The 119143-nt window shown below is 43.0% G+C and overlaps 3 protein-coding genes and 1 pseudogene across 3 annotated transcripts; 1 reads left to right on the plus strand and 3 right to left on the minus strand.

The window, feature by feature from the left end:
* Positions 1 to 4846: 4846 nt before the first annotated feature.
* LOC105859167 (interleukin-36 gamma-like) lies at positions 4847 to 11449 on the minus strand. The gene is made up of 5 exons (XM_012742776.2): positions 11384 to 11449; positions 10797 to 10873; positions 10174 to 10278; positions 9360 to 9499; positions 4847 to 5696 (listed from the first exon to the last, which is right to left on the minus strand). The coding sequence occupies exons 2-5, from the start codon at positions 10852 to 10854 to the stop codon at positions 5487 to 5489; spliced, it is 513 nt and encodes a 170-aa protein (XP_012598230.2). The 5' UTR covers positions 10855 to 10873; positions 11384 to 11449; the 3' UTR covers positions 4847 to 5486.
* Positions 11450 to 44328: 32879 nt separating this feature from the next.
* IL37 (interleukin 37) lies at positions 44329 to 89837 on the minus strand. The gene is made up of 5 exons (XM_076000968.1): positions 89760 to 89837; positions 50953 to 51083; positions 50200 to 50262; positions 46352 to 46488; positions 44329 to 45564 (listed from the first exon to the last, which is right to left on the minus strand). The coding sequence occupies exons 2-5, from the start codon at positions 51032 to 51034 to the stop codon at positions 45130 to 45132; spliced, it is 717 nt and encodes a 238-aa protein (XP_075857083.1). The 5' UTR covers positions 51035 to 51083; positions 89760 to 89837; the 3' UTR covers positions 44329 to 45129.
* LOC105859192 (proline-rich nuclear receptor coactivator 1 pseudogene) lies at positions 61875 to 62715 on the minus strand (annotated as a pseudogene).
* Positions 89838 to 113205: 23368 nt separating the features above from the next.
* On the plus strand, positions 113206 to 118866 carry IL1B (interleukin 1 beta). Its single transcript, XM_012742830.3, has 7 exons — positions 113206 to 113311; positions 113779 to 113840; positions 114394 to 114445; positions 115315 to 115516; positions 116057 to 116218; positions 117411 to 117541; positions 118242 to 118866. Exons 2-7 carry the CDS (start codon positions 113794 to 113796, stop codon positions 118452 to 118454), a joined length of 807 nt encoding a protein of 268 aa, XP_012598284.2. The 5' UTR covers positions 113206 to 113311; positions 113779 to 113793; the 3' UTR covers positions 118455 to 118866.
* The last annotated feature ends 277 nt before the right edge of the window (positions 118867 to 119143 follow it).

The raw sequence follows: 119143 nt of genomic DNA on the forward strand, positions 1-119143 counted from the left end.
CAGCCACATACCATAACTCATATTTGAACTGTTGTTTGAGCTTATATTTGTGCCAAGTGACAGTCATGGTGCTTGCATGAACAAAGTTTTTCACAGTAGAGAAAAGAGGTGGGAACACCAAATCATCATACAGCCTACAGTAGGATGGAGATGCTATAGCCCTCAGAGCCATAATCATGTCACAAGTAAATGTGTCATCACCTTTCAATTAACAGTATAAATTGGCAGATGTAACAACCTGTCACCCTTTATTAGCAATGAGTATATTAGTAAATATCCAGTGCCTAATTCCTCTATTTGATAATCCTGAATTAATTAGCTTTAATGCTCATTTTAATGTTGATGTTTATAAAACTGCAATGCTAACATTATATTCAATTGAGGAAGAAAACTTTAGAGGAGATGAATAGAGGAAGAAAGTGGAATAGGACTCTCCAGTGATCATCCCCCACCAGAAACATCAATCTGAACAACTATCTATGCATGAAAATCTTCACAAGAGGTAAAGAAGCCAGATGAGAGATGACAGTACGTGATTTTAACATAATAATAATAATGAATGCATTGACGAGAGTAGTAAGGACAGTTTTACCTTACCCACATCATACCTCCCCCAACCTCAGGCAGTGCAAAGAGGGAAACACCACCCACTTGGGATAAAGACAGGGAAGTAAGCATAGAACTTCACCTTGGAACCCTACCACAGTAAAACCCACAATTGGGCATAACCCCTCAACCCCTGGTACCAGGCTAATACCCACTGATGGAGCCTCTAGATCTGCCCTAGCCCCAGAAAAAAACCTGTGGCACCAGTGAGATGGACTTGAGTTTTGGCCCACATCACTGCTGGCTAACTACAGAGGCGCTGGGCCTTGAATAAACTTCAGTGTTTAGCAGGTTGTAAGAGCCATGGTCCTTGAACATGCCCTAGTGCTACAGTGGTTTAAAGAACTATGGGCCTTTTCCCATGTTGTCTCAGCCTTGGCTGCCAAGGGATTCTGGCTATGGCAATCTTGAGCTTAGGGTACCTCCTAGTGCTACAGTGGCTGAATTCATCATGGGCTTAGAGAGCTCATCAATCAACTTGACCTAAATCTCTGGACAAGTTTACTGCTGAAGGGAACTCCCAAACAAGGCCAGACTGTGAAGACTAGATAAAGTATGTACATGAATGCACACACATCAATGCATGGCCATAAGGATCAAGATCAATCAGGGAAACATGATGTCACCAAATGTACAAAATGAAGTGTCAGTGACTGACCCTAAGGAAATGGAGATGAAAGAACTAAATAGCAAAGAATCAAAATGTCTGTTTTTAAAAACTTAGCAAACTTCAATAAAATACAGAGAAACAATTCAAAATTTTATCAAGAAATTTAACAAAGAGATTAAATAATTTTTGAAAAGTCAAAAAGAAATTCTGGAGCTGAAAAATAATGAAAAACACAATAGAAAGCATCGACAACAGAATTGACTAAGCAGAGGAGAATAATCTGTTAACTCAAAGACAGAGTAATTCAAAATACATAGTCAGAGGACAAAAAGAAAAAAAGAATTAAAAGAAATAAAGAAAGCTTATTGGGTTTAAAGGGTAACATAAAAGAGAAAATCTATGGGGTTTTGGTGCTTAGGAAGGAGTAGAGAAAGAGAAAAAGATAGAAAGTTTAGTTTAAAGATAGTAACAGAAAACTTTCCAAACCTGGAGAAAGACACAAATATCCTGGTATACAAACGTCAAGGGCCTCCAATCAGATTCAACCCAAATAAGACTACCCCACTACATATTATCATCAAAATGTCAAAGATGAAAGATAAAGAGAGGATCTTGAAAGCAGCAAGAGAAAAGAAGCAAATAACATAAGGGAGTCCCAATAAACTTAAAAGCAGATTTCTCAGCAGAAATCTTACAGGCCAGGAAAGAGTGGAATGATATATTCAACAAGCTGGAAAAAAAAGACCTTACAACCAAGAACATTATAGTCAGCAAAGTTGTCCTTCAGAAATAATGGAGAAAGAAAGATTTTTGCAAACAAACATAAGCTGAGGGAATAAGACCTGTCTTACAAGAACTATTGAACGGAATTTTTCAAGATGAAGAAAAGGATGCTAATGAGTAACACAAAAACATCTGAAAGTATATAACTAGTGGTAAAAGTAAGCACACAGTCAAATTCTGAATACTCTAATAATGTAATGATGGTGTGTAAATCATTTATATCTTTAGTATGAATCTTAAAAGACAAAACTATTAAAAATAATGATAACTATAATAATTTATTAAGGAATATGCAATATAAAAAGATGTAAATTGTCACATCAAAAATTCAAAATGCTGGGAGAAATGAAACCCATACTACTAAGTGAAGTATCCCAAGAATGGAAAAACAAGCACCACATATACTCACCAGCAAACTGGTATTAACTGAGCAGCACCTAAGTGGACACATAGATACTACAGTAATAGGGTATTGGGCAGGGGAGAGGGGGGAGGGGGGCAGGTATATACATACATAATGAGTGAGATGTGCACCATCTGGGGGATGGTCATGCTGGAAACTCAGACTTGTGGGGGGAGGGGGGGAAAAGGGCATTTATTGAAACCTTAAAATCTGTACCCCCACAATATGCCGAAATAAAAAAAAAAGAGTAGAATTTTTTTCTCTTCCTTTTACAAAAAAAGTAAAATTGTTATCAGTTTAAAATAAACTGTTAAAACTATACAATGTATTTTTCAAGCCTCATGGTAATCACAAAGCAAAAATCTATAATAGATGCACTAAAAACAAAAATCAATGAAACAAAACATATTACAGGAGAAAATCACTTAATCTCATGGGAAAACAGTGAGAGAGGAAGAAAGGGTGTACAAAACAACTAGAAAACAAGGAACAAAATGACAAGAGAAAGTCTTTACCATGAATAATTACATGGAATGTAAACAAATTAAATTTTCCAATTAAAAGACATAGAGTGGCTAAATGGATTAAAAAAAGAAAAGAAAAAGAAAAACATGACCTAAGTATGTGCTGCCTACAAGAGTCTCATTTCACCTGTAAGGACACACATAGACCGAAAGTGAAAGAATTGAAAAAGATGTTCCATGCAAATGAAAACCAAAAGAGAGCAGAAGTAGCTATACTTAGGTAAAAGAGATAGACTTTAAGTAAAAAACTGAAAGTTTTTACTTAAATAAAATCTTAAGTAAGCATTAAAAAGTTAAGTAAAAACTTAACTAAAAACTGAAAGTTTTTTGCTTAAGTAAAAAGACACAAAGATGGTCATTATACAATAGCAAAGGAGTTAATGTAGCCAGAGAATATAACAATTATAAATATGTAGGCACCCAATATTAGAGCACCTAAAGCAAATATTAATAGATCTAAAGGGAGAGATAGATAGACTGCAATTCAATAACAGTATGGGATTTCAACATCTCACTTTCAGCAATATACAGATCATAAAGACAGAAAATTAACAACAAAGAAACATCAAATTATACTCTAGACCAAATGGACCTAACAGACATTTAAAGAACATTCCATTCAACAGTTACAGAATACACATTCTTCTCAACTACACATGGAACATTCATCAGCATAGGTTATATGTTAGGCCACAAAACAAGTCTTAACAAATTTAATGAAATTGAAATCATATTAAGTATCTTTTTTGATCTCAATGGTATAAAACTAGAAATCATTCACAGGAAAAACCTTGGAAACTTTACAAATACATGGAAATTAGACAACATGCTCCTTAATAAACAATGAGTCAACAAATACATTTAAAAAAAAAATTTACAGTTATTAAGAAAAATGAGAATGGAAACACAATATACCAAAGCCTGTGAGATAAAGTTCTAAGAGGAAAATTTATAGCAATAAACACCTACATTGAAATAGAAGGAAGATTTCAAATAAACAACCTAACATTATACCTTAAGGGCCAGAATAATAGGAACAAATTTAACCCAAAATTAATAGAAGGAAATAAATAATAAAGATCAGAGCATAAATAATCAAAATAGAGATTAAAAAATACAAAAGATTGACAAAACGGAGTTGGTTTTTTGAAAGATGAAATTGACAAACCCTTAGCTAGACTAAGAAAAAAAGAGAAAAGATCCAAATAAAATCAGAGATGAAAAGGAAGATACCACAACTTATACCACAGATATACAAAGACTCATGACAGATTATTATGAACCATTACATGCCAACAAATTGGATAATCTAGAAGAAACAGGTAAATTTCTTGATACATACAACCCACCAACACTGAACTATGACGAAACAGAAAATCTAAACACACCAATAACGAGTAAGGATCTTGCTTGAATTAGTAATAAAAGTCTCCCATCAAAGAAAACCCCAGGACCTTATGGCTCTACTGCTGAATTCTATCAAACATTTAAAAGAAGAACTAACAACAATTCTTTCCGAATTATTCCACAAACCTAAAGAGGATGGAATTCTTCCTCTCCCACTCCATGTGGCCCTGATACCAAATCTCATTTTCCTAAGACCAAAAGCAGACAAGACACACACAAAAAAAAGAAAACTACAGGCCAGTATCATAAGATGATCATAAGATGACGAACATAAGATGCAAAAATCCCCAACAAACTAATAGCAAACTGAATTCAACAAAGCTGTGAGACTGTCAAAAAAAAAGTAGTTAAAGAGTGGTGCCCTTTTATGTACTGAATTTCCCACCATTACCATGGACCAAGGACCTTCTATCCCCAGCTAAGCACCAGTCCCTGGCCCACCCATTGTGATGGGTTCACTCAACTACTTTTGTTAATTTCAGTTCACTTTTTCTTTTATTTATTTTATTTTACATCTGTTTTAGCTTTATTATTGTATAAATATTAATATATGAAGTTTATATTTAGTATATTTTCATACATTATAATTAGGACAAAAATAATTTAATTTAATACAAAACATTTTCTTTAAAAGGTCCTAACCTTAAGAAGGATCTATTATACATACTGAGGTATATGAGCAATATATAAAGACTATGGATGACGTCATCCAAAAAGGAAAGAAAACAAAGCAAAACAGAAACAGAGGTAAGCTCCATGCTGATGCTAGTCATGCAATCTTGGGTGAGACTCATGAGCTCTGAGGCCTCTTCATATCCGCATCCAGGAGAAGGCCCTGTGGTTTAGTGTTTGGGTCTTGACGTCACTTGTACAGACGCCTGTGGGCTGGACAGCATCAGCCTGAGAGGAGAGCCTTACGCCATTCTGTCTCCCCTGCTTCTGAGCCCACATCCTGTTTTCCGGTTGCTATGAAGCCCATGCTTCCTCTTCATTCATAAAATGAGGTGATAACAGAGGCCCTGCTCACCTCTCTGCACTGGAGTCCAAATGACAATAGAGGTGAAAAAATAGGGAAAATATAGGTGAAAAAACATTGGAAACCAGAAGCTTTAACACCACGTCCTCTGGCCAAGCTGCCACTTCTAGGCTGAGTTCAGTCATCTATATTTAAGTCGAAGTCAGTGTTGTGCAATGTCCCCAGGTCTGAAGTGAGGAAGATGGGCTGGCCTCCCTGGGAGGAAGCGACAAACCAGCCAGGGAAGGCCACGGATTCGAGGGTGGAGGTCCTACCAGTCTTGGCACGGTAGAAAAGGAAGGGCTTTACCGGCTTGTCTTGTTTGTACAGTTCCATGATCTTCTCCTCCTGAAATGTTAGAGACAATACCCACGAAAAGAAATAGTAGCTGTTTGAGATGTTCAAAGTTATTTGCATACAACCAGCAAATGTTCCAAAGGTCCAGAAAGCCTTATCCCTCTACTAGAGCAGGCCTAGAAAAACACATTTCAAAGGAGCAACATTGTGAACACACACACAAAATTTCACCTTCCAAGCCTCCACCCTCAAATCCAGAGATGGCTTGGGAAGGATGCAAGGGACAGTTTAAAAAATAAGTGATCACACTTGAAAAATGAATTGGGACTATTCTCACACGAGAGGCTGGGGGATGTTGCGGGAAAGGAATAGGATGCAAATTGGCAGCAGTAAGCCAAGGATCTCCCTTACAATGCCACAACAGTGAGAGCCCCTACCCTGAAAGAACCACTACTGTGGCAAAGGACGGCCAGGTTGGGATATAAGTCTGCGACCAATTGTCAAACATATGAGAAAGATCAATACCATGACAAGGACACAAGAGGCTCTAACAAATCAAATGATGTGCACGAAAGAAACAAAGTAAATACAGCAATCAGAAAATGCCTTCTATGTTGTATACAAAAGTATATTTTGTATGTGTGTGTACATGTGTATATGCATATACTGTATATTTAGGTAAAATAGAAATTTCTAAGCAAATTCCACTTGTGCAAAATCTTAAGAGAGGCACAGAAATGGTCTTTAATTCAGACACATTCCACACTGAGTGGGATAATTCTTCTCCCATAGGGTTTCTTTACTCAATTAATGGCTTCCAGTTAATTTATCTAATTCTTTGGATGGTCAGAAACTCAAGAGTCATCCTCGATACTTCTTTCTTTGATTCCCTAATATCTAACCCGGCAGCAAGGCCTGTGGACCCTCTTTTCAAAATATTTCCTGAACTGAGCCACTTCTTGCAAGCCCACACATATGCTGCCAATCCAAGCCAAGCCATCACCATCTCTCACCTGGACAATTAGGGTGAACTTCTAACTATTCTTGAACCTACTCTACACCCTACTCACCATCATTTCACCCTCCCATACCTCCTCCTCCATCCTTAACTTCAACTTCCTACTCACTCAGAAAACTGAAACAGGAGACAGAGAACTTCCACAAACCACCCTATAACATGGGCCCCAGAGTATCACACCCACATCTACGGCTCCTTGCCTGAGGAGGTCTGGGTGGCTGGTCCCATCTGCACTTGCTGACTTCAGGGTGCTCCTCTCTCCCTGCTCTCTCGTGCTCCCTCAATTTTGCTTGCTCTATTCAATCACTACCATCAGCATATCTGCTGTCATTTCTACCATCTTAAAAAAATAACTGCTTTGACTACCCATTATCACTTCCAGTCCCCCCTTGCAAAACTCCTTGCAATAACTGTCTACACTTCCTGTATCTTATTTATCTCTTGTAATTCCTCTCTTCTAACTCATTCCATCCAGGCTTTTGCACCCACCACTGTACCAACACTGCCCTCATCAAGGTCCCCACACATGCCAAATGCAATGGTGAAGTCTTAGTCCCCATGTGAGGACAAAGGCACAACAGAAGGGCAATTCAGCCAATAGGACATAGTAGAAAATGCCATTCTGTCCTCATCTTGTGGATCACACTCACTCTGTCAGCAAATCCTGTTGCCTCCACTTAAAATACTCCCAGACAAAAAAATAAATAAATAAAAATAAAATACTCCCAGAATCTGACCTGCTTCTCCCCACCTCCACTGCTATCCCCTGGCCCGTGAAGTCACATCTAAATCACCTTACAGCCTCCTGAAAGACTTTCACCCTTGCGCTCACAGTCTACGATCAATTAGGAGATACAGTGATCCTTTTATTTTTTATTTTTTTATCCAAAAGCTAAAGATAAAAGGCCAGATCACAGTGATCCTTTTAGACCTAAGTCCACTCACATCACTCTTCTATTCAGAATATTCTAAGAGTTTCCCATTTCACTCAGATTGCAAGGTTACATCATGGTCTTCCTTTATCTCTCTGGACTCCTCCTTCCTCAATTCACTCCTGTGCACCTGTCCTCACTGGGTACCCGGCTGACCAACTTCCCTGCCTCCCTCTGTTCCCTGCGACCATCTCACCGTCACCTACTGTGCTACTCCTGATTCTTCTCTGTTTCCGGCACTGTGGTCACTTTATCCTGCTCTACCTGGTCTTTTCTCAGAAACGTGGTACCCTTTAACATAGCACAAATTTAGCTACTAATATATTTACTGTTTGCTCCTCCCACTAGAGGAGTTTCTCTCCTCCCACTAGAATCCAAGCCCCATGCAACAAGGGCCCTCTGCCATTCTGTGCACAGATGTGTCTCAGGTGCCGACAGAGTGATGGAGGCCAGGAAGTATCCCATGTGTTTGCTGAATTGAATTGGATAGAGTTGAGTTGAATTGAATTAAACAGAAGTTTACAGAACAAGAAAAGTTATTAAAAAATAAAAGAAGAGCCAACCAACCAAACGCTTGTGGATTAAAATAGTAAAGATTGAAATTTCAGGAAATGCTACAGGATGATTTAGCAGATGGGACCACATTGAAAATGTAATCATGAGCTGGGAGAGCAAACCAAAAGATTCTCCCAGAATGCAGCACTAAAATCAAAAAATAAAATCCAGTCGTTGCAAACAATATGGAGCACTACTCAACCATAAAGAAAGAAAATGGTGATCTAGTTTCTTTTGTAACAATCTGGATGGAACTGGAGAGCATTCTTCTCAGTGAATTCTTTCAGGAATAGAAAACCAAACACCACATGTACTCAATACTAAATTGGAACTAGCTGATGAGCACTTATGTGCACATAGGGAAGTCAAAGGAAATCAAGCAGGTAGAAGAAGGAGGGGAGGGGATGGGTAAATTCACACCTAATGGGTACAATGCACACTAACTGGGTGAAGGGCTCACTTGTAACTTTGACTCAAACTGTCAAAAAGCAAATTATGTAACCAAAACCCTATAAAATACTGAAATAAAATTTAAAAAAGAAAGTATGGAAAATTAGATGAGATGTTGTGAGATACTGAAGTGAGATGCGGGAGTTCCAATGAAGGATGAATGGGAATGCCAAAGGGAGAACAAGGCAGAGAATACACTTGAAGAAACAATGGCTGAGAATGTTTCAAAATTTAGGAAAGACAGGGGTGTCCTCAACTATTGAGGGGCAGGATAAACCAAAGAAAACAACTCAAAAGGAGTTGGAAATAAATATGCTTACGAAGATGAGAGAGCCAGACCTGGTGGCTTACGCCTATAATCCCAGCAACTTGGGAGGCTGAGGCAGAAGGATCACTTGAGATCAAAAATTTGAGACCAGCCTGGGCAATGTGGTGAGGACTTGTTTCTAAAAAAGTAAAATTATCCAAGCGTCATGCTATACACCTGTGGTCCCAGCTTCTCAAAGATGCTAAGGCAGGAGGATTTGTTGAGCCCAGGAGTTCAAGGCTGCAGTGAGCTATAATCATTCCACTGCACCGCAGCCTGAATGACAGAGTAAAAATCATGTCTCTAACAAAAAAAAGAAAAAAGGGAAGAAAATTTTTTAAAAAAGAATACTTCTTTTTTTAATTCTAAAATTAAATCTTCTGCCAAATACTTCTTCTAAAAGAAAAATTTGGTGCTTTTTTTCCCCCATATTATTTTTTGTAGGCACTCACCTTCAGCTGCAGTGTGGGCTGTCCTCCAACATCCTTACAAAATAGACACATTTCTGGATTCTTGATGCCCAAATAAATGGGATCCCCTTTGCCTTGTTCAAGAGCCTCTGGATACTTGCATACGATAACAGTGACAATGACTATAAAGATATGGGGAGATGGTGTTAATTTCCTTTTAAAGTCATAAAAGACTCTGATTGAGCAGGGAAGCCTCCTCCAAGTAGGTCTGGAAGAGACCTGAAGAGTGTGATCCCTGCTACACTAGGACCCCCACATGGCCAACTACCATATCCATTCATGCATCCTTTCATACCATGTGCTATTCACTGCCCTAATAAATGGGCAAACAGAGAGTTAAACAGATTGCACATCCCGGCCTTGTCATTTTCACACTTCTGCTTGAACACCTGGAGACAGGATGCAGGTGGACACCAAGCAGTCCTTCTGATCCTTGGAGAGCTTTGTCCATTAGCAAGTTTTGCCTAATGTGATGTCAAAAGCTGCCTTCCTGAGATATTCATCCATTTAGTACTTTTAGGACACCTTGAGGTTGGTCATGCAGAACAATCTACGCCTCTTCCATAAGACAGGGCTTGAGGTCCCTGAAAGCAGCTCTCCTATTCCACAGGAGGCTTCTCTCTCATCTTTACCTTAGTCTAAGGCAAACTTCCCCCTGACTTCTCCTCCCAGGCAGGTGTGAAATTCCTCCCTCCAGGTGGGCCCCATTGCATGGTCATGCTTTCACAAAAGGCCAGTGCCAGCATCTCAGCTGCACAAGTGCAAGGGGCGAGGCAGCCACAGGATGCCCACTCACCTGGAGCCATGCGGTCACTCTGCGGAGCTGCCACAAGGGTCTGATCCTGAAGGGCCCACACTTGCTGATTCAAATCAATGACCTTCCCAGTCTTAGGCATCTCGGCTTCTCAAAAAAAAGGGAATTAAGAAACACGATAATCAAGACATCTGCTCTAGAGGAAATGCCATCTAATCCAGGCCCTTCAGAGAGGAAAGTCTGGGCTTGACACACCCAAACTGGCAGCACTCACATGACCCATTGGCCCAGACTTTCTTTCTAGTAAAGTTGTGGGCTCTGGTGAGGAGGGCAAGGGCAGTCAGTGGTTTAGGAGGGCAAACAATCAAGACGGCAGATAATAAGCGATCTCATGCTACATGTGTGTCAAGGCCCAGCTCCGCTCTTCTGTGTCTACTCTGTGCTTGGCCTGATGCTGGGGAATGGGACCAGAGCAGTGCCTAAGCAAGAGTGCCCACCCTCCAGGAGCCCACAGTCCAGTGGCAGGTGGAGAGCACCGGGTAGGAGGGGTCATGCACAGGAGGAGCAGAGAATGCTGGGGCATCCAGAGGATACAGCTGTGAGGTCAGCCCCCCCCCCATTATTCTTACCACCCTCACCTCCTCCAGAGCCCCACCCACTATCACCTGATTCTGCAGAGGCCAGTGGTTCACGGATAAGGTTTGGGGTTTTTTTGCTTGCCATGGTGAGGTTGTTTCTGTACCTGTGAAGACAGAGATAGAGATGAGCTAGAGGAGATGTTTTCAAGGCCTTCCAGGACACTAGTCCCTCAGCTCTTATGCTAGACAGGGAGCTGAGAAACCCAGCCTGACATAAAACTCTGGTCAAAAGATCTGAGCCACAGCTGGGACAAAACTTCAAAGCAGCCTCAGGGAGGGGAAATCAGGCAGAATTTTCCTCCACCCAGAGATCCAGCTAATGACAATATCTCGCCAGGAATTCCAAGGCCAGCCATGACTTTTGGCCTCAAATACCCCCAAGTCCCCTAATGCCAGCGTGTTCTCCTCCCCAAAGGCCCCTCCTGTCATCGGCATTGAAAGGTCCCCTGCCAGAGCAGCTCTGCCAGGGTCCCAGCAACTCCCCAGGGAGAAGCAGCCCCACATAGGACGAGGCACAGAGCCAGTCTGGCATGGCCCCTCCCTTCATTGAGCCCCAAAGCACAGAAAAGAGGGAAGACTCCAGAGTCAGAGGGCTTTTCAGCTATCAGCTGGACCTGGCAAGGAAGGCCTTTATCAAAAGTTCAGGAGACTGAATTGTGGCTCCAGAAGTCCCAAGCTTAGTGATCAACTCTGACAGAGCCCGTGCCATTTAACTGAGAGGCCCCACCTTCGTTGTTGGGGTGTGACAAATGCAACGTGAAAGAAAACCAGTTCCTCCTGCCAGGAAATCCCGTGAGGCTCAGGTGAAGAAATCCCAGAATTGGCACAAGTCTGACCTGTCGAGGCTCCCCGAGAAATAAGTGCCAAGCCAAGCCCCACAAAGTCAGCCACAAGGAAAAAGGGATGACAGATCCTATGCTCCTTAGAAAGGGGAGACTAAGGGACTTCCCCAGAGCTCAGTTCTCCTCCCATGTCACTCTGTGGTCAAGACTGGACATGCCTGGCACCCTCATGTCAGGGACTGCATCTCCTGGAATTGGGAGCCTTGCCCTGTACCGTCAGGCCAAGGGCACCCCGTGGAGCAAAGTTAGCTGTGTGCTTCAGGCAGCATGCCTGTGTCTGGTGTGTCTGCCACCCACCTGTCCTTACTAAGGCCACACCTGAATGGAGAGCCAAGCTGAAGAGCTCCTCTACCTAACACCCTTTCAGCCCTTCAGTGACGCATCTCCAGCCATTTGGGGAGCCACAGGGACTAAGCAGACTGGTCCTTTCACTGAGGCAAGCCTGGTCCCAGGTAACCCCAAAATGCAGTGGACTTCAGAACCACCTAAGAACTAAAGAAGTAGGCAGTGATTTCTCCAGAAACTGAGCCCCAGACCCCTGCTTATCCCCCACCCTTTGCCCCGGTAGTCCAGGACATTTATAGGTTCCTGATAAGTGGCAATGGTTATTTTTTTTATATCATGTTTACACACCTCATCCCATCTACTATAGTCAAGCAAAAAAATTTGCTGAGGCACAAGTAAAATTGAGTGAGGTGAATTTTAAGAGACAGGCTTGAAGTACCTACAGCATCATATTCACCTGTCTGCAAGGGAGAAAAAGTACAAAGAATGAGACCAAGCTGTCTAGATAAGCTCCTTCGTGAGCCCCTCTTCCCAGCCCTGGAAAGCATCTCCTTGCTCATCTTCTCCTACTCTCCACCCCATCTCCTTTCTGGCACTGGAGGAACATGTTCCTTTCCTATTGAGGCCCCAACCCTGTCACTGTTGGCTTCCAGTTGATCTGTTACTCTAGGACAGTGCGGTCATGAATTCAGATACACTTAGGCAGCGTCCCCTCCCCAATCCCCTCTGCACATTTGAAGACGCCTCCATTACGCATCAGTCAACATACCCCTTCCTTGGGATGCTTGTCAGGCGTCTGGACCTGGTACCCAGAGTTGGAGACAGGGCATCGCGGAGGAATAAGAAAAGACAGTCGGTAATTGAAAGAGTGGGGTCAGGGGACTCAAGACTTCTCCAGACCAAGAGCCCTGAGCTGAGTTCCTCACTCACATTTATCTCTCTTAACAAAACAATCTCATCAATCAAGCTAAAGTTTAACTTTAAGAAATTTTTTCTTATACAAAAGCAGGTGCTGGAAGTTTCCATTCTGATAGCAATTAAAAGAAAGGAATAATTAAATCATAAAAAAGGATATATATCATACATGTGATCTTAAGAGAATATAGTAAAGATTTATATTTTCCAGTTATACACTCTTCTTAACAAAACTATTGATCTAGCCTAAGCTATTTCTAGCCTTCTATTAAACAAACTCATTAACTGTGAGCCACAAGCCATGCATGCCTTTCATCAGCCTGACACTTTATTAAGCCATCCCAGGGTGGCTTATTGCTCTAGGGTGAGGTGTTGCTTTGAACATCTCTTGCCTCATGACACATCCTGACTTTTAGAAAGGCAGCTGGCCTTGTGTTCAAGTTCTAATCTATGCTTTTCTGTGCTGGCTATGTTCAGTGGTGGTCTCAGCTGTTCTCAACCACTACAACAGATGCTTGCCACAGCATCTAGAAGTCTCCATCCTCTGACCCCCAAATCCCTTAGGCCTTTGTTTCAGCTAGGATCTGGTCTGAAAGCAGCACCCACACTAGGAATTGCAAACAAAGAGGACTGAATACAAGCAATCAGGTATACTTATGTTGTAGCTCCCTTGGGACTACAAAGAGGACCAAAGCCACTGTAGCTTAGGTCCTACCAAAGGCTACCTACAAGCAGGGCTGGCAGTCTTGCCTGGGGAATGGCCATTGGAAAATAATTGGTACTCATCCCAGTTGAACTGATGAAGCAACATGGTTTGTACCATGAACCACGGGTACCAGTGGGGGGCTATTTGTACACTAGTGAGCTTGGGGAAATGTCAAGGGAATTCCTGGGGCAGTCTCTACGTTACAGCCTTTACTCAATGTGGATGGAATGATGTGGTTAGACAGCAAAAAGAATTGCTGTGGTATCGCAAGTAGTAGTAACAAAGGAAACAAAATAACCTAGGAGCTCAAAGGAGGGACTACGTAGGACTGATGTCCAAATCACGCAGTAGGGGAGGGGTTCTCTGCCAAACTGACGCTTGGGCCTCTGAAAAGAGAGCACAATCCAGTGGCTGTATGGACCAAGGGGGAGGAGAGGGGTCAACAAAAAGGAGATCAGAGGGCCCAAGGGACACAACCCAGAGAGCTGCATTTTCATTGATTCAAAAGCCTTTGGGTATAGCTTAAATGTTCCATGCCTAGACAAAGGTTACAAAAGCCTGTGTAGTATGGTGATATGGGTCCTCTTTAACCTCAGGCTCTAATTCCACTTGGTCCCAACTTTTCAATAGTTCTCAGCACTCATCCCTTCCTAGGATTCCTAGCACTCCATGCCCATCCTGAAGTTCCCAGTTGAAACTTTAGTCTGAATGAGTGTCAGAGATGTTAGAGGGAATAGGAGTGATGATAGGGGGTGATAATTGAGGAGCAGAGAGCCCATCTCTGAAGAAATGACTAAGACATTTATCTTAAAGTAGAAGGGATTACTATTAGGATTACATGATACCCTAGCTGTACTTGAGGAAACCATCAATATTGATACTGACTATAAGAAGCAAAGAATATAGTTAAATTAATATAGTCCTGTTGCCAGATTCTTTCTATTAAGGTTTTATTATTATGTAGAAGAATAACAATGCACAGCATTAAGTGTGACTTGAATTGAATTCCAGTAAGTACACATAAGGCCAAATTTCCTAGATATGGAAATAAATTTAAGAGAACACTTAGCCCAGATTTCAATTTTCAAGCTCTAAGATACTATTATCTACATATTTTTGGTAATAAGGCCTGATATCTTGGTCACTTACGATGCTCATGACTTTATTGAGTTGAGGAAACATCAGTGGAAACCAGGTAGGGTGAGAGAACTTAATCATTTACCACCACTAAAACCTCTAGAATCTGTTTATAGATGCCCAATCTCTCTAATACTTTATTCATATAACCAATCTGACAATCATAACTAATGAATCAAAAGAAACCATGGATTGGTAAAGGTTATCTGGCCCCCACCCTTGCCAACTACATAGAATCAAGTTAGTCATAGAAAGTAGAATTAGGCTTAGAATCTCTCTCAACTCCAAATCCAAGGCTCTCTGCTGGGATGCCTATCAGCTCCTTTGGGGCTACAAAGAGGACCAAAGCCACTGTAGCTTAGGTCCTACCAAGGGCTACCTACAAGCAGGGCTGGCAGTCTGGCCTGGGGAGTGGCCATTGGAAAAGAATTGGCACTCATCCCAATTGAACTGATGAAGCAACATGGTTTGTACCATGAACCACAGGTACACTAGTGGGCTTGGGGAAATGTCAAGGAAATTCCTGGGGCAATCTCTGTGTTATAGCCTTTACTTGGTGTGGATGGAATGATGTGGTTGGACCTCCATGCCTCCATGCAGTCCAAGCCCATTGTCTAAGACTTGTTTCCTGTGGGCTGATCCATCACATCTTCCTGGAGCTGTTCACCATGAAACCCCAGACTTGGCACATGGGCCAGCACACTATTTAACAGCTTCCTCTCCCTCATGTGAAAATGAAGGGCAAAGTGACAAAAATAACTCCAAAGCTATTCACCAAAATGGCAAAAATAAATATAAGCATTAAAAGAATTAAGACAAAAGAACCAAAACCATACAGGGCCATTAGAAAGGCATATTTAAATTTAAAACAGCAATTGATCCAACTGTACTCTTAGGCACAACAAGAACAATAAAAGCTAAAGCAATAAAAAGCCTTAATTGTACAGCCCATAGTGCAACACATAAAGAAGTATTCTAGGTTAAATTTGGAATTCCCAAAATTTGGAATTTCTGTACAAAGATCCAAATTACAGAGAACACTTAGCTTTCTTTTCCAAATGGTCCACATCACACAAAATACAAAAGCTATGAAAGAAAATATGGTACATTGAATGCCATCAAACTTTAGATGTAAGCCAAACTTTGACAAAACACACCATGAAATAAAGTTAAAAAGACAGACTGCCTAAGAGAAAACATTTTGCAACACATCTAATAAACAAATAATAACCAAACTTTTAAAATAGTTCTCACTAATCAATAGGAAAAGTGTAAATAATCCTATAGAAAAATGAACAATTGATGTGAAAAGCATTTCACCAAGTAGAAAATGTAAATGCCCAAGAAACATGAGTAATTATAGTTAACTACACCAGTATTTAGCAAGATGCAAATCAAAGCAATAATGAAATTCAATTTCCACCCATCAGGAAGGCACAAATTAAAAAGATAGTAGATAATAATGTGAGGAAACATTCATTCACCGTGTGGATGGATGTGTGAATCAGTATATCCTTTCTGGAAAGCAATTTTGCAGAGGCTATAATATTAAAAATTTAAATATGAGTACCCTTGACCCAAAATTCTACTTATCAGAACCTATCAAGTTACTTTCAGCTTCAAAAGCTAAAAAAATCCTACTCAAAGTGGCTAAACAAATCAGTAAAAATATTTACTGGATCACGTAATTGGAAGTCCAGAAGTAGTACATGATCAGAGTTGCTGATCTGATAATTCTATGATGTCAGCAAGGACTAGCATTTTTTAAAAATTCTTTCTGGCCTTAAGTTTAATTTATGGCTTAAAGCCAGGTTCCTCCAAGGCTGTAAGATATGTCTATCTGTGACAATCAGAACTGCATGGTCAGTCATTTTACATCTTATATTTAAAAAAAAACAAAAACAAAAACAATGTCTCTCCCACAACTATCAAAGTCTTTCCAGCCTATTTGGGCCAACTTTGGGAGCCATGCTATGTCAATCAGTGTCCTAACAAGAAACAGATGACAATTGAAATTTGGAAATTAGGGGTAAATGTGAGGAAGGAGTTATTTACAAAGATGTGGGTAGAGTATAAGGAGGGAAATCCCAAGGCATAGTGCGGAACACCAGGCTACTAAAAGTGGAATGTACCTCTTACCACCCCTGGGCCTAACAAGACAAAAGGAGGAAATGGTTACCAGAACCCAGAGAGACAGCTTTGTGGAGAGGGCCACTTAATAGGAGCTGTGACCTTCATCAAGATGTGTTGGCCTGTTGTGACCCCATAGGGAAGTAAAGAGGAAAGGCAGTCAACCCTGGCTCAGTGGTGTTTTGTGCGCACATCATAGAGTGCACTTACACAATTCTATATGGCATAGCCTGCTACATACCTAGGCTACATGGTATGACCTATTGGTCCTAGGCTACCAACCTGTACAGTATGTGACTGTTCTGGATACTGTAGATGTTAAGTGTGGGTAAAGAAAGATTTCTCATGCTGAGAGTAGGATAGAAAGCAGAAGCTTATTGACTTTTCCCTGGGGAGGGGGGAAAGAAAGACCGGGAAATCACCCCAGCCAGGAAGGTGATCCCTTTTCACCTATTTATTCAGTTCCCTGGGGAGCCAAAATGGCCAGAGGGAAATATCAGCTTCCAATTCCTCAGAATAGAGTCCTTGACTGCATTCTCTGTTGGAAGCATATTGTCTTTGGGCACTAGAACCTCCAAATCACCTAAAGTCACAGAAGAAGAAGAAAAGAATCCTATAGTAGGTTATTTGACTTAAAAGTGAGAGGGACTACTCCCCCCTCCATACTTTGATTCCTGAGCCTGTGCATGCCTGTCTCAGGGGATTTAGCAGCATGTATCATTAACCAATGGTTTAAGGAATATAATGCATCCAGTAACACAGCACCTTCTCAGGGTGTTTTGTTTTGGCTGGTACACAAGAATCTTCAATATATTATTCCACTGTTCTATCGAGACAGTTGCACTAGGGTGATGGGCACATGGGGAAGACAATGAATTCTATGAGTATGAACTTGTTACCACAATTACTTTGCTGAAAAATGTATCCCCTACAGTAGTGATGTGTGGTATATCACAGATGCACATTTTTGCACAAATGGTGTTGCTAGCAGAGATACCTTGGATTGGGTAAGTAAATCAGTATGTAGAAAGAATATCTATCCCTGGGAAAAAAGCATTGATCTGTGAAAATAGGAAAGTCAAAATCTAAGCTGTTGGAACTTTTAAATATTCTGAGGATTGTTATATCCTCTTGCTGAATTGCTCCCTTTATCATTATATAATGACTGTCTTTGTCTTTTTTTACCATTATTATTTTAAAGCCTATTATATCTAATATGAAAATAGCTATACCTGCTTGCTTTTGATTTCCATTTGCAAGGAATATTTTTTCCACCCCTTTACCTTGAGTCTATTCAAGTCTTGTTATATGGGTTTCTTGGAGACAGAATACAATTGGGTTGTTTTTTTCTGTTTTGTTTTGTTTTGTTATCCATTTGGCCAGTCAGTCTCTTTTTTGAAGTGGGGCATTAAGACTGTTTGCATTTGGTGTTAGTATTGATATGTGGGATACTATTCTGTTCATCATGTTGGATGATACCTTGTTGTTTTCTTTTCTCTCTTGTTCTATTGTTTTATAAGAGCTTTAAGCTTTAAATTTCAGGTGTTTTTATATTGGTAGGTAACTCTTGTGCTATTCCATGTATAGTGCACTTTTAAGCATTTCCTCTAGGGCAGTTCTAGGAGTGATAAATTCCCTCCATGTTTGCTTGTCTAGAACAGTCTTTATTTCCTATTCATGTATGCAACTTAGTTTTGCAGGATACAAAAATCTTGACTGGCAGTTTTTCTGTTTAAGAAGGCTAACAATGGGACCCCAATACCTTCTGGATTATATGATCTTTGCTGAGAAGTCTACTGTTATCCTGATAGGTTTTCCTTCATAGGGTAGTTGTTGCTTTCATCTTGCAGCTTGTAGAATTTTCTCCTTCATTTTGACTTTAGCCAGGCTGTAGATTATGTATCTTGGAGAAGTCCTATTTCCTGTGAATTTTCCCAGTGTTCAATGACAATCTTGTAACTGGATATCTGAATCTCTGGCTACACCAGGGAAATTTTCCCAAATAATTCCTTCAAATAGGTTTTCTATGATTTCTGCTTTTTCTTCTCTCTCAGGGATACCTATAATTTGTATATTGGCTCACTTTACATAGTCCCATATTTCTCTGAGTCATTGCTCATTCTTCTTCATTCTGTTTTTCTGCATCTTTGACTGACTTAGTTGAAAGCCTGGCCTTCAAGCTCTAAGATTCTTTCTTTGGCTTACTCTAGTCTGTTGTTAAAGTTTTCTGCTGTATTTTCAAATTCCTTAAATGACTTTCATTTCTTTAATTTCTGTTTTATCCTTTCTTGTCTATCTCTTTAGCAACTTTTTCATTTTTTGCATTCATGTCCTAAAATTGTTTGGACTTCTTCATGTTTGTTTTCAATTTACTCATCAATCCCATTCATCTTATTTGCTATCCATATTCTGAATTCCATTTCTGACATTTCAACAATTTCCTTTTGCTTGTAGTACATTGCTGTAGATATATTGTGAACCTTTGGGAATGTCAGACTAGCTTGTTTCTTCATGTTACCAGAATTCTTTTTGCTGATTTCTTCTCATCTGAAATCTCTTCTCTCAGCTCATGGTAGATAGGTTTGTAGTGCGCCTGCTCTCCTTTGCTGAGAACTCTCCTACTTAGTGAGAAGGAGGACAGGTTCCTAGATGGTACTTTTGTGTCCTACTCCAGAGGATTGATCCAACAGGTAAGGGCAGATGCACCGAGAGCCTGTAATTCAGCTGCTCTGTGTTATCTTATTCCTCTGTAATTGTCACAGTCCAAGCTGGTGCTGGGGGAATCTTTGTGCAAAGTGGTGAGTTATTCCCCAGACTGCTGTTGGAAGTTCAACTATGGGGCTGCATGAGTCCCTTTCCACAGAGGCTGGCATTTTGGGAAATTGCTCTGTCCAGGTGTCCCTGTAATAGTGGCAGTGCCAGCTGGGCAAGGCTGTCTAGGCGGTGGTTGCAGGTATCAGGGCTGCAGGCTTTCACTCCACCTAGGTCCAAGTGCAATGGCAGCATGCAGCTAGTGGGTCCATAATCGAACAATGGACCATGGGGGCAGGTCCCTTCAGGTGGCAGCATGGGAGCCTCAGCAGTAGGGCTGCAGGGATGGGCTACCAGGCAGCTGGGGTTCTCTCTTCGTGAAGGTCCTGCCAAGGGAACTGCCTAAGGGCTTCTAACAGGGGTAAGATGATATCTCATTGTGATTTTGATTTGCATTTCCCTGATAATTAGTGATGGTGAGCATTTTTTCATATACATGTTGGCTATTTGTATTTCTTCTTTTGCGAGATATCTATTTAGATGCTTTGCCCACTTTTTAACAGGATTGTTTGATTTTTTTGCTGTTGAATTGTTTGAGTTCCTTGTATATTCTGGATACTAGTCCCTTGGCAAATGAATGCAAATATTTTTTCTCATTCAACAGGTTATCTCTTCTCTCTGGTGATTATTTCCTTTGCCATGCAGAAGCACTCAAAATTTCATATAGTTGCACCTAAATATGTATTTAGATATTTTAATGAGAAAAAAAAACTCATTAAATTCATGGTAGTGGCTGCTTCTGGGAGGGATATCGAGAAACAGAAATGCAGAAGAGAATAAGAGCCAAAAGTGCCCCCAGTGATGTTTCCTTTCTTTTATTAAAAATAAAATTGACAGTTTTGACTGGGAAGAGAGAGTAAGTTTATATATATAATGTACTTTTAAAATTTCACAAAATAAAGAAGCAAAATGCAAGAAAATTAAAAATAAACTTAAATACATGCTATATTGTCAAAAATAGATTTAAAATGAGGCTTATTTTCCAAAAAAAGAATCTGCAGGAAAGTTTAGCAACTTTTTAAAGAATTAAAATCCAGCTCCCAAGAGCCCAAAGTTGAAAATATTCTGCTTTATTCATCCTTATTATAATATGTCATATATCTTTTTTGCAAATAAATGCAATGATATTATACATATAATGATTTCCAAGTTTTTAATAACCGATCTTTCTCTTAGCCTGTTTTTACCCTTCCTCACTCGGTTACTAGCCAGTCCAACTTCACCACCTGCACATCAGTCCTCATACCTGTCTCACTCTCTTATCATGGTCCTGCCTAACATGTGAAGAGCAACGGAAGGAAGAAGATAGAACCTTGATGCTGAACCTCTCAGGGTTTTCGCAGACCCCATAATACCTTGGTAGGGACAGAGCCTGGCCAGCAGTCTGTGCTACCAGCTGTATGATCATGGGAAAGTCACATAAATTCTCAACTTAAAATGGCTATAATAATAATATCTTCTCCCCATAATGAGCTTTATTAAGAATATATGGCTCTGTGGAGCTCAGAGGCGAACTGGCAGGTATAGAAGTAGGAGAGCCAACAGCCTACAAATGATCCTGTAAGCCAAGGAATGAATGTCATTGCTTAAGAACAAAGTACAGAGTGAATAGATGCCTAGGACAGAGCTGGAGGAGCTGTATCTTTTAGTGACTCAACCCATGGCCTGACAAGGAAAATGGAGAAAGGACTGCAATGTCAGAAGGAAACCAGGAGTGGTCCATCATGGATGTCTAGGGCAGGAGTCTCAAAAGGAGGGAAGGAAAACCACTGTAAATACTGCTGAGAGGTCAAGTAGTGTCAGAAGTGAAAACAAGCACTATTTATATCCATAGAGGGTGGAAGGTGCTCCTAGTCAAGGCTGATCAGGTGAAACAGCAGGAAACATGACAGCCTGGGAAGGCCAGCAGTGAGGGTGGTAAGGAGCTGAGAACAGCAACCACTCTTCACAACCTTGGTGGAAAGGGGTGGGGAGCTGAGGCTGCACCTCAGGTGGGAACGGGGTATAGAGGCATTGTTGTTGTATTGTGTATAACTGTGGGAAAATGTCAAGCTTCTTTAAAATTTTACAGTTAGGATCCAGTTCAGACAAGAGCAACAAATATTCAGAAGAGAAGGACCACAGAGCAAAGTTTCTGGGAAGGCTGAAAGAGTTGGGATCCAGAACCCTGGAGGAGAAACCGTCCATGGATAGAGAAAGGGCATCCCCCAGTGTAACCTCAGGGAAGGAGGAAGGACAGACACCAAGATGGTTCAGATGATAGGTTTGGTGCTATATAGTGTGGGTGTGCTTACCTGGTGGCTTTAATTTTTTTCTCTAAAGTATGAAATGGGGTCATTCCATGGTATGAGTCATGCCATGCAGTGAAGGGGCAATCTGGGGGGTGAAGTAGCTCCGGTTTAGTCTGGATATGGAGTGATTATGGCTCTAGTCCAGGGGACTATACCCCAGGAGATGAGTATCCCTGAGGAAAGTGGAGGGTGAAAGCGAATGGCCTCACATCCACTGTGAGTGGTCTAGGATGCTGAGACCACATGCGATGCTGACTGTGGGACAGAGAGAAGCCACAAGCTGGAAAACTGGGTTGTTGGTTGTGGTAGGGACAAGACCCTTGTTGCAGAGATGGAAGGGTGCCTGCATTTGGACAAGGATTTCAACTCTCCCTTCTGCAGGGCATGGAAATATACAAAGACTACCTAAATAAGAACAAGCAAAGGTTATTTATTCAAGACTTTCTCTAGCAAGGGAATCAGCTGCCATCACTTGCTTGTGGCTCAGAGGCAGGCAGGGGACGTGGTAAACCCTGAAAGTGGAAAAAAGGGAGGCTTCAGGGGTGCCCTGATTGGAGGCTGCTGGCACAGAGAGCTGTAGGTGAGCTAACGAGAGGCAAGTCCTCCTCTGTGATTGGTTAGGGTGCATATTTGGCTTTCTCTTGTTGGTCCTACATTGAAAGTGGGGACAAAAATTAGGAAATCAGTCAGTTATCAATCAACAAACAGTTGGTCATTTTAGGATTATTGTTACAGGGGTGATTTTAGTCTTCCTCAATTGTGTATTAAAAACAGTGCTCTGACTTCCTGCAAGTCTGACTTATAGATAGTCATCTTCCTAAACTGTTTTCCTGGGCTGGTTTATGCAGATTGTAGGTCAGAGTTCTGTTTTGATATATGGCTTAGCTATTATCTATTGGTATATTTCGTCTCCCAAGGGCTTGTCAAACTGCTCTCTTAGCTGCCTTCCCTACCCCACCCTCAACCCTCATTGAAAACACAAGCTACTGGATGAAGAATGAGGACACTTGGACACTGAAAGCTTTTCTTTGTTGGGTTCTGCAGAGCTGAAGAGAGAAGTGACAGCATCCAGGTGTCTGCCCTGAGACCGGTTTCAGGTCTGGGGTGGTGGAGGTAGGCCCGTATCAGTTTGTGTTTTAGTTTGTCTCTCTAATTAAGATAAACAAATAAAACCAAGAAGTTGTCTACAAAATCTATGCAAAAGCCATACATTGTGCTCACCAATATGGCAGCCAATGGCCATGAGTGAGTATTGAGAACTTTAAAAGAGACTGGACCAAATTGAAATATGATCTAAGAGTAAAACACACATCAGATTTCAAAGACCTAAGTATACTCCCTGATTTCCAACTATATTACAAAGCTATAGTAATCAAAAAAAGTATGGTATTGGCATATAAACAGACACATGGACCAATGAAACAGGAAAGGGAGCCCAGAAATAAACCCACACATTTATAGTCAACTAATCTTTGACAAGGGCACAAAGAATACACAATGGGAAAAGGAAAGTCTCTTTAGTAAATGGTGTTGGGAAAGTGAGATATCCACATGCAAAAGAATGAAAATGGGCCCTGTCTTACATGATATACTAATATTATCTTAAAATGGATTAAAAACCTAAACATAAAACCAAAACTGTACAACTCATAGAAGAAAACATAGGGAAAGAGCTCTTTGACATCAGTAGTAGCAATGATTTTTTTGGATATGACATCAAAAGCTCAGATAACAAAAGCAAAAATCAGTAAGTGAGACTACATCAAACCCCAAAAAGCTTCTGCACAGTAAACATAATCAACAGAGTAAAGAGACAACCTATGGAATGGCAGAAAATATTTGCAAACCATGTATCCATGGTTTCCAGGGTTAATATCCAAAATATATAAGGAATCGACACAACTCAATAGCAAAAAACAAATAACCCGATTTAAAAATGGGCAAAGGACCTCAATAGACATTTCTCAAAAGAAGACATACAAATGGTCAGCATATGAAAAAATGTTCAATATCATTAATCATCATAGAAATGCAAACTAAAACCACAATGAGATATCATCTGACACCTGAGATGGCTATTACCAAAAGACAAGCGATAGCAAGTGTCAGTGAGGGTTTATAGAAAAAGTAACCCTTATACTGTTGGTGTGAATGTAAATTGGTACAACCATTATAGAAAACAGTGTGAAGGCTTCTCATAAAATTTTTTTAGAAGGCCAGGCACAATGGCTTACCCCTGTAATCCCAACACTTTTGGAGGCTGATATAGAAGGATCACTTGAGGCCAGGAGTTCCAATCCAGTCTGGGCTGGATTGGAACACAATAGCACAATCCATCTCTACAAAAATTTTAAAAACTAGCCAGGTGCACATGCCTATAATCCCAATTATTTTGGAGGCTGAGGCAGGAGAATGGCTTGAGCCCAGGAGTTTGAGGTTGCAGTGAGTTAGGATGACACTGCTGCATTCTACCCCAGGCAACACAGCAAGCCTCTGTCTCAAAAAAAAAAAAAATTAAAAATAGAATTACCATATTATCCAGCAATACCATGTCAAGGACTATATCCAAAAGAAATGAAATCAGTATCTCAAAGAGATATTCTGCACCCCCATGTTCACTGTACCATTATTCACAGTAGCCAAGATATAGAAGCAAGCTACGTGTTTGTCAACAGATGAATGGATAAAGAAAATATGATACATAAATACACAATGGAATATTATTCAGCCATAAAAAAGGAAATCTGGCCACTTAAAACAACAAGGATGAACCTACAGGATATTATGCTAAGTGAAATAAGCCTGTCACAAAAAGAAAAATAGCATATGATCTCACTTATATGTAGAATCTAAAAAAGTGAAACTCATAGAAGCAGAAAGTAGAATTGTGGTTGCCAGATACTGAGGGTGGGGGCAATGTTGATCAAAGGGTACACATTTTCAGTTATAAGATGAATAAATTCTGGATATCTAATATACAGCATGGTATTACATGATGTATATGTGTATCAAATCATCACATTGTACACTTTATACAATCTATTTGTCAATTGAATATGTTTAAATTAAAGGAGACCTATTACCACACAAAGGAATGTAAAATGTCTCAATAATTTTATATGGATTACATATTGAAGTGATAATTACTTTGAATATTAGGTTAAATAATACATGTTTTTAACATTCGCTTTACCTATTGCTTTTGTTAAATGTGGCTTCAAGAAAATTTAAAATTACAGAAAAGTAGGGAGGGGAAAAAAGAAAATTTAAAATTACATATGTGGCTTATACGTGTGGCTCGCATTATATTTCCATGGGGCACTAGTCTAAGAGATGCAACAGTGGTCCCAGGAAGACCCAGATACAACGCCAGCAAAGGGGCCAGCTGGCTTAGCCCAGCTTGCGTGGGAAGGTTCAGGGGTGCAAAACAGAGCAAAGCAGAACATTTTGGTGCTATTGAAATTTTTGATACACAATCATTTTGTGGCCTGAAAAAAAATCAAAACATCAAATGTAAATTTAGTAATATGTGCAACTGACAAGCTCATCAAATTGCTTGGCTCCCCTCTTTCATTCTCTGACCCCTGAGCCCTGGAGACTCAGGTTTCCTGTTTCTCACCTGGATGCCTGCTAAGGGGTTGCTTGCCTGAAATCCTTACTGTTTGGGACTGTCCTGCTCCCTTTAGTCAGACAGATAATTCCAGAATATGCATCTGCTCTCAATACTGTCACGTCTAAAACCCTTCAATGACATTCCCCACCCCATTTCTTGAAGAATAAAGTTCAAACTCTTTGGCATGAGTCAGGTCCTAGCAGGGGGAGAGTATACACTCAAAATGTGCACACTGGAGATAATATAAGAAAGGGACCGTTTATAAAAGTGCAGACAGGTTCAGAGAAAGCAACAGGAGATGGTGAAGCACCCAGGCCGCTGACAGCTGAAATCCACTACCCTCTCTAGAGTATGAGCAAGGGAATACGGAGGTGACTGGTATATGCAGAGTGCTGGAGCTGTCAGAGGGCCACCTGAGGAGAGCTGTGGCCTATAGGGCAATGAGGCCACTGCCAAAGTGGAGGGGGAGGGTGCCCTCTAAGCAAACTCTCCTCCCTTCCTTTGATCTCCCATTGCCTGAGCCCAACCAGGAGACAGAGGACAAGAGACCACTAAAGCAGCCCATAAGATCAGCCTCGCAGGCAAGAGCGGGTAGAGACACGTGGCATGCCCACCGGAGGCTCAGGTACATCATTTACCACCCGGATTCTTGACTCAGCCCATGACCGCCCACCGACCTCAAGCTGCTCCCAGACCTGGGCTGCCCACCTCACTCTGGCCAAGAAATCCAGCCCTGAGTTCGCCACAATGCAATGTATCGCTGTAGCAGCAAAGTTGCACTTGTATACCACAAGTATATAGAATAAAAAACAAATACAAAATTAAAAAGAAAAAAAAATCCTCCTAAAATTTCAACCCAGTTACACCTCTCTCCTGAGTGAAACCCTTCAGTGGCTCTGCACTGTCTACACAGCAAGTCCAAGCTCTGCAGTGACACTTGAAGACCTTTTATGACCTCGTTCTGTTCACCTACTCACTCACAGAAGCTTCACAAATATAAACGTTTGGTTCATTCGAAGCCCCTTAAAAAGCCATCCTCAGCTTCTGTCCCGCCTAGGTCCTGGCACAGAGAAAGTCTAGTTGCCAGTGAGTCCAGAGATTGCCCTTTGGTCACCTGTAGGACACCTTCAGGACTTCAGCTGTGCCCTAACGGACCTTTGCCTCCAGGACCAGCAGAGGGCGCCATGACATCGAATGGCCACACACTGTAGGCCACACCGTGGGTGCCTGGCTGCAGGAGCTCTGAGCTCAGCCTGGCACCTGCTGGTAGGACCTTTGTCATAAACATAGAACTGTGCTTTTCAACCTTCTTTTCTTCTTATCGAAACCTACTGTTTGAAATACATTTTAACGTTGCAGCCCAGTTCACACTGACGTGTATATTGATTATCAATTTTAATATTAATCTGACAGTCTGTTGATGGAATTTCAAAATGAAATTTTCCAAAAGTTAAAAATAGTTTAACAAAATTAAATTTAGTTAATTAACTTGCGCCGTTGCTCATTGCAAATCAGTTTTTAAAATAGTTTTGTTTTTATATGACTGAAACATTTATTTTGTAAAATATTCATATTTTTGGTTATTGAATACTACATAAAATTTAGTATTTCAGGGCTTATTTTTCTTACTGCATGCTTTTTTAAAAATTTTTCAATGCAGCTTATTTTGAAACATTCTTTAAAATATAGGAAATATAAGATTTTTTGAAAATTTGATTTTGTAAAGACCTATAGTCTCCCTAAAATTAAATAGACTTAATTTTTGTGAGTTATTTACTTTTTTTAGAAGTTAATTAATAAATAAATTATTTTATTTTCCTATTTAATAGGCATCAAAGTGAGGAACATTTTAATTAAAACTGGAAATTGATCAGATTCACAAGTCATATATAGTTGTAAAAGAAAACCAAAACTTTGTCATAAACTCTCTAACATAATTATCTCATATTTGGATTCATGCTGCAGGTATTTCTCTTCTTTCATCTACATTAAAAAGTTATCACTGGGAACAAAAGCAGGAAACAAAATGGGAACTTCTCTAAATGTCTACAAGTGCAAAACAATATATGTTATGAGATTGGTTACAACAGTGTCAAATAGAGCTCAAGGAGACAGTCACAAAATGATGCAATTAACTGTTAAAGGCAGAATGATGCAGGCAAGGACAGAAACATTTCCTTTGCCTGCCCATGAGAAAACTGTCTGCACTGTGTGTAAGACCAACAAAACAAAAAGAAAAGATTCTACTTTCAAATAGTATAATTCAGTTCTACAATTCAAATAGATAATTCAGTTAAAGTTTTCATTGCAGATTGATAAACTGTGCACATTAATAGCAATGGTTGGGATCCCTGAATAAAAATACTACAAGACAAGCTAGCAGAGGTGAAATATTCAATGAGTAAATCCATGCTTTAAAACATATAAGAGATTCAAGAATTGCTACATAAGTTTGTGTTCTGGATATGAGACTGTTGTAATAGAAAAAGGATGTGATGGCTTCATACCAATTTTTTTTTTTAAACCACTGAGACTTAGGTGCTTTGAGAGATTATTTGAACTTACAGATCTGGGGTTTAAAAATCTTGCCTGGACATCTGAATCCCACACCAAATTGTATGAAAACATTGGTTATAAAACTCAACTGCTTCCATCTAATGTGTTTTCAGATCCTTATGGAGATGTGGAGGCAGAATTCCCTTGCTGAAGAGAGAGAGGAGAGCCTCACCAAGAGTTTGCGAGCTAAAGCAGAATTGATGTTTCATGATACAATGTGTATCCCTTACAATGTGTAACAAATTCTCATCTTTTATTGTATGTTATTTCTTTCTGTGTTTCAATTGATTTTTTTTTTTTTTTTTTTTTTTTTATTTTGGCATATTATGGGGGTACAGATTTTAAGGTTTCAATAAATGCCCATTCCCCCCCTCCCCCCAAAAGTCTGAGTCTCCATCATGACCATCCCCCAGATGGTGCACATCTCACTCACTATGTATGTATATACCCGCCCCCCTCCCCCCTCCCACCTGCCCAATACCCTATTACTGTAGCACCTATGTGTCCACTTAGGTGCTACTCAGTTAATACCAGTTTGCTGGAGAATATATCTGGTGCTTGTTTTTCCATTCTTGGGATACTTCACTTAGTAGTATGGGTTCCAGCTCTAACCAGGAAAATATAAGGTGTGCTATATCACCATTGTTTCTTAGAGCTGAATAGTACTCCATGGTGTACATATACCACATTTTATTAATCCATTCTTTGATTGATGGGCACTTGGGCTGTTTCCACAGCCTTGCAATTATGAATTGTGCTGCTATAAACATTCGAGTGCAGGTGTCTTTTTTGTAGAGTGTCACTGGATCATTTGGGTAGATGCCCAGTAATGGGATTGCTGGATCAAATGGTAGATTCACTTGTATCGCTTTAAGGTATCTCCATATTGCTTTCCACAGAGGTTGAACTAGTTTGCAGTCCCACCAGCAGTGTAGGAGTGTTCCTCTCTCTCCGCAACCACGCCAGCATTTATTGTTTGGAGATTTTTTGATAAAGGCCATTCTCACTGGGGTTAAGTGATATCTCATTGTGGTTTTGATTTGCATTTCCCTGATGATTAGAGATGTTGAGCATTTCTTCATATGTTTGTTGGCCATTCTTCTGTCTTCTTTAGAAAAATTTCTGTTCAAGTCCTTTGCCCACTTTTTAATGGGGTTATTTGATTTTTTCTTCCTAATTTTCGTGAGTTCTAAGTATATTCTAGTTATCAGTCCCTTATCGGATGCATAGGATGCAAAAATTTTCTCCCATTCTGTAGGCTGTCTGTTTACTTTCATGACTATTTCTTTGGCTGTGCAGAAGCTTTGTAGTTTGATCATGTCCCATTTATTTATTTTTGTTGCTGCTGTGATTGCCTTTGGGGACTTCTTCATAAACTCTTTGCCCAGGCCGATGTCTAGGAGAGTGTTTCCAACTTTTTCCTCTAGAGTTCTAATAGTTTCATATCTTAGGTTTAAGTCTGTTATCCAGCGTGAGTTGGTTTTTGTGAGAGGTGAAAGGTGTGGGTCCTGTTTTAGCCTTCTACAGGTGGCTATCCAGTTTTCCCAGCACCATTTATTGAAGAGGGATTCTTTTCCCCAGCGTATGTTTTTGTCTGCTTTGTCAAAGATGAGATGGCTATATGAGGATGGTTTTATATCAGGATTCTCACATCTGTTCCACTGGTCAATATTCCTGTTTTTGTGCCAATACCATATTGTTTTAATTACTACAGCTTTGTAGTATAGTTTGATATCTGGCATATTAATGCCTCCCATTTTGTTTTTGTTGCCTAGAATTGCTCTTGATATTCGGGGTCTTCTTTGGTTCCATACGAAGCGTAAGATTATTTTTTCTATATCTGTGAAGAATGCTGATGGGATTTTAATCGGTATTGCATTGAATCTGTAGATCAGTTTGGGTAGTATAGACATTTTGATGATATTGAGTCTGCCGATCCACGAGCATGGTATGGATTTCCATCTGTTTACATCCTCTGCTATTTCCTTCCTCAGTGTTTCATAGTTCTCCCTGTAGAGGTCTTTTACCTCTTTGGTTAAATATATTCCTAGGTACTTTAATTTCTTTGTTGCTATTGTGAAGGGAATTGAGTCTTTGATTTGGTTCTCAATTAGATTGTTGTTGGCGTATATGAATGCCTCTGATTTCTGTGTATTAATTTTGTATCCTGAGACTTTACTAAATTCATTGATCAGTTCCAGGAGTTTCTTGGTTGAATCCTTGGGGTTTTCTAGATACAATATCATATCATCAGCAAACAGTGAAAGTTTGATCTCTTCTGCCCCTATTTGGATACCTTTGATTCCATTTTCTTGTCTGATTGCTGTAGCCAAGACTTCCAGCACTATGTTGAACAGAAGTGGAGATAGTGGGCAGCCTTGTCTGGTTCCAGTTCTAAGTGGGAATGATTTCAATCTTTCCCCATTCAGTATGATGTTGGCTATGGGTCTGTCATATATGGCTTGTATCATTTTTAGGTATGTCCCTTCTATGCCTATTTTCTTAAGTGTTCGTATCATGAAAGGGTGTTGAATTTTGTCAAAAGCTTTTTCTGCATCTATTTAAAGGATCATGTGGTCTTTGTTTTTGCTTCTGTTTATGTGGTGAATTGCATTTATAGATTTACGTATGTTGAACCATCCCTGCATCCCTGGGATGAAGCCCACTTGGTCGTGGTGGATTATTTTTTTGATAAGTGTCTGAATTCGGTTAGCTAAGATTTTGTTGAAAATTTTTGCATCTATATTCATTAGGGATATTGGTCTGTAGTTTTCTTTTTTTGTTGCATCCTTTCCTGGTTTTGGTATCAGAGTAATATTCGCTTCATAAAAGGTGTCGGGGAGGTTTCCGTTCTTCTCGATGTTGTGGAATAGTTTCTGCAAGATAGGTACTAGTTCTTCTTTGTAAGTATGGTAAAATTCAGGTGTGAAGCCATCTGGACCGGGACTTTTCTTTTTAGGGAGATTTTTAATTGCTGTTTCTATTTCAGCTGTTGAGATTGGTCTGTTCAGGGAATCTATTTCTTCCTGGTTGAGCCTAGGGAGGCTGTGTGTTTCTAGAAATTTGTCCATTTCCTCCACATTTTCCAGTTTGTGTGCATAAAGATTTTTGTAGTATTCATAAATTGTATCTTGTATCTCTTTGGGATCAGTTGTGATATCTCCTTTTTTATTCCTGATGGAGCTTATTAGAGATTTCTCTTTTCTGCTTTTCGTTAGCTTAGCCAACGGCGTGTCAATCTTGTTTATTTTTTCAAAGAACCAACTTTTTGTTTTATTAATCTCCTGAATAGCTTTCCTGTTTTCAATTTCATTTAGTTCTGATTTGATCTTGTTGATTTCACTTCTTCTGCTGGGTTTGGGGTTGGTCTGTTCTTCTTTTTCCAGCTCTTTGAGTCGTTTCATTAGATTGTCTATTTGTGATCTTCTTGCCTTTTGGTTATAGGCATTTATGGAGATAAACTTTCCTCTCAGAACTGCTTTAGCTGTGTCCCAGAGGAGTTGATAACTTGTCTCTCCATTGTCGTTTTCTTCATAGAAGTTTTTTATTTCCGTCTTGATTTCTTCATTTACGAAGTAATCATTTAGTAGGAGGTTGTTTAATTTCCACGTTTTTGTGTAGAAATGTGAGTTTCTGTTAGGGTTGATTTCTAGTTTTATTCCACTGTGATCTGAGAAGGTACATGGTATGATTTCTATTTTTTTTAATTTCTTGAGATTTTCTTTGTGTCCTAGGATATGGTCAATCTTAGAGAATGTCCCGTGAGCTGATGAGAAGAACGTATATTCAGTGGATTTTGGGTAGAATGTTCTGTAGATGTCTGTCAGACCCAATTGTTCTAGAGTTTTGTTTAAGTCCATTATTTCTTTATTAATTTTCTGTTTGGAGGATCTGTCTCGTGCCGTCAGTGGGGTGTTGAAATCCCCGGCGATTATGGAGTTGCTATTAATCCATTTGCTTAGCTCCAGTAAGGTTTGCTTTATGAATCTGGGTGCACCTAAGTTGGGTGCATATATATTTAAAATTGTTATCTCTTCTTGTTGGACTGTGCCCTTCACCATTATATAATGACCCTCTTTGTCTTTTACTACTTTTGTTGGTTTAAAAACTAAATCATCTGAAATTAGAACTGCCACACCAGCCTTCTTTTGGCTTCTATTTGCTTGGAATATTGATCTCCACCCTTTTATTTTTAGTCTATGTGCATCCTTGCAGGTTAAATGTGTTTCCTGAAGACAGCATATACTTGGCCTGTATTTTCTTATCCATTCAGCCAGCCTATGTCTCTTGAGTGGAGAGTTTAAGCCATTCACATTTATTGAGAGAACTGATAGGTAAGGTAGATTACTGATCATTCTGTTGGGTTGGATGTTGTTGCTATGATTTCTGTCTTGAGCCATTGTAATATCTGGCCTTTAATATCTTTGGGTTTTGGTTGTTTTTATATCCGTGGATTATTATTATGATGTTCCGTGCATAACGCTGTTTTAAGTACTTCTTGTAGGGCTGGTCTTGTCTTGGTGAATTCTCTGAGCCTTTGCTTGTCTGCGAATGTTTTTATTTCTCCTTCATATATGAAGCTTAGTTTTGCAGGGAATAATATTCTAGGCTGGGCATTGTTTTGTTTCAAAAGAGTGAGAATGGGGCCCCAGTCTCTCCTTGCTTGTAAAGTCTCATTAGAGAAGTCTGATGTTATTCGAATTGGCTTTCCCTTGTATGTCACTTGCTTCTTTTGTCTTACAGCTCTTAGAAGGGCCTCTTTAGTTGATACTTTGGTCAGTCTGATGACTGCATGACGTGACGTCTTCCTGTTTGCATTGAATCTCCCAGGGGTCCTCTGGGCTTCTTGAACTTGTATATCGAGATTTTGAGCAAGGCCTGGGAAATTTTCCTCTATTATATCTTCAAAAAGCTTGTCCAGCCCTTCAGTGTTGTCTTCCTCCCCTTCGGCTAAACCTATGACCCTCACGTTAGGTTTTTTCACATAATCCCACAGCTCTTGTAGACTTTGCTCTTTTCTCTTGTTTCTCTGCTCTATTTCTGGGACTGATTTATTTAATTGGAAGGTGTTATCTTCAAGCTCTGAGATTCTTTCTTCTGCTTGATCTACCCTGTTCTTGAGACTTTCCACAGTATTTTGTAGTTCTCTGAGTTGATTCTTCATCTCCAGGACTTCGGTTAAAGTTTTCTTCACTGTGTCAATCTCTTTGTTGAACCTTTGTTCCATTTCTTGGAGGTTTTTTGTGTTTTCTTGGTGTTGGTTATTGAGTTGTTGTTGCAGCTGGGTGAGTGTTCTTATGATCCACATACGAAATTCCTTTTCTGTCATATTGGTTGCCTGATTTTGGTCGGTGTCCGTTTCTAGGGGGCTGGTGCTCCTCCTTGGGGGTGTGTTTTCCATTTGGTTCTTCATATTTCCTGAGTTCTTTCGCTGATTTCTTCCCATGTCGATCAGTTGTTGTTTCTTTCCTTAGGTTATTGTTTGGGTATTCACACACCTTGTTTAGTTTCTGAGGCGTTAGGTGGTGCCTGTGGGTGAAATTGGACCACTCCCTGTATATTGAGTCAGTGGGTGCCGTGGGAAGGCTGTGCAAGATGCCGTCCCTGTCAGTAGGTGGCGTTTGCTTGGAGGAACAGGCTATGGTGTTGATTTTTGAGTCCTGTTATCAGCTCTCGTTCTGGGCGGAGCTGGGTTGGGTAAGCCTGCCCTCAGGCCGTTAGCAGGGGTCAAAGTTCTGTTCTCTGCTGTCAGGGCGGGGCTGGAATGGTCCCGCTCAGCCAGAAAGTCTGGGTGTGGGGGTGGGGCTGTCTGAGACCCACAGTCTGCAGCAGGCCTCGCTTCTTTCCACCCTCCCCAACTCCGCAGCTACTCCTGGGCCTCTGCCAGCAGGCCAGACCACAAGCCACCAGGCCTCCCCGGACTGTGATGCCGGCGGGGAGGTTCCCTGCACTGGAACGCCACCTGGGTTGGGCGCACGGCCTCCTCCTGGGAGGAGGGTTGCCCTCTAGGAAGCCGATCCGCCCCTGGAGGCACACAGACCTCAGTAGGCTGTTCACGTATAATCCTTCTGTGCCCCGGGCAATGCTAGCCCTCGGTGCAGGGGATCTGGTCTGCAGGTCCGACCTCTGGGTCCCAGAGTTCAAACTGTATTCCCACCAGGGAGAGGGTTTCCGGTCCTAATTCACCCACAGGGAGCCCAAGCTGGGTCTATGTCTCTCAGCCTCTGAGTCGGCACCGTTTTCCTGGGAACACGGTGCCAGCAGCACCTGGGAGGGCGGGCGGGGTCCCAAACGGGAAGGTCCCGTTCCCTGGAGGTGCCTCCGGCTGGTGGCTGTATTGTCTCTCTGGGCAGCCGCGGGTAGGGTCGGCGGAGGGGAGGAGGAGGCAATATAGCGCCTGCCGCGCGGCTCTCCGTGCACACGGAGGTGCCCAGAGGAAGTTGGGAACCTGGTGCCACGTCTGCTACAGGCTCACCGTTGGCAGGCGGCGGCAGTCTCTGGGCTGATGTCCGCAGGTCTCTCCACCCGCTGGGGAGCCCACCAGCAGTCCCGAATGCAGGGGAGGGGAAACAGCGAATCCACCTACCCTTGCCGCTGGTCTCCGGGCTGCTCCGGTGGTCTCAGCCTCCAGTTCTCCTCCGCAGCCTCCTCCCGTGGAGTCTCCCGGGGTCTCAGGTACCCCTCCTTCCGGCCCTTGTCCGCTGTATGCTCGTCTTCTTGCTTCTTTCCTCTAGTTTCTGCTAGAATCAGTCTTTTCTGCAGAGACCCTCTGTCTGGCCGTGTTATTCGTCCGCCATCTTGCTCCGCCCCCCTCAATTGATTTTTATGACTTACGATGGGTTACACCTTACAGTTGGTAAAGCACTGTCCTAGAATCCAAGCTGGCAGAAAACACAAATAATTGACAATTAGATCTGGAGAACACAGAGGCCTTGCCACCTCCTGCAGGGCCCGTGGAGAGAGCTGAGCTTGAAGATTAGAAGAGGGGAGCCCTGCAGACGCATCCTTCCCCTAACCACTCCTGTATTTCACCCGTGCTTCATAATTTAAAATGGGGAAAGGAGTCCTACCCTTTTTACCTCCAGTGTTGTTATAAGGGTCTGATGAATTAAAGTGTAAAGACTTTGGAGGGAAATGTGCTGTGTAAGTGCATCATCCTGATCACTCACAAAGACAGCCTGCTCCCTGCACACCTCTGTGCCTCATGGCCCTGTGGGTCCTGGCCTGGAGCCGCAGCTGCTCACTGAACATGGTCAAAAGGCACACGCAGTCCCAGAGTTAGGAACAGACTGTGTCCTGAAGGTCTAAGTCCATTGTTCGGAGCCCAGAAATGTTCACATACCCCACACTGTGGCTTAGCGGGCATTGCTCCTAGCACAGTACCTGGAGTTACCATACCACAAAATGCCAGCAGAATGCATCACACCACAGAACAGTGCCATTCTATCAGGAGGCCTCCCATGTCTTTCTCCACTTGAGTACAGTCACCTAGCCTACCTACAGGTTGGGACTGCCCTGCTAAGGAGCCACCAGGACATTTTAACCTAGGAAAGATGGGCTCATTCAATGGAATGGAACCTTTTCAGAAATGAAGAAACTGAGAATCAAAGTGGCTATAATTCTCTGGAGTCATCATTGTTTTGGGGAGTTATCTCGTGTTTCCAGTAAAACACTCACTGACTGGTCCTCAGCCTCTGCCGCCAACATCTGCATTCATGTGTGTATTGATCGAATACACCACAATGGCAGGAAAGACCAAGGATTAGAGACACAGCCCTTGCAAGTCATTCTGAGATGGTCCTCTTTGCTGCCTGGCTGGGGCTGTGCAGATAGGAAGGAAGAGGTGTAAAGACCTACATGCTTATGGAAGCTCATGATCTTTCATAAAGGCCAGAATTGCTTCTTTCAACAGGATGTCACAAGAGCCAAGAGAAATGGAATAATAAGACAATAAGCCCCTGCAAAAAAATTTTAATTTCTGCATGTTATGAAGTAATTTTTTAAAATATTTTTCCTTTTATTTCATTATATTATGGGAGTACAAATACTGTTAGGGTTACATATGTTGCCCCTGCCACCCCTCCTCCCCACCGTGCCAGAGCTTCAAGCGTGTCCAACCCCCAGGTGGTGTGCACCACACCCATTATGTAAGTATACACCTTTCCCTTCCTCCCCCCACCACCTGCCTACCACCCATTAAGGTTTTTTTCTGTTTTGTTTTTTTTTTTTGTTTTGGCAATTTGGTTACATTGTATATCTTTGCCTCTCCCTAAGAAGGGTTAGAGGCATTCCCTTCCCCCCCACACACAATGCTTGCCACATCCCTAGGATGTGGGTCTCCCCTCCCCCTCCAAATCCCTGGTGAGTACTACCACCATTTGAGCACCATAGTTTTAATTAGTCAGTACCCATTTGATGGCGAGTAGATGTGGAGCCCATTTTCCTGGTCTTGTGTCGCCTCACTTTGGATAACATGCTTAAGCTTAATCCATGATAGCATAAATGGTGCTAGCTCACTGTCGTTTCTTAGAATTGAGTAATATTCCATTGTGAGACTATACCACATTTTAATTATCCACTCATGAATTGACAGGCACTTGGGTTGTTTACATGACCTTGCAATAGTGAATTGTGCTGCTATAAACATTCATGTACAGATGTCTTTATAATAGAATGTCGTATGCTCTTTTGAGTAGATGCCCAACAATGCTATTGCAGGTTGAATGGTATTTCTATATCTAGCTGTTTGAGGCATCTCCAAATTCTTTTCCACAAAGGTTGTACTAATTTGCAGTCCCACCAGCACTGTAAGAGTGTTCCTGTCTCTCCACATCCCCGCCAGTATTTCTTGTTTTGGGATTTTTTGATATAGGCCATTCTTGCTGGGTTTAGGTGGTATCTCATTGTGATTTTGATTTGCATTTCTCTGATGATTAGAGATGTTGAGCATTTTTTATATGTTTGCAGGCCATTATTCTGTCTTCTTTGGAGAAGTTTCTGTTCATTTCCGTTGCCCATTTCTTGATGGGGTTGTTCGATTTTTTTCTTGTTAATTCTTTTAAGTTCTAGATAAATTCTTGTTATTAGACCTTTATCAGAAGTGTAGAGAGCAAATATTTTCTCCCATTCTGTGGATAGTCTATTTGCTCTAATGATACTTTGCTTGGCTGTGCAAAACCTTTTTAATTTGATCAGATCCCATTTTTTTATTTTTGCTGCTGCAGTGATAGCCTTGGGGGTCTTCCTCAAAAATTCTTTGCCTAGACCAATGTCTCATAGGGTTTTCCCAACATCTTCTTGTAGTATTCTTAAGGTTTCATGCCTTAGGTTTACGTCTGTTATCCATCTTGAGTGAATTTTTGTGAGAGGTGAGAGGTAGGGACCCTGGTTCAGTCTTCTGCATGTAGTTAACCAGTTTTCCCAGCACCATTTATTTAAGAGGGATTCTTTTCCCCGTTGTATATTTTTGTCTGCTTTATCAAAGATTAGGTTACCGTATGGTGAAGGTTTCATCTCTGGTATCTCAGATCTATTCCAGATATCGATGGTTCTGTTCTTATGCCAGTGCCAAGATGATTTAACTATTATTGCTTTATAGTACAGTTTGAAGTCAGGAAGACTGATGCCTCCCAGTTTGTTCTTTTCACTTAACATTGCTTTGGCTGTACGAGGTTTTTTCTGGTTCCATACAAAGTGAAGAAATATTTTTTTTCTAGTTCTGTAAAGAATGCTGGTGGTATTTTGATGGGGATTGCATTAATTCTGTAGATCACTTTAGGTAATATTGACATTTTAACAATATTGATTCTACCAATCCATGAACAAGGCAGATTTTTCCATCTTTTTAAATCATCTGCAATTTCTTTTTTTTAGTGTTTCATAGTTCTCCTTGTATAAATCTCTCATATCTTTCGTTAAGTATACTCCTAAATATTTAATTTTCTTTCGGGCTATAGTAAAGGGTATTGCATTTTTGATTTGATTTTCTGCTTGATGGTTCTTGGCATATATGAATGCTTCTGATTTGTGTATGTTGATTTATAACCTTAAAATTTACCAAATTCATTTATTAAATCTAGGAGTCTCTTGGATGAGTCCATGGGGTTTTCTAGGTATCATACCATATTGTCAGCAAAGAGTGAGAGTTTGATCTCATCTGCCCCCATTTGGATGCCCTTAATACCCCTCTCTTGCCTGATTGCTATTGCTAGGACTTCAAGTACTATGTTGAATAGAAGAGGAGATAGTGGGCATCCTTGTCTAGTTCCAGTTCGAAGAGGGAATGATTTCAATTTTTTCCCATTTAGAATGATGGGTAGCAGTGGGTTTGTCATACATTGATTTGATAAATGTAAAGTATGAGCTGTCTATGCCTATTTTGTTAAGAGTTTTTATCATAAAGGTGTGTTGGACTTTGTCAAATGCTTTTTCTGCATCTATTGACAGAATCATATGGTCTTTGTTCTTGATTTTATTTATGAAGTGAATTGCATTTATAGACTTGTGTATGTTGAACCAGCCTTGGATCCCTGGAACAAAGCCCACCTGGTCATGGTGAATTGTTTTTTTGATGTGCTGCTGAATTCTGTTTGCTAGAATTTTGTTGAGGATTTTTGCATCTATATTCATGAGGGATATCGGTCTGTAATTTTCTTTTTTTCTTGTGTCCTTTCCTGGCTTTGGTATCAAGGTGATATTGGCTTCATAGAATGAGTTAGGAAGGATACCATCCTTCTCAATGGTGTGAAATAGTTTCTGTAGTATAGGTATGAGTTCATCTTTGTATGTTTGGTAGAATTCTGAAGTGTAGCCACCTGGCCCGGGAGTTTTCTGTTTGGGGAGGTTTTTAATTACTGCTTCAATTTCTGAGCTTGAGATTGGTCTATTCAGGAATTCTGTTACCTACTGGGTGAATGTAGGGAGGTTGTATGAATCCAGGAATTTGTCCATTTCATCTTCGTTCTGTAGTTTTGGGGCATATCATTTTTTATAGTAGTTAAGTATAAAGTTTTGTATTTCTGTGGTGTCTGTTGTGATATCTCCTTTTTCATTTCCTATTGAGTTTATTAGACTCCTTTCCCTGTAAGCCCTTGTCAATCTAGCAAGAGGGCCATCAATTTTGTTTATCTTTTTGAAAAGCCAGCTTCTGGTTTTGTTGATCTTTAGTATAGTTTTCTTGTTCTCCCTTTCATTGAGTTCTGCTTTGATCTTCATTATGTCTTTCCTTCTACCATGATTGGGAATTGTTTGCTCTTCTTTTTCCAGTTATTTGAGCCTATTCATTAGGTTTTTAGTACCTAATCTTTCTGTTTTTTGGATGTGAGCATTGATTGCTATTAGTTTTCCTCTCAGGTAAGCTTTTGCTGTATCCCACAGGTTTTGGTAACAAGTATCACCATTATCATTTTGTTCAAATAAACTTTTGATTTTCCTCTGAATTTCTTCCTTGACCCAATAATTTTTCAATAATAGATTGTTTAGTTTCCATGATTTTGTGAGGTGTTGAGTGCTACTATAGGAGTTGAACTGTAATTTTATGCCACTATGGTCAGAAAAGATCAAGGTATAATTTCTATTTTCTTGAATTTTTTGAGGTCTGATTTGCAGCCTAGGATGTTATCAATTTTGGAGAAGGATCCATGGGCTGGTGAGAAGAATGTAAATTCAGCTTTATTTAGATGGAATGTTCTATAGAGATCAGTCAGACCTTTTTGATCAAGGGCTCTATTCAGGTCCATTATTTCTTTGCTTATTTTCTGTTTAGAGGATCTATCCATATCATTCAGTGAAGTGTTGAAGTCTCCTGCTATTATGGCAGTGTTGTGTAACATGGTGTTTAGATTAGATAAGGTTTGCTTTATGTAATTGGGTGCTCCTGTATTGGGTGCATAGATATTAAGAATTATTAAATTATTAAGAATTATTAAATCTTCTTGTTGGATCTTCGCTTTCACCATTATAAAGTGGCTGTCTTTATCCTTTTTTACTTTTGCTATTTTGAAGCTTATGTTATCTGCAAATAGTATAGCTACCCCGGCTTTCTTTTGACTTCCATTTGACTGGATGATAGCTTTCCATCCTTTGACCTTCAGCCGGAAGGCATCTTACTTAGTGGGTTAGATGTGTTTCTTGTAGACAGCAGATACTAGGCTTATGGATTTTTATCCACTCTGCCAGTCTATGTCTCTTCAGAGGACAGTTTAAGCCATTTACATTTATTGAGAGGAGTGAAATTGGAGGAAGATTACCATTAATATTGTTCCTTTGTATTACTTCTTGAGCCATCATGTAGTTCAAGATCTAAGCTTTAATTCTTTCAAGATTTTTACTTTGAGGAGTGTCTATTGGCCTGTTCTGTTATAAATGCAGGTCTGAGAACTTCCTGTAGGGCTGGTCTGGACTTTGCAAATTCCTTCAGTGATTGCTTGTCTGAGAAGGACTTTATTTCTCCCTCATAGATGAAACTTAATTTTGCTGGATAAAGAATTCTAGGTTGGGCTTTGCTCTGTTTTAGAAGATTAAGAATAGGTATCCAATCACTTCTGGCTTGTAAGGTTTCAGATGGGAAGTCTACTGTTAGTCTGATAGGTTTTCCTTTATAGGATAATTGTTGTTTTCACCTCACTGCACACAGGATTGCTTCTTTCACGTTTACTTTGGTCAACCTAATGACCATGTGATGAGGTGATTGCCTTTAAATGTTGAGTCTCTCAGGAGTTCTGTGTGCTTCTTGCATTTGGATATCAAGATTTCTGGCCAGGCCCAGCATATTTTCCTCCAGTATTCCATGAAATAAGTTTTCCAGCCCTTGTGATTGTTCCTCTTCCCCTTCCAAAATCCAGATCACCCTGAGATTCAGCTTTTTTACATAATCCCACACTTCTTGTAAGCTTTGGTCTTGTCTCTTGTTTCTGTGTTCCCTTTCTTCTTCTGATTTGTTTAGGGCATAGGCATAATCTTCGAGCTCTGAGATTCTTTCCTCTGCATGGTCGAACCTGTTCTTGATGTTTTCCACTGTATTATGGAGATCCTTAATTCTTTCCTTCATTGCCAAAAGTTCTGATTGGTTTTTCTGTATAATTTCAATTTCTTTAGAGAATTTTTCATTCATTTCCTGGATTGTTCTTGTGGTTTCTCTATGTTGGGATTCTATTTTCTCTTCAATTCCATTGAGTTTTCTAACAATCCAAATTCAGAATTCCTCCTCTGTCAGTTTAATCATATCATGTAGGTTGGTGTTGGTTGATGGAGGTCAAGTATTTTCTTTTGGAGGTGACTTTTCTCTCTGCTCCTTCATATTTCCTGTGATCTTCTGCTGGATCTTTCTCATCTGGATGTTTTGTCAAGAATCGGAGGTGTTGGGACTGGGTTATGAGCTAAATTCTGGGATTCCTAAGGAATGATCTTTGGCAGGGCTGAGAATATGTGCTCTGGTCCTGTATCATCTTAGAGGAGTTTGAGTCTGTTGGGTTATCTTTGATCTAATGTCTTTACCTTTCGTCTATAGAGATTAATGGGTTTAGGCCCCTTGCTTAGAGACTCAGGCATTAGATAACTCTTGTGAGAGTGAGTTCACTCTTGACCCCTATGTTGAAGTGGGAGGCACCATGATAGGCTCTGAGATTTCTCTCTTTTGTTACTTGAGGCCTCTGAGAGTCCCAAACCAGAAAGCGACCTGCCACATCGCTTAGCCCCTGCCGGGGTGAGGTCAGTCCCTTCTGCACAAAATCCCAGTGGGCTGGTCGCCACCAAGGGTAATCTCCAACCCCAGCAAATATCAGCCCAGACAACAGATTCCCTCACCCCTCTGAAATTCCCAGGAATGGGGCTTCCCCTTTAGCTGGAGGCACTGGCTATCAGGCCACAGTAGAGTGGAAAAGAGGGGACTCAGTTTGATAGGCTGTCCTGATAGGCTGTTAGAGCCACCTTTCCATGGCCAGTGTCAGCAGGGAGGTGGAAGCAAAGCAGAGATGACAATCTTGCAACTCAGGTTTCAGGTAGAACAGCCTCTTTCTCAACTCTGCCCAGAGGCAGAGTCAGACCCTTTGGCGTGAAGCACCCAGGCCCAAATCATAGGATGGTGTGGGTGATGGTGTCTCCCCAGATTATATCTGGAAAAGTAGCCTCATTCACCACTCCACCTTGCCAAGATGAGCTCTGCTCTCTGGTCACAGAGCGTGGGCAGCTTGTGTAGCAAGGGATTGCCCAAGGTTAATCTGGCAGGGCAGTGGCGCAAACCGCCACACTCTGCCTTCTGTCTCTTTAAACACAGAATTCGAGACAAGCTCCTGGAATGGGAACAGCCTCTTTCTAAGTTCCTCCCAGAGGTGGAGTCAGAACCTTTGGCACAAAGCACCCGGTCCCAAGTCAAAGGAGAGTGTGAGTGATAATTTCTCTCCAGGTTATATCTGGATAGCAGCTTCCTTCACAACTCCGCCTTGCCAAGACAGGCTTTGCTCTCTGGACACAGAGAGCAGGTGGCTTGTGCAACAATGGACCACCCAAAATCAGTCTGGTGGGGCAGCCACGCGAACTGCCACTCTTCGCCTTCTGACTCTGTAAACACAGAATTGGAGACAAGCAGCAGGAATGGGAACAGCCTCTTTCTCCCTTCTGCCCAGAGGTGGAGTCAGAACCTTTGGCGCAAAGCGCCCAGTCTCAAGTCACAGGAGACTATGGGTGATAATTTCTCTCCAAGTTATATCTGGATAGCAGCCTCCTTTGCAACTCCACCTTGCCAAGATGGGCTCTGCTTTTTGGACACAGAGTGCAAGTGGCTTGTGCAGTGAGGGACCACCCAAGATCAGTCTGGTGGGGCAGCCGGGCATACCACCACTCTCTCCCTTCACTGTCCCTCCAAACACAGAGTCCAAGTCAAACCACAGGAATGGGAAGATGGGGGTGGTGTTAGAGGAGCAGAGGGACTTCCCCCAACTCGCGGAGTCCCCACTGTTCAAGGAACGAAGCTTTGTGCTCTCTGTCCACTCAGCGCCAGCCAAAACCTCAACTGTATCCAAGGACAAAGCCTCCTTTCGGGTATACTCCCCTCAACCTGGACCTGGAAGCATCCTGCAGCGAGAGGCCAGATGGGGCTCTCACTCCTGCCAAGCAAAGGAGTGACTGCTGGGTTCGGACCTTCTCCCACCTGAAACTGCCTCAGCAGAGTGCTAAGGAGAGTTCAAAAAGATCCCTGCTTCAGTCTCCTCTCCACACAGCTTTGTCTGGCACTTCCACTTCCCACCACCTTCAGGCACTTCCTGGCCTGAGTGGGTGTGGAGCTCGACTGGGGGGGGGAGGATGTCCCCAAGCTCTAGCTAGAGCTGATGCTCCAGGTAGAGTTTGACTGCCAGTGGCCAGTCAAACCACTCCTCGCTCCCTCCCTGTTGTATGTTTCTGATTCCCCGGGTTTTACGGAAGAATAACCAATTCACCTTTGATTTCGGCTGCAGTCTTTCTTATCCCTCTGTTTCCCTGTGATTGTCCAAAGGCTTGTGAAGCTGGTCCTGTGGAAGTGCAGACCACTCACGTGTGGTTGTCTGCGTTCTTCACTTTCCATTCTGGGAGCAGAGAGCCAGGAGGGCACCCCTACTTCGCCATTTACCTCACGTTCTTTCTTTTTTTTTTTTTTTTTTGTAATTGATTTTAATTGGGTTTTTTTATTCTTTTAATAATTTTTTTTTATTTCAGCATGTTATGGGGGTACAAATGTTTATGGTACATGTGTTCCCTTTCTCCCAAAGTCAGAACTTCAAGCATGTCCATCCCCCAGATGCACTCATTATGTATGTACCATCCCCCAGATGGTGCACATTGCACTCCTTATGTGTGTGTATATATATATATATACCCATCACCTCCTCCTCCCACTCATCTGCCCAACGCCTGATAAATGTTATTCCTATATGTCCACTTAGGTTTGATCAGTGAAACCAATTTGCTAATGAGTACATGTGGTGCTTATTTTTCCATTCTTGGGATACTTCACTTAGTGGAATGGGTTCCAGCTCTATCCAGGGAAATACAAGATGTGCTATATCACCATTGTTTCTTAGAGCTGAATAGTACTCTATGGTATGCATATACCACATTTTATTAATCCACTCATGTAATGATGGATACTTGGGTTGTTTCCACATCTTTGTGATTGTGAATTGTGCCTCAATAAACATTAGAGTGCAGATTTTTTTTTTATAGAATGTCTTTTGTTCTTTTGGGTAGATGCCCAGTAATGGGCTTGCTGGATCAAATGATAGACCTACTTGTATCTCTTTAAGGTATCTCCATATTGCTTTCCATAGATGTTGCACTAATTTGCAGTCCCACCAGCAGTGTATGCGTGTTCCTATCTCTCCGCATCCACACCAACATTTATTGTTTTGGGACTTTTTGATAAAGGCCATTCTCACTGAAGATAAGTGATATCTTATTGTGGTTTTGAATTGCATTTCCCTGATGCAATTCAGGGGCTCATTTCAGTTTTGGAAACTTGTTGAAATGAAATCTCCATTAAAGATGTTGAGCGTTTTTTCATATGTTTGTTGCAGGCACATAGATTTTCATAGTTGTTAGATTTGTTCCAGGTGGGAACCCAAAAAGTATGTATAGGACAGAATTCAGTTAATGGAAAACTTAGGTTCATGAAACAGTAGCCACAGGAGTCTGGAGAGTCGCCGGAGATTGTGAAATCTAACAGACAGCTGCAGCCAGCATTCCTGTTTCCCCCGATAAGGACTCCCCTCCCTTATCTCTACAGCATGAGACTGACACAGGAGTCCCAGAAATTGGTCATTTAAAAGCAATTATTTCAATTGCTGTTCCAGCCCACGTACTCACTCCCCTCTGAGAAACCCTGTATAAAACCTAAGTATTTCACCTCCCTCGGTGTGGACACTTTTCTTGGCCTCCACTCATCTGCACCCAGATGCTCAAAATCAACATTTTGCTACACATGAAGCTTTGTGTGTCCCTCTCTCTTGGCTCCGGACTTAACAATAGTATTGTTAATAGAAGATGATGTCTTCTATGTCCGTGATGTCTGTAGTCACCTCTCCTTTTTCATTTCTGATTCAGTTTATTAAAGTTGTTTTCTTTCATTTCTTGTCACTCTAGCAAGAGGGATATCAATTTTGTTTCTTTTTGAAAACCCGACTTTTGGGTTTCTTGATCCTCTGTATAGTTCTTTTGTGCATTTAGCAGGTTCTATGTTCTCAGGCGATTGCTCCGCATTGGGAAAGCAGAAGGCAGCATTCAATGGGGCATTCGTAATGCTGACTTCACTGGGGCTCATTTCAGTTTCGGAAACTTGTTGAAATGAAAACTCCATTAATTTCCCTTCTCCGGATGTATCTGTCACTTCAACAGGTGCACCAGAATTGCGTGAGGTGCAGACAAACCAACCAGGGTGGGCAGCTGACTCTAGCGTGCAGCAGGAGCCCACCTGAGCCCTATAAAAGACGAAGGGCAGACGTACTTTTTCCTTCTGGGTAGCAAGTTTCATCAGTTCATTCTTCTACGAGGCAAAAGAGATTAATTAGATAACACAGGCTTTGGAAGGGAGAAAAATCCAGCATGTGTGCTCTTGCTCCAGGACTTTGCATGGGACAGGAGGAAAAGATGGAAGGCAGGGTGGGCCTTGGAGACTTTGGGTGTCAGCCCATAGTACTCTTATTTAAGGAGTGATAAGTAATCATGATTTCCTTCCCATCCCTCTTCTCCTACCAAATTAAAAACAAATTGAGAGAGAGATGCAGGTATCAGATGGATATCAAAATGTCAGCTCTATTATTTTAAAATTTAGATTAAAGAATATGGCTTATATCTGCATCCAAAATTGAGCTTCTTAAGGTTTCCCCCCTGAAGTGAAAGGATGCTCCATCTAGGACCAAGTTTGCAGAGCAGACACACTGCTTTCCAAGCAGCTGCCTCACAACCTCCAACCCTGTAGTGGCATATCAGGTTCCTGACCCATGTGTACCACCTGCCATGGGGGGGGGGCAGAGCAGGAGGGAGCCCACCCGACGCAGGACAGGCACCAGGGTGGAGGCAGGGGCACCTATGTGTGTTCAGCTCCTCTGCCAAGTCCCCCCATTGTGGGGCATCCCTCCCCCTCCCCCAGAAGGGGCAAGGAAGCAGAGAAGAGAGCAGGAAACTCTTCTGCTCAGTGCTTCCTGAAAACTGGATGCTCCTGTTATACTGGCCACAATAAGAATTTGCAGGGAGAATGAGAGGCATTGAGGACCTTGGCCTTTCACTTTGGAGTAGCCACGGGTACCAGAAGTTGGAACTGAAACTCTCACCTTCAGCTGAAGGGATGGCTTGCTTTGTTCTTCGTCCTTATCGCAGCACAGACAAAGCTCTCCTTTAGAGACTGCCAGGAGAATTGGGCTTCCTTCGTGGCTTGAGCTCGTGTGCGAGGCTAATACAAAGAAGGTCTCTGGAAAAAAGACATAAAAGTGGTCAGTTCTCAGAGTAGTAGAAAGTCCCTCCTGCCTACTGGGGTTTCAGGCTGGACACATACCCCTATCCCCTTGACTCTGTGGTCAGAGTCCCCCTCTGTCACACTGGTCCAATCTCCTCTTTTCCCACAGCCTGGCATGTGGCTCCTTCTTCCAGCTCTTCCAGCAAGATTCCCCTCATATCTGGCCATTGTTATAGACCCTCCACCCAATTCCTAAGGGTCCCTGGGGTTTCTCCTCCCCACTGCACTATCTGCTGAGGGCGGGATGTGGTATAGCACAGAGGTGAGCCCACTTGGAGGGAGGCCTTACCCTGGCTGAGTGGGGACAGAAAACATAGCCAAGACTGAGAGTCACCTGGAACTGTGTACGGTTTATTTGGAACTGCAATGAGGGTCTCATCAGACAGGACCAAAACCTTTTGATCCTGGTCACGAATGCTGAATTTTTCTGGCGCTCTGGCATTCACTTTTGCACCTAGATGAATATAACCAGATATCAACACTTCACACTGGGAATGGAAGACTCAGCCCTGTCTACCCCACATCTGAGGGGTCAAGGCCCAGCTCTCTATCCTGCCGGGGGGTCAGACATCACAGCCACTGAATATTTCTTACACTCCCAGGCTTCCTGTCTTGCTGAGACAAGCAATTTAGCATTGTGTGTAAGGTAAGCAGTGGGTTCCAGATTTTGACAGATGGGTTCAATCTGAGCTCTGCAGTAGGACCTAGGACAAGTGACTAAATCTCTCCAAACCTCAGTGTCCTCATCTGTGAAATTGGAGTAATAAATAATAGCACCTACCTGAGAAAGGAGTTATGAGGATTAAAATGCTTACTCCAATGAATAGCAATTAGCCTGAGCGAAGAAGGTGTCTGAGGTGTAGAAAAGATTCAGGACACGTAAATCATTGTTCTTCTAACCCTCGTTGCTGCATCATGCCATCAGCAATGCCTGGGGTGGGACAGACACCTGCACTGGCTGGGCCAAGGTAGACGTGATAGAAAAGGGTGGGGGTCAAGGCAGGAAGCCCCCAGTAGCCCAGCATGGTGCAAGGCACTATAGCGGCTCCTTTGAAAGGCCACAGGGCTTGCACCTGGCCCTGGAAGAGGCTCTTCCAGCTGGCAGGACCAGCCACGACAGTGGCCAGAGCTTCCCAGGGCATGGGCGCCTAGGAACTCATTCAGGCCAGGCCTTCCTAGAGTGGAGACCTAATAGGGAACCTTTCCTACTGGCCTCTGATTGGGCAGGCCACACGGCACTCAGCAAGGAACATAGACATTTGTTTAATGGAGGGCAGGAGTCCCCATGCTGGGCCAGTAACTGTCAGGGCTGGTGGCTGTAAAATGGCAAATATGGCAATGTGATAACACAGTGTATATCTAATATAGGCATCTGTGATAGGCAATTATAATGTAGAGAGTAATTCTAAAATGTCATTCTCCTCCCATGCCATAAGCACATGACCTCAGGCCGGGTTTCTCATCATGGAGTGGCCTCCTGGCCTCTGTGTGCCCAGAGAGTGGGGGAGGACTCCTCCTGTAACACCAGCTCTCCTGCCACCTCCTCCCCACAGACCTCCCCAGCCCCTCTGTGCAGGATGGCTTCCTCCCTGGTGCTGTGGCACTTTGCACTTGTCACTTGTACCTGCACATGGCTACTGCTGTCCTTGTCTCATCACCCTCTAGCACTGTGAGCTCCCCGGGAGCAGTGCCCTGTCTGACAATCCTGTGACCCTCCACAGCCACCCCAACAGTGCCCCAAGCATCGTGGACACTCAGTAACTATGGAAGGGGTGAGTGGCCCCTGGCAAGATCCTCAGAAATTCTACAGTGATACGGGGACAGATGCGATGTGTGGTTTTCAGCCCTGGCTTATATCAGAACCTTGTCAGGAGCTTTTCTGGCCCCACCCCAGACATTGTGAGTGCACAGGGCAGGTGTGGGTTGATCTAGAGCCAATTGAACTAGATTAACTCTAAGTCTTTCAATTTCCCACACTTTGATGTACAATGAGCCTCATGCAGAGTGTGGTTTAGGAGGTATGGGTGAGGCTAAGGCTCTGCCTTTCTAGTAAGCCCCAGGAGCTGTTGATGGCCCTGGTCTGAGGACACCCTCTGAGTGGCATGGCCTAAGGAGGTGGTTCTCAACTGTGGCTGTACACTGGGAATCACCTGCTGGGTGACACTTGAAGACCAAGGTCACCTGTGCCCCACGCCCCTGAGATTCTGCCTCAATTGTCTTGAATCAGAATTCAGAAGTTGTACTTCTAGCACTAGCCATGTACTTTTTTACTTCTTAAGTAGTAAATATTTCTTAAATCTTCTCCCTCTTTCACTTCCTTTTCCCTCCTCTCATGCCCTGAGTTGGGCCCACATCACCTCACACCCAGGTGTGTGCAGTATCCTCTCGACTGGTGTTCTCACTCATCAGCCCTGACCCCTAATCTGACCTTCAGACTTCTTCCCAAGGCCTCTGTGGAGGTGCTGTGGTTCCAAGGCACTGGGAAGTACTTTCTGTAAGGGATGGATCTCAAACTTTCACGTGCAACACAATATCCTGGAAGGTGTGTTAAAATACAGGCCCTTGAGCCTCATCCCAGAGTCTCTGCTGCCAGAGGTCTGTGGTGGGGTGAGAATTTGCATTTCTATAAAATTTCTAGGAGCTGACACTGCTGTCGGTCCAAGGTCCACACTTTGAGAACTACTGCTCTCAGATTTCAGATCACAACCCAGAAAAGAAGCCAGGATAGGCCCACCAGACAAGCTTACATGGTTGGTTCCCCTAGGTGGGGCACAGTGTAGACCAGGAGCCAGCACCCTGTAGCTATGACAACACTGGAAACACAAAAGCAATTTCAGCAGCAGCAACAATGGTAGTAGCAGTGAGGGCAGCCTCTCCTCACTGTGACAAGGGAGTGGCTGGGCACCTTTATACACCTGGTCCTATTTGGTCCTCGCTGCCATTTTACAGGTAAGGAAAGTGAGGAAAGTTCACACATTAACCTATGGCAGAGCCGGGACTCAGTCTGAGGTTCTCTGACTGTCCTGTGCAGAGGGAGGTGACAGGCAGCCTTAAGCCAGAGTTAGGCAGGCAGATGATATAGTACCTTTAAATTTCAGCATCTGCTGCTTACTACCTGTGTCACCTGGGGCAGGTAACTTCTCCTCTCTGCCTCAATCTCCACACCTGAACAGTGGTGGTGTTAATTATTTCCTCCTGGGGTGGTTGTGAGGTGCACACGGTTTGTGTGAGGAAGGTTCTGGCTCCCAGGGTGGCCACCCTGAGCATTTGGTGGTGGGCAGGGGCAGGGAGGGGAGGTGTCTCTCACTGCCACACCCCTGTTTGTCATCAGTGCTGTGAGGAGGTCAGAGTCCCCAGCCTCTTGACTGTGGTCAGAAGAAGCACCTAGAAGGTTCCCAGGCACAACACCTTCCTTCTTCCTTCTCCTGTGCTTCTTAGTGGGTGTGTTACCTGCCCCTCCCTGGGGAGGCAGAGGCCCACCCTGGGCTCTTCTTTCTTGTGTTTTCTCCTGATAGGATTTGCTTGCACAAAGGAAAAGCCTCAGCCCATCCAGCACCCTTAGGTGACCCTGGTCTACAATTCTCCTGCCCTCTCCCAGGGCCCCACGGCGCCCTCTCCCACCCCCAACCTCATCCCTCGGCCCCTATTACCTCACCAGGGACTTACTTGAGGGGACAGAATTCACGGAGGGGACACTCAGGCCTGGTTCCAGGGGGCTTCTGGCTGGGTCTGCAGTCAGACAGTGAGGTTAGCACATGTGATTGGGATTTCCAGAGGATTTAGGGGTGCCAGGGACCATGTACTTCCTTCTTTTGTGTGTTTGTATGCTGAGAAATACTAGAGCAGAGTCAATAATGACATCAAAACTCAGCTTCCTCAGTCAAAAATGTTGGGAAATAGAGATGAAATAGCTCAGGGGGTTGGCCACTGGTGTGTTTCAAGCCTCCCAGCGATAGACATTTGGGCCAAAGGTGCTCTTAGTGTTCCCCTTGAGCCGACAACATCCAAGCACCTTCCTCCCTGGAGCACGCACTCCGAAGCCCTGCGTGTGGGGCATGTTCCACCCAGCCTCAGAGAGTCCCTTCTCGTCTGTGGCTTCTCTCCTGCCTGGGCAGGTTGGGAGGGAAGAGATGCATTTGGAGGACATAGAACCATCCAGTCGGAGGGCAGGACTTCAAAGCCCCTGTCTTTAGGTGGGGATGACCCATTCATCTGCCACCTGATGCCCCTGGGCACCCATGGCAAAGCTTCTTTTGCCCTTTCAGGATTCCTCTTGTCTAATTCACTTCCCAGGGAAGTTCTAAAGCTCACGTGCCATGTAAGGTCAGCAGGGAGGAGCTGGTCTGTGCACAGCACCTAGCAAGGTCCGCTTTAGGAATTACACTTTGGCTCTATTGTGCATTTTTATAAGAATCTCACCTTCTGAGCAGCACCAGGGTTCATCTTCTCCCCAGTCTTCAGCGTCCATTTTCACTCCTGAGTTCTCCTCCAACAAGGACATTTTCAACGTTGAGTTTTTACTCAATGGCAGATGGGATGAAGTACAAGACCTAAGTGGACAGAAATGAGACCAGTTAGGGCACCTCCTGACCACCAGGCACTTTGCTGGGTGTCCCTCATGCTGAACAGGACACCAGCCTTGCTCTCTGCTTGGAGATGCCCACTGGCCCCTTATGGGACCAGACCCTTCTGTCTGTCACTCTTCCAAAGCAGTGTTTTCCAAACTGTGGCTCACAAGCTAATCCACGGGTCATAACATTTTTGTGGATCTTGACATTTTATAAAAATGAAATAAGGTAGAAAAGTGCAAAGTGAATTGCGCTAGTCCTGGGGCTGGCAACCATGGCTTACCAGCCAAATCTGGCCCACTGCCTGTTGTTTTGGGTTTTCTTAATAAATATATATTGTCCTCGTCTACTTTGGGGCTACAATAGCAGAGGTGAATAGTTGAAAGATCATCTGGCTAGCAAAGCCTAAAATACTTACCATCTGAATCTTTCCATAAAAATTTTGCTGGCTCTCTGCAGTAGCCTAGTATTTCCCTAACAAAAAGCCGTTTCTTTGCAACCTCTCATCATGAAAAACTGGGCCTCCAAATGTCCCAGGAGGCTCAATTTCTACTATCTTAAGGTAAGGTTATTCACATGATTTACTTCATGGGGAGGGGCTGGAGAAGAGATATTTATTTAGATATTATAGATATTTATATATATTTATAAACACTGCACACCCAAACTCAGTAGACAGAGAACTTTCCCCAGCATGAGGCCAGGTCGACACAGTGAAAACGATATTCCATGCAAATGGAAGCCAAAAGAAGGCTGGTGTAGCAGTTCTGATTTTAGATAACTTAGTCTTAAATCAACAAAAGTAATGAAAGACAAAGATGGTCACTATGTGATGATGAAGGATACAATTCAACAAGAAGATGAACCCATTCTACTAAGTGAAGTATCCCAAGAATGGAAAAATAAGCACCACATGGACTCACCAGCAAACTGGTATTAACAGATCAACACCTAAGTGGACACACAGGAATAACATTTATCGGGTGTCGGGCAGGTGGGAGGGGGGATGAGGGGATGGGTATATATATACATAATGAGTACGATGCGCACCATCTGGGGGATGGGCACACTTGCAGCTCTGATTCCAGGAGAGAAGCAGGGGGGGAAGGCAACACACGTAACCTAAACATTTGTACCCCCATAAGATGCTGAAAGAAAAACAATTCTAAATATTTATGCACCTAACTCAGGTGCACAAAGATTCATAAAGCAAATCCTGCTTGATCTAAACAAAATGATAAACCACAGTACCGTAATGGCCTGTGACTTCAAGACCCCTTTGACAGAACAGAAGAGATCCTCCAAACAGAAAATAAACAACAAAAAAATAATGGACTTAAACAGAACCCTGGAAGAAATGGACCTGACTGATGTTTACAGAACATTCTACCCAAAAACCACTGAATATATATTTTTTTATCAGCTCACGGGACATTCTCTAAGATTGACCACATCCTAGGCCATAAAGCCTGTCACAACAAATTTTTCAAAAATAGAAATTATACCATGCATCTTCTCATACAACAGTGGAATAAAATTAGAAATCAACTCCAACAGAAACTCTCATCTCTACAGAAAGTCATGGAAACTAAGCAAGCTTCTGCTGAATGATTATTGGGTTAAGGAGAAAATTAAGATGGAAATAAAAAGATTCTTTGAACAAAATGAGAAAGGAGACACAAGTTATCAAATTCTGTAGTACACAGCTAAAGCAGTCCTCAGAGGAAAATTTTATCCATAAATGCCTACATCCAAAGGACAGAAAGATCACAAATCAACAATCTAATGAATAGCCTCAAAGAACCGGAAAAGAATGAGCACCTCTTGTATTATTTTGGATGGACCTGGAGCCCATTCTACTAAGTGAAGTACCACAAGAATGAAAAAACAACCACCACAAGTATTCACCATCAAATTGGCATTAACTGATCAACACTTATATGCACATTTAGTAGTAACATTCATCAAGTATCAGGCAAGTGGGAAGGGGAAGGAGGAGATGGGTATATTGACACCTAAGGGGTGTGGTGCACACCATCTGGGGATGGACAAGCTTGAAGCTTTGACTCAGGTAGGGCAAATACAACATATGTAATCTAACCATTTGTCATTTCTTCTCACCACAAGGTGCTGAAATAAAAATAATTAATTACTTAATCTGAAAAACAATAAAATCAGTCTTAACCTTCTGAGAACATGCTAGCATTATCAGGTTAGCAGGTTTCCTAAGCCAGTGTCTCCCTGGCCCTCCAGCAATACCCTGCTTGTTGGCAGAAACTTTTCTAGGAGACAGCAGGCTACAGTTGGGGCTGAGAGCAAGGTGGTCTGGGCAAGTCTCAGAGATAATAGTTAGAAATTCAGGGAATCTATAGAGAGATCTGCTTCTAGTGGGGAAGAAAGGCAAGGCAGGTGGCCAGAGAATGCTCTACCATCCCATCCAAGTCAGTTAGCCTCGATAGCCAGGGGTGAGGACCACTTACCTCGGCCAGGGATCCCCTTGGTCTGTGGCTCTGTCTTAGACTCCTAGAGCTCTGTTTGTCTTCTGCCCTTTTATTAAGCATGGTAATCATTGGGATTCGTCACTTTGGGAGTGGACATGCCAATGCAATGTAGTATTCCTCTAGTCAATAATAAATAGCATCCTATGTTATCAGTCATCACTTGTTGCCTGCTATTTCATTCCAAACAATGGTACAAACAAAATCCTGGGGGGCAGTGTCACTCTGCCAAGGGCTGTGTCACGTCAATTCAACACACTTCAAGGCACGTGAGGTGGACATTGTGGCTGCCAGTCCAGTCTGACATCAAAGGTGTAGGAAGCATATGAGTGAAGGAAAGAGGACTGGGTCAGCCAGTGAGCTGGGAGGTTCAGGAAAGGTCTTGTTCTCATGGTGGTTCTTAGCCCCAATTGCAGAGTTCAGGCAACTGGAGTCCCCGCGTCACAGAGAAAAATGTCCTCCTTTTATGTCTCCTTCCAGGTACCCCTAGGATGCACTGCCACTGCCCTGCAACTCTTCTCTGTCCCCTTTTCTTCAAAGGTAACATGCAAAGCTCTCTCAAGGGACTTTCTCTGATCAAGCTGACCAAGGACCAGCTTCTCTCTCAGCCCATTGGCTATTTACTTGCGTGCATTTTCTTGCATTTTGCATTGCATTTGACTTTGTCAGTTACTATGTACAGCTGTGTTTCCCAAGGGCAAGCATGGCTGGTCAATTCAGAGGAAAAGCCACATAATTGATTAAGGTAAGCTTGTGGACTACCACTACAAGCACCGCAATGACACAGGAACAGCAACAGCCACAGTGGTCCTTCCTATTTTACAGAAAAAGGCAGTGCAATTTAGCAAGGAAAAGAAACTTACTCAAAATCATATCCCTAGTTCCTGGAAGGACAGGATTGTAACTTCGGCTCTTCTGAGCATGTTGCAGCCACATTTCTTAAACATGACTGAAGACTGTGGTCTCATCTTCTAGCCTTTCTCCATGCACATATTTATGTACCATACTAAATAGGAATGTGTTTGACAAATTATTCTTGTAACGTGCCTTTCCTACTTAATAATGTCTCTTGCCATTTTTACTCAGCACCACATCTCAAATACCATTCCACTTCATCAATACTTTTCTACAACATTATTTTTAATTGTTTCAGTATTTCATTATTTGTCTAAAGACCTGGAAAAGTGCTATTCCCTTGATGGCTGGGATAAAAGTTCTTAATTTGTCTGTTAGATTCCTAATAAGGAAACACATGTCTTTGGAGAACTTCCTGATAAACCCCTTGGCCTAAGATGAGATTGTAAAGGAAAAGATGAAGTAAAAATAAAATACAGTCAAGGCAGCCACTACCTTGCCTTCTAAGAAGGCAGGTTGGGGTAACTGCTGGCACTTCTGCTGTGCTGACTTCTGACATGAATGAGACTGCGAGTGCAGGGGCAACCTGCATTTCTCTCAGGACAGGGAAGATGGAGATTGGTAGGGGGTGTCATGTTGGAGTGGGTGAGAAATAGACTTACAGAGACTGTGCTGAGTGGCTCCCACAGGAATAGCCAGAGCTATGTAGTGTGGTGAGTATTCAACATATAGTAAACTCTCATCTTTATTACCCATAAAACCTCAGTAAGTTTGATATTCTGTACCAACACTGACACACAGGGGTGCTGTTTGTTTGTGGGAGGATGAACAACAGACAAGGGACAGCTAACTTGTGTGTCACATACCAACAGATCATAACTTAACTAATCCTCAATTTTGAACATTTGGATTATTTTCATTTTTATACTGTTCTATGTAGATATATATATATACATATATATATAGAGAGAGAGAGAGAGAGAGAGATTTCTGTGCTTAATATGTTGAGACTTTGATCTTTGCATATACCATTGTTTACTTCTCTGGGATAAATTCCTAGCTAAGTAATTGCTAGGGCAAAGGACATATGCATTTTGTTTTATATGCTTTTTAAATTTTTGTATCTTACAGTGATCTTTAAGGGCTCTAATATATTGGATACTTTTTTGCACTTTTCTGACTACTCACTATAGAGGCAAACACCTTTCAGACTTTTGGACAGATTGTTATGGTCATGTGTGTGTGTGTGTGTGTTGTAGAATGTATATATATGTGGAGGGAAGTTATGACTATATTTTGTGTATTTTATGTGTGTTGTGGGTATACATTTTGTGTGGTTTTGTGCATTTGTTGTGTGTTGTATGTGTTGTGTGAGTGGTGGCAGAGGGAAAAGCCTTTGGTTTCTTTGCATCTGCCCAGCACCAAACAGGGCTCAGCATGGTAGCCACTAGCAATTGATTCACACATAAAGTATCCCCTACTTTGTGCCTAGCAGGAAAGTGCAGAAGGGCTACATACTCCATTGGAACCAGCCTCCCGTGCTCAGGGTAGCAGATGAACTGAGAAACATCCAGGACTCAATTTACAAGAATTACAAGATGGTCCTGTTGTACAGCTACTGGTGCACTGGAATTCCAGCCATTCTCATCATATTCTTTTGATATTTCTGAACAGATTAGACACCACCAAGTGATTCCTCCTTTAAGGTATTCAAGGGGCCAGTTGGCAGTGATGCCTTCATGACAACTGTACGCAGTCCACATGCGCCCTCGAACAATCCCCTTATCAGACGCCTACCTCCTGTCTGCTTTGGAAGGTCAGTGCCCAGGCCCTGTGTGGGGCCCTGGCTGCTGCTCCTAGGGGACAGAGCAAAGATGGCATGTGTCTGCAATTCACTGGCCATCTCTCCTGATACCAGACACTTTGGCATTTGGAACCGTCAACCTTCAGCTTCTGGGTAGCTCTAGGGGGCCTTGTTTCCTTACTCACAAGTTGGTTTGGGGAACTCATTCCCATGTGGTATGGGACACGGCAGAGGGGGATATTATTTTTGCCGTAGGATGTGAGTATTCAACAGAGATGAGGGAAAACTGAACAGAATATGCCAGGATTTCTCTTCCTAGGAATCCCAAGAGCGCCTCATTCTGCTGGTTAGGAATTCATTTATAAATGCCTTCAAGTGTACAAGGGCCTCCATGCTGCCCTAATATTACCCTATTCCAGTGGTGTGGGCCATGCCGCCTGTCGTTGTAGCATTTCTGGGTCATGGCACAGCCAGTGATTATCCCAAAGCAGCATGGCATTGTGGCAGAGGCAGGACTCAAAAGCTCCCCCCTCCATCCACCATCTCCTCTCTGGCCCCTCTTCTCCAAACCACAGAGCCCACACATCACCTGTGCCCACAGCTTTTCTCCTCCTGCTGAGCGAGGTGTTTCTGCCCTCTAGGCAAGTTCCTGGAATCCGTACTTCTCAGAGTAGATTTGGGGAAAAGAGCCAGCAGCCCCCACTAGCTCCCCATCCTCCTCTGCTGTGGTCTGTTCACAGGAGGGGAGGAGAGGAGGGTGCAAGAGTTCCAGAGCAGCACAGGTTCAGGGTAAGGAGAGTGAGAGAGTGGTTGGGCATGGGGGTCGTGTCCAGAGGACAGAGACAGAGTGTAGGTCTCAGCCTGAGGCCTCATGGCCCAGAGGCCCCGTAGCCAGAGCTGCTCCAACAGTGGCCTGGGGGCCTCTCCCCCATCAAACTGGGCAGCACCTCTGAATTTCAGTTTAACTATGCTCCAACAGTTCTTCACATACTATCTTTTTATGATGCCCATACCCATGCTGAGATACATGTACCTTCATTATTCCTGTTCCAAACACAAAGAAATTGCATTTCAGAAAAGTGATGTGATTTGTTGGGTACAGAGAGGTCATCCACAGAAACTTTGAAATCATGGAGGAAATTCCTAGTTTTTTTTTTGTTTTTTTTTATGGGGAGAAAAGGGAAATTTAAGGCAAGATTGCAATGTATTTCCCATTCTGATGTTTAGCCTCTTCCATGGCTGTAATGTCATATAATTTAATCATAAAATTATCATGTTTTTTCTTTATGTTAGAAAATATTCTGTGAGATTTGGGCCAAGAAGAGCTAGATTTGGTTTGTTTGTTTGTTTGTTTTGGCTACCTCTTAAACTCCATTGGATTTTCTGCTCTTCCATCTCTGCTGTCATCGTCGTCTATAGCAGCTTGGGGCAAAGCAGGAAGAAGGAAAAGACACCATAATTTGTAGATTGATATTTTGCATCTTGGACTGAAAACAGAAAAATTAGCCAGGCATGGTGGTGAGCACCTGTAGTCCCAGCTACTCAGGAGGCTGAGGCAGGAGGATCACTTGAGGCCAGGAGTCAAGGTTACAGTGAGCTATGAAGATACCACTGCACTCCAGCCTGGGCAACAGAGTGAGACCCTATATCTAAACCCCCCAATTTTTTTATTTCAGAATATTATGGGATACAAATATTTAGGTTACATATATTGCCTTTGTCCCACCCAAGTCAGAGCCAAAAGCATGTCAATCCCCCAGATGGTGCATGCCACACCCATTAGGTGTGACTATCCCCATCCCATTCTCCCCCACCCACCTCCCTGACACGCAATGAATATTACTACTATATATGCACATAAGTGTTGATCAATTCATACCAATTTGATGGTGAGGACATGTGCTGCTTGTTTTTCCATTCTTGTGATACTTTGCTTATTAGAATGGGCTCCAGCTCTATCCAGGACAGTGCAAGAGGTGTTAGATCATCATTGTTTTTTATGGCTGAGTAGTACTCCATGGTATTTATATACCATATTTTATTAACCCTCTTATGTATTGATGGGCACTTGGGTTGTTTCCACATCTTTGTGATTGTGAATTGTGCTGCTATAAACATTCAAGTGCAGAGAGCTTTTTCATAGAATGTCTTTTTTTCCTATGGGTAGATGTCCAGCAATGGGATTGCTGGATCAAATGGTAGTCCTACTTGTAGCTCTTTGAGGTATCTCCATATTACTTTCCATAGAGGTTGTACTAGTTTGCAATTCCACCAGCAGTGTATGTGTTCCTATCTCTCCACATCCACGCAAACATTTATTGCTTTGGGACTTTTTGATAAAAGCCATTCTCGCTGGAGTTAGGTGATATCTAACTGTGGTTTTGATTTGCATTCCCCTGATGATTAGAGATATTGAGCATTTTCTCATATGTTTGTTAGCCATTAGTCTGTCTTCTTTTGCAAAGTTTCTGTTCATGCCTTTTTGCCCACTTTTTAATGGGGTGGGGTTTTTTATTTTTTTGTTACTGATATTCCTGAGTTCTATATAGATTCTAGCTATCAACCCTTTATGGGATGTGTAGCATGCGAATATTTTCTCCCATTCTGTAGGTTGTCTATTTGGTCTTGTGACAGTTTCTTTGGCTATGCAAAAGCTTTTTAATTTGATCAAGTCCCATTCATTTATTTTTGTTGTTGCTGTGATTGCCTTTGGAGTCTTATTCATAAATTCTTTCTCAAAGCTGATGTCCATAAGAGTTTTTCCAACATTTTCTTCTAGAATTCTTATAAAGGTTCATGCCTTAGGTTTAAGTCTGTTATCCATCGTGATTTGATTTTTGTGAAAGGTGAGATGTGTGGATCCTGTTTCAGTCTTCTACACGTGGCTATTCAACTTTTCCAGCACCATTTATTGAATAAGGGTTCTTTTCCCCAGTGTGTGTTTCTGTCTGCTTCCTCAAACAGCAGATCCACACCATGCTCATGGATCGGCAAAATCAATATTGTTAAAATGTCTATACTATACAAACTGATGTACACATTCGATGCAATCCCTATTAAAATACCAAAATCATTTTCCATAGATCTAGTAAAAATAATTCTATGCTTCATATAGAACCAGAAGACATCATATAGCAAAAGCAATCTTAAGCAGAAAGAACAATTTGGGAGTCATCATTTACCAACTTCAAGCTGTACTACAAGGCTATAGGAACTAAAATAGCATTGTACTGGTACAACAACAGAGACACAGACCAATGGAATGGAACCGAGAGCCCAGATAGAGAAATTTTTGAAAAATCAGGAAACACGGAGAATTTGGCAGCCAGGACATCAGAACAAGAGATGTCTGCAGAAATCTGTGGGTACCCAAAGATGTGAAGATGCTGTGGTGCTGCTGGATGGAATGACATCCACAGGCTGGAGGGCTTGGGTATATATCCGTGAGATGCTTATGGAACCTGTCACCTGTATTAGGACAAATACAGGTGGCTTCCAAAGAACCCCAAAGGAAGCAGTGCATCTGGCCATTTAAAATTCATCTCTCTCTACCTAAGAACATTCAAAATATTCTGAAGATCAGAACTTTCTAGACTCTAAACTCAGTTTTGTTAGCCTTCTGAGAAAGTGCTAGCATTATCAGGTTAGCAGGTTTCCTAAGCCAGTGTTTCCATGGCCCTCCATCAATGCCCTGCCTGTTGGCAAAAGCCCTTCTAGGATCCAATAGGCTACTGTTGGGGCTCAGAGTAAAGTGTTCTGGGCAAGTCTCAGAGATAATAGTCAGAAATTTAGGAAATGCATAGAGAGATCTGCTTTTAGTGGGGAAGGAAGGCAAGCCAGGCAGCCAGACAATGTTCTACTGTCCCATCCAAGTCAATTAGCCTTGATAGCCAGGGGTGAGGGCCACCTACCTGGGCCAGGGATCCCTGTGATCTGTGTCTCTGTCTAGACTCCTGAAGCTCTGTTTGTCTTCTGCCCTTATATACCCAATTTTCTAACTCTGGTACTCATTAGGATTCATCAGTTTGGGGGCGGACATGCCAATGCAACATAGTATTCCTCTAGCCAATAATAAATAGCATCCTATGTTATCGGTCATTACTCGTTGCCTACTACTTCCTCCACACCAATGGTATAAACAAATTCTTGGGAGGGCAGGGCAGTGTCACTCTGCCAAGGACTGTGTCGCATCCATTAAACACATTTCAAGGCACTTGAGGTGGACATTGTGGCTGCCAGTCCAGTCTGACCTCAAAGGTGTAGGAAGCATGTGAATGAAGGAAAGAGGTCTGGGTCAGCCAGTGAGCCTTGGCAGTTCAGGAAAGGTCTTGTTCTCATGGTGGTTCTTAGCCCCAATTGCAGAGTTCATGCAAGTGGAGTCCCCACATCACAGAGAAAAATGTCCTCCTTTCATGTCTCCTTCCAGGTACCCTCCAGGATGCACTGCCACTGCCCTGAAACTCTTCTTTGTCCCCTTTTCTTCAAAGGTAACATGCAAAGCACCCTCAAGGGACCTTCTCTGATCAAACCAACCAAGGACCAGCTTCTCTCTCAGCCCATTGGCTATTTACTTGCATGCATTTTCTTGTGTTTTGCATTGCATTTGCTTTTGTCAGTTACAGCTGTGTACAGCTGTGCACAGCAGTGTACAGCTGTGTTTCACAATGGCAAGCATGGCTGGTCAATTCAGAGGAAAAGTTTGTGGAGTATCGCTACAAGCAACCCAACGATACAGGAACAACAGCAACAGCTACAGTGGTCCTTCCTATTTTACAGACAAAGGCAGTGCAGTTTAGCGAGGAAGAGCAATTTGCCCAAGATCATATCCCTAGTTCCTGAAAGGACAGGATTGTAACTTGGGATTTTCTGAGCATGTTGCAGCCCCATCTCTTTTTTGTTTTTAATTGATAAATTAATTTTATTAACTAATAATAATATTCCTACCCTACACCAGACATTAAAAATTAATTGCATGTGGATAGTAGATATATATGTGAATGGAAAAATACAAAACAAAACAAATCAAAAATCCAAGAAATAATAAAGGAAACGTTTTTAAGAGCTAGGAATAGCTAAAAAATCTTTAAAAGTACCCATATTCATTTTTTTTCAAAAGGAGTGCAAATTATTTTCAAATTTGATCACAATCAATTTTATTGGCATTACAATTAGAGGCATTTTAACTTTGAATGGATATATACCAAAAACCAGAAATTAAGTTCGGTAAAAATGAGAGCAGGAATTTTCCAATAATTATAGTTTAGAAGGCAGAAATCAATTTAGAGAAACAAACCCCACATTTACAATGAGTGTACCACAGATTTAAACTTCAGTAGTACATTAGTAAACTGTTCACATTTACATCTTAACCTTGAGGTATGACAGCTGTAACTTGAAAAAAAATCTCAGTATTCTATGCAAATAAATCGGTCTCTCATGTGCCTTATTAGCACACACTTAAAATTTCTCTATTGTGTATATACAAAACACCTGCCATATGGGCAGGACAAAATACATACTTTCATAACGCAATGGTAATGTACCTCTCAAGTGTGAATTATATACACATAACACATGGTATACAGTATTTACAAAATATAAAATATAATACAAGCTGGTTGTAATTTTTAAAACTCATCTTTTGCACTTGTATGTTGCAACAAGGCAAATTTCCATTTCTGTACCAATTTTCTTTTAAGGAGTCCAGGGATCTGGGAAAAACTGTTTTATATACATACTGAAATCTGAAATCTAAGTTTGAATTTTCAGGAGCGTTTTTAAGTGTACTGCCAGCAGCTCCCTGTTTTGGTGCAGTTTTCAACAGCGCTTCCCATCTGGTGAGTAGGCGGCTTTGGAAGAGCACTAGGAGAAGGTGGATCACTAAACTTTGCCCCAGCATAATTTTCCTTTTGGCTCACTTCAGTTAGAAATGGCGATTTCTTCAAAAGCTTATTTTTTAATGTTCTCAGTATTTTTTAAAAGGCTTTTATTCCTGCTTCTGAGTTCTATCAGATGAAACGGAATCCTGCCAAAAGTTATTTTCATTTTCTTTTTTTTTTTTTTTTTTTTTTTTGCGGAGGTGATCTTGGCTAGTAGCAAGTTATATTTGCTTTTCTGTTTATCTTTGCTTGTTCATACAAGTGTATACCATGAACAAGCTGGCCGTGGGGTAGGACAATTTTCTCCCATTTTCCCATCTTTGATCTTAAAACCTCTTTTCTGAGCAGGCTTGGCCAGGCGCAGGGCGCAGAGGCGCAGGGACAGGGCTCGCTCCCTCAGTTCCGCGGTTGCAGGATCCAGGCGAGCCGGCAGCCCAGCGGGGACCTCCTGCACTAAACTCCGGCCCTGGCGGCCCGGCCCCTCTCCAGACCGGCTCGGGCTGCCGGTTCTGGTGGCCGCGCCTGGGCAGCTGCCCCGCCCGAGGAGCCCGCACCTCCTTCTTTCGCGGTGGTCTCATCTTCTAGCCTTTCTCCATGCACATATTTATGTACCATACTAAATAGGAATGTGTTTGACAAATTCTTTTTGTATTGTGCCTTTCCTACTTAATAATGTGTCTCTTGGCCATTCTTACTCAGCACCACATCTCAAATACCATTCCACTTCATCAATACTTTTCTACAACATTAATTTTAATTGTTTCAAGTATTTCATTATTTGTCTAAAGACCTGGAAAAGTGCTATTCCCTTGATGGCTGGGATAAAAGTTCCTAATTTTTCTGTTAGATTCGTAATAAGGAAACACATGTCTTTGGAGAACTTCTTGATAAACCCCTTGGCCTAAGATGAGATTGTAAAGGAAAAGAAGTAAAAACAAAATAACAGCCACTAACTTGCCTTCAGAAGGCAGGTTGGGGTAACCGCTGGCACTTCTGCTGTGCTGACTTCTGGCAGGAATGAGACTGCGAGTGCAGAAGAAACCCGCATTGCTCTCAGGACAGGGAAGATGGGGGTTGGTAGGGGGTGTCTCATCCGGGTGGGTGCAAAATAGATTTACAGAGACTGTGCTGAGTGGCTCCCACAGGGAGGAAAATGAGAGACATAAGTATGTCTACAATAGGCGATGCTATGTAGTGTGGTGAGTATTCAATGTATGGTAACCTCTCACCTTTATTATCCCATAAAACTTCAGTAAGTTTGATATTCTGTACCAACACTGACACACAGGGATGCTGTTTGTTTATTGGAGGATGAACAACAGACAAGGGACACCTCACTTGTGTGTGACATACCAACAGGTCATCATTTAACTAAACCTCAATTTTGAACATTTAGGTTATTTTCACTTTTACACTATTCTATATAGATACATATATATATAAAGAGAGAGAGAGAGAGAGAGATAAAATTCTGGGCTTGATATGCTTAGACTTTCATTTTTGCACATACCATTAATAATTTCTCTAGGATAAATTCCTTGCTATGTAGTTGGTAGGACAAAGGACACACGTATTTTATATACTTTTGAAATATTTGTATCTTACAGTGATCTTTACGTGTTCTAATTTATCAGATAATTTTTTCACTTTTCGGACTATTCACCATAGAGGCAAACACCTTTCAGACTTTTTGACAGGTTGTTAACTGTGTGTGTGTGTGTGTGTGTGTGTGTGTGTGTCTGTTTGTGGTATGAGTATATTTGGGGGCTGTGTTTGGGTTTTTATAGGTATGTTTTCTGTATTTTATGTGTGTTGTGTGTATACATTTTGTGTAGTTTTGTGTGTTTGTTGTGTGTTGTATGTGTTCCGTGAGTGGTGGGAGAGGGAAAAGCCCTTTGTTTCTTTGCATCTGCCCAGCACCAAACAGGGCTCAGCATGGTAGCCATTTGCAGTTGATTCACATGTAAAGTATCCCCTGCTTTAGGCCCTGCAGGAAAGTGCAGAAGGGCTACTACTCCATTGGAACCACCCTCCCCTGTACAGGATGGGATATGAGCTGAGAGACATCCAGGACTCAATTTACAAGAATTACAAGATGCCCCTGCTGTACAGCTACTGGTGCACTGGAATTCCAGCCATTCTCATCATATTCTTTTGATATTTCTGAACAGATTAGACCCCACTGAGAGATTCTACATTTAAGATATTCAAGTGGCCACTTGGCAGTGATGCCCTCATAGCCCAACAAGTGTAAGCAGTCCACATGCGCCCTCGGACAATCCCCTTATCAGACACCTACCTCCTATCTGCTTTGGGAGGTCAGTGCCCAGCCCCGGTGTGGGGCCCAGGCTGCTGCTCCTAGGGGACAGAGCAAAGATGTCATGTGTCTGCGCCCTAACAGAGGCCTCATCATCTCACACTCAAGCTGGTGCAGTGTCCTCTTACGTTGTATTCTCATGTATCATGCTTAACCCCAAATCCTCTCCAGGCCACTGTAAAGGTGCAAGTGGTTTTAGGTGCTGGTGGTTACTTTCTATAGGGAAGTGGTCTCAGACAACAGCAGCAGCTGAGCAGCGCCAGCAACAGCAGCAAGAGCAACAGTAGCAATAAAAGAGCAATAGCAACATAAAATGAAAAACATCAGAAACGAATTTTAAGGTTTCAAAAAATGCCCTTTCGCCTTAAAATTTGTACCCCCATAATATGCCGAAATAAAAAAAATAAATAAAATAAACACATACCCACGTTAAAAAAAAAAATCAGTAATGGCAGCTGCAACAAAGGTGGCAACTGTAGCAGCAGCAACAGCAGGAAAGAAGACAGCGGCAATTGCAGTACTTGAATAGCATTCGCTCCCAGTGGCGTGAGAGTGTACCTGTGTCCTCTTACGCACCTCTCATAAGGGTTCATTTAGTCGTCACTGCCAGGAAAGTGAGGCTTGGTGTTCACACATTAACCTGTGGCAGAGCTGGGACTCAGTCTGAGGTCCAGTAACTCTGTCCTGTGCAGAGGGAGGTGACAGGCAGCCCTAAGCCTGAGTTGGGCAGGCAGATGTTATAGTACCTTTACATTTCAGCATCTGCTGCTTACTCCCTGTGTCACCTGGGGCAGGTAACTGCTCCTCTCTGCCTCAGTCTCCACATCTGAACAGTGATGATGTTAATGATTTCCCCCTGGGTGGTTGTGAGGTGCATATGGTGTGTGTGAGGAAGGTTCTGGTTCCCAGGGCAGCGTCCATGAGCATCTAGGGCTATGGGTGACCCTGCACCCCGCCTTGGCTACACACCTGTTTGTCATAAGCATAAGGTCATGGTTTCCAGGGATGTCAGCCTCTTGACAATGGTCTGCAGAGGCAGACGGGTTACCTAGCTCAAGATAGGAGAGGAGGTGCTTCCTCCTCTCTTTTGGGGTCAAAATCAGTTTCTGTTACTTATGTTAGAACAAGCAAAAACAGCAAAAAGGAAGAGTAATGAAGACCCCATGGGAATGGCTACATCTCTGTTATCTATCAGGCTAACTTGTCTCACACATACTTCATCTGCGCACGTTTAATGTTCACGCTATCCTTCACATAAGAGGAAACAGGTCACTGCCTCAGAGGCACAGAGAACCCAAGACACCCATCTTTCTTCCTCCTCCACCCATCCTCTGGCATACATAAAGCCAGTTTCCTATCATAACAAATGAAACAAATTGTTCATGAAAGTCTATTTGCATTACAAAGTTTTGAGTATACCCAGGGCATTCTGAACTCCTTCCCTGGAAATCTGAAAGTTAAGCTGACTTCTGATCCCTAGGCAGCCCAGAGCACTGCTTGGCCCCTATTTTCTCACTCATAGAATAGCCATCCTCACCTGGAAATTGTGGTTTAAAACACCATTCTCATCTGGAAAGAATAGCAAAAAAAGTAAGGTTTCTTTTCCTCTTCCCTTATTTACCTATGAGTTGTATTCAGTCTAAGATCTGCCAAGGTAGAACTAGGAAATAGAGAGTCATGAGCTCTTCTTACTATTTCAAAAAGTCAGGAAAAGTTACATATTTAATTACATTAAGGCCTTCTCAGTTAACCTAGTATTGGGTCTCTTGATTTCAGGTGAAATTGCCCCAATTCTGTTTTGTGATCTGATGATCTTATAGTGAGCAGAAGGCATAATTGACCATTGTGTGGTTTTCACATGTGGTTTAAAACATAAACTATAAACATTCAAGTGCAGGTGTCTTTTTTATAAAGTGTCTTTTGTTCTTTGGGGTAGATGCCCAGTTAATGGGATTGCTGGATCAAATGGTAGGTCTGCTTTTATTGCTTTAAGGTATCTCCATATTGCTTTCCACAGAGGTTGAACTAGTTTGCAGTCCCACCAGCAATGTAGGAGTGTTCCTCTCTCTCTGCATCCACACCAGCATTTGTTGTTTGGGGACTTTTTGATAAAGGCCATTCTCACTGGAGATAAGTGATACCTCATTGTGGTTTTGATTTGCATTTCCCTGATGATTAGAAATGTTGAGCATTTTTTCATGTGTTTGTTTGTCATTAGTCTATCTTCTTTTGAAAAACTTCTAGTTATGTCTTTTGCCCACTTTTTCAAAAGGTTTGATTTTTTTTTCTTGCTGATTTGCTTGAGTTCTTTGTAGATTCTGGTTTTCAACCCTTTATTGTCTGTTTAACATGTGAATATTTTCTCCCATTCTGTAGGTTGTCTATTTGTTCTATTGATTGTGTCCTTGGCTGTGTAGAAGCTTTTTAATTTAATCAGGTCCTATTTAGTTAATTTTGTTGTTGCTGTGATTGCTTTTGGGGTCTTCTTCATAAATTCTTTGCCTAGGCTGATATCTAGAACTGTTTTCCAACATTTTATAGGTTATTGTAACTGAAACAGCATGGAACTGGCACAAAAACAAAGACATAGACCTGTAGATCAGAACAGAGAGCCCAGATATAAAACCATCCTAATGTTGCCATCTGATCTTTGACAAAACAGAAAAAAGCATACACTGGGGGAAAGTATCCCTATTCAATAAATGATGTGAGGAAAATTGGATAGCCATATGCAGAAGACCAAGATGATAGTTGATAGTTTATCATGATGATGATAATGATGGTGATGGTGGTGATAAAGATAATGATAACAGTAATAGTGATAGTATAAATAATGACCATTTCTACTATCTATGATGATGAAGGTGATGGTGATGATGATGATGATGATGGTGATCATGATGCTGATGATGGTGATGGTTATAGTGACAATAATGATAAATATTATAGTGACAATGATGACAATAATGACAACAATGGTGATGGTGATGATGAGGGTGATGATAATGATGATGGTGAAGGGGATGATGGTGATGGTGACATTGATGACTTCCATCCACAGAGATTCTGGCTCAGTTGGTTTGGGGTGGGGTTCAGGCATCAGTACCATTTTAAAGCTCCCCAGATGATTCCAATGTACAGTCAGGGTTGACAACCCCTGCCCTACACCAGCAGTCCTCAAACTCTTTGATCTCAGGACTCCGTTATACTCTTAAAAATGAATGAGGACCCCAAAGAGATTTCTTTTAAAAAACAAATTTTTAAAATACAAAAACACAAGGCCGGGCGCGGTGGCTCACGCCTGTAATCCTAGCACTCTGGGAGGCCGAGGCGGGCGGATTGCTCGAGGTTGGGAGTTCGAAACCATCCTGAGCGAGACCCCGTCTCTACTAAAAATAGAAAGAAATTAATTGACCTTCCATGAAGTGGGAAGTGTAAAAAAAAAAAAAAAAAAAAAAAAAAGAAATTAATTGACCAACTAAAAATATATATACAAAAAATTAGCCGGGCATTGTGGCGCATGCCTGTAGTCCCAGCTACTTGGGAGGCTGAGGCAGCAGGATTGCTTGAGCCCAGGAGTTTGAGGTTGCTGTGAGCTACGCTGACGCCACGGCACTCACTCTAGCCAGGGCAACAAAAGTGAGACTCTGTCTCAAAAAAATACAAAAACACACATATACCTTTCATTTAGCCATCAGAGCAATAATATCTTCATCACATGGTATGTAGCTTCTGGAAAATTATACTCGATATTCATTTAAAAAATGAGAGGGAGGGAAAAGACAAATAATGTCTTGTATTGTTATGAAAATAGGTTTGACTTCAGGGATCTCCTGATGCTTCCTTAGACTAAGTTTTCCACACCATGATATTGCCCTCTGCACCACTCTTTCCACAACATTGCATGCACACACATACACACACACATACACACACAGTCAGTCTCTCTCCCTGGAATCTCTCCCACGCCTTCTTCTTGGAATCTCTACCACACCTAGCAGAGGAATCGTACTGTTGACTTTCAGGCAATATAAAACAATTAAATCCCACATAGCCTGATACCAAATGATCATTAGAAAGGGGGTGGGCTAAAGGTTGCCTCCAGCTTTGGCTGTTTAAAACAAAACATGATAGATTTTAAAAATAAATGAATAGGATGAAAAAGATTGCAAGGGCAAATGAGCCATTAGATCCTATTGAAACAGATGAGATGCTGGGCAAAAATGATTGCTTGACCAATCACACATCACCTTCATGACTGGCAATGATGAGGCACACTTGGCTGACCCAGTTGAGTATCAAAGGTTGCAAATCGGCCAGTTAGTCCCCCACACAAGTTTATTTGGCCCACTCAGTGTTATTCTGAAATATAATTAGTTCCCAACATTAAAAGTCGGTGAATTTCCTTAAAAAACCTGCATTTCTGGCTTTTTTTTTTTTTTGAAAAAGAAAAAATAACAACAATACGAGGACTGTGCTTCCTCAGGGGAATGGAGCAGAAGGCTGAGTGATGCCTTCACATGGGACTGACTTCCTTTCCCTTCTTGCCACAGCCCACTTCTCTCAATTTGGTGTTATATATTCATGGAGGTAACATTATCGCTTTTGCTTAAGAAGTTCATGGATTATAAAGGCCTCTCCTTCTCTTTAAGTCATAACAGTAAGGTTAAACTCACTCCATTTATTTAGAAGTCAGGCTTACTATAACTTCTGCTAACCAGAACTTACTCTGGGATCTTAAGAGCCATGAAAAGGCCAAGAAGCTGAAAGAGTGAGCACAAAGTCGATGCAATTTCTTCTGAGTAAAAGCATTACACTTGGCTGATTTCCTTCTCTTTTACACAGTTCTAAAATGTTTTATCAGATTTTCCAAGGCAAAGAAGAAAATAATTAGAAAAGGCCTCAGCTTGTAAGTATAAGAAGGTGTCAGCCCACTCCATCCTCAAAAATATTTTTAAAAACCTCAGTGCAAGGAATTTTAAAAATCAAGATTAATGGTGAAAGACCAAATGCTTCCCCTCTAAGATAAGGAATAAGGCTAGGATATCTGTTCTCACCACTGTTATTCAACATAGTACTAGAAGTTCTAGCCACTGCAATAAGGCAAGAAAGAGAAATAAAAGACATACAGATTGAAAAGGAAGAAATAAACCTTTTGTCCATGTGCAGACAACATGCTTGTCTATGTAGAAAATCCCAAGGTTCAGTATACAAAAATCCACTATATTTTCATACACTGAAAATTTACTACTAGAATAAAAAAAACAATGACATTTACAATTGCTCCAAAGAAAATAAAATACTTAAGTATAAATCCAACAAAACATATACAGAATTTTTATGATAAAAATTTAAAAACACTGATAACATAAGGGAGCCCTAAATACTTGAAGAGATATGTTCATAGAAGACTCAGCTGAGCAAAGACATCAGTTCCCTATAAATTAATATGTACACATAATACAATTTTTATTAAAATCTTCATAAGGTTTTTTATATATAATATATAATAACATATACAAAGTTATTTTAAAATTTATATGAGAAGGCCTTATAATATCCAGAGCAATTATGAAAAGGAAAACAGTAGGAAGAAATGCTCTTTCCAATGCTAAGGCTTACTACAAGGTCTGTCCACAAAATATCCAGCCACTGTTAATATAACAAGAACAGTTTGTGTGACATCAGTGTAACCTGGCAGCCAGGGAGATTGTACTGTAATGTGCATGTGTGAACAATGATGACTTCACTGAACTAGTCAGTGGGGTGCTAGATGCCATTGAGTGAGCATGTGTACTGTGTGGCCATTGCATTCCAAATGACTGAGCAAGTAGAGCATCAAATCTGCATCAAATTTTGCATTAAACTTGAACATTCTTCTGCAAAAACTATACAGATGATTCAGAAGGCTTTGGGGAATGACACAATGAGTGAAGCACAAATAAAAGTGTGGCACAAATGCTTCAAAGATGGTTAAGAATCTGTTTAAAGTGATACATATTCTGGAAGGCCTTCAACAAGTAGAACACCTGAGAATATTGAACTTATATGGGTTTCAGATAAGAGACACTGGGAGAACTGTGTAGGTCCCAAGATGCCTACTTTGAAGAGGACTGAGGCATCACTGTCCTATGTATGATGTTTCTTGTATATTGTATCTTCTTCAATAAACGTCTCTATTTTCTCTGTTTTGGCTGGACTTTCTCTGTACTTTATGTACAGAACTTGTATATAGCTACAATAATCATGACAATGTGGTATTGGTGGAGGAATTGATGCATAAAAAATGGAACAGAATAAAGAACCCAGAAAGAGACCACACAAATATGCCCCATTAATTTTTGACAAAGGAGCAAAAGCAATTTAATGACAGAAAGATATCTTTTTCAATAAATCATCCTGGAGCAATTGAACATACATAATTTTAAAAAAAGAACCTAAACCTAAACTTTAATCCATATTCAAAAATTAACACTGGAGAAAATATTTGGTACCTGTGACTAGGCAGAATTATTAGACTTAACACTAAAAGTGTGATCCATAAAAAATATAATAATAATTTGGACCTCATTGAAATTAAAATATTTGCTATCTAAAAGACCCTGTTAAGAAGATGAAAAAATAAATATGGACTTGGAGAAAATATTTATAAATCACATATCCAACAGTAGACTTGTAGCTAGAATATATGAAGAACTCTCAAAACCCAACATTAAAAAACAAACCATCCAATTAGAAAATGCACAGACATTTTATCAAAGGGTATATACAGATGACAAATAAACACATGAAAAGATGTTCAGCATCATTAGCCTTTAGAAAAATGCAAATTAAAACCACAATGAGATATCACATACCCTTATGAGAATGGCTAAAATTAGTGATAACACCAAATGCTAGCAAAGATGTGGAGAAACACTCATACATTGCTGGTGGCAATATAAAATGGCACAGCTACTATGGAAAATTCTTTGGCAGGTTCCTTTCAAAACTAAAAATCAGGGAGATAGGAGTGACCCAGAGATACCAGCTGCCAAATCATCTCAAAAGCTTCAGATGAAAAAGAAAAAACAAACCAACAATCATAGATCAGGTATAATTCCAAGGGAAAAGTGCCAGAACATATAAGAGATTCCACAGGAAGAAGAAGATGTGGAGTAGAACAAGAAGGAGCAAGGTTCTGTGAAATGTAACTATAAAACAAAAAAAGAAGAAGAAAACGAGCAAGATATCAACAGAAATCAACCCCAGGAGGCTTGGAGTGTAGTGAAAGGTGGAGCAGTTTCTTTCTCCCTCCTTCACATTTCTAGCATTCAGGAGGCTCCTGAGCTGCTGGAGAGCCATTTTACCCTCACAAGCCCCAATGCAGCTCCTGCCAGTAAACTGGGAGCTCCTTGAGGACAAAGCACCAGGGTGGCAGAGCCTTCAGGGTTGCTTCCCGTCACCATAGACCTGAGCCGAGATGGCAGGCGCCATATGACTTCTCCACCCACCATGCGCCTTTGTCCTCCCCAGAGGGCTTCAGCCCCTCAGTTTTGAACTTGCTTGTTCCCACAGAAACATTTCCAAACTCCAGCCCAGACTGCAGAAGCCACAGGCACCGGTGGGTCCCGTGGAATCTGTGTGATCCCAGAGCCTGGACATTCCAGGTGGGCTGCCTTCCAGAGAGAGGAGCAGAAATTATCGGGGTGCTATCTTTCCTCCATTCAGACTCTTTGTTCCTTTTCCTCTCCACTGCCTGCAGCTGCTGAGAGACAGGATTGAGCCAGGGCCCTCAGGTGTAGCTGCTTCCTGTGTTGCTGTGCCCACCACCCTAAGGCTTACACAGAGAGTAGGATTCAAACCTTTCCTCTTAAAGACCTGCAGCAGACTAAGGAGTGCTTGGACTGTGAGCTCCCTGCTCAACATTCCTCCCTGATGCTGCTTGCTTGGCAGCTTCATCAGAGCAGGGCACACACTGAAGCAGAGAGACATCAAACCTGCTTGAGCACCCCATAGGCAACTCAGCACCAGCATTCATCTCCCTAGAACAGTCAGGGAATGATCTTCAGGGACTAGGGATAGGCTCACAGGCCAGATCCCATACCCCCAGGACTCAACCAGGGACACGGAGGGGAGATTTGTGAATTAACCTCAGGAAGTGAGGGAACCCACATAGCCAGAACTGAGAGGAGGGGCAACGTGGGTCACAGCCACAGCACACACATGGAGCACCTCTCCTCCAAGAGGAAAGCTGCACTCTCATATAAAACAACAATATAAGAAGTAAACAAAACAACAAGGTACTACTCAACAGGATGAACAGAATAACATCCCATATATCAGTTCTATCAATCAACATGAATGGTCTTGAACAGTATGAATGCCCCATTTAAGAGACATTGGCTGGTTGAATGGATAAAAAAATACAACCCAAGAAACTGCTGTCTCCAAGAATCACATCTAACTCACGAGGACTCATACAAACTCAAGGTGAAGAGATGCAAAAAATTATTCCATGCAAACAGAAACCAAAATAAAACACATCTAGCCAATCCCATATCAGATAAAATTGGCTTTAAATCAATAATGGTAAAGAAAGACAATGATGGTCATTACATAATGGTAAAAGAAGCAATTCAACAGGACGACATAGTAATCCTAAATATATGTGAACCTAACACAGGAGCTCCCAGATTCATAAAGCAAATTCTACTATATCTAAGCAAAGAGATAAACAGTTGCATCATAATTGCTGGAGAATTCAACACCTCACTAACAGTGCTGGACAGATTACTCAAGCAGAAAATAAAGAAAGGAACACTGGACTTAAACAGGACTCTAGAACAAATGGGTCTAACAGACATTTACAGAACATTTTACCCAAAAACTACTGATTATACAGTCTTCTCATTGGCACATGGAACATTCTGCAAAATTGATCATATCTTAAGCCGCAAAACATGTCTCAACAAACTAAAAAAAAAAAAAAAAATAGAAATCATACCATATATCTTCTCAGACCACAGTGGAATAAAACTTAAAATCAACTCCAAGAGAAACATTCAATTCTACACAAAGTCATGGAAATTAAACAACCTGCTGCTTAACAATTATTGGATCAATAATAAAATTAAGATGGAAACCAAAACATTCCTCGAACTGATTGACAAAGAGGACACAGCTACCAAAATCTATGAGAGTCAGCAAAAGCAGTCCTAAGGGGAAAATCCATAGCCTTAAAAGCCTACATCAAAAAGACAGAAAGATCACAAATTAACAACCTAATGATACATCTCCAGAAACTAGAAAGGGAAGAGCAAACCAAGCACAAAGCCAGCAGAAGAAAAGAAATAACTAAGGTTAGAGCAGAACAAAATGGAAAACAAAAAATAAAAAGGGTGAATGGAACAAAAAGTTGGGTTTTTGAAAGGATAAAAAAAATTGATAGACTTATTGCTAGAGTAACCAGGAATAGAAAAGAAAGAACACAAATAAGCTCAATCAGAAATGAAAAAGGAGATTTTACAACTGACACCACAGAAATACAAAATATCATCTGTGAATACTATTAAAATCTCTACCCACATAAATTTGAAAACATAGAGGAAATGGACAAATTCCTGGAAACATACAACCTCCCAAGACTAAATCAGGAAGAAATAGAACTTCTAAACAGACCAATAACAGACAATGAGATTGAAGCAATAATAAAAAATCTTCCAACAACAACAAAAAAAACCCAGACCAGATGGATTCACAGTTGAATTTTACCAGATGTACGAAAAAAACCTGGTACCCATACTTCAGAAATTATTCCATAACATCTAGAAGGAGGGAATTCTCCCCAAGTCATTCTATGAAGCCAATATCACCTCAATACTAAATCCAGGAAAAGACACAATAAAAAAAGAAAACTACAGACCAATATCCCTTATGAATATAGATGCAAAAATCCTCAATAAAATACTAGCAAACCAAATTCAACAGCACATCAAAAAAAATCCACTATTACCAAGTGAGCTGCATTCCAGGAATGCAAGGATGATTCAACATATGTAAATCAATAAATGTGAGTCACCACATAAACAGAAACAAAACAAAGACCATATGATCTCAATAGATGCAGAAAAAGCATTCTACAAAATCCAGCACTTTTTCATGATAAAGCCCTCGACAAATTAGGCATGGAAGGAATATATCTCAAGATTATAAAAGCTATATATGACAAACCCACAGCCACCATCCTACTGAATGGGGAAAAGTTAAAAGCACTCCCACTAATAACTGGAATAATACAAGGGTGCCCACTTGACCACTTCTATTCTACATAGTGCTAGAAGTCAGAGCCAGAACAATCAGGGAAGAGAAATAAATAAAGGCTACCTATGTCAGGAAAGAGGAAGTCAAACTATTGCTTTTTGCTAATGATATGATCTTATATCTATAAAATCCCAAACACTCCACCAAGAGACTTCTGGTATCAAGAAATAAATTCAGCAGAGTCTCAGGTTACAAAATCAATGTACACGAATCAGTTGCATTTCTATACACAATATAACAGTCCAATAACTGTTAACTGTTCCAATAACAGTCAAGCTGAGAATAATATTAAAGACTCAATACCATTCATAATAGCTATTAATACAAAGGAAATAAAATATCTAGGAATATACTTAACCAAGGAGGTAAAATATCTCTACAAAGAGAACTATGAAACACTGAGGAAAGAAATGGCAGATGACACAAACAAATGGAAAAACATATCATGCTCATGGATAAGTAGAATCAACATTGTTAAAATGTTCATACTACCTAAAGTGATTGGCAGTTAAATGCCATCCCCATCAAAATACCAACATCATATTTCACAAACTTATAAAAAATAATTCTATGCTTAGTTTGGGACCAGAAAAAGCCTGAATAACCAAAGCAATCTTAAGCAAAAAGAACAAATCTGGAGGCATCACAATATGGACTTTAAACTATACTAGAAGGCTATAGTAACCAAAACAGCACAATATGGACTTTAAACTATACTAGAAGGCTATAGTAACCAAAACAGCATAGTATTGGCACAAAAATATAGACACAGACCAATATAATAGAACAGAGAATCCAGATATAAAACCATCCACATACATTATAGCCAAGTGCCCTTTGACAAAGCAGACAACAATATATATCAGGGAAAATAAACCCTATTCAATAAATGGTGCTGGAAAAATTGGACAGTCACATGCAGAAGAATGAAACAATACCCCTAACTCTCACCACTCACAAAAAATTAATTCAAGATGGATAAAAGACTTAAACGTAAGGTATGAAATCCTAAGAACTCTAGAAGAAAATGTTGGAAAACTCTTCTAGATATCAGCCTAGACAAAGAATTTATGAAGAATACCACAATGGCAATCACAGCTACAACAAAAATAAATAAATGAGACTTGATCAAATTAAAAAGCTTCTGCACAGCTAAGGAAATAATCAATAGAGCAAATAGACAACATACAGAATGCAAGAAAATATTTGCAAATTATACATTTGATAAAGAGGTGATAACAAGAATCTACAAAGAACTCAAAAAATCAGCAAGAATAAATAAAACAACCCTGTTAAAAAGTGGGCAAAAGATATGAACAAAAGTTTTTCAAGAGAAGATAGACAAATAGTCAATAAACATATGAAAACATGCTCAACATCACTAATCATCAGAAAAATGCAAATTAAAACCACAATGAGCTATCACCTTACCCCTGTTGGAATGGTTTTTATTAAAAAGTCCAAAACCAATTGATGCTGGCATGGATGCAGAGAGAAAGGAACACTTATACACTATAGGTGGGACTGCAAATTAGTATAGCGCCTATGGAAAACAATGTAGAGATTCCTCAGAGAACTAACAGTAGACCTACCATTCAATCTAGCAATCCCGCTACTGGGTATTTACCCAATGGAAAATAAGTTTTATCAAAAATGCATCTGCATGTGAATGTTTATTGTAGCACAATTCGCAATTGCAAAGATGTGAAATCAACCCAAGTGCCCATCACCTCATGAGTGGATTAACAAAATGCAGTATATGTATACTATGGAATACTATGTGGCCTTGAAGAAGGATGGATTAAGACCTTTTGCAACAATTTAGATGGAACTGGAAACAATTATTCTAAATGAAGTATCTAAAGAATGGAAAAACAAACACCACATGTACTTGCTATTAAATTGGAACTAGCCAATGAGCACCCATGTGCACAGAGGAATTTAAAATTCAGCAGAAATCAAGTAGGGGGAAGGGAATAGGAAGGGGTGAGCAAAAACCTACCTAATAGGTGCAATGAACACTATCTGGATGATGGGCATACTTATAACCCTGAATCAAGTATACAAAAATCAATACATGTAACCAAAAACATTTGTACTCCCTATAATATTTTGAAATTTAAAAAATACTAAAAATGAATCTACCTTACATCCTAGCAATTGCATTCTTAGGCATATATCTCAAGAAATGAAGATTTATGCTCACACAAACAACATGTACAGAAATGTTTTATGGTCACTTTATTCACAGTGGCCAAATGGAATACTACTCAGCAATAATAGGTAAAGAACTATGGATCCACACAAGTTGGATGAAACTCAAGGAAATTGTGCTGAATGGGGGCGGGGGGAAGCCAACCTCAAAAGGATATGTACTTCATGATTCCATTTGTGTAACATTTAACAAGTAACATATTTATAAAGATGGAGAATGGATTAGTGGTTGCCAGGGGTTAGAGATGGCAGAGGTGGTGGGAAGGTAGACTGGCGGTGATGATACAGTTAAGTGTTTTGATTGTGGTGGACACGTGAAGCTACACATATAATAAAATTGTATAGAGCTTCACACACATGCAAATGAGTACAAGCATAACTAGTGAGATCTGAATGAGCTCTGTGGATATACCAATGTCAATTTCCTGGTTTTGATAGGGTACTATAATAATGCAAGATGTTAACATTGGAAGAGGCTGAGTGAAGGAGACTCAGGATCTCCCTGGACATTTCTTTACACCTTCCTGTGAATCTGTAATTATGTCTAAATAAAGCATTTTTAAAAGGTATATCATTTTAATTTTAAAAGGTCCCTTTTACTGCTGAAACTCATCTCCATGTAATGGAATAATGACCAAAAACAACACTAATGGTCCCCGACCTCCAGGAACTCACAATTCCAACTGATTTTTTGTTTGTTTGTTCTCTTTTCTGTTGGACCTTGGACAAATTACTTCTCTTCTCTGGCCCTGAATTTCCCGTCTTCAAAGTGAAGATTGAACGACTGTTAAAATCTCTTGCAATTCTTGAGATGAAGGGCCCCAGATGGACTGCAAAGGATGTCATGTAATATAAATATAGGTTTTTTTACTCAGTCAGTCATACAAGGCAGAAGGCAAACATCTTGCAAGACATGCCAACCAAGGAGGCAATATATAAACGAGGACCAACAGACATGTGCTCTGGGCTTTGCAGCCCAACTGGTGTGACCAGTTGGATATAAAGGAAATGGGGGCTTCCAGGAAACATGTGAATAGAGATAAGAAAGGAGAAATGAGGGAGACATGGGGGTGGTGCCAGTCCCAGCCCAAGGCAGACACACCCACATATGGGTCTGAAAGAATGTCAACCTGCAAGCTCAACGCCACCCTGCCCTCTCCAGCCCCCATCAGCTGGTAGGATTTGGGCATGGTCTCCCTTCCCTCAGCTGGGGCCCAGGTACTAACATACTCAAGACATCTCATCTCACAGTCCCATGGCTTCAAATACCACCTACATCTTCCATTCTTACCTCTTTAGTCCTTGCCTCTCCCATGGAATCTATCTACACTTGTTTGTCTAACTGCCAACTTGGCATTGACACCTGGCATCTCTTCTGCAAATGGCCAAAACCAAAGCCATTCCTGCCTGCCATTCAAACCTGATTCCTCTTCAATCTTCCCCCTCAGGGATCAACCCTCCCTCCACAACCCATAAACAAGTCCTGGTGGTTCCACTTCCAAGACATATTCCAAATCTGTCCACTTTCCTCCTTGCCCTCTACTACCACCCAGCTCCAACCCACCATCTTTTCTCCTGTGTACCTAGTGGACTCCCCTGCTTCAACCCTGCCCTAAATAAGGCGATCCTTCTACAGAATAAATTAGATCTTGTCACTCCTTGGCTTAAAACCGTCTAGTGATCCCCATCTGAGTTCAAACAGAGTTCAAATTCATCATCCTGGCTTCCAAGGCCCCATCTACACCTCTGACTTCACCCCTCCACTCCCAGTCTTGCACTCACTCTGCCGCACACATAGGGCCCTCTTAGATTCCTCCTAGGCTCCTCAGGTGCCTCAGGGCCTTTGCATGTGCTGTGGCCTTTGCTGGCTCCTTCCCAGATCATCTCACTCCTGGTTCCTTCTCATCGATGTCCCCCGAGACCTTCCCTGACCACACGCTCTGAGGTTACACATCCGCCATCCTCCTCCCCCAGTCATGTTTTGTTTTCTTTACAGAATGTGTCATCATCAGAACATTTCCTTGATTTATTTTTTCTTAACTATTCTTTTACCTGTCTCAACTACAAGAATTTAGGCTATATGTGAACAGGTGCCTTGTCTATCCAGTCACCGTGGTAGCTGTGACATAACCTGATACACAGTAGATACTCTGCAATGTGTGTTAACTGAGTGAAGTACCAGTAGCCCCACCATGTTCCCTAGCCATGTAAATATGTCTGTTGTATTTTCCTGAGGATGGAGAGCTGTCCTACCATAACTGGTATTCTACATTCCTGAGGGATAAGACTGGTATCCTAACCCCCAAGCTCACTCTTAGTCTCCTCCTTTTGGGCTGAATCCTAATCCTTAAACCTTCAAGAAATGGCTAAGACTCAGCTTCCAGCCAGATGCGCCCACACAGAGACCTCAGCACCACTCTGCCATGGTCCCATCTTTAGCCCATGCTCAGGTCCCAACTTAAATGTTGATTCTTCAAGGAAGGTTGTCCTCATCCTGCCCCTCAGCACTCACCAACACCTGCCTCTACTCCTCCATCCCTGCCTCCCCTGCCCTAGGAGGAGGAGAAGTAGCTAGTGTGCTGCGCTGACATACACTGGGGTGGCTTGGATGGGAGCAGGGAGGTGGTGTGCTCACGGCTAGTGGCTGTGCCCACGTCCTCCCACTCCCTGTGCCCAGGCAGGTGGGCTGCCCTGCCCTTCTTGCAGCACTCAGAGGAAGGGCAGACAGGCCTGGCTAAACTCTCCTCCATGGGGGAAGGCCCAGCCTACTCCTGTCCTCTTTGTTCCTCAAGCCCCCAGGTAGTAAGTGTACCTGGTCAGAGCCTTCTGGAAGGAGGCCCAGCCATCCCCCATGCTTTCCCAATTCCAACTGCCATCCACAGGGCTGGCTGTGTGTGTAAATGTTTCACACGCCTACCTGTATGGATTTGAGTGATGCCCTTGAGTGAGTGATTGAAGTCTAATCTGACTTTTAAATTATTATTTCATAGTTCTCTTCAGGAAGAGCACCTAAACGAAGATTATTTTCACCTAAGAAATATTAAAACTTCAAGACATGACTGTGACCTGGGAATTCCTGTTAGCTAGCCAGAAAAAGTCAGGCAACAGGCTGGAAATTATGTGGACAGTGGTTGCTTTTGAAAGGTGGAGTTGGTAATGATTTTCTTTCATTTTTCCATTTGAGTGAGGAAACTTGAGTGATGCCCTTCTTTGGCCATGAGCCCATCCATGGGCACCCCCAAACCCAGATACCAGAGAAGCCCTGCATTGGGTGCCACTGGATATTTGTCAGGTCATTCATAAAGTTAGCCCTTTGTTCCCTATTGGGCAACTGAAATCTGCACACACAGCTTCCTCTATAGGGAACTCTTCCTCTCTAGAGAAGAGATATGTGGTAGGATTTAACCATCAAATCCTATCCTAAACACCTTGCACTAAGTACAGTGGGGAGCACATAGTAGGTACTCAGTAAATATTGATTAACTGATTGAGATGCCAGAAGTGGGAAGACTTACTTGGTTAGGGAGACCCAAACCAGGCTGCATGGCTGAGAGAGTCCCATTTGGCACTCTAGTGACAATGCAGAAAGTCACTGCAGGAAATCTAGAGGTGTCTAGGGGTTGCTATTTCATCACACCCTTCCTCCTCTGCCCGCTGTAGGGAAAATCTTTCTCTCCTCCTCCTGGCTGGGTGGGTGAGAACCACCTGCTGTAATCAGCTTTCGAAGAGCTTGACTGTCTGACCTCCACCCAGGAATCCAGGTGTGGAGGTCACGTACAGGCTGCCTGTCTGCCGACTCATCCCTTGTTTTCACTTGGGAAACCTACTTCCATCAGCTTCCTCATTTCCTTATATCCCTCGTGTGTCATCTCACCTCTACATAGTGGCTGGCCACTGGCCAAAATCCAGTGTGAATAAAAATGATTCTTTTGTCATTTTCTAATCTGACTTTTAAATTATCATTTCATAGTTGTCTTCAGGAAGAGCACCTAAATGAAGATTATTTTCACCTAAGAAATATTAAAACTTCAAGACATGACTATGATCTGGGAATTCCTGTTAGCTAACAGGAAAAAGCCAGACAACAAGCTGGAAATATGTGGACAGTGATTGCTTTTGAAAGGTGGAGTTGGTACTGATTTTCTTTCATTTTTCCTATACTTTCTAATTCTCTACAAATGCCTAATCTACCTTGATAACCAGGACCTGTGTAACCTGCTACTGCCTGGTAGAGACTGGTCCTTAGCTAGGGAAGTCAGCTCCATGAGAGGTGAAAGGAATTGGGCAAGACACAGGCACACTGCCAACTGGCCACAGCCCAGACCTGGGCTTCCCTGGTGTGGGAGGAAACAGAAAGAAGAGAGAACCTCCAGGACCCAAGAGACCCAGCAAGAGGGATGGAGTCTGAGGACCCAGAAAGGTGAATGACATAGTCACCACTACTGTGCTGAGGTTCTGTGGCCTCTGAGTCTCTTGACAACTGAGTAAGCACCTGCAGAAAACTATGTCTAGACCCCACCTGCAGGAGGGGAGAGTGCTTTAGTCATTCACAGTGTGGCCCACCCCAGACCTAGAGGGGGCAGCTTGCATTCAGAAGGTCTTCACTTAGTGCATGCCTGGTGCTAAGCTGGATGCTGAAGACACAACAGGGAACCAGTCTGCTGTGGCTCCTGCTCTCATGGCATTCACAGTCTAGGGCAAGCCAGGCAAGGCGGGGGCATTTTAGGCAGAGAAATGGCACTGCCAAGGCCCTGGGTCAAGGGAGAAGCCAGGCTGTTCTGAGCGTGGCCAATGCTGAATCAGACTGGAGGTGAGGCTGAGGAGCTGGCACAAAGCATTCTGGAAATAGATGTCACATAGTACCTCAAGGTCAGCATTGCTCCGAGTTTTTCCTTTTTTTTTTTTTTTTTATGAGATAAGATCTTGCTCTGTCACTGCAACTAGAGTATAGTGACATCCTCATAGCTCACTACAACCTCAAACTCCTGTGCTCAAGCAATCCTCCTGCCTCAGCCTCCCAAGTAGCTGTAACTAGAGGCATGCACCACCATACCTTGATAATTTTTTCCATGTTTTGTAGAGATGGAATCTTGCTCTTGCTCAGGCTGGTCTCTAACTCCTAGCCTCAAATAATCTTCCCACCTCGGCCTCCCACAATGCTGGGATTACAGGTGTGAGCCACTGTGCTCAGCCCAGTTTTCCCCTTATAATGCTCCCTTTCATGGCAGTGTAAAAGGTGAGTCTGAGAAGAGAAGGGCTGGCTGAGCCATGAGGCTAGTTAGAAGACTGAGCCATGAGCCAAGGAAAATGAGGAACACCCAAACCCTGGGGCAGAGCGAGGCCTGGAGAGACGCAGGTGACTTCCTGGGGATCTAAGTAGGTAGAATCTAGGCAGCTGATACAGATCTTTCCTTATATGTGAACTGGAATAAGCCATCAGCCCCAAGACAAAAGAGCAGAGGGGAAACAAAACAAGGCAGAGATGGACTTAGGACAACCCAAGAGGAGTGTGGAGTTGGGAGCAGAGAGTGTGACACTGACGGTATCTTAAAAATGTAAAACAAACATTTGCAGAGCTCTTGCCAGGTGTGCTTGCTAGAAAGAAATAATTAGCTGACATCACCATGGTGAACTTAAGTTCACCAATGAGTGTTGTGATTTAAATGTGTCCCACAAAGTTCATGTGCTGGAAACTTGATCCCCAGTGCAACAGTGTTGAGAGGAATGAATGGTTTACTATTCCAGGAGTGGGTTCCTGATAAAATGAGGAGCTCAACCCCCTTCCCCCATCCGTCTCGCACCTGCTGTCTTGCCCTTCTGCCTTCTGCCATGGGATGACACAGCAAGAAGGCCCTCACCAGATGCAGCCCCTCAGTCTTGGATTTCCCAACCTCCAGAACCATAAGAAATAAATTTCTTTTCATTATAAATTACCAGTCTCAGGTATGCTGTTACAATAGCATACAATGGACTAAGACAACTAGATTCTACTTTTTGATCAGACTGTCAAAGTGCAAAATAAAAACCAAATAAAGAAATTAACAGAAGGGTAGGTATGAGCCAAAGCATCCCACAGTGTGGACACACTAAAGTTTGCTGGCTACTCCCCTAGAGTTAGGTGTGTGGAACCTTCCAGGATTCTCTGTTGTAAATACAAGGACCAGCCCTGCTGGGCTTAGCATATCCTAAAGGCTTTGCGGACTTTTACTCTGTAATCATCTCTCTGTGGATTTACAGACCAAATTCAAATACTTCAAAGACCAATACTCACAAACATACACATCAGGGAAGAAAAGAAATTTTTTTTTAAGGCTCTGAAATTATACTTTAGGAGAGAAGATAATGGAGATCTAAGGGTAGTGGAATTTTCCCTCTATGCTTCCATGTTTCCAAGGCTCATTTTTTTTCAGTGAGCCTTAAATTGCCCTTTTTTTAAAAGGGAAAAAGCAAACACTGTATTTAAGAGAAATCAATTTCATGAAGAAAAGGAGATTTCCATGGTATTTTGCTTCCATTAACTCATGTTAACAGAAGATGTAGCAAAACACACAATTGTTACAAAATCATGGAAATCCACTTAACAACATCCCTTGGTTTCCCAGGCCAGTGTCACAACTGAAAACACATGTTGCAGTTAATTGTGTGTCACAAATTAAAATGACAAGCAAGAGAAGACAAAAAACTCTCTGGCCTGAGTGCTGTGCAGTTATGCGGGCTTATGACAGGCAGAAGAAGCAGACGGCTTCTGTGACCACAACAGGAAGGGCCTTATGGCCTTTATGAATGACACTTATGTTATTCTTCCCCATTTGCAAAGCATTTCCAAACTTATTGTTTCATCTGACCAGTCTGATGAGAAGGCAAGACGGGTATTATTATATCTGACCAACAATGTGTATACAAAATGTAGGGTAAAAAATAAACATGGAACTCTTCCAACACAAAAGGACAAACCACCAAATTTTAAAAGTGAGCAAAAGATTTGAATAGGCACGTCACAAGAGAAGATAGATAAATGGTCAAAAAGCACATGAAAACATGTCCAACATCATTAGCCATCAGAGAAAAGAAAACTAGAGCCACAGTGAGCTGCCTCTATACACCCACTTAAATGTCTGAAATTAAAGAAAAAAAAAAAAAGTTTTGCCAAAGATGTGGAACAACTAAATTTTCATATGTTGCTGGTGGGATTACAAAATGGCATAACTATCACAGAAAACTGGTTGGCAGTTTCTCACAAAGTTAAACATATATTTACTGATATGACAATTCCATTCATAGCTACTTAACCAAGAGAAATGACAACGTAAGTCCACACAAAGACTTGTACATGAATGTTCATAGTGGCTGCACTCATTGACCAAATCTGGACACTAATCTACTGTCCATCAGCAGCAGAATGGGTATACAAATCGGGCGCCATTTATACAACAGAAAATCGCTCCACAATAGAAAGAAATTAGTGACAAACACAAAAGCATGGACAAATCTCAGAAATGTTACGCTTAGCAAAAGAAGCCATACGCAAAAGACTATACAATGCATGATTCCATTTATATGAAAGTATAGAAAGGGCCAATAGAAGCTGCAGTGACAAAAAGTAGATCTTGCCTGGTGATGGGGGGTGAAGTTGACTGCAAAGAGGCATGAGGGGATTTGGGGGTGGAGGGGTGATGGAAATAGTCTATGACTTGATTGGGGTATTAGTTTCACAAGTTGTACATTTGTCACAACTTAAATTGGTGTTTTATTATATTAAATTATGCCTCAATAAAGATGATTTTAAAAGAAAATAATACAACTAAGTGTGACCCCATTTAGGCAAGTAAAATAAAATAGTACATATTATACATATGTACATATACATGCAAAGGAAAGGTTTTAACCTAGAATGATGCCAACCAGCTGGGGGCTATCTTGGGATCAGAGTGTGCCTATGCAGTGAAGGGAGCTGAAAATGTTACTTGGACCTGTTCTTCTGTAAGTTCTGTGCTGTATGAATTTTGTGGGGGAAAAAAATAACATAGAAGAAGGAGGAGGAGAAGATGGAACTTAAGTAATTTGCCTAGAAGCAGTAGGGAAAAGTAGATTCAAGGCCAAGCTTTCTAAATCTGTGGGTGAGAGTGACCCGCATCCAAGAGGAAGTGAAAAAGGAAGATGTTCTTCATCATCTGTTGCTCATTCCAACGGCACGTAAAACCACGTTCAATGCAGCTTTAAAAACTCCCAAACTGCCAAATTTCTTTGGGAACAGTTCTGTGGTTTCTTATTTCAATAGGAAAATTAATATTTATGTCATTTTGGCCATTTACTTCTTCACAGAAATGCAAATAGCGAGTTCTCTCCCTGCTTCCTCTCCCTGCACTGTGGTCTTGGGGCAGACAAGCACTGGCACACTGGGCTGTCTCAGTGATACCCACTAAGCACGCTTGGACCGAGACCAGAACTCAGCTCTTCCTGGTCCCAGCAGTGACCAGCCGGTTCTTTGAGCATTCTAGAATGCCACAACCAGACCTGCAAAAAATCCTGCATCTTACCCTCCAAATTATATGAATCACAGCAAATTTCATTTTAATCATCCTTTAATACAGTACAGACAAAGCACATCTAAAAATGTATATTCGGTTTTAGAATAATGCCTGGAAGTATTTGCGGAAATAATGAATCGACATGAAGCTGAAACACAAATGGCACTTTCCCCTCCCTCGTCTTTCTCTATTCGGTTCAGTTTTGTTTTGCTTAGTCCCTCGCAGACCCTACCTAGCCTGGTAAACTCAGCACCAAGCAGCCCCCTTGAAATGTGGGCGTGAGGCCACTAGGTGGCGCGAGAGTTCCCTGCTGGAGGCTGGACACTGCAGACGCGTCAAGCAGAGGGCTCTGGGCCCGGCTGCCTGCAGGGTTGGCGTGGAGCTGTCTGAGCCTCGGCTTTCTAGTAAAACACAGGATGTTTGTGAAAGCCTCCAGAACAATTGCCTGCCTAATAACACAAACACTATCCTTTGGAAGAAAATCTACATGGCAAACATTTTTCTAGATGTTTCCCAACTTAAACTTCTGAACACAGACACCTCCCAGCAAAGCCATCGTTCATCAGCCTCAGGGGGGCGTGCTTTGCTTTGCTTACAAACTCGCTGCTCTTAAATCAGTCTAGAGCCAAGACAACATCTAGCTCATCTCCTGAAATAGAGCTCATCGACCTCTACTTCAATGTAAAGGATTGGGAGCTCTTGTCGCTTCCTGCTGGCTTATCTCTGGAGGGACAAATAGCTGATGTAACAGCCATCAGTGGCCAAATCTGGAAATAGGCAGCATTGGTGGCAAGACAGAGTGTGGGAATTTAACTAAAGATTCCCCCTGCACATACCTACTTATTTTCTTTTGCCCTTTCCAGCTACTTCCCCTAACTCCCTCCTCCTTTGGCCCCCCAAAACTACAAGAAAAACTGTTAGTGAACTCAAGGAAAGCCAGGTGAGCCTGTCAGTGTGACAGGTGACAAAGGATCTCTTTTTGACCTAACCTTAGTCAGGCCCCTGAACCTTCTCCTAGGCCCATCTGTGCAGTTCCTTGTAAAAAAAAAAAAAAAAAACAGCTTTAGCAAGAAACCTGCTAAGCCAGTTTAGCAAGAATACCCCATCCTCAATATCTGATCACCTTCAATATCTGATCACCTTTGATACCTAACAGATTCCTCACCCCTCACCATCCCCCAGATGATGCCTGATCACGCTGGCCTGTCTCCAGCCAGAATCCTGTTAGCTCAGTTTAGCCAGAATCCCCCTTACACCTGACATTTCCTCTTAGTAATTTTCTACCCACTGACCACCCCCCTGCTCCTTGGCTATAAATTCCCACTTGCCCATGCTGCATTCAGAATTGAGCACAATTCCGTACTGAGATCTCTTTTCCCCTACTGCAATTGTCTTGAATAAAATCTTTTTTAATGTGTTAAAAACGGCCCACTTCTGGTTGTTCTATGACACAGGGTAATTTTTATTCTATATGATATTTGCCTTACCTCCTCAACCTACAACCTCGCAGCTGTGACTCTGTACAGGAGCCAGACAATGCTTCTCAACAGACAAGAAGAGACTGCCCTGGAGGGAAAGAATGGCTCTAGGTGGGAGGAGAGAGCCCAAGCAGAGCCCTGGCACCTGCCACCGCCTCTCTAGGCTGAGTTCTGGGAGAGGTGAGTGACAAGGGTGGAAAGGACTTGCACCTTGCTTCCAGACAAAGCCCAAGGAGGCTCCAAGCCTTAAGAGACCAGAAACGGCAGAAACGGTAGAAAGGTCTGGACGGAAGCACACCATGTGGACACACACATGCACAGTTTGCAGTGGCCCCAGGAAAATTCAGGAGAACATCCAGAAGCTTCCCTAGTCCATATTTCAGCAGGGAGAGAGGCCACAGGCCTGGAAGCTTGTCGTCAGGACGAGGAGAACACAACTGTCCTGCAGCGGGAACAAGGAGGAGCGAGGTCACTGACCGACCACACACCAACTGGCCAGGCACCGTCAGCAGTTCCCAAAGGCCATAGATGCGCTGCCCCTCCGCAGCCACAGCCCCATGCTACATAAACCCCTCCACATCATGGGTGACCCCAAGGGAGAAAAGGGGGGAGGAGTGAAACCCCAACTTGGCTGAGTTTAAATGTAAAATGACTGCAAAAATTGTGGAGTTGCCTGAGCTTACCTAAAGGAGGCTAGATTAAGTTTTCCGCCAGAACTCAAAAGGAAGCCGTCAACTGAGATTAAAGTGAGTTATAGGATAACGTGCTCCCTGAGGGCATGGCCTGTGAAATGTGCTCATTACAAGGGAAATGACTGAAACCCATGTTCTTAGCTACATTCAGAGCTATGTTCAGGCTGACTCCTATCTCTGGAGCTTGCACAAAGGGCTGGGTGGGGATCCCTGTTCAGGCAGAGGTTGCAATGTTTAAAAGGAAACAGGTGAGCCCTGGGTGATCACGGGGACATTCTACAAGTTTACCTGTAAGGCAGGTAGTATAAGCTTCACTTTTCAAATGTGGAAACTGAGGCTCAAAGCCGCTAAATGGCCTCTCCAAAGTTGCTCAGCTGGTGGAGAGCAGAGCTTGCACATGAATTCAGCAATTTTATACCTGGAGCTGGCTCTCTTTTTATTGTATCGCATTATAACTTTGATATTTGAAATGTTTAACTTTCTTCAATCAAAAAATAAAAATAATTATTCATAACAACTACCATGCCATCTAACTTCTTGCCAATATTTTCGGCATCCCAGGCCAGGGTTAATTTCAACTCCTTAAGGGTTAGCCATGGCATCAATCCCCAACAACCAACCTTCCAGAAATGTCTCCCCATCTCTTCATTTGCACACCTTCACCACCCTGCACAGCACCCAGTCACCACAAGTGGCTATTGAGCACTGGAAATGTGACTCATCAGAATGGAAATGTAAAGTGTAAAGCACAGCAGATTTCAAAGATGAGGGACTTAATAATGTAAAATATCTCAATTTTTATACTGATTATGCGTTCAATTGATAACACATTGAATATATTGGATTAAATAAAACACAATTAAGTCCTCACTTGACTTCCTCAATAAGTTCTCAGAAACTGCAACTCCAAACAAATTGAAGTACGACAAAACCAATTTTTTCCCTCATCCATGTTACAATGAAACGAGATTGAACGAAAGGACATTGTTCGAGGATCTGTTGTGTACCTGTTTCGCTTAAAGTCGCAGTTTCCAAGAACGCGTCGACGACCTTAAGAAAGGACTTACACTCTACTTTCTGTTTATGGGAACATGCGCAAGCTACTTTACACATTAACTGCCACGTGGTTGTATTTTAACTCACGATAGTTTTGAGCCTGGGGCCTCCTACACAGAAAACAATTTAAAAAACAAATTTTTCATTAAATCAGAAAGGATCGTTTTGTTGTAGAAGTTTTTTATTCTATTTTGGTAATAAAACACCATGGGCCTAAGGAAAAATTTTGTTTCCAGTGTGGCAGTCAATGTGTTAACTCCTCTGAGCCTGGTTTATACCCCTGCAAAGAAGGAGGGATACTAATAGTGTTTAATGATGTTGCGAGGATAAAACGAGATAATAAATATGAAGAGGCTGGCAGTGTGCTTGTCACACTGGAGATGATCCATCCCCGGTAGCTGCTGTCGCCTGGTTCACTTTAGAAGTAGTGATTCAGAGAGCTCCTTACTGTGCCTGGCGCGGCACAGCCACATATGCTAGACGTGGGCGAAGGGAAAAGCTAGCCTGGCCTGAATAGAATAAATGCTTGCAATGTTTCGCGGAGGAATCCAGGACAAGCTATCCATAGCTACTGCATGCATCGATCCAATGAGACGAGGCATGTGGCAGTAACGCGCTGGGAAAAGCCAGGCTGGCTGCTGGCAGTGGTGAGTCAGCCCCAGCTTCCTCTGTGCCCCACTGAGTGGCTCCAGACAAGTCACGCCATCGGTCTCGGAGGCCATTCCTCATCTGTAGGGACTGGACACCTGAGGTCCCTCCCAGTACTCAAGTTCTTATTTCTGCTACTTTAGAAATACCTACTTTTTTTTTTTTTTGGTAAATTCAAGTCATCAAATAATTCTGTTTCCTCATGTTCAAAACTAATTTACAAAACTAGCCCCGGAAACACCTAAATAAATCAAACCAATAAAATATTTGTCATGTGTGTTCTATTTGCTGAAAGTCCTACTTTAGCAACATTAAAGAAAAAAACCAAACCACAAGGCTTCATTTTTCTATGGCTAACCAAGCCTTCCTGTCTAGCCTTTAACTTACGATGTCGTCAGTGATTTCCAACTGGCCAGCTGCAGCAGTTCAGGTAGGTCACGCCTGCATTGCAGTCGCCCTCCGGACTGATGATTTCCTGTGTGTCCAGCGTGTTCCCACTGCTGCTCAAAGGAGGACACAAGACCCCAAAGAGGCCGTTGGAGGAAAAGGCTTCAATGTGGAGAACCTCACACTTAGGAAGCCCAAGAGCCTGGCCCTAACATTTCTCCAGTAATGAAACAAGAGACAACAGGTGTTAGCTTTGTTTTGGATACAGAGAGTGGTGATCTTCCTTCAATATTCCTTTAGTCCGGTCGCCCCTTCGTGAGCACCCCAACATCCACGCTCCCTACTGGAATGCCCACTTCCATATTCTTGCAGTTCTTACTTGGAAATGTCACTGGTGTCTGTTTGGCAATTCTTGGCATGCCGGTGTGCATGTGCATGTCCTCCCTCTCAGTAGGACATGAGCTCCCCCAGATGAGACAGCATGCCTCTACTCCCCTTCCCATGCTTCCGACAGCACTGCCATGTCAGGGGCGGCAGGGCCGAGGCCATGATGGAAGGCGCTCTCTGCCCAAAGACATGGAAATAAGCCCCTGCTCTGGCGTCAGCCTCCCTACCCTGTCCTGAACCATTGCATGAACTCCTCGCCCCTCTCATCCACTTTACATAAACTGAAAATGAGGAGTCCCCATCTCCTCTGTCATAGGAAGGGAGTTTTCATAAGATCGGGCAGAAATGACTCAGCACAGCCAGCAGATCATGCATAGGCTGCGAGCCAAGGCCTGGCATTGCTCTGGTCGGGCCAGTGGGTTGGGCCCCCTCGGCAGGGCTCCTTCCTGACTCTGCCCCACCATCGCTTGTGCAGCTGTGGGGACAAGGCCAGCAAATGGGGGCAGGAGGCAGATCATATAAACACCCCTTCCCTGATGCAAGGACATAATATTTTGATAACAACTGGCGTTTTTCCATTGGTTCACTCAAAAGGCCACTATGTCTTGCCAGGGCCTGCGGCCTCCACTTGCTAGAGGTGAGAGGGGGTGGAGAGCTTCTTCATTAGTTGGAGGGTGTCACAGGCGGGCAAGTGACCACAAGTTTGCATTGAGGCCCGGCCTTGGAATAGCAGGCACCTGCCAGCACCTGCAGCCTGGGGCGGGCTCACAGGATGGATGGGTTATCTAAGCCCTGTATCTTTACCCACTAAGTACAACCCATTTTCCCACATGACAGAGCCACGTCAGCATCTGCAAGGTCGTGGTGGCAAAAGGAGAAGTGCCCGCCCGCCTGTGTGTGCCGCGCTCTCGCATTTCTGGGAGAGCGTGTGGTCAGCTCTGCAGCAGGCCTCTCTGACCAGCTCACCCTTTACCCTAGACCTCACATCCTGCTGCAAAGAAAATCCAAGGGCCACTGAGACGCTTCTCAAGAGACAGCGTCTGTGGTGGCCTGACTCACAAGTGGCTCCAAATTCCCCTCTCACCTGATCCGTCATTGAGGGCTCCCCAGCTGGCAGTCCTCAAAAACACAGGTCTGATTGCCTGGCTGTCTCCCCTCAGCCGATCTGTCTGCCTGCTGCTGCTGTCAGCTTTCCTCCCAGCAAGACTCAGACTGGCCTTGTCTTGCCCGACAGGGCAGGTGCAATGCTCTCGCGCCTGCCAGTCATCTGCCGTCATAGTGCCCAAGATATGAGCCAAGACAGCGGAGGAGCTCAGTCACTCAGCAGCTGTGATTTCCCACTGACTCTGCCCCACCATGCCCACCACGACCACCACATCCACCATGGCTCCCCATCCCCTCCGCCAGGATTTCTTACCACCCCATGGCTTCCTGACCTCCAGCTCCTGCCCTCTCTCTCTTCTCAGGGCCAGCTCGATGGCTCACAGGCACATCCATCCAACTTGGCAAAGGGGCACGTGGGCCAAAGCCAAACCATCCCTCCTTGAACTCTGAGACTATACTAGGAAAACCTCGAGCAGCCAGGATTCTTTCCTTCCTAAGAGCCTCTGGGGGCCTGGTTTCCTCAGGGCACACTCCCAAATAGTCTAGGACAGCACTAAGTGGGCTCCTGCCAACCCCATGCTGGCATTCTCCCCACAGCTGACCCCAGGGTGATCTGAGCCCAATTTGGGCACAGAGCAAAATGAACAAGCCACCAGTGGGCCCCATGAGAAATCTCCCCACTGCGAGTGTGGCTGTCTTCATGAAATGGTCGTGCCTAACATCTATAGCCACAATGTTCTGAGATTGACTCTGGCGTCCAGCTTCCTGAGCTATAAGTTCCCTAAACCATCAAAATGTTACACTAAAAACAAACAAACAAACAAAAAAACTATTGAAGGCAGTAATGTCTGAGCTGCAATATCTGTCTCTGCTCAGAGACAGAGCATTTAACTTTTCACAATGAACTCGTTTGCACTGTTTGATTTCTTACCTAAGCTTGTATAATTTTTAAGAACTAATTAAAAGTTCTAGGAATCTGAATATTATATAGTATCCGACTTGTAGAGCCTGGGGTTCCAGTAGCATCACAAAAGTCCTGGTTCAGCCATGCTATAATTCACACATATGTAAAATACAGCCGTGATGCTTACGGCCAAGATCACGCCAAGGGCTTTTTCTCACGCACCTGCCACGTTCTCAGCTCTGTGCAGTGGGGACACTGCAGCAGCGACAGCACAAGTCCCTGTCCTTAAAGAGTTGAAGGAGGACGTTTTGCTTTCAGGAGGCCCATTCAGAGAAAGTAGTCATGTCCTAATTCTCAGAGAGGGCCCAGAAGAAAAGGAAAGTGGAGCAGCCCCACAAGGGTGGATTTATTACCAGCATGAATGGACCCTGGTCCAAGACACCCCCAGACACATTACCTAGATAGAGTGGCTCTATTCACCAAAAATCAGTGTCTGTATTTTGTGCCTGAGTCAAATTGCATCAAAACACTCTGAATGGGTATGTTAATCATTCCACAATGTATATGTAGATCAAAACATCGCACTGGTCATTACAGACATATATCATTTTTTTACATGTGCAAAAATACACCACAGCCTAGTTTATTACAGTAAAACTGGAAACTTCCCAAATACACAATATTACAGCTCAAGCAAACTGATTAACTAAATTATAGTACATTCAAATGATAGCTAAACAAGCAGCCACTAAAAATCCAGTTGCCAAACAACAACAAAAAATTAGTGAATAAGAAAATGCTTGTTAAACCTAAAGTGAAAAATGCATGATATATAGCCACACACACATTATTCTTCTAATTTTTTGAGGCTATATTTATGTATATCTACGTACGTAACACATCAAAATTTAATAGTGGTTATTTTTTGTGGGTGGTTTTTATTTTTAATTAAAATATATTGTGTGTTTTCCAAATTTTCTACAATACATACTCCCATTGAAACAGAAAAATGTTTCTAGTTAACTACGTGTGCCCTTCAGGGGAACCAGCCAACCAACCATACAGGGGCCTGATGGGAGAAGGAGCCGGGTGGGGCAGGAAGTGGCCTATGCCCTTGGCGACAACCTATGCCTCTGGTCCCCTGGGATTTGTTAGACCTCACCAAGACTTGGGGAGGTGACTGAGGCAGAGACATGCTTTAAGAACAGTTTTAGATTTATAGAATTGCTGTGAAAATAGTAGAGTTCCCATATATCACACACCTACTTTCCCCATTATTAATACGTTACATTAGCACGGTGCATCTGTCACAAGTAATAAGCTAGTATTGGTACATTGTTACTAACTAAGGTCTACACTTTGTACAGATTTCCTTAGCTTTTACCTAATGTCCTTTCCTGTCCTACAATCCCATCCAGGACTCCCCATGACAGGGAGTCATCCCGTGTCCCCAGGCTCCTCTTGGCTGTGACAGTTTCCCATACTGTCCTTGTTTATGAAGACAGTCTTGAGTACTGGTCAGGAATTTCATCGCCTGTCCCTTAATTAAGGTTGTCTGCTGTGTTTCCTAGTGATTAGAAAGGGGTCACAGATTTTGGGGAGGAAGACAACAGTGATAAGGCACCACTTTTGCCAATGCCATCAAGGTGCACACGAGCACCATAACTTACCACTGGTGGTGCCGACCCTGACAACCGGGCTGGGGTGCTAGTCAGGCTCCTCCACTCTTCCACCGCTCCTTCCCTCCCCGAGTGCTGTGGAAGGAGCCCCCGTGAACAGTCCACAGGTGACAAGAGGGAGGATGCGCCCCACCTCCTGGAGGGCGGAGTAGCTGCATCATTGCTTGGAAATCTTCTGCAGGGAGATTTGTTTTCCTTCCTTCACTTATTTATTGATCACTTATATCATATTCTTCATACTCTGGGTTATATGCCAATACCACGGTATTAATTTTGTTGCTCAACTGTTCCAGCTTTGGCCACTGAGAGCTTTCACATGGTTCCTGCATCGCTTTGACATAATCCTGTCCTTGTGGGGTTTTGGTGTGTCTTTCTAAGTAGTTCTTTGCTTTCTGGCATGACAAGGTACACCGGGCTCATCTTGGGCACTCCTTGCCCCAGCCCTGGAATCGGCCATTTCTCCAAGGAGCCCTGGGCCCTTTCACTGGAGAACATTAGAACCCAAGATCTGGGCACTGATGTACTCGCTGCTCCTGGGGCATAGTAGGTTCTGGGTGCTCTCAGCTCACAGAGCAATAAGATGTATGTGTATATGCTAACCACTATATATATATATATATATATATATATATCATAAATATTTCTATTTTTAACTGTTTGTATCTTTACTAAGCTAAACATGAGTTCTGACTGACATCTCCAACTATGATCTATCACCACATGAATCCTTCTAACCTCCTCCCTTGGTTACCTGTAAATTCCCACTCTGACAGTGAACACCTGGCTGCCACCATCCCCACACAATTACACACACAGCAGTAACAGAATTGCCACCCGGTACCACCTGGGACACAACTTTATCAGTTAGAGCACAGTGTTGTGTGCAGCTCCTTCTACCTTTAGTCTCACAGATGCCACTCCGTTCCGAAGTGACCTAGGACCTTCTCCTCAGCCCCTTCAAGAAGGCCCTGCATGCATCTCTTGGTGTTGTAGGCTGTGTCTTGAGGTGTTTCTTCCAGTAGAGTCACATGGCGAAGTGCACAGGTAAGGACAAACAGCACAGCTAAGGTGTGGACTCCATGCTGCAGCAGCCCACGCTCTGCCCCGCCGCTTGGCCATCAGGCGGCTCTTCCACTGAGGCCTTGCCCAAGCGCACCGGGGACCCCAACTGTGGCCCCTCGGTGACCCTGAGCTCACCCCTCCACATGGTGCTTCAGCCTGAGCTGCTCCACCTAAGGACATATACAGTTTTTATTTGTCAATTATACCTGAATAACACTGTGAGGGGACAACACTATGAAGCAATAAATTAAAGTCTTAGGTTTAGAACTAACCTCCTTTCTACCTCACCGCCCCACGCCGACATGAGGCCACACACTGGCACCACCATCACTGCCCATCACGGGGAGGGTGACTGGCCAGTGTTCCCCAGTATCATGCAGGATTGTTGTGGGAATTAAGAAGATGGGTGATACAGGAATTCTTAGACTCCCTTGAGTATGACTATCCTAATATTCCAAGGTTTCCTAGAGGGCTCACAGCTCAAGAATTGGGATATTTTCTCTGCAAACACAGTTTTAGCAAGTCTCAGAAGAAAACTTCCTATACTCCCTTCCTCCATCCTTCTGCTCCTACCCTACCTCCACCTGGGAGATCCTTTGACCTGCTGAACAGTTACCAGGTCTAGCTAGCTCCTCAAGTTCTTCAAGCACAGCTGCTCAAAGAAAGTAGAACTCTAAAGAAGCCGTTTGGCCTCCATGCAGCCTCAGCTGAACTACAGGGCTGGGCAGGGAAGACAAGATACCCCTGAGTCATTGCCCAGGGGGAATGGCAGGATATGCATCAGAGCGGGAGCTGCAGCATCTCCCATCACTCTTGCTACCCCGTTGTCCCCAAGCTGGTCCTCAGAACATGATCCAACAATCTGGAGCAGTTTTACCACACCTAAGGGAGGCATCAGAGGCTGCCCGCCAGCCCACTGCTGCTTCTGACTTGTCTGGATCAGGCAGAATCAGAAACTCAGCCCCGGTGTGAGTCACCCCAACTCACTGCTCATGTCATGCTTTTACATCAATCTGGAATGACAAAAATGCCATTTTCTCCCCAAGATTTCCCCAGACTGGGAGAGCTTTAAACATTTCCTAAGCATGCCAACCCCGGGGCCTCGTTTCCCCTCCCGTACCATAGTCCCCATTGTCGTTAGGAAATGTTGGAACCTTCCAGGATTGGAATAACTCAGTGGGTCATCATGCATCTCACAGCTGCTGAAAGAAAGGAAGCCCCAGAAAAAAACAAATACAGGAGAGCTCAGCTGAGGAGACTGGAGAAGGTTCTGTGATCTTGGCAGCAGCCCCCTGAGAGCTCACTCCTCAGATCAGACTTGGGAAAGGACAATGCCACCTTGCCAAGCGCCAGGACTTTTAATGTCCTGTCTTCCTCCCACTGCTCCAGGACCCTGGGGGCCATGACTACATGGGGATGACTCTAGCCCTGGTGACTTTGGGCAGAGTCCTTTGCAAAGTAGATCCAAGGGAAGGAGGGTGAGCAGTGCTGACACAGTGGCTCACAAGGCAGCCCATTCCACTCTGCACTCCTTAATTAATCCTGCTCTGGCTGAAATTCCTAAAACCACCTCAATCTTCACTTTAAAAAAATTAGTCTGGGTCCTAGAAGATCCATATGACTGCATGGCTTAGACCCTGTTTAATCCCATTACCTTCCTTTCTTTCATCCTGCCCGGTCCTGTCCAGGGCCATGCTGGTCTCCCTGGTGCACTCGGCCATCTCTCTGTCTGCTCCATTCAGATCTGCCCTCCAGGGTTCCATGACCTTTGGAAAGGAAAAAGTTTGCTGGTTGGTTGGTTTGCTTTTAATTTGGGTTCCAAAGATTCTCCCAGTGGCATCTTACTTAGGGAACAAATTACAACAATATTTATCGAGTGTTTACCAAGCATTCACTACATGTGAGGCCTTGTACAAAGTATCTTAGTAGTTGATCGTGTTTATTCCTAACAATGTATTCTACCAGGCCAAGGTTCTCCTTATCCTCATTTCACAGACAGACTTGCTGAAGTTGTAAGGTACCATGTTCCAGGTGTGTCCATCCAATTGCATTTGCTGTTTCCTTACTGATGTGGGTCTGTGGTCTATCAGTTACTAAGAAATGATACGTATTCAACCCATGTCTGTAGGGCTGTACCTCTAAATCCCAAAAGCATATCAAATTCACATATCTCCCACCTTCCCACTCCAAAGCACACAAACCACGCTGATCACCCCCTGGGTTTCCTGGTGGTATTTAATAATGCCACTTCAGTGGGTCATCCTAGAAGTCCCAGAATTTTCCTTAACTTTGCTTCCTCAACTCCCACCCACATTCCACTGGTCACTAAGTCCATTCTGATTTTACCTTGAATATATCTTAACTCTCTCCCTTCCATTCTCAGGGCCTCATCATTTCCCCTCTAAACTATCTGTCTCCCAGCCTTGAGCCAGGACATCTCCAGCCCTTTCTCTACTTCCGTGTAGAAAATGAACTTGCTAAAATGCAAATCTGATTGTGTTGCTCGAATATCCCTTGCCTAGTACACCTAGTATACTGGTGTACTTAGGTCCCTGTCTACTTCTTCAGTCTCATTTCTCATCACTTCCCTACAGAGGCCCTGCCTGAAGCCCTTTTTTCTAGACACTCCCCCTGCCCCCTTGGGTACCACTCTTCCTTTAAGATTCAGTATAATAGCAGCTGCCCAAAAATGTGTTCCCCAGTGCTCTGAGACTCAACCACCTGGCCCTCCTCTTGTCCTGTGCACATACTCCATCAGAGCATTTGTAACACTCTATTATAATTATTAAGTATTTTCATCTGCCTTCTCCCCAAAACCAGTGAGCTCCTTGAGATCAGAGACCATGTCTTACTCAAGTTCATATTTCTAATATTTTCCATAGTGACTTTGGAACAGGATCAATGCATGCACACTCCTCTTCCTTGAGGTTCACTGGCCCAGTCACTCCTATGCTGCAGATCAACCTGAACGTGCCTGGTGTGGCTCCCACTCTAAAGCCCTGACCACACCCCCCCTCCATATCTGAGCTGCCAGTGAGGCCCAGAGCAGATGTCAGTAGTGTCCACCTCTGAATTAGTTTAAATTATTTCTCAATCATACCTTTCAGGTAAATGGCTCAATACTTCGCAACACTATACAACTCAACTTACTTGAAAAGCCCAGACTATTTTGCAACAAAATCAGGTATAGTTTTGAAATAAGTCAAACCACTAAGGGCAACAGTCTACTCTCCCCAAATTATAGATCTATCAGCTTTTCTAACCAATAGTCTATCTAAAACGTGGGAAAGTTTCTTTAAAATGTAAATTGATGACACTAACTCTCATTTTAATCTATTCACATGAGTCAGGGTCAGTTGGAACAGTGCGATGGATGAGTGATTTCCTGTAGGGACCTGTCTCAAAAGAAATTGCCCTGCTGGGAAGGAGGGAGGACCCCCACCAAATTGTGTACCCTGCCAGGTGCAGGAAGGAGAGACCATGTCCTCATGCTTCCCATGACTGTTCTCAGAAAAGGAAGAAAGCAAAGGATAGATGGCTGGAGGAGTCAGTGTGGGGCAAAGAAAGGGGTCCAGATTAATTAGGGGGCAGGAAAGTTAGGAAAGGGGTTTCCTAAAGAAATTGGGGCTACAGCAGGAGCTGCCACCACAGCCAGAGCTGCCACCAGCCCGTCAGGTACACAGCTTGACCCTGAGCCTGAACTGGCACAGCCATAGCTGGAACTGCTGCCACAGCTGCCCAAAGGTCTTCTTCAACATAGGTGTTTCCTTCCGATGGAAAGATGGGGTTCTTAGATCTGGCTTCTTGTTCTGCAAACTTCTTGAAGGCTTCTGTCCTCTGCACTAGAATCTTACATTTAATTTGATCTGGTTTGTTCTGACACAGAAGCACAAAAGACTATACATAAGGTATTTTATTCCATTTCCCCACATGATGACAAAACAAACCTAATTGGATAAGAGCATTGTAGTTCAATGAGCCATTAAGGGGCCATATTTCCCCAGACCAAAGAAAGCATTGGGGCCAGGCAATATTATACTAATATATCATTTTTTTCTTCTTCATAGGCTCACAGGCATATTCTGACCAGTTTGCAAAAGATGGTTGGATCAAATTGTTTTTGACAAAGCTAGAACTTGTTCACATGGCCAAACTTTAGTTGCCCCAATAGGTAATATAATGAAAACTATGGACCAAAGTTCTGGCTAAAGCAGCTTTCATGGCAGTTTGAGTTTTTCTTTAAAAGTCCTCTTTAACCTTTTTATATTCTTTCAGTTTCAAATGAGTTTTCAATGTTTTTACATTGTTGCTAGAACTGGCTGCTCCAATTGACCTTGAATTAATGATAACATAGACACTGAGCCCTATCTCAACACCAATAACCCAGCAACCACAGTTCCCAAGCAGGCAGAAAAGAAAATATTTAACAAACTCTACAGTTTAACTCTATAGTGGCAGGTTGACCATTTGAGCTCTAAAATTTTCTTGATGTAATTTTCCCATCAGTTTAAACATGTGCACCATGTGGAGACCAGCTGGAGTCCTAGAAAACCTGGTATCTCTTTAAAACTTTCTTATAGACAGTACATTTATATGCCACATATTAACATAGATAAACACTCAATACAAAGAGAAATTTAAGAGGTTTTAAGCACAAGCCTTGGAAGACCACATCAGACAAAACAAAACTCAAAACAAACAGAATACTTCCAAACAAATTTTTACAAAGGGAAACTGGAGAGAAGTTTTGAAGAATCTTATCTCAAACCAACCAGTACTGCAAATGACCTGTCCTAGGTCCAAATGGCATAACAGACCAAATGGCAAAGACAGAGGATTCCCAGTGTGCATACCAGTTTTGAAGAATGTAGTCCACAGGGTTATATTCAGGGATCAAAGAATTTCCCATAGTCACACACACACAAACACACATACACACACACACTCAAATGGACTGTAGTTCCAACAAATAAACCTAGGGAGTGCCAAATGCAAATAGCTGGAGGTCCTAGTCTCCCAAATGTTTGAGGCTTCCAAGCCAAACAGGATTCCCCTGAAACTCCCCAAATGGAGAGAGGAGTTTTTCTGCTGCCGACTGCCCTCAAACAGCACTCACCTATTGGGGCACAAATGCCAAAATTCAAAAGTCAAAGGTCCATTCTTTCTTGACAATCAGGGATGCATTTGGGGCTGCTGACAGCGAAGTGGTGGTAGAAACCAAAACCAACCTCCAGGAGAAACTCAGCCAGGCAGCTGCTAGGGAGGCCTTAAAGTCTCTCCCCATACAGGCCACCAAATTGTTAATGAACCCACAATAGAGGTGCACTGTTACCGCACAGAAAGCCCATTACTGAGACAACGAGGATTGTCAAGGAAGAAAGTGTTTATTACAGTGGATGCGTCCACTGGGAGGGGGAGATATAAACTGCCTCAGATCTGCCTCCCCAGTCAACAGTGTCAGGGGTTTTTCTGGAGGTGAAATGGATAATGCCCGAGTGAATGAGCATCGTTCCCTGTTTGGGGTGGAGTGCAGGGCACACAGTGCAGTGAGGAATCATGCTTGTACTCACATCTCATGATCAAAAAATGGCAGATAGATTCCTCCCAGGGTGGGGATTTTTAGTGTTATAATAAGCCAGGGATTAATATTGGTCATTCTTCCAGCCTTGTGCACAGGCTCAGTGGGTCCTTGGGCACAATCTGTGGTGGAGTATTGCTTGTCTTGTCTTCTCCGAACAAAAAGGTGGGTAGTTCCTAGAACAAACAGAGGCTCCACTGTTTCTAGGAAAGAAACTCAAAAGGAAATGCATCAGTGCAACAAAAAATTACAAAGTTCTGGTCAGCAAATCTTACTGATGTGGGAACTGGAAACATAGGAGAACTATAAAAAAATGTTTTCTTGCTTATGGAGCTGGTTACATTCTATCTGTGGGATCATAGTTTTCAGGAGTTCTGAGCAATTCTCAGCCATCTCTTTAAATATTGCCTTTTCCATTCTCTCTATTCTCCAGCGGGACCAATGTCACTTCTCATTGTACCCTCTCTATCACTTCTCCTCTCTTTTATAATTCCCACTTAGTTTTATAAATTACTTTTGTAAAATTCCCATTTACTTTTTCTGTCTATGCTGAATTCTTAATAATTTCTTCAGAACTACCTTCTAGTTCATTAATTCTTTCTTCATCTATTTAACCCATGCACTGAGATATGTATTTCAACAATTATATTTTTTACATATAGAAGATTATTTCATTTTTTTCAAACCTGACAGAAAGAAGGAATTTAAGAGATTTCCTTTTCTTACAGGGAGTCCAGAAACATATTTCAAAAACTGTCCCATCTAAAATTTATTTGTTTTGAGTCAGGTGGACCCTACAGAGTCTATACTCAGCCATAAGCATAAATCAGCCAAAAGCAGGAATCTGTATTTCATTCAATAGACAATGAGGGAACCACTAATGAATGGGGGCCAGGGATGATGGGAACCAATCTAGACTTCAGAAAGAAAACTGGCAATAAAGCAATCTGATTCTCGATCTAGTTTTCCTTGTCTCTTAGTATCAGGAGTGCAAGAATCATAGTCTTCAGAAAGGTATGGCAATGGCAATCACGTATTCAGATTTCCTAGGAAAATACAAATTTTAAGTATTTAACCTCACAGCTCTCACATGCATGATGTATTTGTGAGAACTCTAATCCTACTTCTAGCTTGACCAGATACAATCACTGTGAATACGGCCTTCATCATAAATGGAATACATCGGCATTCTGGTTTGTTAGTCAATCCCTTCTGACTCTGAGTTTCATTAATTAGACCCCAAAGAGTTGAATCCCTGACAGTTCAATAGAAAGAAGCAATGTGTGGGCAGGTGATGCTGCAGCCAAGTGTTTGAACAGTGGTGGCCCCACCAAAGGGCAGACACTCCCCAAGCAGCCAGCAAAGCTCATTTACAGCAACCTGGAGACTTGCTGAGGTCCCTCTAAGAATCTGATTCTATGAGTCATGCTCCATGGGCACACCCCAAATTTCTGTTTGTTTTGGAAAACTCAATTACTTACTCTTTACAAAGATACGTGGTAAGAAGAATAATTAAAGCGAGGTGTTCAAAAACAATCAGCTTACTACTCATACTATCAGCAAATTTTGTCAACTCATAAAGTCTGCTAGCAGGCAAGTGAAGAAAGGTGGCATGTGTTCAAACATAAATATAAAATGGTTAAGGAAGAGAAATTGGTAGATGTAACCACACCCAGTTGTATCGGTTACATTTCAAATTTCCTGGTTGCGTTGGTGCAGGTGCCTGACGTGACAGGCGACAGCATGAAGGTGAGGGAGAGGGCTTGGAGGGAGGAAGATGGGGCCCCAGGAGGGCTGGCTGGACTGACCTGGGAGGCACAGGCCGGACCTACTTCAGAGGCGGAGCCCACACTGATGGATGGGGCAGGTGGCGAGGGAGCAGGGAGGATCCCAGGACCAGTACTTACATTTTTACTTGACCAACTGGGTAGTTGGAGTGCCATTTAGTGAGAAGTGGGAGGCTGGGGAGGGATGGGTTGGGCAGGAATAGCAAGAGATCTTCTGTTTAGGACAGAAGCTAAAGGTGCTTAAGCTAAAGGTGCTTATGAGACAACCAGGGGACTAAAGGTGTTAAGCTAAAGGTGCTTATGAGACAACCAGGGACTGTGCCAGGTGTGCAGTCAAAGACGTGAGCCTGGCAGACATCCTGAGCCACCTCCTGAGCCAACACAGAACTTCTGGGCGGCTCACTCGAGTTCTCTCAAATAGGCTCCAAGTGTCACAACATTGATAACCTGTGAACTAGACCACCAGATTAAAACCCCACTGCATGGCTTTTAAAGACCATCTACACAGCTTGGCACACCAGGAAACCACTAAAGCTGCTCCACTCCATTTTTCATAGAAAATATTCCCTACCTGTCCTAAAGCGGGGTTCTGCACCACTCCCAATCCTCTCCTAAGTGCCAGTATTCCTCCTCCCTGGACCAAAACCCTCATCATTTCCCAACATGGATGGGCCTCCATTCTCACTCTGTTCCCCTGACCCCCACTCCCCTACCCTGCCTGGATCCTCCTCCTCAGCCCCAGTCACTGTTTTGTTCCTGAAAGGGGAGAGAGAGAGAGAGAGACAGAGAGAGAGAGAGAGACAGAGACAGAGACAGAGAGAGACAGAGAGAGAATCCAGAACACTTACTGGCTCATGGCTGGGTGGGGCATCTGGGAGGACGGTGGTGTCCTTGGGAAGCCACGCCCTTGGCACTCCGGTCCCCAGCTTTCTCCTTGGCAGACTCCCTGCTACCTTCTTTCCTGCTATGCTATGGCTACAGGGGCTAATTGCCCCACTCACTCTCCCCGGCACGTCTTCCCAGTCTGGCTCAGATGCCACCTCATCCTTGAAAAAGAAAAAGAAAAACTATTACGAACACACTTCATTCCAGGAACACAGCTTATCTCCTCTAACTCTCACAGCTACCATGGCTGGCAGGTGTTATCATACCATTCACGGGTGAGCAAACAGGCTCAACGAGTGCAAGAGGACATAGCTAGTTCATGACAAAGCCAAAACTCAAGCCCGGGTCGGTTGTCACCAATGTCTGTACCCTTGACCACTACATCATTTTACCTCCAAATCCAGCAGCCTTCCATCCTGACCACACACTGGGATCACCTGCTGCCTGGACCATGCCTCAGACCAGTCACGGAGAACCTCCTAGGGTGGGACCCTCCAGAGTAGCTCTCCAGGTGACTCCAGTGTGGACTCAGAACTGAGAACTACTGCTCTACTCTCTCTCCTCCTTCATCTCTTCAAAGGTATCTCCTGCTCCCTCTGAACTCTCACTCCACTTAGTTTCTACCTTCAATCATTCCATCATGCATTCGTTGAGCCAGTCAGTCAGCAGTCACTCACTGTCCCCTCCAGGACGCCAGTCACTGTGCAGGGCTCTGGGATCAATGTGAGACAAGACTGATGCTTCCTCCCCTCATGGAGCTTGCTCTGCAGCCGAAGAGACAGTGGATTAAATGTAGCAGGTGAGAAATGTACACGAATGTGAAAAGCAAAACTTTAAGAACAAAATCTAGAATATCTTTGTGACTTTGGGGTAGGCAGGGACTGCTCACCCACAATACCAAAGGCATAAACCATAAATGAAAAACTGATCAATTTGCCCTCATTTAAATGTTAAACTCTTTAACATTTGAGAAGCACCATTAAAAAGTGATAAGATAGCTGGGCATAGTGGCATGTGCCTGTAGTCCCAGCTACTCAAGAGGGCTACTTGGGAGGCTGACAAAGGAGGGTTGCTTGAGCTCAGGAATTGGAGGTTGCAGTGAGCTATGATGATGCCACTGCACTCTAGCCTGAGCAATGGAGTGAGACCCTGTCTCAAAAAAGAAAAAACTCACCATTCAAAAAATAATAATAAATAAATAAATAAAAAGAACACAATTAAAGACATGATAAACTGGAATAAACTCAAAAGTTAACCAAAATATTTCTAGTAAAATAATAAATACATGAATAAAATATATTTGGTTCATAAAAAAATTGATAAGGTAAGCCACAAACTGGGATACAGTATTTACAACCCATACATTGCACAAAGGATTGGTGGTACATTGCATTCAGGATGTCTAAAGAACTCTTACAAATATATTTTTAAAATAAAAATGATCCAGCAGAAAAAAGTACATGCATTTCATAAGAGTAAATACAAATGACTAGTAAATATTTGAAAAGATGTCAAACCTCATTAAAAATTACAAAAATGGAAATTAAACCACAATAAGATACTATTTTACACAAAATAGAGTGCCTGGCTACACCAAGTGTTACCAAGAATCTGGCATGACAGGGCTGCAGAGATACTGCTGGTGGGTGCCTCAGTCACTACTGCAAACAGTTACAATAAAATGTAATACAACAGGTGGAGCAGAAAGTGACACAGGGCCATAAAGCAGGTGGGACAGGAAAAGGTCCATGAAAACTGAGATCTAAGGGCTGAATTACGGCTATCCAGCTGAAGGGAGGGAAAGCTGTTCCAGGCAGAGGGAGGATGAGCATGGTCTGTTCAAGGCCACGGACAGGGGTGCACAAGGGCCAGGTCAGGAGGCCTAAAATTGTGTCAAAGAGCTTAGATGCTAAGAGCCATGGGAGACTACTGGGGGTTTTAAGCAATGACATACCATTCAGTCATTTGTTTATTAATTCATTCATTGCAAAACTTCACTGGCATCTGCTGTGGGCCAGGCCCCACATAGGTTCTGGCTCTACATGATTGCATCTATTTTGGAAATATCACCCTGGATGTGGAATAAAGTTTAAAATCAAATATGATCAATGTGAAAATAAAACAAACATTAAAATAAAACAAAACCCTCACACAATAACAACCAAAAGAGTCCAAAGCAGAATGAAAGCTTTCCTGGAGGACCTGGGGTGGGTTTGACTGGCACAGGACCCGAGAGAAGTTTCTGAAGTTGTGAAGTTGCATAACCTTCTGAATCTTTATAGGGGTTTAGGTCACACAGGTAAATGCATTTGCCAAAATCCAGTGAGTGAACACCTAGGATTATTGTATTTCATTCAATGTCAATTTTATATCTAAACAAAAACCTATAAACAAGAATTGAACTCCAAATGCTGAATTCTGTAATTTAATATGAACTGTATCAGAATAAAAGAACTGTGGTTGGATGGGTAGATGAACAGGATGGGTAGATGAACAAATATGTGTAGAACAAGCATAGGAAAATGTTATTGGTAGAATATAGGTGGTGCACATATTGGTGTTAAATATTTTCAATTATGTTGTGTGCTAGAAATGATTTATAATAAAAATGTTGGGAACATAAAAAAAAAAAAAGAATAAGTGGAGGCTCACACAACTAGAGGTAGAGGGACCACTGAGGAGTTGAACTGGGAGTTGTCTGGACCATGGCAATAACAGAGATAGAGGACATAAATGCACAGAAACATGTGGAAGGCGAAGGAACCAGACATGACTATTGATCAGATATGGGGTAAGAGCGGTGGGTGAGAAGAAAGCCTCAAGTTGATAGTCCCAAGTATCTAGATGGATGGTAAGATGAGCATGGGCCAGGAATCAAAGAGGACTGCGGGGTGTGGGTGGTATGTCAGTATGGAATCTTTAAGGGGTGGTCAGAAGACTATGCAGGAGACTGGGAAGGGAATAGCAGAAGGAAGACCATGTGGTGTTGCAGAAGCTGGGACAGGAGGAGGTTGTAGTTCAAGAAGAAATGAAAATGATCAATGGTGTGAAATGCTGCAGGGAAAGTTGTTTTAAAATGCTGAGAATTAATTATTCATTGACCATGGGACAGGAATGACTTTCATGAGGGAAGCTTTGAATAAATGGTGGGGAAGCAAACTTGCTGAGGGCTGAGGAGTGGGAGGATAAACTAGTGAAGGCACTCTCGAGAGAGAGGAACAAAACAGTGGGTAGGGAGAAGGTATTGCCTCATTGTCTTATTTTGTTTTGTTTTAGATCAGCAAGACTTGAATGCATCTGGTGAGAAGAAGCCAGTAGAGAGTACAAAATTAAAGAGTTGGGTCTTGCTGTCCACATTTTAAACATGAAGACATCAGGCCAGGAAGTTGAGTGACTTCAGGGGCACAGCTGGGAGGGCAGAGCTACATTCAATCTCTTCTTTGGTTTCTCCAACTTCCCCACTGAGTGCCTTTGCAGTCCCCCAGCCCACTTGTTGAGTGCATACCATAGGCAAGATGGCACAGGAGGAGTGGGTGTGTGCGATTTTGTCACTGCCCTCTAGGAACTTATACACTGGGGAGGAGGGCCAACCAGTCACATTCAGAGCAACCCCTACTAACTAAGGAGCCCCGTTCCCCGGGGGAGGCTACGTTGAAAGGTTCTTTTCTAGGTATTGAGGTGATGGGTCTGTTTGGCTCAGTCTGTTTGCTCGTTCTAGTCAGAAAGAAAGATTGATTCCTTTCTGACTAGAACTTTTAGAGAGTAAAAGGAAACTTCCATGCTCTAGCACAAAATGAGCCTGAAGTGAATTCTATTGTACCCTTGATATTTCAAAATAGTGTCGCCTATAAAAATCAACCTTTGGAAGGAGGAAGTCAAGGAACTTGCTGGATTTCACAAAGGCTAGCTAATTTATTGAAATCCAGTTGTCTACAGAATAACATCATTAAAGAAAAAATTATCCAATGATACTTGTTAATACACAGTAAGGAAGACTTTATTCAAGACGACCAACATACATATAGGGACCACTGCAATGTTTTCTTGCAGTGCAGGAAGAGAATTTGGGCTCAACTCTGAATACAGCATAGGCCAGTGGGAACTTACAGCCAAGGAGCAGGGTGGGGGTCCATGGATGGAAAATTACTAAAAGAAAATGTCAGTGATAAAGGGGGTTCTGGCTACACTAAGCTAACAGGATCCTTTCCAAAGGCAGGCCAGGGTGGACAGACGTCACCTGGGAGATAGTGGAAGATAAGAAATCCTATTAACTATCAAGGGCGATCAGATATCAAGCACAGAGGGTTCTTGCTAAAATGACTTAGCAGGGTTCTTGCTGAAACAGGATTTTGTAAGGAAGTGCACAGATGGGCTTAGGACGTGGTTCAGGAGTCGGACTAAAATTTGGTCAAGCAGAGAATCTTGGTGAACATTAGAGCTAAATGGTCTGGCAAACAGTAGATGCTAAGCCAGCAAGGGTGATATGAGTTCAGAGACAATGTTAAGGGTTTATTCCCTGCCACCCCACCCCGCCACCCCCATCTCCACTCAGTCCAGTCCAATCCCCTTGTAAGGAGACAGTCAGGCGGGGTCCCAAATTCTGGCGACAGGACTGACTGGGCAACTTCCGCTGAAGAGTGACCCAGGGTTGGTGTTGAGATTTCGGGGCCCTGGGTTTCCCCAAGAGCACAGTGCAGTGCCGTGCCCTCTCTCCACCCCAGCACCCAGCGTGGGCAGGAAGAACTCGAGCTAGAAGTCAGGTATCTGCGCTGGGGTCTCAGACCTACCTGATCTGCCAGCAAGCCTCGTTCCTCAGCTAGAACCTGACCTTGGGAGCTCTGTCAGAGAGGTGAGCTGGAGGTCTCAGGTGCCTTTAAGCCCCTTTGGAGGAGGACTCTGCTGGGGAAGATCATTCTCTGGACAGAACAAGCAATTTCAGAAGGAAGTCCCATGCAGAAGTGAGAGAAGGCAGGGAAACTTGCCCAGTCAGCTAGAGCAGAGCAATCTACCAGGAAGGACCCAGGGACGTGATCCTCTGACCCAAAGGCACTGAACTAAATGACTCTAAAATACTTCCCAGGGCTCACATTCTTTGGAGAACAGGGAGTAAAACCTAAGACAGGAGCCAGCAAGAACTAGCAAGTGAGGACTTGTGAAGAGGTGGCTCATTTGATCAGTCTCCACTCAACAATTTTAATCACCCAGACTAGCCTCAGGACACATGAACAAGTCGCAGGGCCTGCTCTGATTGAGCACACATCATCCGTTAACTTTGACAGATTCTTTCTGGAACTATCACACCAAACACCTCTTCTTGTAAAAACTATTTGGCCCTGTGTGATAGCCTCATAGATTCTACATGAGATGCTGGTAGATTTTCCAACCCACAAGCATCAAGGAGGAAAAGAAACCCCAAATCAGAGGTTGGCAAATTCTGGACTAACTATCCATGGCATTAAAGGTTTGCCTTTACACAGAAGTCTAACACCTTTTCACAATCAAACATCTTTATTTTACATTGCTCAGTAATTAGGGGAGATCAACCATCTAGAGTCTGGGTCCTGAACTTGGCCAACAAATGCACCCATCAAATCTTGAGCAGCCTTGCTAAGAACTTCCTCTCCCAGAATATAGAAAACTCAGTTCCAGCCAACGAGGAGGAAGTGACTGAAGAAGTGAAATTCACAAAGTCCTAGAAGGAAATGCCAAATCACCTTTGATTATGTAATAACCAGGGAGTAGAATACAGACCCCACAGACATTTCAGGAGAGAATATTTTGTCACCGATTTTAGGAGAGGAGTATTTTTAAGCATCATAAGCACACAATTCCAAGGATAGAAACACTAATGGGATTTTTTTTGACAGTGCTGGAACAAAGTCTTAAAGAAGAATAAAAGGACAAAAGAAATCCAGCAACAGATCTGCCAGAGCAGGTGAGAAAGTGAACAGGCATAAAGAAGGAACTCAGAGAAGGGAAGAGAGAGAACCAAAAGCCCTGATTTGGAAAGTCCCAGTGCTACCCTCAGAGAAGGAGAAAGAAGCAGTATGTCATGTCAGGAGGAGAAAGGAGGGAGGGGAAGGGAGCAGAACACACCCTAATCCTAAAAAGACAGTGTGGAAATACATGGGGGTAGAGTTGCTGAGATATGTGAACCTGCCAAGCCAATGTGATTTAGAATATGATCAGATCCTTGAGAAAGGGGTCCACAGATGGGCACTGTGGGGGCAGGAAGAGACAGGGGCAATAGACGTTTGTAACAATTAAATGTGAGAAAGAAGGATCTGGTTTGGGTTCAACTAACCCATGTTTGAGTTGTGCTTCCACCACTTACTATTTATGTGGTCTTAGGTAAGTTACTTCTCTTAGCCTCAGTTCCCTCATAGGTGAAATGAGTCAATACTATCTACCTTAAAGATTATTGTGAGGACTAAATAAGATAATGAGAAAAAAGTACCTGGCACTTACTAGGTGCTCAATAAAGAAAAGCTTTTTAAAAAAGTATTGTTTTTTAAATTTGTATGTAAGAAAAATGGTATAATACAATGTTATAAGACAGGGGCCTGCAACCTATGACCTGCAGGACAAATCCAGCCCAGCCCATTCATTTACCTCTGGTCTATAACTGCATTTCTGAAACAACACAGAGTTGAGTACTTGCACCTGAAACATTGACTGTCTGGCCTTTTATAGAAAATATTTCCAGAACCCTGGGTATCAGAGCCTTCTCTATGCATAGTTCATTCTCATAAAGTGTGAGAAAAGATATAGAGTAGGAAAGCCCTGCCATCTGCCTTACCCACCCAGGGGCTTTTTCTGGTGGATCTAAAGAAAAGACAAGGTTTTATTGGCCTCTCAAAGGTAGAATAATAACTCAGGCAGTAGGGAAAAGCCACTGGAGACTATATACCTAACCAGACCCAGCCACCTGCTCATATATCTAAGCCCTCTTTGTTCTAGACCAGGGAGGAGAATGGAATGTCCCTGGATTCTACCTGTTCCCTCTCTCAGCGCCTGGATCCAAGAAGGGGAACAGGCCCATTGGAGCCGATGCCATAAGATGAAGGGCAGAGGTCTCAAAACTGAAAGTCATATTGCCCAAATAATCCCAGAAGCAGAAAGAAAAGAAGAGAAATATCCACAGAGGCAGGTGTGGGTACACAGGATATTATTCATACTTTCAGATACCAAAGAGACCCATGAAAATGATAGGAGAAAAATGACAGACTGTCAAGTACAATGTTAGGAAGCCAATGCCAAGACCGAGAAGGGGCTTGGGGGAAATGGTGGCGGCAGTCATTGCTTGGATCTGTGCAAGAGGATGACCAAGAAAGGAATAGTCCACTGCAGAGAGCAGACATCACTACATGGACACACAATAATATAAGAACTAACCCATGATTATTTTGCTTGTCTTCTTGTTCAAAATGGTTGAAGACCACTGGGGTCAGGTCAACCTTGTGACAGGTTAGGAAGCCCAAGATCAGAGACAATATGGCACCAGGGCACTTGCTGCTTTGAGTAAATGCCAGTCTCATGTCTTAGAGGAATGAGCTGCCAGGTAGAGAGGAACTTGCAACTGAGAAGGGCATGGGTGACTCAAGAGCTGAAGAATTCCCCAAAAGCTGGAGCTTCCCATGGCATCGTGGCATTGCCACCTCCCTGCTTTTGACCATTTCCTTGGGGCTACATCACCATCTATATCACCGTCACTCTTCTGCTCCCACCCTTAATGCAACTATTTCTGTAGTGAGACATTTTCCACTCATTGGGGACCGGAAGGAAGTGCTGTGGCCTGAGCAGTCCCCTTAGGAAGCCAGAGTTTCGTGCAGACCTTGCACAACTTGCCTGCTTGACACAAGAGGTTTCACTTCCTGAGATGGACAGGGTGGTGGCAGGTTTTGGGTCCAGGCTACAGGGCCAGGATGAGACATGGCAGAACTGTAGAGACTGTTGCATCAAGGGGCATTACCTTATGGTTCCAAAAGTTCTCTGGAGCAGAAAGAATCAGGGGCTGAATACTAGCATCACTTCAACCACACTGTGATATTGGATGAGTCACTTCACCCTTCCTGGTCTTGGTTTCTCCGTCTGTTATTCACATTCAAGTAGCTTCCTGTGTCTTCATCTCCATGGTCCCACTAGATCCTAGCAGACAATCTTTAGGGCTCCTTTCAGCAGGCAGAGTCTGAGGTACTGGAATGCTACGATTAGAAGATGGAGAAGTGGAAATAGCTCTAGGTTGCTGACCTATATCCCAAGCCCCAGAGGAGAATAGATTAACTCAGAGCTGACACTTGTGTCCCTTGCATAGTCCCCTTTCTGTCACTGGCTTTCATCCCCCTTTGTGCAGTTTGTAATCCCCCCAGCAGACCGAGGGCATCTCTGTGTGCCCTGTCAGGAAAGCCCACAGTCACCGGACCACGAGGCCTTGCTGGCTGCAGCACAGACTCCGAGGAAGGTGGCAGTTCCTACAGTGGGGCTTGGGGCCCAGGGCTTAACTTGCAAAGTGGATCCTATGGAGGCAAAACAGAGGAGTCCCCTAGGCCACCCAAATGGAGCCTCTGCAGGATCAGACACCAAACTTTGTAAAGGCTCAGAGTTGGGAACTGATTTTTGCTTACCAAACTCACAAGAAACTCATGCATTGAACAGCCCTTAGATTGCCTGTGGAAAATGTAACTTACCAAAGATGGAATTCTTGTGTCTGCCTTCCTGGTATCAAGGTAGTGGTTGCCAAAGTAAGAATCAAAAGGCTGCTTGGTGAGCAAGCCCACGAAGCTGCCCCTGCCCTGCAGCAGAGCCCACTTCCCTCACGCCAGACGCCTCACTCTCAAACCCACTCACAAGGGGTCCCTCCCCTGGGTCACACAGAACAAGCACAGTGCCTGGCACGTAGCAGGCACATGCTTATTTGAATGAAAATGCTGCCAAATTCCCACTTACCCATTCAGGCAGCAAACACTACTGCCTGAATTCACATGCCAGACACTGTGCTAGACTTGGCTCAAAAAGAGTTTGCAGCCTCCTGGGGGAACCAGAAAATTCAGCAAGATTTCAAGTCAGTGCTGTAAGAAGTGCTCTAATGTAAATGTGGCAAAGGGACTAGGGAAGGTGTTCCTAGACTCCGTGTACCATTTATAACCTGCTCGCTCCTTCATTCTACAATGGAATGCTACCCCAGGGTGGTACCCAGAGCAGGCACTCTGCTAGCCTCTGAGTTAAACAGAATCTGGTAACTCTTAGTGTCACCAAAAGGTATAGTCTTAGCTGGATATTCTTATAGAAACAATATTCCACCTTTCAGAGTTTACTGAAACATTCTTTTAGGCAGAGAGTATCTCCTCCGCATTTCAAAAAGGGATTGTGATCATGCACGCTTGACTTATTCACCACCTTATCAAAGTATGACTTAATTCAGGGTGTTTCACTGGTCACCTAGCATTGATATGGTTTCACCATGAGATTAATGAGGGCAACAGCTTCTGGTCTTATAGGGTTGCATGAGCTTGTCTCTGGGATTCCCCCAGCTCTGTCAGGAGCCTGCACACATGCACACCTGTACGTCACCTGCCCCATCCACAGGAGGTCAAGTGTTTCCCCAGAGGCTCCTGCAGTCAACAGAGGGCTCCTAGGTAGAAAACAGGGCCCTCACTCCAGACAGGGAAGGGCATTGTCACTTCATTATACCCATTTATCCAGGTAGGAAGGTTCCCAAGGAGGTGAGTGAAGGAATGTATTTGTGTGTGTAGATCTGTACATCCTCCACTTTGGCCCAGATAGCCTAAATTTACGCATTCTTCTAACCCAGGAAAATCCAGCATTTTAATATTGACATCAACTGCACAGTGATTATCAGAAAAACAATGCATGATGACACATTTGCAAAATGTGTCATAGTTTGCTACTCCTGCCCTTCCACGAACTAGAGAGTTATTTATCAGCTCCCTTCCCTAAAAGTTCACACGAATCCTCTGGTTTTTTTTTTTTTTTTTACTTGCTTGCAAAATCAATTCTTCAAAGGGGAAATTTCTCAGCTCTCCACTTCTGCTTTTGAAGGCCATAAAACAGCGAGGATGAAACTGGCAAGTAGCAAACCTCTCTGAGGCACGAGGCACAAGGCACGACAGGCCACTCTGGGATTCTCTCCAGTCTTCTTTGCTGAAGTATGACTTTAACTAGCTCTTCCTTACAGCGAGGGACTAAGGGAGTCTCTCGCTCTCTCTCTATTTGCCTCTTTCTCCCCCTCTCCCTCTCTCCTCATCCATCCCTCCCTCACTCTCTCCCTGAGGGCTGGATTTTTTGCCAAAATGTTATGTGTAGTAATGCTATGACTTTTTAAATATTCTGGGAGTGAATACTACTTATCTAGCAGCTGGCATCTGAGAGATCAGTGTCAAACTCTCTCTGCTCCAGGTCTCCTAGCAAGTATGCTTCTGGTTTGGGTTCGGTTTATCAAATGCTTTTTCTCTAGACTCAAAGAATCTCTCTTTCATGCATTCATTCATTCATTCAGAGACCGTTTCTTTGCATGCCTGCCAGGTATTAGACGCTATGGGAAATTCACATGTAGAGAAGTAGCCTTCATGGGGAGTGGCACTGCAAGGGGTCACTCATTTTCTCCCCTTTACAGGTGTCTGAAGCAGCCATGGCAGCAGTACCCGAACCCGCCAGTGAAATGATGGCTTACTACAGGTCAGTGGAGGGACCATGACCCACAACGTGGGCAGGGATCCTCTTTCAAGAGTGGAATGTTATCTGTGCTTGTAGACCAGACCTGTCCCCAAAACTGCCTCTTTCAGTGGCAAACAGTCTTCCGAGTAAACCTGTTTTAAAGACTGATTTCCCACTGCAAGTCCAGCCGTGGGACCCCAAGGCCATCTGGACGCTGTTCTGCAGGGGCATCCTGCAGATGGCAGATGGGAAGAAAAGATTCCAAGTAGATAATACATAGAACCCCTTGGCAGAGCTTGGCTTGCAGGAGAGGGAGAGCTCAGGTTTTAGCAGACTCTGCTGGGCTGGAGGCTATGTCTCAGGATCCAACAGGGAGCACCTGGGGTGTCTACCTGCCAAGCTCAGAGTCTGCCTCCACATATCACCTGGAACTTGCCAGGAGTCTTCAGGCAGATTTGAATAACATGCTATTTGTAGATTTCTATTAAGAAAATAGTGAAGACTTGTATTCAGGGAAGGAAAAATAACCCTGTTTAGGAGACATAATTGAGCCATGTCTTTGTTTTTATTACAGTGGCAATGAGGATGACCTGTTCTTTGAAGTCGATGGCCCAAAACAGATGAAGGTAAGATGATGGGCATAGCTCCCAACCTATGGAGGGGCTCTGACATAGGGAAAGCTCAAAGAAAAGTGTTCTGGGCCACTTTGTCCCTATGGCATTTTGTGATGGAATAGCTTTCACCTCTTCCAGTGAGACAGATATGGGCTGCATCACGTGCTGACCTGGCCTCCATAACCACCACAGCCACTCCCTAACCCTGGCCATGGTGGCCATGCTTGGGGGCGGGGAGGAGGATGTGGTGGTGATAACATTTGCTGTTTCACACTAGGAAATCAGCCGAATCTTCAACACAAGTTTGAGTCTCCTTCTAGGGGATGGGTTCAGCCTAAGTTAATCACTTGAGTTAAACTCTAAAACCAGAGAAGATGACCTTAAGAATTAATATATGTCTACCCCCTTGAGGGTAGGATAGTAGTTGCTCCCTGGGATGTAGCTTATGACAAGAAGACATAGATGATGTAAACAAAGAGATTAATTGAGATTTGAAAGAACACTTGCTGTTTGACCTCAAATTATTAGAGTATTAGTGACATAAAGACACTAAATGTAAGACACAAAAAAAGACACAAAACGTAAGACGGGATAATTGTATGGTGTAGGTGGGGCATGTATAAAAAAGATAAACAAGGTAGAAATGGGATTTGTTCTAGAAGAATAGAATAGAAGGTGTCAGAAAGCCCACATTCTGGTTTGGGGTCTTCCTCTAACTTGCCATGTGCCTTTGGGAAAGCCATTTACCTCTCTGGGCTTCAGAGAGACAAGGATTATTGTCAGGAGCTGGGTTATCTCTGAGGCCCCTTTCTCCTCTCTGCTGTCGAAGCAGGAGCTTGCTGGCCGGACCACCTCACCACACTCACCCCCTTTCCCCACAGTGCTCCTTCCAAGACCTGGACCTCTGCCTTTCGGATGGTGGCATCCAGCTACACGTCTCCCACCAGCACTACAACAAGAGTTTCAGGCAGGTCGTGTCGGTCATCGTGTCTATGGAGAAGCTGAGGAACAAGGCAGCTGTCTGCCCCAAGGCCTTCCAGGAGGATGACCTGAGCACCTTCTTTCCCTTCATCTTTGAAGAAGGTACTTAGCGACAGCTGAGCAGGCGGCAGATCTCTGCTTACGTCCTTCTCAGGGGCCAGCAGGCAACGGTCAGCTAAACTCCCCAGGGCTGAAGCCCTTTAGAGGTAGAAGGCCCAGCAATGAGAAGAAAACAAAGAAGCTTAGAAACCAAGTCAATCATCTCTTTGGTTGCAACTATTCTTAAAAGAAGACCTCGATAACGATTGGCATTTGCAACTTCCTCACCATTCTCGGTGTGCTTTCACTTAAATTGTCCCCTGCCAGCCTCCCCACCCCGCTGTTGGGCTGGTGTTATTGCTACTGCACATGAGTAGCTCTGTTGCTAGTCCACAGTGAGCCAAAGCTTGAACCCACGTCTTATGGTGCCAGATGCAGCATTCCTACCCGCCCCACTCCCGATTTCCTCCCCACCGATGTTGTAATCCGGCTCTGATTGGACATGCTCAAATGTCTTCCAAGAAACCAAATTCTGCTGCCTCACATCAATGAGCCCGCCCTTCTGATTTTATGCCTAAACAGTATATGTGCTGCACGTTTCAGAACCCATCATCTTCGACACATGGGACGACGGCTTTGTGTGCGATGCTCCTGTGCGGTCGCTGAGCTGCACACTCCAGGACACACAACAGAAATGCCTGGTGATGTCCGGCCCATACCAGCTGAACGCCCTCCACCTCCAGGGACAGGATCTGAACCAACAAGGTAACTGGAGACACCTTGGTTTCCCTTCCTGGCCTCCTGGCAGATTATTAATTCTCTGTGTTTTGGGCAAAGTAGAATGTTAAGGCAAATGATCAACCTAAGAGAAAAGACACATATAAAAAATATATATACACTTTTGCTTTGGTCCTAGCAATGAGGCCAGTTAGATTGTGTGGGTATGTGCTTTTTTTAGCAAGAGGTGTGAGTTCGAGAAATTAGATGGCTCAGGCACTGCCAGGACCACATCCAGCTGAGTCACTTAGGCAGAGTGCCATGTCAACGCTTCCAGGACATGCAGCCATTTGATGGGCATGCCCTAACTGCCTGTGGGTTCTTTCTGAGGTGGGAACTGCAGTGGTGAAGTGATAACGTGCCCATCCCTGGACCCAGCCCTGCCCACTTTCCCCAACATCCTTCCCCCCAGTTCCAGATGGGGCCTTGTGGGGAAATTTTACTGACCAGTAGGAGCTTATATCTTTCTGCTGTAACTGGCAGATGTTTCCATGTGGTGAACTCATCATAAGCTGTGAGGATCTGCCTGGCACCGTGCCACTGAGGCTGGAGCCCATGTGCAGGGCTGTGGGCGGGCAAGGGAGCAGCGACACTGGAGGGTGGCGTCACTAGGGAAAGCTTCCTGCTCTCAGCCAGGCCAAGGGAATCCTGTTTCTTTAGAACGGGGAGGTGACATTGGCCCCAGGGCCCACTTGAGACTGTTGTGACTAAGAAAGATCAAAATCGAGTGTCTCTCTTTGGAGCCACTTTTCCTAGCCAAGTCTGTCCTCTCCCAGTTCTCCCCACCAGCTATTCCATGTTCCTAAAAGAGCTCTGGTGCCTGCTTCTTGCAGAGGCTCAGCTCACCTCTTTCCTCGCTTTCCATACTGATCGAATTGTTCTGCTCACGCAGATGGGCACGCTGCCAAGCATTTAGAATGTAGGCCCTCCTTTATTCTTCATGGCCACTGCTATGAGGACCTGAGAAAGCCTTGGACCTTTTCTGGGGAAACCCTGAATCAACAAACTGACCCTACTGTTGTCTGTGAGGAGCCAAGTTAGCCCGTCTGTCAGGCCAAAGGAACCTCACTGTGGGTTCCCACGGAGGACGCTAGATTGTACGTGTCCTGTCCAGGGGGTCCGGGGGTTGAGCTGGCTCTGCACTGCTGTGTCCCTAACCACAAGACTCTCCTTTCCTCAGTGGTGTTTTCCATGAGTTTTGTGCAAGGAGAAGAAAACAGTGACAAAATACCTGTGGCCTTGGGCCTGAAGGGAAAGAATCTGTACCTGTCCTGTGTGATGAAGGATGAGAGGCCCACCCTGCAGCTGGAGGTGAGTGTCAGGGACTGAAGCTCTTGGCAGCCTCCCACTATCACTTCTCCCTGCCCCCAACCCACCCCCGAAAATGTAGGAGCAGGTCTACTCAACAGCGTTGCATCAGTGTAAATAAATTTAATATACGTTTTAACTGTATGCAACCTTCACTCCCACTGTAGAAAACTAAATCACTTTGTTGATGTTATTATGCCCTGCTTTTGTTAACCCCCCAACAGATTATGCATTGTTAGAGTTGCTCTCATCTGACAGATGACACTTTGAGGAACTAATCCACTGAAGGGACTTATCATCATCGCCACTACACTCCCCAATTGCCCCCTCCTGCCACCGCCAACTCCAGCTTTCCCAGCAAAAGCTTCATTTCCAAGTTAATGTCACTCTAGCCAGGCCATAAGGAAGAATACAGCAGAAGCCCCTGGAAACTAGGTACTCCAAAAAGTTCTGGCCTCATTTTCACTCTTTAAAAATATTCTCACTTACATTATGCTGTGAGCATTTGGAACTAAGTTTCAGAAAAGAAGAAGGGCTCTTTCAGTAACCACACAGAAAGGCAGGTCCGGAACATAACTCAGGAGTCTGGTTCCTGTCCTGTAGTCTACTCAGCCACTTCCTCTCCAGCCGACCCAGAGGACATCTTTACAGCAATGTCTTTGTCCCTTCCATCACAAAACGTCTTATTTCTCTTTTGCTGCAGAGAGTGGACCCCAAAAACTACCCAAAGAGGAAGATGGAAAAGCGATTTGTCTTCAACAAGATAGAAATCAAAAAGAAGATGGAATTTGAGTCTGCCCAGTTCCCCAACTGGTACATCAGCACCTCTCAAGCGCAAAACATGCCCATCTTCCTGGGAAACACCAGAGGCGGCCAGGATATAACTGACTTCACCGTGCACTTCTTGTCTTCCTAAAGGGAGCTGCAGCCAGAGGGTCCAAGGGTGCTGAATGCAGGCTGACGGGAAAGGACAGGAAGGGTTTTGAATGGGCTGCAGGCTGGGCTTTGCTGTTGTCTACACTAACAGCCCAGCTGCCTTCCCTGGGGTAGGGATAAGGAGATCTGCCCACCTGCCGGGAGGATCAGCTCTCTCTTCCCAGGGCAATCCTCACCTCTCCAACACACTCAAAGCCAGCCTGACAGAAACCATGGCACACGTGGTTCAAGGAAACCCTCTGTCCTTTGTTCCTTGCTTCTGATGAGCAACCACTTAACTATTTATTTATTTATTTGTTTGTTTGATTGGTCTGTTTAATTTAATTTAAGAGGGCCCAAAAGAAGTAGCAATGTCTGTGAAAGAGCCTAGTTTTTAATATCTGTGGAGTCAATTTAATTTGGACTGGTGTGCTACCTTTCAATGTAGTCCTTTTGCTGAGACTGAAAATATATAAGCTCTCATTATTTAAATGGGAATATTTATAAATGAAGTATGCTCACATTGTTTCAATGGTTTTGAAATAAAGTTCACAGAAAAAAAATTTTTGTCTACACTGATGATTGACTCGTCTTGGATTTAATATCAAAAGATAAAGATAAATGGGGTTGTGAGTGTTCTCTTTGGCAGGCGAAAGCCTACTCCACATTGCTGAGTGCTGCAAAATACCA

The sequence above is a fragment of the Microcebus murinus genome, chromosome 3 (genome assembly GCF_040939455.1).
Source record: "Microcebus murinus isolate Inina chromosome 3, M.murinus_Inina_mat1.0, whole genome shotgun sequence".
NCBI classification, from domain to species: domain Eukaryota; kingdom Metazoa; phylum Chordata; class Mammalia; order Primates; family Cheirogaleidae; genus Microcebus; species Microcebus murinus.

Excerpts from the sequence above, each read along its gene's own strand:
- IL37 (XM_076000968.1), bottom strand. The coding sequence starts at position 51,034 with ATGTCCTTGTTGGAGGAGAACTCAGGAGTGAAAATGGACGCTGAAGAC. Across the intron at positions 50,263-50,952 it reads ACCCTGGTGCTGCTCAGAAG|ACCCAGCCAGAAGCCCCCTG; the intron begins GTGAGATTCTTA and ends GTCTGACTGCAG. Across the intron at positions 45,565-46,351 it reads AGCCATCCCTTCAGCTGAAG|AAGAATGAACTGATGAAACT; the intron begins GTGAGAGTTTCA and ends TTTGCCTCGTAG.
- LOC105859167 (XM_012742776.2), bottom strand. The coding sequence starts at position 10,854 with ATGGCAAGCAAAAAAACCCCAAACCTTATCCGTGAACCACTGGCCTCT. Across the intron at positions 10,279-10,796 it reads ACTGGCCTCTGCAGAATCAG|CCGAGATGCCTAAGACTGGG; the intron begins GTGATAGTGGGT and ends TTTTTTGAGAAG. Across the intron at positions 5,697-9,359 it reads AGCCCACACTGCAGCTGAAG|GAGGAGAAGATCATGGAACT; the intron begins GTGAGTGCCTAC and ends CTAACATTTCAG.
- IL1B (XM_012742830.3), top strand. The coding sequence starts at position 113,794 with ATGGCAGCAGTACCCGAACCCGCCAGTGAAATGATGGCTTACTACAG. Across the intron at positions 113,841-114,393 it reads GAAATGATGGCTTACTACAG|TGGCAATGAGGATGACCTGT; the intron begins GTCAGTGGAGGG and ends TTTTTATTACAG. Across the intron at positions 114,446-115,314 it reads ATGGCCCAAAACAGATGAAG|TGCTCCTTCCAAGACCTGGA; the intron begins GTAAGATGATGG and ends CTTTCCCCACAG.